The 144,179-nt window shown below is 36.8% G+C and overlaps 4 protein-coding genes across 6 annotated transcripts; 3 read left to right on the top strand and 1 right to left on the bottom strand.

Moving 5' to 3' along the window:
- The first annotated feature begins 6,079 nt into the window (after positions 1–6,079).
- Positions 6,080–46,483, top strand: LOC121418303 (kinesin-like protein KIF26B). 2 transcript variants are annotated; one of them, XM_041612089.1, is made up of 13 exons: positions 6,080–6,403; positions 7,185–7,404; positions 21,883–22,086; positions 25,071–25,164; positions 26,841–27,038; positions 27,573–27,737; positions 28,508–28,745; positions 30,912–31,074; positions 32,778–36,564; positions 37,126–37,319; positions 39,284–39,442; positions 39,988–40,102; positions 42,298–46,483. In XM_041612089.1, the coding sequence occupies exons 1-13, from the start codon at positions 6,345–6,347 to the stop codon at positions 42,471–42,473; spliced, it is 5,772 nt and encodes a 1,923-aa protein (XP_041468023.1). In that variant the 5' UTR covers positions 6,080–6,344; the 3' UTR covers positions 42,474–46,483. The 2 variants fall into 2 exon arrangements, with proteins under 2 accessions (XP_041468023.1, XP_041468024.1); XM_041612090.1 differs by lacking the exons at positions 39,284–39,442; positions 39,988–40,102 and having other exon boundaries at positions 6,084–6,403; positions 42,298–42,488.
- A 2,989-nt stretch (positions 46,484–49,472) lies between these two features.
- LOC121418301 (cilia- and flagella-associated protein 61-like) lies at positions 49,473–99,185 on the bottom strand. 2 transcript variants are annotated; one of them, XM_041612085.1, is made up of 27 exons: positions 99,104–99,185; positions 88,359–88,524; positions 87,468–87,618; positions 85,839–85,915; positions 84,465–84,659; positions 83,354–83,486; positions 82,635–82,782; positions 81,968–82,063; positions 81,132–81,338; positions 80,471–80,531; positions 79,769–79,829; positions 78,834–79,006; positions 76,745–76,853; positions 75,688–75,885; positions 73,001–73,276; positions 70,957–71,085; positions 67,156–67,283; positions 66,298–66,483; positions 59,092–59,173; positions 57,871–58,045; positions 56,732–57,082; positions 56,066–56,195; positions 55,399–55,639; positions 54,006–54,104; positions 52,856–53,050; positions 51,723–51,782; positions 49,473–49,859 (listed from the first exon to the last, which is right to left on the bottom strand). In XM_041612085.1, the coding sequence occupies exons 2-27, from the start codon at positions 88,502–88,504 to the stop codon at positions 49,719–49,721; spliced, it is 3,948 nt and encodes a 1,315-aa protein (XP_041468019.1). In that variant the 5' UTR covers positions 88,505–88,524; positions 99,104–99,185; the 3' UTR covers positions 49,473–49,718. The 2 variants fall into 2 exon arrangements, with proteins under 2 accessions (XP_041468019.1, XP_041468020.1); XM_041612086.1 differs by having other exon boundaries at positions 88,359–88,516.
- Positions 60,226–64,014, top strand: LOC121418302 (insulin-like growth factor-binding protein complex acid labile subunit). The gene has a single exon (XM_041612088.1). It carries the CDS (start codon positions 61,069–61,071, stop codon positions 63,889–63,891), a length of 2,823 nt encoding a protein of 940 aa, XP_041468022.1. The 5' UTR covers positions 60,226–61,068; the 3' UTR covers positions 63,892–64,014.
- Positions 99,186–99,406: 221 nt separating the features above from the next.
- Positions 99,407–120,078, top strand: LOC121418300 (crooked neck-like protein 1). The gene is made up of 14 exons (XM_041612084.1): positions 99,407–99,544; positions 102,310–102,399; positions 103,205–103,359; positions 104,934–105,017; positions 105,470–105,711; positions 107,202–107,377; positions 107,979–108,140; positions 110,044–110,244; positions 113,119–113,259; positions 114,131–114,277; positions 115,665–115,859; positions 116,320–116,475; positions 118,116–118,208; positions 119,816–120,078. The coding sequence occupies exons 1-14, from the start codon at positions 99,503–99,505 to the stop codon at positions 119,945–119,947; spliced, it is 2,016 nt and encodes a 671-aa protein (XP_041468018.1). The 5' UTR covers positions 99,407–99,502; the 3' UTR covers positions 119,948–120,078.
- Positions 120,079–144,179: the final 24,101 nt, after the last annotated feature.

Genomic DNA, 144,179 nt, shown 5'->3' with positions numbered 1-144,179 from the left:
GGTTAATCCAACATTTCATCAAGAGCCATTTCCTTGGACAAATCACAAATTAAAAGCACATTTATCGTCATTTTTGCACAGTGACTCATTCTCTGCATTTATGTAATTAATTCAATTACGGAAAAGAAAATTGATTTGTGGAGGAATTATGAGTCAAAATTAGTGCCGGTTTCTCTTTAATTCCTTTTCTATGTTTATTTCTTTCATTTGCTATTATCATGGGCCGAGGGGCAAAGAGCCAGACCACTAGGATTTTTATCATTAGCCTATCCCACTTGAGATGGGTTCGTAGCTACCAGATAGAGTGGTTGCCATGGATACGAGAGAATAATTGGGAGGCTTTTTTCGTCCCAAATGTGTTACCCAAGGGCTTTATCCTACACCTATTCCTGAGAGAAATGTGATTTCATTTGCCAAGCTTTCATGTCTATCTTTAATCGTATTGTGGTAGAAAATGTCAAATTAGGTGGTTTCAGACCGCCTCGAAGTTCGTCGGTTCCAGGTATTCTCTGATCGGGAAATTTACCCCGATCAGAAAATACCAGGTATTTTGGTAATGTGAAAGCAAACTATGCGTAATTTCCCCGAAAGAAAACACCTGCTAAATAGTAGGTACTTGGTGAAATTATGAGAACTTTCGCGGGGATTTTTCCAAGGTCGCAGGTATTTTGGCAATGTGAAAGCAAGTTACGGGAACTTTTAGCCCAGCGTGTCATTGGGCGTCGTTGGGCGCGGGAGCTGTGGGTGGCTGCTGGGCTAGTGACCATACTGCGCATGCTCGTAACTTCAGGAACTTATCCCGAAGGGTATGTTTCGGGGTGGTGAGAATGCAGGAATAATTAATGGGTATTTTTTAGCCTAAAAAAGCAGTTTGAAACCACCTAATGATATGCCTCTCGTCCCCCTCTCTCTCTTTCTCTTTCGCTCTTTCATTTTTTATTCTTTAATGTGAATGAGTAGCTTTTTTCTAACCGTGCCTTTTTCATATTTCGCTAGATTGGATTAGATATTTTTTCATCTTTCCTTTATTCTGGACATACATGTGTGTTACAATGAAGATTCCTGTGAATCTTTTTACTTTCTGTTCTGTCTCTGCTCGTTAACAAGCCGATTCCGTTTGTTTGAGCCAGACATGATTTTATGAATTATTATTTACCGAAAACTATGTCTTCTCTCGCAACTGTGTATGTTTCATGTTATGGATAAAGAGCACCTCCCACTTTTTATTGACATTGATCAGTTTAATATCGCTGAGCTTAGAAGACTGGAGACATGTTGATTGCATATAAATCAGAGAGCAAACTGCAAGCTTCCACATTCTCTTTGACTTTATTTTTTATATTCTCTGTTTGAGGGAAATATTATATTTTGATTTTATAGCATTTTCTATTATTGTCTCCCCCCCTTACTCTCTTTGTCTCTCTCCTTGCTTGCAATTGACTCTTCCTCTATATCTCTAGCTCTCCTACCTTGGTTCTTCCATGGACCTACGGTAGGTCCATGGTTCTTCTCAATCAGATTATCTGCTATCAATCAACAGTGACTTTTGATGGATCATACTTATTGAAACCATTTCAATTCAGCAATATTTAAGAAAGCAAGTCTAAATTATCGTGAAGACATTAAAAAAGCAATATAATTTCTATATTTCACTTAGTTTTGTTATAATGTGTCTTCCCACCAGTCATTGACCTTGCTATCATAACAGAATCCCCCCATCCACCATGTCCATTTGTATACCCCAAAGGCGGTAGCTGTGGTTTATCTTTTTATTGCCAATGTTATGAATCATTAATGCACGGCACACTCATCATCTATAGGCGGCTGCCAGTAACAGGCCACAGATATATACCAACAATAGATTAGAGATTTGCCGTCTCCGATATTGTACTCAATGGGTCGTATCAAGCGTCTGATTGATTTTGTCGCATTCTTCCCTCAATTATAAACCCTTTTCGCCTCAAATTGGAGTGGTTTCTTTCAAATCAAATGTAAAACTTTTCAGAAGAATATGTGTTCTTTTTGCTATTTGTTACCATCATTGTATGTGATGGAGGTATTTTTTAATGGATATTAGACACAAAAAATGATGTGAATTGATAGAAAAGTATTTTTCAGCAAGGTATGCTGTTCAAGTGATACAGAGGATTGTCTGCCGGCAGGCGGGATCAAGGAGCATTAAACAATCAATTGTTTTAGATTAAGGCATGTATGTAGAGAAGATATAAGTACCCATTGCAGTATTCAAGATTGAAGTGTTTTTTGATGTTTTTTGTGCTGTTGCAAGAATAGTAAGAAATAGTCCAATTCACCAATTTAGTCTGTCCATCTCTGGGCATTCTGTGATCTATAGATTCCGATCCCTTTCTTTACCTACCATTCTTTTACCAATTGTGCCCTGTAATTGCCCCTTGAATTAAGTGCTTCAGATTAAGGATAAATCAATAATCCAGAACCAATTCATGATTCTCATAAAAGCAATTACCTGGGATTAGGATTTCAAATTTCAGTTCTATAATTTTCTTAAAGCTGTTCCATGTGGACCTACCCCCAATTCTAATCAATCAATAGCTATTCATTGCATAATTATATAATATTGACTGGCCTTGAGGGGAACATCAAATATATTGCCAGCAAAAGAATCATATTGGCCCGAGTCTTTAGACGAGGGCAATATGGGTCTTTTAAGGGCAATATATTTGATGTTCCCCGAAAGAAGAGCCAGTCAATATTTTCATTATCATCCAAATCAGATATCTAGAGCAAAAATCGTGATAATGGTGATATTTCTTTTTAAAATAGTTATATTGTGTCTTGTTAATATAAGGATCTAGGCTCTGCACTTTACCATTATGACGTACTTGCAAGCGCTTGGATCCAGTGATGTCTTTCATTATGACGTATATTGTTGGCGCGCAGATCCTTATGAAGCGTATCTCTTTATACGCATCCTCAAATGCCCGGATGTGAGACCAGGGAAAATACAAAGGTATATTTTGCGTCGTCTCTGCATGCAAAGTAAATATGCGCATTGAGACAGAGGAAAATATAAATAATATACCTATCCCTTCCCGATATTCATGAATCTAGGGCAATACGGTTTTGTAAATGACCAGCTCAGATGTCTGATACGGGTGATAATACTTTATATTGTAATGTGTTTAAATTGTATTGTCAAGAGGAGAAATTAAATAAAGTGGATATTGTGATGAAGGGAGAATGAGAGTTATTCCTTTCCTCTTTTTTTAAAGCAGATGTATGTGTCTTCTTACCAATAGGAAAGATATAGGCCTATATGTACGTATATTTGGTTATATAAAGCACGGAGCAATTATGTCTGTCTGGTTAGAACACTTCGACTCTTATCATCAATTCAATCAAGTTCAAATCAAATTCAATTTAAATCATTTTTCTGGCATCTATTGATATAAATTGACCACCTCTGACCAAGGAGTTATCACTTTGATATCTTCCTACTCTGACAGAGCACTTTGTTATTGTTTGATCGAGATCTTAATTCTTTTTTTTGCAAGTCAGTTTCATGCAGGGGCCTGTTTCATAAAACTTGTTGAAAATAGTAAATTTGCAATAACTGTTAAAGGCTACTGAAATCCTTCAATCTGATTGGCTGAGAGAAAATTTGTTACAGAAATAGTGCATTAGTTTTATAACAAGTCTTTGTGAAACGTGACCCCGATCATACATGTAGGGAACCTCAGTTCATCATCCAAAATGTGATATGATCATAATTATGAAGAAATGGTTTATCATATAAGATTTGTAAAAAAAGGATTTTCCTTTGAAATTGAACAAGGTTCCACATCTTGGATAGAATGAAGAGTACATCAGCTTGCCACCCTCAATGACAAGTGATTGGTCACTAATTCGAAGGATAAAGGATTTTGTCCAACACCTTCCCGACCAAGGGTTTCTAACCTTACCAGGACATGACAAGAGTCCTCTTATTGATCTTTTTCTCTTTCGTCAGTTCTTTCTTCTTTGAGAACACCTTCCTAATGAAGGCACCTTACAGGCCACGTGAGCCCAGAGTTAGTGTCCTTTGTCAAACCTGCTTGCTGCTTGACTGAGGGCCATTGATTTGTCATGGTTCACAGCTAGATCAAAAGAAGTAGAAGATATCTTCATGCAAATGTGGGAAAGCAATCATATTATCCGTTCTCTTTCTCATCCGCTGGTTTCACAAATCCATCTTTTGGCTTAGATATCAAATATCCTCTACTTTTTTTTAATGATTTGTTAGAGAAAGGTTTGGGGAATTGATAAATTCTGTTGCAGAGAGGAAATAGTAGGCCTATTCGTGAGGGTAGTTGCCACCATGGAGTTTGTTGGTTATTCGAGCTTAGGGCCAATGGTCTCTGATTGTGACCCGGGGGGGGGGGGGCACTCGACCAAAAAAGTGGTGGGGGTGTGCCGCGGGCGAGACAAAAACAGGGGGCCTTGGAGCGGGCTTATTGTAAAAAGGGGGGTCCTTGGAACGGATCGCCAGCGTGAGAGCGCGTATGCATCCCTACGGAGCGGTCATGCGTGCATGATGCAGCTAGAGCGGCCTCCGCCGGGGAGCTCTGTGGCCGCTTTTCACCAAAATTGCAGCTCATTCAACTCGATCTGAGCGGCGTAACAAAAAATATGCGAAGCTTTGGAGCGGATTTCGCTCTTCTTTTTTCTTGATAAGAAGAAAATGCTATGCCTTGGAGCGGCATTCTTTGTTCTTTTCTCAACAATTCAAAAATGCTATTCCTTGGAACGGAAATTTGAGTGTAAAAATGGGGGTCCCCTCTGCGGCACGTACCCACTATGCATTATATACTGAGTGTCCCCCCCCCTGGTTGTGACCCTTACTGATGGTTATCATTCTCCATTATATCTGGCTTGCACTCCTGTGTCAAGCACCAAGATGGATAAAGTAATAATCAGACTGTTTCAAGCAATTCAATCAAGAAAAGCCATTACCTACGAACAATTTAAGCCTACTGTCAAAAAGCTTAGAAAGGGGCGGGGGTGAGCACCGAAGATGGGGGAAGGGGGATGAAGTAGAAAAAAAAATATCTGCTTGTTTCATTTGCGAGGCTTATTGGCTAGGCAGTACTCACAGTAACATGCAGCCATAATAAGAGACCAATTATTGTGCGGCTGTCTGTTTACTGCTCATTTATCAAAACAGAACATTTTCTTAGCCAAAAGCTCACATTCCGTAGATAGATGAGGAGGGTGAAATCTAATCTGTCCCTCTTTTCAACAACAAATCATATGAAATCTCTAAAATGACAGGTTTTTTGTTACAAAGAAACATTCGGAGTACCGGATTTTAGTTGACAGGTTTGTCCGATTTCAGTCTTCCTTTGTGAGAGTTGACATATAGAGAGGATGAGACTTGTGAAATGATGTTAGATGGACAGTGTGTGTGGTCAATAGGTGAAGAAGAGATGAGGCCATCACAGCCGTCACAACAAGGTATAGTTCCCTCAGGTTTCTGACTTTCTTCGTGAGCAATTACACAATAGCCAACACCAAACTGTGACATCATTATCCTGGGAATTATCGGTTATACGTCAAGTGTGACACCAGTTTAGAAACTTATTAGCAAGGTGAAAAGAGGGCCTATCCAATCATAGTCAAAGAAATTCTCTTAATCCCCTGTATATCCTTAAAACTCTCACAAAAGTTCTTTGGAGGGGGCTTTGAGGGGATAGAGAAGGGGTCAGTGCTTGTAGGATTTAACAGTTACAAAGTCACTACAGCTTACAGCTTGTAGTGGCTTCTTCTATTCAACCTCTTGAAAGAAGTTTCTCCCTGTAGCTTTTGATGCGGTTAACCTCGTCAATTACTCACAATATTGTTCTTGGGTGGTTGAGGTTTTTACATTATTCAGCAAAGGGCTGGGCAGAAAGCAGGGGCATGCATGGCTACCATTCAGTTCCAGAAGGGCCCTCTCTGCCCTTTGATTTCCCAATTGGGGAACAGTAGCCCGTCATGTTGTATGGAGGCTGGCGTTCGGCTTGAATGAGCATGGGTTATGAAGACCCACAAAAAGAGACGTAGTCCCTCTTTTTTTCCCATTCTATTGTCTGAACTCTCTCATTGTGCTGGTGTTTTATTTTCATTAAGCGAAGCAGAGTGTTGGTTTATTCAGTTCAGTCCTGATTGCGAGACGAAACGGAACAAGTTTGGGAGTCCTCCTCAGACTCGGTGATATTGGCTTGAAACTTGTTTTCACTCCCTGGAAAGTTTCAGAATATGAAAAGTTGGACTAATTATTGAAAGGATTTAATCAACTTTGGAGGATTCATGTAGTGAGAGTGTTGATGGTGGTAACCTTTTAGGTGATGATGGTTCGATTCATCCAGGAGTCTTTGCCATCACTTGGATCTTCAATCAACGCCATGTAGGTTTGATCTCACAAAATACTTTTTTTGACTACTACCATGCCAGATAGGATTATCAATGCCTATATCATTGTTTATGTTTGTATCTTATTTTTTTCTTTAGATATTTCATTATTGTATAACTAAACTTGACCTATAGTCAATATAAAAAGTTTTTTTAACTCTAAATTTGAATATTACATTCATTAGAAATGCTATTATTTCATGTTGATTGACACTACTGAGAATGTTGACTGTTTGACAGAATCTTTCTTTGGCATGAATTTAAACATGAATTGCTGCAATTGTGTCGTGTCATTTTCAAAGAGACGGTGTTATGACTTCTCAGTATGTGGAAATGTGATTTCCCATGAAACAATATTGCATTCAGTTTTACTGTTGTAGCGTTGATTATTCTTGAATAGCGATTATTTGAGTCTGGTATGTGTGTGGTATGGATTAGTGTTCCAGAACACCTATTTGTTAAATAAAGTGTTGTCTGAAGTGATTTCGTTCTGTTAAATAGTTGTGTCTAACCTTGCATGTGTGTGTGGAGGTATGACAGCCTTTTCAGTTCCGGAATTTCATTTGTTTGATAGCAATTAAGAATTTGTTCTGGGATTGATGGTTCGTGAATCATATCTAGAAGACTAGAGAAAAGGGGTTAAAATCATATGAACACATTTCATGAAATGTCTTAAGCAAATATTAGATAGATTTCAATCATTTATCCCACCGCTGCCACCAAATGTTGGAAGGGATAATCAGCATTAATTTCTTATTTTGATTCTCCTCATTCAGGGCTGCACAGAAGCTGAACCTGAGCTCCAAGAAGAAAAGGAAAGGGAGTCTGCCCACCATGAACACCCCTGAGCCCCCCATGATGATGATGATGCAGCCCCCAGAGCAACCCATATTTCCCACCAACTTCAGCAGCATTATCCTCAGGAACCCGCCTCCTGCGCCACCCTCCTTGCTTCGGAATGTGAACAGGGTCAAAGAGAACCCAGGCATAGGCAAGGTGAGAGAAGCACTGGGGTACAGATCTTTTACCAGGGGAGCATTTCAGGAAGCAATTCAGTCACTTACTGTTGTTTTAAGCTACTGAAATCCTTGCATCTGATTGGCTTAAAACATATTTGTCAGTGAAAGAACATGCTTCATGAAACAACCTCCTGTTTTGACCTAGGGGTGTCGTAGAGGTGCCTTGAGAGGTCAGCCCGGTCTATTGTATTTGGTGGATGTCCTACAAACCCGAAACACTGTTCATCTCTATTCATTTGACAGGTTTCATTGTTTGAGGACATTCAAAACAAATTTATTGGGAAACAGTTTATTGATTTATTAGGGGGGGGGTCTGTTCTGTTATGATATCTCTTAAACCAAGACTCCAAGAAAAGGGAAAATATTTTTCAGAGATGAATACAATAATTCAGTGCAGAAGAAATGGAAAAAAGGCTGAGATGAGTGAAATTGATTTCAATCAAACACTGCAGACATTTTTGACATGCATGCCTCGAGCTGACATCTTCAATATTGAAGCTCAACTTTTAGTCAATCCTTGAATGTTGGGAGGAAAAAGTTACATAAATACTGCTAAATTTTCCTTCAGTATGGAAATGTGTGCACTTGAGGCTGATTCATATCTCCTAGATCGATACATGTGATATACCTTTAGGAGGACTTTTGTGTGTTTTACTAGAGGTAATAGAAATGAAGATGACCTGAATTGCACAGACGTTCCATTGAGATGGCTACCCTGAAACAACAAACAGACCCAAGTATTGGATTGATGAGACTTGGATAGGGAGTCTGCCTGTCAACCAAGCACCCATGAATGTGACGAGTTGACTGATGAAAATTACTCGTCCTTGAAGCCTCGATTCGGAGGGGTCAATCCATCTTCTGTCACAAAAACCACCTTCAAGTCCAAACGTAATCTTTCCCAAACCAATCACGGCATCACCCGAGTCCTCTTTAATTTTCGTTAATCAAGAGATGGCGATTAGGAACTGTCAGAGGTGTCATTGGCAGAGCCCTCGACCCGCTGAATCATCCTCAGTGACGCAAGAAAAATACCAGGGAGGGTGATGATTCGGAGAAGTTTCCTCCAAATGAAAATGGATGGGGAGAAAACATTGTTTTTGAGTGGATTATATGAATTTGTTACTCATGGGTTTGGTGTTGATAGATGTGGCAGACAATGGAGGAGAGGGGAATGAGAGATTCCGTTGCGGTGAGAAACCGAATCCCCCGTTCTGGTGCAAGTATTGGTGCAGGCTGGTAGTGAGTAAACACTTGTAGCCACACTCCATTGTGGCAATCATGGATCATTCTCCTTAATCCTATCTCTTCTCAACTTCAAATTAATTATGTGATTCATCTGATTATCTTAGACCAGTTTGGTTTTTTCCAGTCAAGTGTATAATTGATTATACTTTTCTTGTGTAATTAGACATCAATTTAAAGAGTGATTCCTATATAAATTGATAGGTTATTGTTGGAACCCTTTGTAAGATGATGAATTCATGGTTTATGAGAAATATTGAGTTCCCTTCCTTCATGGTCCACTGTTTAACAGGCTTGTTATTGGTCTCTCCGGAATTATGCGCAATTTGATGGCAGGATGGAATATTGAATTATGTGGTCGGTCTATGACCATACACACTCGACCCATGGAATTGAGACATGGGTTTGTACCTGCCGGCTAAGCGGCCCAGTGGGGTCACACCATTCCTCAAGGGGATGCTTGTACATACACCTAACTAATCTGTCAATCATCAAGGGGAATAATTGATCTTGTAAATACAGTTAAGTACCAACCGCACTCTCTCTTAATCAATTCAAACAATTAAGCGTGTACTTTTCTTCCGACATGGCTGGAACACGAGGCTCTCATTGCCTTCCGGCTGTTTAGCCTGCTCGGGGGCGGCTCTCGCGTAGCACCCCGGGCTCAAGTCAGTCGGCACGGACTGCGTCTCCCTTGTATTTATGGGGTAAGTCTTCAATTGGCCATGGGTTAAAGGAGGAGGGGGGCAAGGCGGGTGTATTCCAATCTCTCTGGATCAATATTAGGGTATTGTCCAGCCATCATTCTTTCAGACAAGCCACCCACTAATCAGGCATGCTGTAAGCTAATGATGAAAATGATCATGATTAAGGAAAGAGGTTGACTGTCCTTTGCAAGTGATTCATACCTAGAAGACATCCTCTTCACAGGCCATCCAGATGCCAACGCTGGACATGACTCGTGAAACCAGAAGAGCTCTTTAAACAAGGGGAAAACAAAAAAGAGAGCCGCACTAGAAACGATAGGGTTTTTGGTCCATCTCATTGCAACGCCTTTGACGTCTAAAACATGTACACCCATGCGGAAAAGACATTCATTAGTCATGTCAAATCGACCAAGAGGCTTATTAGCACTCGCGATCATGTCCAACAGAGCTGTCTCTTCTTCCACCCATTCAAACCAAAACACTACGTGAAGTACTCGAGAAAAGAAAATAGAAAAGTGTAAAGTAAATTATATGATTAAGCCAATATAGGGTCAGACGTTGTTTCCTATGACTGCCAGCCCCTTTGTGCAACAACCAATGTAACAATCGCTTCATGCTGTGAGTTGCATAGACAGTGTGTCTCCAAACCTACTCTGACGACTCTCTTTGATCAAACGTGAGAACAAGAAACCTGATCAAAAGTGATTCCTTTAAGAAAAAAAAATCTGATTCAATTATGAAAGGTATGATAGCGGGCACCCGTCTGACATCACCTGCGTGTGCCCTGGGATAAAGCAAGACTGTTATCGACAGGGATATGGAAGATCAAACATAGTAAAGAAATGCCCTTAGTCTTCGCATCCTGTCGGTACCATTGGGTTAAATGCTGTCCCAAGGGTGTGGGAGCTTAAATAGAAATTAGAACATAACTTTTATAGAAATATTTTCCAAATTATCTCGAAAAAAAAATTTCAATTAAAGAAAGGGGGGAGAATTTTAAGCATGTAACCAGTTACCTCTAGGGCCATGCAGATCAACTATCACTGAAATTGATTTTTCTGCAGAGAATGTAATTCAGTTTCGTTCATAATAAACAATATAAAAATAGCAACTTTCAGTGAGTATGAATGATCTACAGAATCAAATTATCATTTTGATAAACACTTATATAGGCTATAGCCTCATACATTAGGATGGTTAATCCTGAATTTACAACATTTATTCCATTATGGATAGGGATCACAGATTTAGTGTAAATTTGATAACTACACACTAATCATGTCAGCTGCAGTTAAGTGTGAGTATCCGAAAGAATTAGATAAGCGATAAAGAAATTATATCCTTTCATCCCATAACAGAGACTCCACGAACACCACCATTGATTTGAACAGTTGACAGGTGCTATGCGTGCTGAGCAGGCAGGGTTATGGTACCCCCCCCCCCCGTAGGTGGTTTCAGACCGCCTCGAAGTTTGTCAGTTCCAGGTATTCTCTGATCGGGAAATTTACCCCGATCAGAAAATACCAGGTAGTTTGGTAATGTGAAAGCAAACTACGCGTAATTTCCCCGAAAGAAAATACCCGCTAAATAGTAGGTACTTGGCAAAATTATGAGAACTTTCGCGGGGATTTTTCCAAAGTCGCAGTTATTTTGGCAATGTGAAAGCAATTTACAGGAACTTGTAGCCCAGCGTGTCGTTGGGCACGGCGCCGTGGGTGGTTGCTGGGCTAGTGATTTTGAATCTCGTGCCTTGCCTGCTTATCAGACCATACTGCGCATGCTTGTAACTTCAGGAACTTATCCCGAAGGGTATGTTTCGGGGCAGTGTGAATGCAGGAATAATAAATGGGTATTTTTTAGCCTAAAAAAGTTCTCATAATTTAACAGGGATTCTTATAATCGAGGCGGTCTGAAACCACCTATTCACACCAGCTCTCATCCACCTTACAGACTGGAGTCTGGAGAATATAAACATTGTGGTTAACTGAATCAGCTGGGCTGCTTTCTCATAAGAATAGTTCAATATTGGCCATTTGTTATTCTCGAAAGAAACACTTCAAAATTGATTGAATTTATAATAATGAATTCAAAATTGATTGAATTTATAATAATAATGAATTCAAAATTGATTGAATTTATAAGAACAATAACAGGGCAGCTTAATAGTAATTGAATTAATTTAATGTACAATGTCATTACCATTCTTGTAAATGGCATTTAGGCCTATATCTTGTGGTTCTTGTGTATGTAAGAACAATTAATGTAATCTTATTTTGCTGGAAAATTTGACTCTCAAATCATGATTATAAAAGATATATTTATTTGACCTTATCTCTCTCTCTCATTTCTCTCTTATCTTTTTCTCATTGAATTTGGATGCAACCCTTTTTGACAGTGTTTCCTGAAGTACTTTTGATTCCATGAAGCATGATACTTTGAGGAAGACATTCTCTCAATAGTACTTCAATACTTAGCCAGCCGTGAATGCCATCGGCCTCTTACTGCGAAGCCTGGAATATTTTTTTTCATCTCATACCACTTTTAGCGTTAGTCAGTTTTGTGGGTATTGTTATTTCTTTAATTTCTATAGTTTTTTCCACTCTTAAGTGTGTCCTAGATTTGCTACATCTCTGCCCACATAAGCCAGCCTTTATTCCTTTTACTGTTGACGACGACGTAAGAGATGGCTGCAAGTGATACATAACATTCTGCATGACTTGGTTTTCTCCTGGTTACATTGCACCCGAGATTTCTAGCTACGCTTCAGATAGATTCCAGAAAACAGTGAGAGCATTTCCTGAAGGAGATTTGTCAGTGATTTTCAATACCAACTGCTATAAGCCATTGAAAATCCTAGCATCTGATTGGCTGAGAACAAACTTGTCATTGGAAACTACTGACAAAACTTTCATGAAAACGTTCCCCTTTCCCCATATCTATATTGTTTGTGTAAGAAACTTTGAATACATTCCCAACTCTTGGGTTTCTATCTTCTGCAGGAGAGATCGAATGGCAGTGACCTTATGATTCAAATCATCCGGAAAGGGTTTTCTTTTATCCAACCTGAAACATAAGAGTGCTTTAGCATGTACTATAATCGAAAGCACAAGCGAGCTTCCCTATCTTTCTCTCTCTACACACGATGAAATCACAGATGGTTTTCGCTGACTACAGAATGGTGTGGTAATTCACACCGTGATACAAGCACCTCTGAAAATTCAATATTGATCACTTGGCGCTACCAGAATTATCCACTCCTGTTCTTGATTCGCTTTGTAGTAATAGAGATCTATGCTTTGAGAAACCTTGGAGTAACTGATTATCAGGAGATTTACTGCTGTGGTCCAATTGGCCTACGTGTTAATTCATACATCTATATCTTCATAGATATATAATATATATTAGTGTGTGATATATTTATTTATTTATTCATTCATGTAGGGCCTATGTATTTATTTTATGTTAATATCAAGTCATAAAGAATAAAGAGATAAAGAATGAATTGTTCAGTTGGTTATTCTAACAGCATGTGACAAGATTATCATGATGTCAACACATATTCCTTTATGTTACCTATAAGGTGCCTATCTTGGGGGCTGTACTTTCCAATTTATGAACTTTGATAGCATTGATAGAAGCCACCCTCTCAAGTTGCAAAGATTGCTTTCCAGATTTAAAATCCTATATTAAAAAATGGGATTGCCTTGAATAGAATCCAGAAGAATGAAGCAGAAAAAGTCCCGAAATGGTCAGAATTCATCAATTGGTTCATGTCCTTAGTCATCTGCAGTTCATGAAATCAATTTTAAGCTGTTCTTTCTGTCATTATTTGCTCAAATCATCAATGGCAATTCAATTTTGTTAGGTAGGAGAGCATGAAGCAAGCTGCCTTCCAGTATTGCGTTGCCTTGGGCCATCCCCGCTGACAATGGCCGGGAGAAGAAAGGGACGGATCCATTTTCAAAGTGTATTTTGGGATTCATTCTTAGATCCCCTATCCCATCGCCATCCCTAGATTCACCTTCTTTCTCCTTACTTCACCTTCATCCATTTTTCTTATCTTTGCCAGTCTTCCTCTTCCTTCTTGATTTGCTCTTGAAGCCCACCTTACTGTTCTCTCACCTGTCTTAATGGTTTTAGTCTTGAAAGTGCAGACTTCTTTTAATACATAAGTGGAGCAAACTCACACCAAGAATTAGCACGAATCTCCACACAATCATTTATGACATGAAAATCTATATCGAGAGCCGTCGAGTCCTTTGCCTTTTGAAATTTCTATTCATTAAATCAAGTTTCATTATTTTTATTTACTTTCGAGTTCATACAGGGTTTTGTTGAAGAGACTATTGAACTTGTTCACAAATGGTTCTCTTCTTACCTGAGCAAGCAAGCGTATCACCTTCTCGTCTTTCGCCCAACTCTCGTATCGTCTTTCAAATCCCTGGTCACGACACGAGGAGATGAAATATGATTTCTTCACTCTGTCCCCTAAACTAGGCCATTTACAATCAATGATGAAATCGCCCTGGAATCTTCTTCTCTTAAATGTCTTCTTGTCCCGTCAGGTCCAGAAAGGGAACTGCTGGGCAATTGTGAGTCACCACCCTCGGCCCCGGCCCAGTCAGATGGTTTTCGAGGTCGTGCTATTATGCCATAGGACCTACTGAAAATTGGGCCGTAGTTCTGGGTCATGACAAACCTAACACATCAGGACTCCATTGTTGAGGGTGTAAGAGAAAAGGAAACATTTCCCACCTTAGTTGTTGAAAAGTGAACAACTAGATTTTGTGATAAAATCTGCTCACCAAGAATGAGAGAACTTGATTTTATTTCTCCTTTCAGTACCCATCACCTTCATTGTGGCGTTTAACCCACTTGGGTACTGGTTTGACACAATCCTTAGAAGGCTCTGTATTGAGAAACAAATAATGGAAATTTCATATGGCTCTAGGGGTGTTTCCTTTACTCGTAACATTTATTTCTGTAAAAACATAATCAATTGTCCTGCTAATCTGTAGCCTTTCACATACAGATTTATTGATTGAACGCCCTACATTTCACAATACAAATTAGGTCATAAAATTCTTATGTCATATGCAAGAAAGCCAAAGGCTAGTGATTTGCAATCGCACTCATGGATATGATTTATGATAACAAAATTGTAGATAAATACCCAAATTATGTCCGCGTTTGTGAAAAGAAAGATTATGTACCGGTATAGTCTATGCAAACTGCACGTAACACGTTTTGTAAATTTTAATGATTGTAGTTCATCCATCATGCCTAATAATTTGTCTACATGAACACAGCATGCCTTATTATATATATCTGTGGATTGAATTCACCTGTGAATCTTCTATTTTGATGAGGAGTGCATTTGCATCAAGGTCGGCAGCAATTTCCTTTGGTGTAGAAGTTGACACCTTACCACAATGGTGTGTTCAACAAGGGAGATTTTGAATGAATACATTTCCTCTGAACCACTTGGTTGCTTCTGTTTGATTGGTCGGATGAAGAAGGCAAATACACAAATGGAGCCTTATCTAAAAGCAAACCAGGCTGACAGAACTTAATGTAGTCATTTGGAAAATGTAATTAATTGTGAATAAGAAGGTAAACTCTTGGAAGGATATCTGTTGACATTTAAGCATTCCAGATTATGCTTTAACCATAATTCAATTGCTTTTATTTAAAGCAATCGTTCAAAATTGAGGGATTATATATTCCTTTCCATTTAATATGAATATATTTCATTTATATCAAGAGGGAAAAAAGATTGTTTAATAATGTTAATTCTTCTGTTCTATTTTTGGAGAATGATGTATGATATGGTATGGCGCAAGAGACATCCTCTAGCATATAATTCGTATATACGACTACAGCCAATGCTACTGAAATGGTAGATCCAGAGCAGCAAGTAAAATTGCTTGGCGGATCGTGTCAAATGCGCTCCCTGGACCTGAAGATCAGAGGCTCGGTGCGTCCAATTTGAGGAATTAGTGCTGCTGAAATCGCTTAACATCTGCTAGAAGTGATATACGCTCAAATACCAGGCTACTCTGATGGGCCTATTGTGCGTTTCAAACCCAGCATGAGGAATTCGATTTAGGAATATAATGTTTTTAATTGCCATGTCGGGCCATCTTTGTATTTATAATTCATTTTGAAGGAAATGGGGGGGGGCTTGGTGACAGGAGGGCTAGCCATTAAGCAAATACCAAAACCACTTGTTTGACACAAATTGAATTAGATGATTAGCTAAAGACATTTCACCATGCCATCTTTCCTGGGAATTCCTAATGCACATATACAAATTATGAGTCAGTCAAAGCCAGATAGGAATATTTTAGGGTAATTTTTTCTGGTGTATGAGCACCCCGTGCTCATAGTCAAAACAATACAATTCACTCTCTGAGAACCACTTTTTTTTCTTCTAAATTTCCTCCTCAATCAACAAATGGTGGTATTCCTCACAATTATCACTGCTTCATTTGAGCTCTCTCCCATTAACACTAATTGGTGAACTTGAGCTTGAAACAGGCAAGTCTTTTGTCTTTAATTGGCACGATTAGAGGAGTATGGTAAAGCCACTGATATATCAACTATCGGTGATTAAATCTGAATGATAAGGACTAAGGGCATTTGCTTTCATTTCTATTCCTTCAGAGTTAACACTTTTTTTTTGCATCTTACCAGATTAATTAGCCATTCCTTTTGGTAGATGTCCGATTTTGAATACATTGAATATAATCAGTAGATTATTCCTGTTGGTATATAATATCTAATATTGAATATATTCATTGAAAAAAAGATATAGAAAGATGTGTATATCCAATCATTCTCGGAAGAATAACACAGTCCCATCAAGCCATGGAAGAAAACCTTGAATTAAGGAGGAACCGGGGCTGGCAAAGGGAAGGAAGGGGGTTGTGTTCGATCTCACCCGTCTGGGAGGCAAAATCAAAGATGCGTGAAGAATTTGGTGGTAGGTTCGTTGTACTTTCACCCCCATGACGAGGATTTTCGTGCGATTCTCCCCGGTCTACAGGGGCCTGAAACAGCAGAAGGAGGGGTGTGATTCAGAATATAGTCTCAGGGAATTATGTGGTGATCATTTGAGCATGCATTATCGTAAAGTGCTAGGGGCAATTAAAAGGTCCACCCCATGTTCCCTCATATACATGTACCCCGAAAGCTTATTGTCTTCCAGTCAGAGTTTACCTTCATGGCATAATCTGTGCAATCTCTATTTATCCTTGCTCTAGTTGTTTCAGATCGTTGGAATATGTAGGCATATATTCAGTGTCTTTCTAAGTTTACTTCAAGAACACGTCATGGAAACTCCTTTGTGTTTTGCTTTTTCAGCCCTCCAACATTGTCAGATAGATAGTGTTATGATTTAGTCCTTTGTTAAGAGAAGTTAAACTTCCAAGGTAGCACAAAGCCCGTTTTCATAAAACTTTTGATGACAGAATTATTATAGCTAATATAAGCTACTGAAATAATAGTTTTTGGGTTGTTTGATAGCAAATTTGTCTTAGAAATATTTATTTTGTTCTTGTTATATTTGATGAAACATGCCCTGGTGATCAGATGAAGATATGAATATAGTCATTTTTAAATAAACCTCACTATTTTATTGTTTATCTTGTCTTGGTTTCTCTGTTTGACTACAGTGTGGATATTTTGTAACTTCTTGAATTCTTTTGTCAATTTTTTGAAAAAAGTATCTTCCTCTTTTTTTTGAAGGGGAGGGGGTGTTAGTTTGTTAACAAAGCATTGGTTCTAATGTGTCATACTTACGGAGCTCATTGATAAGGCTGAAAGTGGCTGACATAATTGTCTCTTTGTTTCATCTTTTATATGACATCATAGCTAGGATTGATAATTAACAAGTTTGTTTGATTGAGCCTTTCTAATTCCTCTTGACACTATGACCTGTCCTGACAGGCGGGGTAAAGTGCCCCAGTGGATTGAAACCACTTGTAATCATAGGGTGCTCCAGTGCGTGAGCTGCTGCTGCCATAAAGCGGCTTGATGGTCATGTAAGAGGGCTAGTTTATTGATACCTCAAGGGTAGATTTTGGATTTGTGTCTCTCCTGAGGTCATGTATATCCACCATCACTGGGGAAACGAGAGGAGAAAGAGAGAGAAAGCTAAGAGGAGGAAGGGAAAGGTTACGAGAAATAGAGAATCATAAACATTTATGCTCATGGGCAATCCCGTCCAACTCGATTAACAAGTGGAAATTGCATTAACACTTTGAAAACCGAGTTACTCCGAGTGAATTACATTGATCCGTCTAGCTTGTTTCTCATACCAGCGAGGGTTACCCCCAACGATTGAGTGATATGACTCATATTGTACCGAGCGCTGCCCCCACTGTCTCTCATTTTCTCTCTTTATCTTTGGAATCCGGTTCTTGGTGTGCATTATGGCACGCGCTCCTCCAGCCCCGCACGCGGCTCGCGGCAGCATCGCGGCGAAACGATTGCCGTGATTCACGCCTAGCCGACGTTGATGACACAAGGTAGCTTGCTTTGAAACGATTGATGCGGCATGGGTTGTGCCGTTAGCCCATCTCTGAACTGGTGGCAACTGCCCTCGACGTGTCTAATCCTATCATCTTCATCATCCTGTCTTCCTCTTCTCCTATGAACTTGGGGGAAACACATGTCTTATTTATCTGCATAAACATTGCATCATAATGCGCCTTCAGCATTTAGAGAAGGCGGGCAGGTACTCTAGCCTGAATACTAATGTTATCATTTTGCCTTCCCTTTTTTTCCATCCAGAGTTATCCTGAGGCTAGCTGCAGTTTGCGGGTGTGTAATAAAAACACATTTTGATGCAATTCGTTTTTGAACATTGAATATCTGCAAGATCCAACCTCACTGAATCTCCTCTCTCTCCAACATACATTGAAGTTAAAATTTCATCAAAGAAACTTCAAAATCTGTCAGCAACTTAAAATACTGATAAACAGCAAAACAACTCCCAGGATTGCAAAGTACTGAGGGAAAAAATCTGATTCAGTCAAGCATGCTTTTTTTATTGCTGAAACTGGAAAATGCCAGTAATTTTTTAGGGCCACCAAACATTGTCCGCAGACATCTGAAAAGAAATTTAGCACATATGGCGACACATTACGGGAAATTCAATGGGGTAAAAACCATAAGCCCATTTTCCCCCAATGAAAGGAGATGTGATACTATGAAGAACATTGCTAACGTCTATATCATAAAGCTGACCACACATTGAAATGGTGGTATGTAAATGACCCGCATAAATATGCATTTTCTTGCTACTGCGGTGGATAAACACATTTTACTCTTTCCATTTTCTTTCACTCTATATCTAGTCATCATTGGCCATAAAATCTTTACAGTTTAGCAAATTACACACCATTATCTCATGTGTTTTTCAGTTTAATGTGAAGAAGAAATTCACTGGATGCATGTAGGTCACTACATTACTTATATATTCCACTTATTCTGGACTTTGTGGGATGATTGCATTACCCTTTATAGTCAAAGATTTTCTTGTGATATCAGCTAAGAGCCGGCCAGAGTTCTAAGAGAATACTTTCTCCCATTAGTTCGCATACAGATTCTATCATTTTCAGGGGGAAACATCCTTTATCCTCTCTGGATTACTTACCCCTGTGTTACCCTTATTTTATGTTTCTTTAATTTTATGAGTCCTAATTATACCAATTTTAAGTGAACAGCTGTGGAAAAATATGACACTAATTGGTCCTTTGCATTGAAATGAATTAGAGCTAGATACCAGTCTAATTCGGTACTTTTCATTTGTGATCTGATTTTGTAAAGATGCTCTCGGCTAGACTGAAAATACGCAATTTCAACAAAGAGGGTATCTCAAGGAACTCCCAATTACAGCCTACAATACTTGTATTGCATGAATAGTGTAAACCGTATTCAAGACATACTTTAAAGAAGCCTTAATGGCATTGATGACCCAGCCCAAACACAATCAGACCAGATTTGAACAATAAATTGAATTGTTGAAATGATTTCATCCTGTTCTATTCAGAGGGAAAGTTGTGAGAGGCCAAAACTGATAAATTGACAATATACTTTCTCCCAAGCTCTTGATCCCATAATCAGGTACTTCAAAAAGAGCGACAAATAACGAAATCTGCCAACATGTTCTTGAAACCTGTCTTGTACTATACTTTATAGGGGTGACAAGTGAATGCATAGTATGTCTTTAGCGTGGTTGGGGAGGTCATGGAATGGTGTTAATGGTTTTCGATGCCTCTTTCAAACTTTGTACGTTTTTTTGTGAAGGAGGGAAATTTGACAAGCTTAATATGAATGATTGGAGTGGTAGTTATGTTGTTAACGAGGGATTACAATTTTGTGTCTTTTATCAATTTTCTGACTTTTGAGGGAGGATCAGAAGGAGAAAGAGGGGTTAGCTTTGTTGAGAATAGCATAGCACACATCACGGGGATAATATTGGTTGAGGAATAGCCTTCAATATGCAGCCTGGGCTTATTCGCAGGTGTTAGGCTGGGCAATCGTAGTTTTCACGATCTTGTGATATTTTTTCTCGAAATCAACCATGTGTCATGAATAACAATAAACCAGCAATTTGTTGGCCATGCCATATGTGTGATGCATTGATCATATGGTGGATAGAGTTCAAATTTGGACCAACACGCAACTTATTTCACGCAAGATGAACTCCCGGTGCCGGCATCTGTGCTTTGATCTTGTCAAACCCTTAATGATTAATGAGGTACCTTCTTCTATAGTCCTGGGTCACGGCTTGCACCACCAAGTCCCCACAATGGGATATACTCTGTGATCCTACCATGGAAGAGGGGCTCGAAATGGGATGGAGATATTTCAATAAAGTTTGGAGAGAATGGAGAGGATGCGCCCGATGGACCTCGAACAAAGCCCGATAGAAATTGAAGAAAAATGTGAAATAAATGGCCCTTTGTGGAAACAATTGCATGCCGAATTGTTTGGCATGAATATAATTCTATACCTTCTCTGATCTAGGCCAGAGTTTGTTTTGTCATGTTTTGCTCTCTCAGTCCCCCCCCCCCTTGATGAATGGCGTTAGAAATTGAAACCGAGTTCATTTTTTGTTGCATTACCAGTATTTAGCTAACCATATAGGGTAAACTTGCCGAGCACTTCGAGAGGTTGGTTCAAAGACCTCAGAAATCTGTCCCCATTCACCAGCATACAACTTCCACACAATAGAAGTGATGATAACACCAACGGACTGAGCAATACAATCTCTTGTCGCCGTCGTCTGTCAGGGGATGGGTTCATGAAAAGCTAAAGCCCCACGTCCATTGCCGTACCATCATGCACAATTGGGAGGCACCGCCAGGCTGGCGACAGGCTAGCCGATGCTATCAAATCCCCAGCTAAAATGAAACATGGACAAGAAAAGAGAGCGCACAATTGATCAATTCTGCCCAAGAATTTCAGCAGTGGAGATGTAATTGAGCTGCAGAATGTACTCACTTTACTCGTTTCGTGATCAATTGATGATAGAGAAAAGACTGATAGTCTATGTCATTTCTATCCTTACAACCATTGTGGATAGGCGCTTGTAACAGATCAAGCTTGATAAAGCATTTTAAAAGGAAAACATTGCCTGAGATGTTATCACAAAGCATGATGGATTCCCCAAGGGTTGTTCAAAGAATCTTGCCTAAAATCAATCAACTGCAATCATTTGCCAGATATACTAACTACGGTTAATTCTAGTTTAATTTCTGTTCATGACAGCTTGGCTGTGACATAGAAAAAATGTAATGCATTTAACAATGAGAGCTATCTATTACCAGGGGAAAAAAAAGAATAGACAGTGCAAAGAAGAGCCTACCCATGAACAGATCATATCGCTTATGACAACATTTACTTGAGCATTGTGAGAGTTACAAAAGAAACTGTAATCTCACTCACAAATCATATTTTGGCACTACAACTGACTATTCTAAACTTAATACAAAGAGCATAGAGGAGAGATTGAAATCATAAGGAATGTGTGTCAGACTGTCTGGACTTGGTTAAAAGCCGAAATATGAAAATTAATCAAGAATGATGAGTTGAAATAAAACAACGCATTAGGTCATCAATACCTCAAAGAAGTGAAAAAAATAATATTTGATGATGAATGAGACTTTCATATTGTGTATTTTAAAAGCAAAATTCCCCTTTTATCTCTTTTATCTGTACCTATTGGGTAAATCTCTACAAGGAGTAATGGGATAGATTTGCTTTCGAATAGAAATAGTTTTTTACTCAATCATTGATGAGACTTTAATATTTATGCAGTATTCTTAATCTTTGATGAGATTTAAATATTCATGTGCACCTATAAGGGTAAAGGTGAAATAATTGCACAAGTTAGATACAATGTTCCTTAACATTTGATTCAAATTTCATGTTTGTAGAGCTTAGGAGTTAAAGGTTCCCCTTTTATCTTCTCCTTCTTGTGCATCTTTTAGGTAAAGGTGATGCTCCGAGTGATACCATCCAGTACCCCCAGTGATACGGCTACTTTCGTCACAGTGGACACCAAGAAGAAGCAAGTCACACTCTTTGATCCGTCCTTCCTGACCGGGCATGTATCTACAGCGGGTCGAAGGGCCGGTGTGGCTGCCCCCAAGATGTTTGCCTTTGATGCCGTCTTTCCCCAGGATGCATCACAGGTATGTCATCCCTTGGAATGGGTAGCGTAATGGGCCCACGAACATGGCGGATGGGGCAAAATTTATATATACATGTAGCTGTGAGCGAAGCAAGAAAGTGACAATTTGAACTTTTTAGATTGAAAATCTAATACAGTGATAGATTTTGTCATGATATACAGAAAATGATATCATTTTGCACCCTTTATCCTTTTGTTTTCTTTCCTTTTCTCTCTTTTCCTTGGGATGGGGGGGGGGTGTGAAACTTCTTGGAGATCCAGTGTCCTCTAGTGCCCCCTCCCCATCCCATTTATACACCAGTGATTAGCATCTTAGTGATTATAGCTAAGAACTTGGTATGATCCAATTATTTTCCAAAAAGGAAATCACAAACCTTACAGCAGTGCTACTAGGAAAATTTCACCTTTTTTAGATCATGATGCATCTTGATAAAATTTGGAGTGATAGACAAACATTGTTTGGTGAAAAATTAGAAAATTATTATTTTTTTTTAATCTGAAATCAGATTAATAAAAAAAATCTCTGAATATAATAAATCATTTGATTTTAAATTTGTGTTTTTTGCAGCTATTTTGTGTGTATGCTAGGCTAGTGTGTGTGTTTGTATGTCTTGTTAAGTTGATGGGTTTTTTTTTCTCCCTCCAAGTTGATTTGCTTAACAGTTACCTGTTTCATAAAACTTGTTAAAATAACAAATTGACTGATTGGCTAATTGTCAAATTGTTATAGTATTAGTGCATTGACAAGTCTTCATGAAATGGAATACAGAATACAATTTTGATTTAACACATCAAAAGCTCAATATAATTCAATCATATTTAATTCCACAATTATCATGCGGATGAGCTCTTTGTTTAGTTAACCACAATGTCAAACATGGGTTTTCTGGCTAGCGAACATTCCTCTTTTAATTGTGTGTATAAATAAACAAAGCAAACTGTGAATAATTGTTGAGAATTTTGAATAGAAAGTGGGAAGTTATTTTAATTACATGACCTTTTGATATGTATGCTTTTTCTTCCGTTTGACCTCCTATTAAACCTTTGGTAAATGTATGGAAATTGAAAAATGTTTTCAAGGCTACAAAGCTGCTTCTAGTGACGTAAATACAGAAACCAAAGGAATTTAATGCATCCTTGCTATTTTTAACCATTTCGTAATTACAGCAGGTTAATATGAGTGTCTATATCTGCATGAAATTAGAGTTAAGGAGGATTTTCAAAAAAAGTATTGCATAATAAGCTTGATTTTAAAGTTAATAATTCAAAGTCCTTCATATCAAATTTAATTTAATTCATTTTAAGACATTTCACAGGGATGAATATAAAAGCAAGTTTTACTTTTATATTTGATAAGCATTTTAAAATGTCTTGTTTGTTTTATTGTGATGTAATCAAGGAGTATTTCTACATTTTAAAATAGCGAGTACCACTAGTTTCCTTCACATCTGCATTCAAAAATTATGAAGAGGTTAATAAAAATAGGAGAGTTGGTACTTAATTGGCAAAAATATTGATGTATGAGGGTGTACCCTGAAAATAATAATAATGCATTTATAGCGTTGGGTTTTAGCATAATGGGTAATGAAAAACAGCCAAGCAATACGCTAAGCAATCATGCATCTCACTGTTTAACCACTAACAAATTCACATCTATTGTTTTGGGAGTTCCTGGAATATTTCTGAAAGGGCCAGAAATAGAGAATTGGTGATGCAGCCATTATTAATTTGCTTTTGAAAAGAAAGGGCCTCTTTTTTTTCTCTTATGTCTGTTTTGGGGCTTTTTAAGGGGGGTTTCCCACAAAGCGATAGACTGCTGCAAGATTTTGAAGAAAATTATGCTGGTAAATGGACATTGTTGAATGATAATAATAATAATAAAAATAATCACTTCAAGGCCGATATGAAACAGTGGATGAAGGCAGGTTTTCTGACATTGAAAAGTTTGGAACTCTCAAAGTGTCTGGTTTTCTTCTGACTAAATGATCATAATGTAATATACACTAGTATCTTTTTAGCCAGTCTCCCTAATGCCCCAGTCATATCAGCAACACGGACTCCACACCGACCGATGATATCTCATTGAAAATAGCGTATTAATTTTGGTCGGTCTTGAGTTGGTTCTGTTGTTATGACTTGGGGTCACTGAATAATATAGACAGGAAGACAGGTGTCCTGATCATTTGCTTGACTCTGTCTGGAATGTCTTTTCATAACCCAAGCGTTCCTTGAAGGACTCGTCATGGTGGTTAAGAAATCCTCATATGTAGAACAATCATAAATTGGTCGTTAGCAATCCCTATTGTTTTCCACTCGAGTAGCGAACAAAAGCTTGATGAGGAAGGGCAGTGGCATGTAAAAAAGGAGAATGTATAACATTGATTTAGTGACTGCTAAGGAATTTGCCAACTAATCGTTGTTGAGACAATGGAATAGCGCGTCTGAGATCATGCATTGCCAACAGTCTTTATGTAGGGAAATTGTATCGAGTTGGGGAAATAACCCAGAAAATCTAGAAATTTATGAAATAATAGTACAGCTATAAACATCAATGCATGTTTTAATTGAAACAAAAGTTTTTCTCCATATGTTTTTACAGCATTTTTCATTCTTTGTATGATTTTAAAATGAAATTTAAAAAAGGAAAATTGACAAATACACTTGTAGAGCCAAAGTTAGTTTCATTGAATGAACTGATAAGAAAAAAATCAGCCCTAGAATTATCAAGTTCTTTTAAGAATGGCAATCAACTCTGAAAATCTCTAAAATTGTTATTGCAGAATGGATGAAGTGATTTGTAATACATTCACCGGATTCGAGGTGTTTTCCAAATTTCATTTTTCAATGTGAGGATTATGAGGTATATTCCTTGGCATTTATCCACTCCTTTGACTCATTCTATGGCATACTTTGATGCAATCATTCTCTCTTGTATTCTTATTGGATTGTTTTTTTTTTCCTCCTCTTTTTGCATTGTCTTCCTAGGCTGAGGTGTGTGCAGGCAGTGTGGCCGATACCGTTCAGGCTGTAGTCAATGGAGCGGATGGTTGTCTATTTTGCTATGGTCATGCCCATTTGGGTGAGTATATAACCCCCCTTCAAGACCCCCAGGTATCTCCCCCGTCAGCCTTTTATCCCCTTAAAATAGCTCTTTTGTCATCCAACCTACGCCTGTATACCCGCCGGCATCCTTTGGGACGCCATGCACGACCGCCAGCTCCATAGCTGATCGGTCACCTAGAGCCATACTCTTAATCCTCAATCGATCTCCAAAAATTCCAGCTCGGGAATTACTCCAACCTGTGCCCAGCCCAAGCAACAAGTTTCTTTTTTCCCCCCTCGAAACACGACATAAATCAATTTAGCCAGAATTTATTTTATTCATGCAAATGAATCATCAAAATTGAGTAATATCAAAATATCCACCGGCATATTAATCCTTCCCGATAGTAGGGAAATTCCTGTGCACTGTATACTAGGTGGTTTCAGATATTGTCAATTTATATCAGAACTTCTTCTAACTAGGCAAGTTCTCTGTCCTTTTCACTGATTGATATATTACACTTTACAAAGCAAAAACAAGCATTTATATTTCACCTTAAATACTTCATTGTCGTATAGAAATGTACATATCCAGTAAAAAAAACACAGGAATTTGAAATTTCATTAACTTCAATATAGTGTTCGAATAGCGTTCTGGGGTAAGTGGAATTTATTTGGCCTTGTATAAAACAGGATATGTTGACAAGGGAGTATTGACCATGTATGTCCTTATTTTGACCGCCAGACATGACGTACCAATTACATATTGATTTTCTTTCTCTGTTGTAGGGATATCTTATTTGCTTAACCACATTCGTAGCCCAGCCAAGCGCGACCCCGCCCACAAAAGCCCAAATTGCGGCAGTGACACAAACCATGTCATCCCCTTGTCTCATGGAAGGTTGCATTTCTTGCTCCAAATGTCACGCTGAATCGGGCCTAATCTCTGACAATGATCAGACCTCAACATTTAATGCCTAATTAATGTATTCTTGGCTTTGTGTGCCAACCCCGCTTGAAGAGAAAGGAGATTGATTCAGTTGGTATATCTTGTCAACATGATGTGTGAAGGGAATACCAGAGAATTTGTTCACCAGACGAATATCAGACCGTGACCGATCGATGATCTGGCACATTGCGAAATCTGTCAAATAGACAGTTAATTCTCGGTGTGTTCTTTCACTGTTGATTTGAATAAAAGAATAATTGTGTTTGTCATGTATATCAATAGAACTTATAACAGATATTGTCTGGTGGAATAATATTTATTTTGAGTATGTGAAAAGTTTAGCTTGGATTTAGAAGCATAATATACAATCAATAAACTTCCATTTCTCTCCCGGAAGTTCAATATACAATTGATGCGATGACAGTTGAAAATGTTCCTGCCTTCTTGTAGAGGAACTACTATAAAATTAATATCTCTTCCTTGATTTTATTACCCTTTTACATATTTTGAACAAGTTTAAAAACAGCAAGTCGTCTATCTCTAATCATCACCGTATCGTCATCATCACTATCATCATCATCATCACTATCATCATCATCACTATCAATATCATCATCATCACTATCATCTTCATCATCATATGCCTTCCTACCACCATCACGACGATCAGCACAATTCTAATCCCAATTTTTCAGTCTATGTTACACTTGGACCATTTCCTTTGACACCACTTTGGTTTTATCTCTTTATTTTTCTCCAATCAGGCAAGACATATACCATGATTGGTTCGGATGAATCTGTCCAAGGAATAGGTGTCATTCCTTGTGCCATAGCGTGGCTCTTCAAACTAATCAACGAAAAGAAAGAAAAGACAAGCACAAGGTTCTCAGTTCGTGTCTCCGCTGTGGAGGTGTATGGGAAGCAAGAGAATCTCAGAGATCTTCTTATTGAACAAGCAAATGGTTAGTTAGCATCATCGTCGTCGTTGTCATTCTTATCTCTATTAAGCAAATGAAGAATGGTTAAGATTGTTGTTAGTAGGTATTTTATATGTTACCCTACTATATGAAAACATGAATACCTGTTAAGTAAGCAACCAGAGGATTGGCTGCTTAAGGTCCTCTCCGAGGGAATATTTATGCTCGTGGATGTTGAGTTATCATTATCAATAACATTGTTGTCATTTTCATAAGGCAAATGAAGAATTATTCAGATTTTAGATAAACTGAATACAGGAAATAAGATATCACCATATTATACAGCTTTGGAAATGATTATTAGATCATACTGTTTGAGAGATGAGTAGAATATTGGTCTAATAATAATTTCCCAAACTGAATTTGTGATTCCCTTTCAGATTCACCCACATATCACAAGCCTCATGGCGAATGCAGAATGCACGCTGATTTTTGTGATTTATTATTGAGAAATCTAATTAATATCCATAAATAATCACATCACTCATTCGTTATCATCCTTGTTTGTTTTGTTGTTAGGGAGTAATAATGGGTGCGGCACATCACCGGCTCTCTATCTCCAGGAGGATCCCATCTGTGGGGTGCAGCTCCTGAATCAGAACGAGCTCAGGGCACCCACTGCAGAGAAGGCAGCGTTCTACCTCGATGCTGCCATCGCTACTAGACTTACTAAAGGAAAGAATGGTGAGTTCTCAAAGACTATCTATTCTTGCTTCTTTACTTCAGAGCTTTTTTTTGTTGTCAGATGATATGAAAACTTTCCAAACTGATTTCATAGCAAATTTGTATTGTTGACGGTTCATAAATTGGAGAGAGATGGTCAAGCAAACAAGATTGCTTTGGTCTTTGCATTCTGGAACCTGGTGAGTGTTTCATAAAGTTGTTCATGACTTACGAGCTGGGGGCCGTTTCATTAAGCTGTCCGTAAGTTAAGAGCGACTTTATGAATGACTGGTGATCCTGTCTTGTGGTAAATGACAGTTCACCATTGTGTTCATTAGTGATTATTTAGCGCATAAGAAAAGATTACCAGTCGTTCTTCAATCGCTCTCAACTTACGAACAGCTTCATGAAACACCCACCAGGTCTACAAACGACTAGTGATTCTTCTTTAGGAGCTTAATCAATACCAATTATGTTTCGGTGCATACATCTACCACAACATAGGAACATCCGTTGTTCATTAATTCACTTATAACTTTACTAACAGCTTTTATAAGAAAAACGCACCTAGCGATCTTTGTACAAAGTCTGCTAAGACTAAGTGATGCTTGCACAAAACCTATGAGAATCACAGAAATTGTTGGGAAATCTTTGTAGACAATCCACTCTTGTTATGAATTACCCTATTGAAAATGAGACATTTCATATTTATTGCTTGAAATGAATTAGAATGGACCATATCGAAAAAACTTGCTTAAATGTTATTAATGATGAAATCCTTCTTTTTTCAGAGGAGGCACATGACGGAAGATACTCTCATATGCTCTTCACGCTTCACGTCTACCAGTATCGCATTGACAAGTCCGGCAAGGGTGGAGTGATTGGTGGGCGGAGTCGTCTTCATCTTATAGACCTTGGGAGCGGCGATCGGGGAGGGGGTAGAGCGGCTAACGGTGCTGCACTGTCATTCTCGGCCCTCGGTAACGTCATATTAGCAGTCTTGAACGGGCAGAAGCATATACCCAATAGGTAAGCATGTCCCAAGAATTATACTAAATCTTGATATGGGATATATGTCATTTCAGATTCTACATGCAATCAAGCCTGTTCTTTATACACGGGACTATTAGTACATAGCCCAACGGTCAAGGGAAACGAAAATGGTCCTTCTATGAAGTTCATTTCTAAAGCAGGTTTGACTGGAGTGTATTGAGTGTGCTTACTTATGCATTTCTTTGACTTTTCTTTGCTATTTCTCTCTTTTTTCTTTCAATAAATTTCCCAAACGTTCTCTATCATTATATAGGTCAAGACCTATTTGTATAAATTAAAATCCAAATCTCCACAGACCATGCCCAATTGGATTTCACATGGTTCCGTGGGGTAGTAGGAGGAAGAGTTTTATTAGCAATTAAGAAATACTTGAATGTAATAAATGTTAATCCTCGCCTCCAGGCACGTGCTTTAAACCAATTGGCTTTTTATGAAGAATATAAGATCTCTGGCCTACTTTTATGATATCAAAGCTGTCTATTTTCTGTCTCGACGTGACCCACATCAATGTAATTTGGGAAAATCCACTGAATCACATGATACACATAGTTGATAAAAAGGACCCGCTGTTGAAATTACATTAGGTTTGAAATCGTGTGGTTTATTTGTAGAGAATGTAACATGCAGAATCTAAGATTTTAAGAATTCATGAAATTAATGCATTCCGTAAAATTGTACTTTCAATATCCCACTTTATATTTTTTGCTGCTAAGGAACATTTATTGAGTGTCTTTAAAAAAAAAAGAACCCGCTGTTGAAATTATGTTAAACTTGACATTGTGTCTTTTCTTCTTAGTATTGAATTTGATTGGAAAGATTCTAAGATTTAAACAGATTCATGAAAATAAAAATGGATTGCATACTGTAAAACTGTACTTCAAATATCTCACTTCATATTTGGTGCTGCTACGGATTTGTTGAGTGTCTATATGCATAATGATTGCCCATTTGCTGAATGTAAATTTGAGAGCACTATTTATCACATAACCACATCGATTTTTCTTTGATGTTTGCCGCCCCTTATTTTTTAATCACATGTGATGATCTCATTATTTCTAAGAACCTTTACTTACAATGAATAAAATATGCGGTTATTTCAGTCTATGTGACTTAAATTTGAAGTCATTTGAAATGTGTGAAGTGTAATGACATATCAATGACCTGTTATTGAATAGAATTCATAATTGGGTGCGATGGGTTCCCCCGACGTGCTTGTTGTAATCTGCTATGTCAATTATATGAAAGAATGTTGTGCGAGAGTCATTAATTTTTTGCTGTTGAGTACTTGGGGTTAGCAACCTCCTGTAAAATGTTTAGTTCAAGAATAAAATGGATTTTGTTTGATTGTTCTTGACATAATACACTTTTTTTGGTTATAGAGCTAAGGTTTTAAAAAAGGAGCAGAATCGTCAATGAATTACTTTTCCACCTTGACATTTCTATGTTTAGAACATACTTGATACATAATTGTGTGAGTCTAGGAATACCTATATTAAAAGCATTTGTTCGTCTTTGGTCTAATGTTTTATTAATAAAGCAAGACCATGTTTCACAAAATTCTGTTCATTTTTACCATGAACGGTACTACATGTACAATGATTGCATAACTCACATGCCATTCAAAATCAGTTTTCTTGGAAATGTTGCAAAGATCATTTATATTATATACATCCATACAATTAAAAAATGATGATGACCTGTAAAAAATGAATCATTGATTTTGAAATATGCTTGTAAGAAACCAATCAGAGTAAGGAAAAGAAAAAAAGGTTGTAGTTTTATATATACTCGTCCTGAAGGATCATCTCCAAGTGAAACTGAAAATACTTTTTAAAAGGTATACATAGTCATGGGGAGCATTTCATGATATAAAATATCAGTAATTTTCACTGAGCATTGTTATAAGCTACTGAAATCCTTTCATTTGATTGGCTAAGAGCAACTTAGATAGTGAATGTCGCTGATAAAACTCTTCATGAAATGCTCCCCCATGTCATAAGAACTTCTTCTTGTTTCATTTATGATTGCGAGTGTGATAAAGAAGAGTACTGATTTCGAACACAATGCCTTTAAAATTCACTTAAAGTCTGAGAGAGTGGTCTTTAACCGTCAAGTTGTTTGTATTTGATTTGTTCTGTTCAGGGATAGCATGCTAACAAGGCTGTTACGAGAGGCCATGGGAAGTCTGTCGTGCAGGACGGTGATGATTGCACACGCTTCCGCCGCCATTAACAACTATGCAGAGACGCTAGGTACCATTCAAAATGCATCCAGGATCCACCGTATGAGGAAGAAGAAATCAAAGGTGAGCTGTGGAAATGAATTGAAAAAAATAAATTAGAATAGACCTTTTTAATGTTCTCGATGTGTACATGTTGTTTCCTACGTAATGTATCGCACTTAGACGTGTTTCAAAGCTTTTGTGTCTCCTGAGATGCTAGACAGGTGACACAACATTTTCTCCTGCAACAATTGCTTTGGGCTTAATTTTGTCTAACGTGTAGGTTAGGTTTAGGGTTGCATTAGGGTTTTATGTTAAGGCCTGGTCACACCGCCCGAGCGTTGTTGGAGCGGTCATGGAGCGGAGATAAAAAATCATCACCGCTTGCTACCATTCACCATTTTCGATTTCGATTGTTTTTTTTTTTTTTTTGGTTGATTTTTTCCCCAATTCTGTGAGCGAAATTCGACCCCCTCTCCCTACCGCTCCACGACCGCTCCAACAATGCTCAGGTGGTGTGACCAGGCCTTTAGGTTTATGGTTAGGTTCGGCTAAGGTTTAGTGTTAAATCTATGGCTGAAGTCATTTTATAGATTAGTGTGTGGAATTTACAGCAGAGCAAATGTGGCAAGAGCAAATGCCATGGAACCTATTGACATGTATGTGGTCATCTTCGTGACCATTTAGAAGCTTGCGATCATCGTCTTGATTAATTCATTTCATTTGCAAGTACAAACACAGCTTACGAAACTAAGAGATAAGTGCATTTGAATTACTAATCACCTACTCTATTTTGTCTGCAAAGTCATGTGATGTCTGTGTAGCTGTTAAAAAAAAAATCACTGCGAAAATCTGCATTACCTGAAATATTTTCAGTTTCTTTCCGTCCTACCAAATCCTCTCTGTCGATGCATTTAGTAAAGTGTGTGACACTGTGTTTAAATGGGTGTTAGGATGACTGAGAATGAGCCCTTGGGGCATCGGGATTAGTAACCGTCTCCCCTGACACCTTGTCTATTCATTAGCATGCGTGTAAGGCTACAAGACAAAGCATGCTTGTTTTGCCAATGATGGATATGACCAGACACTATTGCATCCACCCCTACACTCTGCGACCAAAGCCTCGTGGCCTTGGGGGGTTTTATCCAACGCATCTGGTGGAGTCATCACCCGTGTGCCTGAGTACCCTTCATAAACAACATGTGGGGGCTTCATTTCATGGCCATATTTATGAATCTTTATTATTTATCTTCGGTAGGATAACTATGATTCCATTATGATGAGAGGCTTTTGATTGATTGTTGCCCTCAAGGTTTCTTAAACTTCCTCTTTTTTTTATTTCCTCGTCCATATTTTTCACCAATCTCTTCCATTTTCTGTATGTTGGAGCTTATCTGACTTGTCAAACCTATGAATCATATGGTATACGCAGGTCAATGACTTCCTGACGGTTCATTCTGATTCATCATTTATTATCTGTACCAAACAAAAAACAATCATTTACATATCATAGTTATCATACTGGAATCAGTGTTTTAAATGTACAATTTTTTTAAGCATTATGCAATTATAAAATCTTGATATGTAATTATACAGTTTTGGAGATTAGACATTGTTGTGATTACCTTAAATGTTTCTTCTTTACAGCCATAGATATCTTTGTTTTCATAGTTTACACTGTTACATGTTAGGACCGATTTTACAGTGATGTTAGAGTGAGCTTCTTGTTTGTAAAACCTATTTTCTCTCTTGTTCCTAAAGCCTGTTTTCCCCTTTTACTTTTGCAGTACTCTGGAACTAGTTCAAGTGGTGGTGAGAGCTCCTGCGATGAGGGTAGGATAAGAAGACGTCGGTACGCACCTCCAGCGAACAACGGAGTCTGTGTAACAGATGCTGTCAACCAGAGTGACCCGGAGTACATCTCCAGCAGTGAACAATCCTGCGATACTGTCATCTATGTAGGACCGGATGGATGTCCTTTAAGTGATAGAGAATTAACAGACAATGAAGGACCACCAACATCACTTCCAATCCTCAAGGGATTGAGTTCAAGTGAGGATGATAGTAAATGTGGATCATCGAGCGATAAAGACATTGATGAGTTCCGATGGGCCAATGCCGATTCTACAAATGAGATGTCAGGAAGAGACACAGATACTGGCGGCAGTGATGCCGAATCAAGGACTACTAAATCTCTATTTGACAAAGGTGCTAGATCTTCCAAATTGCCATCAAAGAGCTTGATCCCAAAGCTGTCCTCGTCTCCCAAGAGAACATGTTCAGATGAATCCAAAAGAGCGCCTCCGGTTCCACCCAAGAGATCGGATAGCACAAAGGAATCAAGTTCGTTAAACAGGAAGAAATCAGCCAAAGATGGCTTCTCAAGTGGGAAAACTAAGGTGAATGGACACTCTTCAGAAAAGAAACTGAAACATGACCCGAAGGTCAATGGAATCTCTGGGCCTGACAGGCCGCAGAATTTCCCAAGCAATCTAAAACCTCCCGCTGCCATACACAAACCCAAACCTCTTCCAAAACCAAAGCCAATCACAGTACCAAGACCAAAAGCTTTCATCTCATGCTCTGACACAGAGGCTGAAAACTACATGTCTCAAGAAAGGCGGAATGTTGGAAGGTCGTTTCTGTTAGTGGAAGATGATGATGATGATATGGCAGAGGAGCTGAATTGCAGGCCAACTGGAAAGTCTGCCTCGGATGGGGAGTTGAAGGACAATAGCACAAGTGAAGATGAGCCTGATGAGGAAGCACTAGCAGCATTAGCTGGTATGCCCCTGGTACCAAATGGGCGTGGCAATTTATCTCCTGTCTTGGAAATAGACGATGCAGCTTCGGAGAAAGGTGAGGAAGGTCGGATCAAAGCAAATGGAGATATGGAGGATGATGGTGATGAACTGACAGCAGCTTTGAGAAATGCAGATGCTGATTTTACCACCCAGGCTGCCAATCTTGCAGAGAACCCAGTTGTTGAGACACCTTCAGCAGTAGATGTTTTGCCCCCTGCGCTGTCTCCAAGAGTAGAGAGGCTCCTGTCACCTACTGCTCTTAAGAAGGCTGGTATTGATGCAGAATGTTTGATGAGGACCATTCATTCTTTAGAGGGTCTGTCTGAACTTTTGGACAAACCAATCTCAGAGATTTCAGAAGATGACATATCATCATTAGCATGCTCTGAGCAGGACACCTTGAGCTATGTATCAAGGGACACAGAAGATGTTACTTCAGTTACTGACATGTCAATTGATGACCTTCCTATGGGGTCAGAAGCAATGTGCTGCATAAAGGAACTTGGAAGAAGGTCTCTGGATTCTTACTCTGAGAACTTTTCTATTAGTTTCAACGGAGCTAGTGTGGATGCATGCCTTAATGAACCTCTCCTGTTGTTAGGCCATGACGACAGACACAAACTAGGACTTGGTAACTATGTCTACTCAGATGATGAGTCAGAGATCGCTGATGGGTCAAATCGTCCACGGCGGTCAGAGCGTCAATCAGAAAAGGACACATTTGAATCTATGTCGATGGCTTCACGAGATATTGAGGCCATTAAGCAACTCTATGTCATATCGAATATGAGCAATGAAAATTTATCAATTGATGATGATATGTCAGAAGTTCAAGTGCCCAATCTGTCATTTGGTGAATCCTTCTTGCAGGATGAGCCGTCTGTAGTCACTTACATGACGATCAATAATGATGAACAGGTAGTAATGAGGGAAAAGCATTTGACTCTTGATGATCTTGATCATCCATTGAGGAGACTCAGCTGCATTAGTGATGCCACAGATGCCACCTTCAGTACAGCCTCCCGTCCAGCCAGCTTTGCAGATCAGGATGATATTACCCTTATTGGTGACTGCAATGATGAGGACTCTAAAAATGAACCTACCTCACCCAATACCATCAATCTCATTAACAGCTTACAGAATCTCCACATGGATGGCATGAAGCACAGTAATGGTTTCATCAGACCACAGTGGTATCAGAATAGTCATAATGGAAACACGGCACAAGAGACAGGAAGAACGGGATACACTCCTTCATCTTCCGAGACCTCGCCTGTGTGGCTTAGAATGAACATTCCAGTCTCTTCATCGGCAGAGCAGAAAGGCAAACAAGGTCAGTCCTGTAGTGGAGTACCAAAGAGTGGCTGCTCAAACAGAGTGGTCTCCCATCTAGACACCAATGCCATTCTTCCAAATGGAATACGACAAGCCCTTCCAACTCGTTTGCTGACTGAAGTCTTGAGTAATTCAAGCCCAGCGTCTTTCTATAATAGTCCTCAGCATCAGGCCACTGTTCATTCAGTCCAAGCCCGGAGTGTCTCACTCTCCCAGCAACCTTCTCCTCATGTTCTAAGTGCTGCAATCCAAAGTGCTAAACATCAGATGGCTGTGAAACAAGACATGCCAAAGATCCACTGTTTAGCTGATCTGGAGAAGTTGTATGGCATTGATATCCGCAAGCCTGACGGTGCGGCTACGGAAGATGTGAAAAGCGAGCCTATCCCTTTGGATCACCATGTATTTGATGGAGGCAAAGGATGTGATATTTCTAGCATGGAGCGTCCTCCTGCAATTGGTGCCTGCTCTGCACCTCCCTTTGAGGTAGAAATGAATCCATGTTTCTCACAAGAGTATGATGATGCACTGCTGTCTGGTGAGGTTAAGGAGACAATTGCCATGGTGCATCAGCCTCCAAAAGTAACTGTAAGCGAGGCTAGGACTAAGAAACTTGCAACAAGGAAAGAGAGTTTACAATCAGAGGCCAGCAGTGTATCAAAGAGTAGTGATTTAACTGTTCAGAGCTGTCCAGTGAGTAGATTACCACAACCAAGTCATCATGGGACACCATCCAAAGGCTCCGCAGTTTCCAAAACGTCTTCCCGCACTGGCAAGCCTCCAACCAAATCCAGGGAAGAGAACCATTCAGGAAACAAGAGTGCACCTACGTCTTCCAAAAAGACTGCACAAACAAGTAGGATACCCCAGAAACCTCAGGCAAACACTCGCAGTCAAACCCCCAAATCAAGTGCCCTCCCTGTCCGGAAATCCCTTAGCAAGTCAGCACCATCACTTTCCAGGACAAACCAAACCTCAGCAAAGATTCCTGTCACGACCGTCACATCGGTCGATGGCACTTCTGATCCACCCCCTAACATGCGCAATGCGAACAACAACATAGCCCAACTTCAACCTGGTAGTCGACTAACAAACTCCTCTGACAGCAGCAACGATAGCGGTATAGCTTCCAGTGAGAACGTCACCAACTCCAAACCTGCTATTCTCTCACCATACTCCACTGTCACAAAGCCAAGGACGACCAAGAGTTCCAGCAGCGGACACGGTAGCGACAACAGCAGCACCTTCAGTGACAGTGTCCCTGCTACCAAAGGCATCCGGAGGGTGCACGGCGCCAGTGGAACCAGTAGTGGTTATGAGAGTATGCTGAGGGATAGTGAGAATACAGCTAGCTGTTCTTCTGCTCATGACTCGCTGAGTGAAGGATCCTGTGGAAGGGTGAAAGGCAGCAAACTACCAAGAAAGAAGTTTGGAGGTAAGATACATTTCCTATTTAGTTTCTCCAAAACAATGATTTCACAATTGCAAAAAGGCCAGTCTCCATGCTTCTGTCTGATTATCAAGCCCAGATAACTTCCCACTTCAGGCTTGTTTGGGCTTCATACAGCACATATGAGGCTTCAGCATGTTCTGGCTTCCTTTCAGGCCCAGTGAGTACAATTGACTGGCATCCATGCACTTGGACATTTCTTTGATATTCAAATTCATACTTCCTTTCCGATTTGAACAAAATAAACATTGAAATAAAAGGAAATAAAAGACATCAAACGTGATTATAGCAGAGCAATAGACAAACGATTGTAATTTAAACTAGACAGCATAAAAATTGGAATATGGTGAGCAAGATTGAAGCCAACGATGAGACTTGTAGATCATGCACAGTTACAGTTGAAAACAGTATGTAAAGATTTATTTTTCTTTAAAGTTGTTATAAAAATGCTTGGGTTATACAACATCTGTGAGATTTTATTGATACACACAAGTAGTTCATAATCTCTTCAAAATCTCTGAATATCATCCATTTTAAAATTTGCAGGTGCGAGGAGAAGTCGTAGCGTTCCCCGATCCTCGGCTTCTGATTGTGGCCCATCTACAGGCAGCAGCAAGTCAAGTCGCTGGAAAGACCTTCCCCCTCGACCCATCTTACCCAACGAAGAAGGTGTGGAACTCAAGGTCTATGAGGTTGATGACCCTCATCGTATCCAGCAACAAAGACCAGAGACGATCAAGGTAAGAGGAGTCCTCTAGGGTGAATGAACTTTTCAGTGATGTCATCAGCGCAAATAAGTTTTTGGTGATGGGAGTGTTTGTCTTGACTTCCTTCAACATTATACTGTATTCAGTAGTGTAGATAGATGTGGTTCATTTTCTATGGATATTGAATACATTACTCTTCCAAGTTAACAAAATTTGTTGTTGTATAATATATGCACACTTCTGGAGTTGGGTTACTGATCTTTCCAGCACTTTATCTCTTCTTAGTCACGTTACAAAAGTATGTGGGAAATGGTTACTAATGAATTCTATTCATTGACTATCCCGTTCAGAAATTGGTCATTACTTCTAGAATACAGATTCCTTGTAGTTCACCCAGATTGACACCAAATAGCGATGCTTCTACTCACTTAATTCTACCTTCTATACTCTGGAGTGACTCTCTATCAATTACTCGTCCCCATCCCACCCACCGTTAGGAAATTTGGCATGTGTGATAGAAAACTACTATGGTTGTATCAACCGATTTGTAGAGTCTTTCTCCTTGGGCATTTCCATGAAATATGTACGTCCAACCCCCCATACTTGGGACCTTCATGAAAATTTTTGTCTTTGATTTCTTGTTCTTTTGACAGCCTGTAATGTTCTCAAAGGACCATGACTTAGTCGGTATATCAAGAAAATATTTGCGATCAATTGCAAATATTCTGTTGCAATTTTACAACTGATAGACCAATGTAAGCTGTAGCAAATCAGATTGAACTTCTTGTTTCAAGGAGCAGATTAGCAATCAATCACTAATTTGCAATTAACTACAAGACATATGATTGATTTAGGGACCAAAAATAGACTTGCAATCGATAGCAAGTTTCTTGCAACACCCCATTAGTCAGTTTATGAAGTGAAGTAACACTTCAGAAAACCAGGGGTCGGACGTACGAAAAGGTTGATGATTTTATGGAATTGCCCCCTTCTGTAATGACTTTCTCCTTCCGTCTGGTGTGGTTGTGTGAATCCATCTATCTTTATTTCTTCATCTCTCTCTCTCTCTCTTCCTTTAGATTGATGTTCCCACTTCCCTAGTGGGTAGTCAACCTGTCAAGGCCTTAGAGTGGAACTCTTTCCCAAGGTCATTCAAACAACCCCCCTCTGAATATGGGTGGAATATACCTAAATCTTTGAACACTATTGCAAGCATTAGCCAAATCTGAAGCTCAATCCCTAGCCAAGTCGGTGGATGTACGTCAAATAAAAACAGAGCGTATTCCAAATTGGTAGATATAGGTCGACTCTTAACGATGCTTATTCCAAATTCTCACGGTCAGTTAACCAGAGCATGTAGGCATAAAAGGCACTGACAGTACATTGTAAAGTCAACCATACTTGATACATTCAATGATGTTGTCTCCTGGCCTACCAATATTTCTGAAGAGGAAAGGGTCGTGACTGCTTGAGAAAGTGGTATCAATCGCCATAAATTTGAACTGCATAGTGATTCAATGGTGTCTGATGCTTGCAAAGTGTTTCAACAACCAATTGAAATGCTGTTGACCCAAGTGTTTGCAGCCCCTTTATATATACACCAGGCATGGGTGATCAGTATACACTCTATTATTGGTGTTGTCTGTTGCGAAACCCGGAATGAAAGTGACGTGGGTGTGTACAATTAAGTGCCATACTCCATCTGTCCTTGTGATAGCTAGGATGTTGTGAACGCATCACATGGAATGGAAAATATACTCCCATTATCCCTCCAGTGTAGGGGGGCAATGTGTAATTGTCCAATGCTTTGGATAAGTTCATTGTAATGTGGGTGTGTAAATTTGTTGAAAAGTAATATTCTGAAAGTGTTATAACAGCTGAACATGCAGCCTTCTAAACTGCACTTCATTTCATTTTGTTTCTTCTTTTTCTAACCACGCGTCCTTGGATCAATCAACCCGATCATCTTTCATCTACTAACACTAAACCATCATCAGGATACCGGTGTTATTAACACTAAATCACCTAGTAAATCAGCCAGTAAATCACCTAGTAGATCACCTAAAAAAGCCTGTGACACTAACACCTTGGCTAGCACTGGGTCTAATGGTGCTCCACCCAAACCAGAGAGATATGAGAGAGCAGGCAGGCCAGAGGTATAAACAGCGTTTGAGTAATACCTTCCCCGCCCATGTTAAAGATGACTATAATCAAATCAATTCTCTCAATTTTTTTATTATGTATTCTCTCTTTCTCTCTCCAGCCCCTTTCTGTCTCTTCTCTTGTGCCTCTTGTGACTTTTGAACATTATGAATAATACCACTGGTATATCCTGGGTGAAAGATTTTCCTGTTTTATGAAGTAGAATTATGGAATGCACATGCTGAGAAAATGACTCGTACTTGTTAAATCTAAGTATTAAATACAGGTGATACGTTTTGTTAGGTCTTGTTTTATTTTTACAAAGTAATGTCGACATTTATTTTAGATTTTTGTAATGAGAGGAAGCATGATGACCAAAACAAAGAAAGAAAATTTTATTTGAACTAGACGGGTGAAGAATTGATCACCATCATGAAATAGTTTTCTGTTTACTCATCATCCCATCGGTTGTCCCCATTCATCCAAAGTTAGACATAAATTGTAAGGCGTTATATCTCTTTTCTCTAAATCGCTTCATGGCATTCCTTGCATGGGTCAGACTTGTGAGGAAGCAAGCGGCTCCTCATCCCTGAGCCGTCACCACGAGTTGCGGGCTCAACTGGCCCTGGCCGAGGCCCAGCTCCAGGAGGGCCAGAGCCAGTGCCCCTTTGAGCGTAAGCACCAACCGATCAGTGTTGCCTATTGTGAGATGGTCTGCACTAGCTAGCTAGTATTACCTTCTATGTCCACACACAACACACCACCATTCCATGGTATATATAATATATATATATAAAATATATTTATACACTGTCGACGTGTGCTGTGATCTATTTCATAGTCTCACAGAAAGCCTCATTGGCGGCGGAAGCCAACAAATTTAGTGGGGGTCCACCTTAAATTTGGGGATGGACACGGGTAAAAAAATTACAAGAAAAAAGAAAGGTTGTCAACCAAAATTTTAGGGGGTCCACTTGAATTTAGGGGGTGGGGATGCAGGATAAAAAAAGGGTTATCAACAAAAAATTTAGGGTGGGGGGTTGTCCCCCCATCCATCCCCCCCCACTTCCGCCGCCTATGGAATGCCTTCCCAAATGTTGTTGGTCTGTGGTAGAATTTGAGTTTATTGTACTAGATAGAGAGCCTCCTTTTTATTATTATTTCAAATCATTCGAAAAGACCAGATCTATTTCCCCCGTTGAATCGGTGCAGTTATATTTACCTGTACTGGAAACCTCCCGTTTTGTTCATTTCATTTCTTTCTAACCCATGTAATTCTTAATCATGTCCAGGATATCAACCAGTCTGGCCCTGTATCACGAAACCTAGCAATTGATCATAAGGATGATTTTTTTTACGACTGATTATTCACAACCGTCAATGCAATCAATGGTAGAAATCAACCTTATGATCAATTGCTAGGCTTTATGTAATGGGGTCCTGTACATACACTTCTCGCCATCCTCCTCTGTATTCATCCATAGTCTTTGGTCTGTTAATCTGGCTTAGTTCTGCTGCCTTATTTTTATAATTGGATTAGATTACCATGACTGATTGCTAAGTATTTCAAGTACTCAAAGTGTTTGTGTCGGTATTTTCTTTATTTTTCCATTCCTCTTTTTAGTCAATCTACAGATTGATTGCTTATTTTAGAGAATTTATATTTTTATTTGTACATTCCAAGAACGCCTTTTTAAGTTTGTTTATCGTTCATTTTCCATTTAGAACACTTTTAGAACCTTTTCTCTTATTTCTTTTTTAACTCATTGAGGGTGTTCATACTTCCGTTTGCATTTATCTGTTTTTTTAACTCTTCCTGTTTATCCTTCACTCTTCTCTGTTTATTGTTATATCTCCTCTCATTTTAACCTTAACTCTCTACTCCCTTTCTTTATAATGTCTAACACCTTTAATCACAATTTTCCCTCCGATGTTGAGCATGAAGTTGTTTGTCACTGTGTGATATACGGCATATCTTTTTATTGAGTAATTTTGATGATTTTGATGTGCCTATCATTTACAAACACCACAAGTTCACCCAGTAAAGACGGTCATTCATTTAAGTTTTGTTTTTGTTTCTGATCCTGTACAGTTCATTGGTTACTTATTTAAAAGTCAAGTCATACCCCCTCCCCCCATATAGAAATATAGGCCTATGGTATACAATTTAACACAGAAAATGATAATAAAGTGAGCGTATGTACTCACCAATTCCCATATTAGCATATTGATCAGGATTTGCATTTTCACTGCCATATTTTTCTAATACTACATCCGATTTTGATGAATGTTCAGTCCTAGCTTGCCTGATTATTATTTGTTTTGTATTCATTCATTTCAACCTGTTGTTAGGGTTGACTTGCCCTGTTTGGGTCATTGCACTTCTGTGTCCTGTATATTGCACACATTATATATCTCACTTTTTCTCTTTAACTTCTTTTTGGTATTGCATGAGGTTTATGTTGCGATCCTATAATCAATCCTACTTTTATCTTTGTGAATATGGATCTGAATTTTGTACTAGACTGAATTACCTGTTCATACCATTTATTTAACTATTTCTGGATCATGAGGAAAGTATTAGAGCCCTACCTCATCCCCTCTCTTTCCCCTCACCTAAATTAATATTTCCAATGAAGAAATGAGTAAAGTCTTTAAAAAATAATTTTAAAAATACCTCATTATGTTTGGTCATAATTTCTGCAAGTTATTGGTAAAGTTCTCTCCCCACTTTCAAAATCCCCTCCTGAAAAACAGAAGTTATGTGTGTGTGGATGAAATGGTTATTTCTCCTAATAGCAGTTTTATGTCGACCATCTCAAACTGTTGATGTAACATGAGATATCTCTGTATTTTTTTATCTCCGCAGTCCACGTTCTGGAAGAAGTGGAGTCCCAGTTCGGGGAGCTCACCCCTTCGCCCATGGAGGAAGAGACAGCCCGCCTGGAAGAGCGATTGATCAACTGTCGAGCTCATCTGGCCATGATCAAGTGCCTCAACCTCCTCTGTTGCTCACCGAAGAGACACAAGCCCAGTCCAACTTAGACAGCGCAGAGGCTCATAAAGAAGAGCCGTCAGATGGCCATAGCGAACAATGTTCCGGTTCAGCGCAGGAGTTATGTTCACTGAAGAAACAGGAACCTAGTCCAACTTAGGCAACAAGGGGGCTGTTAAAATGGGGATGTCACATTGCCAGAATGAACAATGTTCCAGTTCTGCCCAGGAGTGAGTGATGCTCACCAAAAGAGACACAAACCCAGTCCAAATTAGATAGCTCAGAGGCTCTTAAAGAAGGGATGTCAGATTGCCAGAATGAACATCGTTCCAGCTCAACGTAGGAGTGAAGCAACGACTGACTTTCTTAGACATACTTCATTACTGCTAACTGGAGAGACACAAACCCAGTCCAACTTGGACAGCACAGAGTCTCTTAAAGAAGGGATGTCTGATTGCCGGAACGAACAATTTTCCAGTTCTGTCCTGGAGTGCTGCTCACCGAAGGGACACAAACCCAGTCCAACTTAGATAGCACAGAGGCTCTTCAAGAAGGGTTGCCAGATTTGGGTGTCAGATTGCCATAACGAACAACATTCCAGTTTTCTGCGCAGGAGTGATGCCATGACTGTCCTTCAAAGACTGTCCTTCCAAAGACACAATCACGATTGGATGATGCAAACCAAATGCTTCGATATTTCATTTCTGAAGCTACCAAATTTGATAAAAATTTGCTGCTGTGACATGGAGCTCATATTTGCTGAAAGCTTTTATTAAGATGAATTTTCATATTAATCTTTTGTCTTTGGTTTGCTACCAGAAGTCAAGAGAACTTGGACCAACCCTGATTAGTTGAAGAAAGGTTAAAAGAAAGAAAGAAAATAGATGAATTTGGTTAATGAGTATTCCAGTTCTTGTGTGAGGGAGGAAAATGTTATGTTCGTTTGATGCCTCTTTTCTTAGAACTCATTTATAAGCTAAGCCAGATAAAAGAATTAAAATGAATCCAGAGAAGTGTAGGGTACCTTAATGACTGTGGCTTCTACTGCTTTCTCGCTTGGGGTATTTCACGGCCACTTAGCAGGTATCCCATTGTTTCGTCAATGTGGGAAATGAAGGATTGCAAGGGAAAAGATGATGAGTTGGATTCTCACCAGAAGCTGCAGCGTGACATGGCCAAGACTCGTGCTAACTCTCCACATGCTGCTATTGCCAGTTTGCACCAAATGATACATATGAATCACATTGAGCTGCAATTCATCCGGCATGCTAAGCGTTAAGGTATTAAATCCACGAATGGAACATGGATAGAGAGCATTGAAGAAAATCCCAAAGAGCCTTTAACTTTCGTTATGTATCTAATACTTTATATTCTGACTTAGAACGTCTGGGTATTAGAAAACTTGAGAATGATAAGTATTTGCTTGGAACCCCCCCCCCCTTGGTTTGGGACTTTCAAAGAATGGCATATAGATAAAAGGTTGTCTATCTCCAAGGTATTTGTCTTACCAGCCTCGCCATCTGTTTTATCGAGTCTCCAAAAACTAAGTTATAGAATATCACACTACAAGAGGGTTTTCGAAAAATTAGTATTAGTTTGCTGGAAAAGGCATAATCCTTTGGATTTTCAAAGAATGGCAAAAGGAATAAAGGATGTTTATCTCCAATATATTTGTGTTATTTCTCACATTAAGTGCAAGTGTCGTATTAAATCAAACTAAGTATGCCACTGTCACAAAAGGTTATTTTTGTTGACAACTTCATTTCATTTCAATAATGGAAATATGGTGCTGTCTTTTTATACAATCTTTGCAAGTTTTCTAGCATTGTTGGTATAAACTAATTACAAGTGGGTTGTTTTGTTTTGTTTTTCAAATGAATGGCAATTCTACATCATGTTGCATATATAGCTAGATTGTACTTTTCTCATTATAGACAAATAAAACAAATCATAGGCCTGTTTATGGAATATATTGTATTGAATAGTTATTAATAGCCTATCATTCAGCCCTTCGTCTCTCCCCACATGTGTTGTAGCACCCATAGGCATCTCTGCTTTTATGGTAAGCCATATGAAACAAAGCTTGTCAAAATTGATTTTTTCCCCTTCCCCTGTTTTTGTACAGTCCAGAAATGCCATTGGTTCTTTTCATACAAATTATATTTGTATTTATGAAATGTACATAGTTATACATATTTCATCTATTTATCATTTCCATGACAATATCACCATAACATAAGTCATTTTCAAGGAATGTATTGATATTATTTCCTGTTGATTTCTTTACCATTAAATTTTCTGTCTATGAATGTGTTCTTAATCATTTATGGCACGTTATATCAAATTTGTAAGCAATGGGATGTAATAGTATTCTAGTGTTTCACCATTTTTTTTTCCAAGACTGTCCCATGAATTTTAGTTTGAGAATTATTAGAGACCAGTATTGCATGCACATGACTTGCCTTCTATATCTCTTGCAAGTGCAGTGAGAGAATTTATTTTGTAGATAGAAATATTGTCTTGTATATAAATCAGATGAAAAAAAAGATATTCAGGCAACTTGGACTAGATTTTTCTATTCTCTTTTGGCACATTCTATGCATTTATACACAAGGATATAATTTCTATCGTTGAATCAGCAAATACAAGATGAAATGATCTTTATTATATATACAATTTAATGTCTTTGGAATCCCAAATGCGGGGATTGGTGAAAAAGCTAATTTAATGAAATCTGATATGTGTAAAGAACATTATTTCAGAACAAATTGACTGATTATTTGGTTTTATGTGTAGTGAACATCAATTATGAGATAATTGCTGATACTTTCGAGATGATTAGGTTTGGAGAGGTATATAGAAATATAGAATATACATTTAGAAATGTCTCACAGATGTATTTAAAAAATTCTGTACAGCAAGTCTTTCATGCTTTCACATCTAACGTATGATAATTAAGGAGATGATGAAAAAAAAGGTCAAAATTTTTTTCATCTTGTCATGTAAAGGATTTTTGTACACACCAAATTTTGAGTTCCCTGTTTAATCAGTCTGTAATTGATAAAATGAAAAAAATATATATGATGTCGAACAGTTTACTAGGTTTAAGTACTATTCCACTGAAAGACAGAAGTTTGTGTGTGTATGTTTGTGTGTGTGGTTTGTGTGTCGTTAAGGTATAGAGTGACATGTTATGCTGCTCGTTACGGTACCTACATCTCACGAGGCTGGCTGAAAGTTTGATTTGAATTACAGTAGTTCAAAAGAAAAAAAGACAAAAAACAGCCACAGTGTCTTGGATAGACAGCCACTTGCTGCATGATTTGTGTACCAGGGGGCTGTTTCACAAAACAAAGTGTGACTTGGAGTCGCGCTTAAATTCCCAGATGCGTGTGGTTTAAAAAGGCATTACCGCAATAAATAATAATATAGGATTTGTATAGCGCACGTATCCACCTTGCTAGGTGCTCAAGGCGCTCCTGTATGGTCAAATCATGTTCAGAGGTCACGCACTACTGCGTATTTATCAATAATTATGTGCGTTACATATCGTTATGTCATCATTTTTAAGTACGATTCTAAGTCACACTTTACTCTTTGTGAAACCCCCCCTGTTTTTTAAAAATTTGTTTACATATTGAATGTATGTACGTATGAATGTCAGTCTACCCCTTTATTTATTACCAGTGAAAAAGAAAATGCAAGATATTTTAGCACATTAGAATGTAAATACCAATCTTGTAGAAATAAGAAATAAGAGAAATCCTAAATCTTGTATAGTTATAAAATCATGAAGACAGAAGAGAATTTTATGTGCAGTAATCGTCTATGGCAAGGCAGAATTTAATTCATGTTTTACTATGACAAAAGTTCACAAAGAGGCAAGAGGAGAATGATGATTATACGAGGTAGGCATTTTAATATGTTTTGATTAGATTATATTTGCAATATGATTTATTAGAATGTGTATCACGTTCGTTTTTGCAAATGCAAAAAGGCGGAAAGATGGAACTTTTGTGTGTACAAACTTGTGTGGCAGTGGTCGGTTATTAAATTCCACCTTGAATAACAGAAAAAATGTATCAGATCTTGTCTTGATTGTGTTTCTAAGGTTGAAAATTTGATTATGAGGGAATTGAAGATGATTGTGGTGATAGCAATTGTAATGGTGGCGGGTTGGGCAAATGGAAGTGATCGCGATGAATGTAAAGGCCGACGCATACCTTACGACTGTTCGCGATCCGATTTTGGAACAAATCGCATTTTGCTCATTTTCTAAAAATGTGAATGGAACATATCAATTAATTTGAGGTTCAAATCAATTGAAGAATACTAATATAACCATTTTGAAAGATCGCAAGCTTTTATTTTGGAGAAAAGGCCAAATTAGTTTCAAATCGTAGCCAATCGTACGACTGCTATGACGTCATTTCAACTAGACATTGAATTCGCTTTTATTCTAAGGATGACAGCATAGTCACAAATTTGAACACAGGTATTCGTACAATGACTAAGAACATTGCACAGTAAGATATTCCAAGTCTCAATATTAGCTTCAAATTCTAATACATTTATTCTGAAATCGGGTCGCAGACCGATCATAAGGTGTGCGGTCACCTTAACGATGATTGACCTACTGCTGCAAGTGTTACCAATAGTGGCAGAGATGGGGACGATTTGCTTTCGTGTATTTCCCCGTTAGGATATACAAAAATGGTAAATTTTCAGCCCATTTCATGTTTGATAATGCATTACATATTAACGAAACAAAAATATACAGCTTTCCTATTTTAATCTGGCTCCTGGGCCCCATTTCATAAAAAGTTGCAACTTGCTGGAATGCCAGCAATGTAATTGTCCATAAAAGTGTTTATTTGTAATAATGAGAATGTCCAATGTGAGGATTTTAATCAGTAAATTTTGACAACAGTGAAAATTCTGCTTTCTGATTGGCTCTTCCAATGAAAGGTGATATTCCAGCAGGAGTTGCTAATCATAGCAACTTTTTATGAATATGAAATGGGGCCATGGTCAAATTAATTCTGATGTAATAATGGTAAATTTTCCCAATAAAACACATTAATTGTTCATGCCACAACCTTTTTGGGGCACTTGCAGTAATCTAGTAATGAAATGGAATAGTGACGTCCTTTTTTCGGGGGGGGGAGAGGGGGTGTCACCAAAACTAAATATAGGCTTTTAAAAAGGATTTATGGTTCTCATTATCTGGGAAGCATTTTACGAAATAAGTTGTGTTTTCCATTGCATACTGTTATAAGCCTCAAAAATAATTGAATCTGATTGGCTGAAATTTTTTAGAAAATAAAATCACTATTTGATTCCTGAAACACTCCCTTGTTGGTAAAAACATATTTTAAGTTCTAACATTAACCCTTGATATAATGTTGAAATGCATATAAAAAAAACAAACACATGGATATTCAGGAATTCTTTCATACTTGCTTTATTCATACCAATACATTTATACATATTTATATACTTTATATAGTACATTTTACTATGAACAAGCGCCACATAGCAAGGATGGAATGAAATTTAGTCACACTCGGTGTATTAATTAATACAATATCCAAACAAAGTATAATATATCATTTCATATTCTTCAATACAAATATCTTGAATTTATCAAGTATAAAGCATAAATATATACATCTTATCAATATACAACGGAAATTATACAACATATACAGTATTTGCTCTAACCAAAATAGTGCATCCTACTTGTACATTGACATACAACATACATTTTCACTTTCCTGTGTAAAACCCATATTCCACATCTTTCAGCGATACAGGTGTGCTTCGTAGAACACCAAACCAAAACATTAACCCCAGAAGAGCTTCTTAATTCAAGTTTTAACATCTATAGTTTGCACTCATATTGTTACATAACACTGCTAGCATTGTTTATATATTCATGTTTTACAGTTACGTCAAGTTCTGTTTTGAAATGATTTAAAATCAGGGTTATGAAGAAATAATCTGAATACAAGACCAAAGAAAAAGTGATATGGTAAAAGCACTCCTTTCACTTGAAAATGCTATATTTAATCCATGATTACATTATCCCTAATGATTCTGTAATAAATTTTACAGCATCCCAAAATCTAATAATGTATGGTAATAACTAGAATTTTCTCTTTTTTGTTTGTTTGACCCCACTACTCCATGTACGCTACAAATTACAAATATATATTTTTGTAGCCCAATGTATAATTAGATTTTTTTTAATATCCCACTGCCAACCTTACAAAGCTAAATTAAGGAAGGGGGGGGGGGGGGTGGCAGCAAAAAAAAATTGAATGAGATAGTTAAGTTACTGCTTTGATGTATCAAAAGGAGCTACAATCTTGGAGGCAACTGATTTCACCATTCCAAGATACCAAGAAAATGTAATGCACTTCAAGAGTCACAAAACCTATTCAAAGAAAAGCAGTATTAATTTCAATCCTCCGTTAATGCAATTCTTTAGAATGAAACATGGAAATAAGATCCTGTTTCATGACTACAAAAATGAATCTTTTCTGAAAGGGGGGGGGAATGAATACTTATATTGACATCAGTCCAATTTGCATAAGTAGAAGTAGATACAAAAAAATTATCCTTTCATAGGTTTTTTTTTCATTTCACTGATGAATACTAACACAACCACTGAAAAAAATCTTCCAAAACTTCCAGTCGATCTAAAGTTTCACAATGTGAAATTTATCAACTCTTTGTAAGTTCAAACTTCACTGGAGCATGAGGACACAGCTTAATCTAAAACTCTCAAGATTTATGCATGAAAGACAATCAGAAAGTATGTATGTTTCTTTCCCTGAAACTCTCTCTCTAACCAGACCTATTGGTATTAGAAAGATAAGTGTAAATAATGCTTGAATATAATCAGCTGGACCAGAAAACAGTATTAAATAATGAATCAAGACGAATTCTAAATCTTTTGATACGTAGGTTCATTGTGGTATGAGTTCGAGAAAATTGGTCTTGCATTTCCAAGTCATTACAGATTTGAGTTTTTTCTGTTAAAGAACAGAACATTTCTGGATCATGAGCATTTTTTTACAATTTTGCATGGCAAACATTTGCTACATATTACAGATTTCAGGACAATGCAGGGTACGCAGACGAGCAAAACTTGATTTTCACCAAAATATCAGATTGATGGCTGGCTCAACTTCTTGTCACAAATCGACTGGATGTACATGTACAATGAATTCAGTTAGCATTCCATGTTCGATTCACCGTTTCCCTTCTCTTCATATGTATTTTGTGTCTTAGACCATGCCTGGTTTTGCGTACATAGGAAGGTGGTAGTAGTTATAGCTCAAGAAGCTTAGCAGTCTCGTCTCCACAGACCTCTTGTTACCTTGTCTTTCAAACTCCTCGGCCAGATATTTGCGGTCATGGCTTTCCAACTGTACAGGAAAAGAAATTCAAAAAAATTAAATCATTGCAAATATACTGTCACAAGCAATTCTATTCTTTGTGTCCCTCAAGCACAACCAAGAATCAATATATTTTACATAGAAAAGTGTTAACAGAGAAACTATGATAAATGGTGCAATTTTGAGTGTTTTGTATAATTAATTAAAAGGGGGAAAGAGAGAGAGGGAGAGAAACATGTTGAATTACTCTATGTTAGACTTGTGATGGCAGTATTGCAAGTTGTAATCCAAAAGGCTTATTTGTTTAGTTACTTGAATTAGGAAGGGTTATAATGTATGCAGTTCTTTCAGGTCCTTTTGATGTAGGTCCCAGATTCAAGTAACAGGTGGAATTCCAAGACCAGCCCGAGGTCTATTGGTTGTATAGTGCACCCAATAGACAGTTAGGATTTACCTCATGGGCAATTTGGTCAAATGACCATTCATTTCTTTCATTATGATAGGAAGTTTTTCAAGATTATGTAGGCATGCCTTACATAGCAGGATGTAGAAATTGCATAGACCAGGTGACACTCTAAGGAGGTGTTTGTTGCATTTCTACTTTGAATGCATTAGCATGCTACCATAACAAAGTACTTGGCCAACTGTGAAATACCAATTGCTAGTAGACGCATTGTTGCTTTTTGTGGATCTAATGAAACACACAATTCAAAGGAATATCAAGACATCAAAGTTGGTGCTGATCTCATCAATTATTTTACCACCAGGTCACTTTAGTACAAATGACCATCTTTTGATCGCGCGCAGAAAGGAACTCCGACTGGCTTATTGCTATGCACAGAGAGTGGACTCACTTTCATTTTGTTACTCTTTGTGTGAGGTTGTGTTCTGAGGAGCCATGACCCTCATTTCTTGTTAACTTTGGAGGAGATTCCCTACCCCACAATGGTGGTGAGTTCACTGGATATTCTTATAAGTTTTTTTTTTTTACAGTTTGAAAATCAGATTTCTCAATCTGGAAGGCTATTGTGATAAGGATTTTTAATCCAGATTTTGTCTTGATAATTTTGAACAAAAAATGCATGTTTTGTCAATAAGCTAGGCATGACATCATGCTGTTAGTTTTTCACATTTATTTACAGTGACGGAATGATTGTTGTATTTCAATAGTGAATTTGTATTGACTTTATACAATCGATATTGATCTTGATATTCATGTGTTGACTTGTAAGGATCAAAACAAATTTTCTGATAATTTGATACCGTTAAGATATTTTGACCATGCTTGATAAAGGGTACCCGGTATGATGTGGAGGTCAGCGTAGCTTGTCCAGCATTGTGTTCACCTAATTGGTGACTGGCTGGAACACTACCCAGGAAGTGGAGAATGTGCAGTGTAAAAAGTGATGATTGATTTCTTTGATTAAAGAGCTCCTTCCAGAGATGAAATCGATCTGAATCTATGCAAATGCTACTTGAATGAGCTACTACGTTGACACAACTGCATTTTTTATAAAAGATGAAAATTAATTATTGGCTATTTTGTTTCGGCCAAGAAATGAAAAAGAGATGAAATGCATGCTTCCTATTGAAAAAAAAAACTTTCATTTTGAGCAATATTTTCACTATATTGTTTCCTATAAAGGGGCATTGAACCTCTGAAAGTATGTAAGAGGCATATGTATAATGTGAGTGGATGAAGTCAAGGCCGATACTTCCGAGTCAGGAAGCCGCTGGAGGAAACCCTCCTCCCCATAGACTTTGCATTTGTGACACTGCCTGAGGCCCACGGCTAGGAAAATGTGGCCTCAAGGCTTGATTATTTGTACTTTGGACATGAATGGCCTGATTATTTGTACTTACAATATGGATGTGATAAAATAAGTAACTCACCAACAGATCTTGTGAGATAAGCTCTCTGACCTTTTCTTCCAAGGAATTCACGTCAACGGCCTGAGAAAAAAAAAATAAATAAAAACAATTTTACTTTGGAATCTGGCATATTCAGAGATTCAATGTCAAGACTTGGTAGAATTAGTTGGGTATCGAACTTTGAGATATATACATAGGAAAATACTAGGTCATTTGGGCGAGAAAAAGCGGATTACTATGGCTCATCATAAAGAATGGCGCAAATAAACTTTCGACATAAAGTGATGCAGTATAGCAAAGCATGGTTGGGGTGGCATTAAAGACAATGTTGTACTGTACATGCAACTAAACTTAAACCCAAATCAAAGATGTTGTGCATCTGATGCCACAGGAAATTGTATAAATTTGAATTAGCATAGTGCTGAATGGTTTTAGGTCCTAACAGAAAACCAGTGCCTAGGGTAAAGGTGCAGTTTGTGTGAAGCCCCTCGAGTATTTTGTTTCTGGAATACAAACGGAAGGGGTTTCAAAGCACGTGCAACATGCTCTTAAGAGATCTTCAGCAGTCGCGGGTCCAAGCTTTCTGAACGAATGGGGCACAAAGAGCAAAGATGGTAATAGAGGCAGCACAGATGACCGTCTCCTTAGATTACAGTATATTCAATGGATGCTCAATGGATGGTTCTCAAAATGCAGTGGGTGCATGTCCCTTGCCCCTGCCAGATCCGCCACTGTTCTGATTTATCCTTTCCTTTCGGGAGGCAGCGTAGCTCAGTCGGTTAGAGTGCCTGTTCCGGATAAGATCGCAGATCTCAACGTGCAAGGATTTGAGTCCCGCAGCATGCCGGAAGACATCTAACAAAAAAATCTGATGCTAGCGTTGTGTGTTAGCGTGCCTCACCGCTGTGTTCAGTGCGGGTGTGAATGCAGTTGGAAAACACTCCGTCCATCGGAAAGGACGCAAATGTTGGTCCTGTGTATAGGATAGTCACAACCTATGCACATTAAAACCAATACACTATTCGTCAAAGAGTAGGGCGTTGATCCGGTGTATTGCACCTGCCGGTCCCCGTTACTACAATACTGCAAGAATCTTCAGGATTGAAGGAGGCAGTCAGTGTAGCTTGAAACCCTTTCGATTGTGATATACTCACCGGTCTCTGGACAAGAAGCTCTCGGACCTCCTGTCTGAAGTCTGTGAATCTATCGTGGAAGATGGCTAGACTCCACGTCTCTCTGAAGTAAGAGTAGAGGTCTTTGACGAGTCCTTCATCAAACCTCGATACCAGGTTGTTCAAGAATCTCTCGTGGATGTTGTACAGGCATAACAGGTTGGACACATCGATTGGCTGGAATTTGAAGGAATGAGACAAATGAAATAAACTCAATAACGATAGTAATATTCTGCTGTTATATATCATTACCTCAGTCATCAAAGCTCAAATATCTATGGACACATTGACAACTTTTTCTTAGGTGTTTGTATTTTCTTGACTATGAATGATCCAGACTACTGGTCCTTTGGTATGAGAGTAGAAAAAAATTACCATAAAATTGTTAATGATCTACAGGTGACTTTAGGACTGGATATACTTTTCTGCGGCAAATAACTTGCACCAGCTTTTCAGAGGTGTTTCTCAGCTCCTAAGAAAGGATCACCAGAAGTTCATAAACTGAAAAGTTGCTTTGTAACTTACTAACGGCATTATGAAACCCACCAAGTTTATTGGTTGACCTGCACACCCCCAACTAGTCACATCGGGAGGAGAGTCCAGCGGGTCATAGTGATTCAGTTTGCTTTTCACCTCCCAGGCACAGGCATGCCAAACTAATAGACCAGTTCGTAGTTACTTCATGGACAATTTTGGTCAAATCACCGTTCATTTCTTAATTCATTATGATAGGCAGATTTCAAAGCAAGATTTTACGTAAGCTTGCCTTACATAGCAGGATGAAATTGAATAGACCAGGTGACTAGAATAGCACACCAATGAACACTTTATGAAGGCATTATTGCATTCCTACTTTGCATGCATATCATAGCATGCTGCACAATGTACTTGGCAAACTGTGAAATACCAGTCGTTCGTGGACGCATCGCTTTTTGTGGATGTAAATGAAAACCACAATTCATAAGAATGAATAATCAAGGCATCTAAGTTGGTGCTTATCTCATTAGATTTTAAACCACCATGTCACTTTAGTACAAATTACCTTCCTCTGATCATGCGTAGAATCTTTTGATAATGCGCAGAAAGGAACTACGAACTGGCTTATAACAATAATAAGACATTTGTAATTTACCTGATGGGAGAGACATGTGACCGTCTGGATGTTAGAGTACTGGTTAAGATGAAGCCGGAAGTAGTTCTGCTGAGAATCCACCGTTATGATCTCACGACCCTAGGATCATACAAACAAGGAATCATATAGACTTTGAGACAAAGGTAGAATGTCAACCACATGAAACACACACCATTCAAAGCAAATCAGTATCAATGATATTTTTGACGACAGTCAACTTTACAGGATCTTAGATCGATAGGTCATATTTTAAGGATAATCATTGTTGTACAACGCCTACTTAGCTTGTTGTACGCGATCAAATGGGAGGCTGAATGTTACACATTCGTACCGTTGCACACAAGACGTACCATCCTAAATGTACCGTCCAAAATGTACCATTGCACGGCTTTAGGAGGTGACGTCACAATGCGATTTCATTGAATAAGGTGACAATGCGCGTACAGCCCGCTGGCTAAATGCGCAATGCTGTCCAAGATCATGCGCGCTTGTGGGCCCGGCTTGTGGGATTTTGCTTTTCGCTTTCGATATTTTTGCTCCCTTTTCATAGATTACTGCAGGGAAAAACTCTTGTTTTTTCATATTTTCGCTAGAAATTACCGAGGCGTTGTACAACACAAATAGCGAATATTCTTATTCGTGCGATGGTGCGAGATTTCGCATTCGGTGAAAGAAAGAAACGCTCTATTCAACTCGGCTAACGCCTCGTTGAATAGAGCAACTTTCTTTCACCTCATGCGAAATCTCGTACCATCGCACTCATGCCTATTCGCTATTTACAGACGTATAATAATCAACTGTATTGTAAGCATGAAGAGTGGGTGCAACGTTGAATGATTCTCACATACATCATAGTCTAAATGTTATTTGAAGACTTGATTGATGAGCAGTTCCATATACATGACTTGTATAATCATCCCTTTTGTGCATCCGACGCAAACGTTTCTCTATTCTTACTTCAGTTCAAGAACTGCTTGAGCGATGATGAAATGAGAGCATTACAACCTTTCATATTCTGAAGGGCCCAACTATAGGGGATTGGATAAAACACTTTATGAAAATACCTTGAAACTCCACCTATCACTGATCAGTGATTCCCAAGTATGAGACCGAAGTTTGAAGTCTATCGACCCCTTTCAGAGTATGAGAAAATTATATGGAACAGTTCTTGGGGATGATAAAACTACAATCACCCACTACAACGGAAAAAAACAAATATTTACCCCCCCCCCTTTAAACAGAGTTGCTATGTCTAATCGCAACAATCATATGCCAATGATATTACTACATAATTTAATTTACTAGTAAATACATAACTCCACTGCGTATGTCGTTAGCCTTGCTGTAGCTGAGCGAGGATATAGGCGCTACAGCATTCAAGGATGATACTTACATAGTCCGCCTGTGCCATCTGGACCTCTAAAGGCATGTCAAGTCCGGGTTTGCCGTAATGGAGGTAATGAAGCTCCCCCGGCAGGACCCCGCCCTGTACCTTGGCACCCTGGTAGAGGGGTATCAGACAATGAGGTTCTTGGGGTGGGGCGAGGTCATTCTCAATTGTAGGGTCAAACAGACGGAGCATGGTAGAGGCCAGGGATCGGCCAACCTCCTTGGAGTTGAAGTTGGCATGGGTCCTGAGGGAAGAAATTTGGGAGAAGGAATATCAGACGAGAGAAGACGATGACAATACAACATTCTTGATTACAATGACAAATCTACCAATATGATTTCAATACCAATGGATACAGTAACACCGATAGCCTTACATTTACTGGGATGGTGTTTTCATTTTGTTGGTCATTTTGAACACCCTTCTTCATGGAAGTACTCTTGTCACCAGATGGCTTTTAAAAGTCAAAAAAAACCCACAAATTTTAAGAGCAACGACCCTTAAGGAATTCCATCTCGTAAAAAAAAGAGGAAAATATCTAAACGTTAAACACAACATATCTACTCACACTCTTGCTACTTAAGTGAAAATATCTTCGATACCGACAAATGCTTTAAATCATTTTACAGAGGTAAAATATCAAGATGATCTTTGATAAAGTATTACTGACCATTGCTCTGCTTGGTACTTCCTCTGGAACTTGGTGAGGGGTCCCGCAGCCCTGATGGACAGGTCATTGGTATGGAAGAGGGCATCGATGACCAACCGACCATCATAAACCAGGCAGCTGTCATTGATTGCTATTGGATGTCGAATAGATGATATGGATTGTACATTTTCATATAGGCCTACATATCATAAACTATAAGAACTACATAACGGGCCCATTGCATAAAACTTTTACCTGAGAAAACTCTGGTAAAAACTGAAAACTAAGGTTAGTCTGATTTCTGCCATTGGCTTTATCACAGGGCAAAAACTCTGGTAAAAACAACCTGAGTTTTCTCAGGTAAAAAGTTTTATGCAACAGGCCCAAGGTGTGTTTAAGCAACCTCACAAACTTGAATCACCAACCTGAATCATGATTCAACGCACAAAGGTAAATCACCGTAACTGCAGAATCAGGATTTCATCGACCTTCTCTCCAACATCCTTTCTCCCTCCCTCACCTCAAACCTAGCCAATGCGCATCGTAGTTCGTAGCGCATATCTCATTATGTTTCTATGCACTGTATTAAGCGAAATCACAGTAATCACATTTCGGCTACAACGCTTCTAATAATTCATTCATATATTAAAAATTGTCAAATAAATAAGACAAAATCACAAGGCAAACCTTTGAAAGCTTCATAGTCGACCGCCTTGCGGCTGTAGCAGAAGAACACCGAACACTCCAGTTTAAGAGGCTTGGTCTCGGAGGTGAACGACGCACAGTACACCTCGCCGTCCGCCGACACACCCTTCCCATCATTCCACTGGGCCAGGAAGTAGCCTTGATAGAGCTCGACTCCGGCCTGCGTCATGGTGCTGTGCACTGCTTCTTGGACGGTGGGGTTGTTGAAGCAGGTCACGGTGAAGCGTTGAGGGGGTTGCACCATCGCGATGCGGTGACCGGGTATACCCAGGGATAGGAGGGTGTTGATGGCAGCATAGGCATCCAAGCTACTACCGTATATGATGGCCTTGCCTAGATGATTCATAAAGAAAAGGGTTACTTGTAATACCATGTCAAGATATATCAAATAATCTTACTTATGAAATACATTATCTGCACATGACTTAACAGCTGTCCAGAGTCAAGATCACTTTAGAGCTAAAACATTACTGATTGATTAAACAGAAATAATTATCTTCCAGATTTATCATTTGACAAGAAATTGTTATTGATCAGACTGTAATATATCACTGGGTTTGTATACAATTATAATTTTGGCATCCAAAAGGTTTAGACTATTTTTTAAAAATCATAGCAGTGATGGAGTGCTTTAACTTTGGATTTCAAAATCTGTTTATTTTAGCACAGTTCAGATAAAGCTGGGTTTTTTTTATAGAAACATTGGAACAGTGAGAACCTTTTATTATCTGAAAACAGTCTTTCAATCCTGCTGATCCTGCTCATTCTAGGCAAAAGATGGTTGCCACTAATGTAAAATCAAGGTTTTCTGAGCTGTCTGAGCTGAAATGTCACATAGAAACTGGGTTGTGTGGTCCAGTGGTTAGAGCATTGGACCCATAATCGTAAGGTTGCGAGTTCGAATCCCTGCTCCACCATTGTCTCCACTTTTATAAAAAAGACCCGAGAGTAATATCTGTCGTCTGTAAGGTCAGCCACTGTGCCTGATTAACTTAGGCATAAAATGATTCCTATGTAATTGGTTGTACCAGCTTGGTGTTATACCAGCAGAAAGCTGTTGTGCCGACTTCCTACAGGAGCTTCCATAAGAGAAACAGAAACAGAAAAGAAAATATGTTTACCCTCAGCGTTTATGAACCTCTTGTTGAGCCACTTGATGGCAGTCCCGGCATTGCTTTCATCGTTCACGGTGAAGACGTTCTTGGGTTTGGGGCCAACGTATCTTCGATCAGGGTTGTTAGGTACCTCCTTATTCGTGACTAGTTTGCCGACATCAGCTCCGGTAGGACAGCTCAACTATAGGAAGGCGAATAGCCAGATGAAAGTAATAAGCGTTAACTGCGAATGAAACGCTGAACAACCTTCAGGGTGAATCAAAAGAATTGACTGGAGAGAAAATTCTTTCCAAATATAGAATTGAATCAAAGAAGTAATCTTTTCTTACAAGCAGAACACTGAACATTTCATCAAACCTAGATTGCAGAAAATAACATACATGTATGGTGACATATTTTTTTTTTATTTTTGCCCCGCTCACAGAAAAAAAGAAAAATTGATAAGCATAAATGATATTCTAGGTCATACATTCAGCCATTTTTTTTTTAAATCTCACTCATCAATTGAAAGTAATGTCCTCCCCCCCTTAAAAAAAGAAATATGAATAGGTAAAGAAGCAGTCCTGTAATATTGCAATGAGCTGCAGTGATCCCCTGACATTCTTAGAACTACTGTACCTCATTACATCAAACTCCCGTTTGGAGAAAGACCGCAGTTCAGATTGCAAACTGCGGTTTTTACCCCAATTTTCATTTGAAACTCTCAAAAACATTTCCAAGCCCCGATAAACCCTTCTTGGCCAGGTAATCCCCTTTGTCTCAATTTCACCTCCACAGGCCAGTAAATGAGCGTAGAGCCAAGGACAAAATGATAAACAACAGCTGTGCTATTACGTAAGACTTCTCTGCCTGTAGTAGGACCTCCGGAATGAAATTATTATATTTGATATTTAATCACGTTTTCAAAGGCATATTGTATTCAGAAATCCAATGTTAGTCCATTTTCAATTTCGAACGAAGTAAATCAACCTCGAAATAAGGAAAATAAAATGGCGGCATGCTTTGCGCTCGGGCTGTTGTGCTATCTTCGGGCCGAGGTCAAGAAACAGGTGTTTCGATACTTAAACTTGGGGCAGTGGGTTTGTCGTACTTGGAGAAGTGAATTGAGGAAAATTGGGGTATAGTGTTCTCAAATGGAGGTTTTCGTCATGCTTATTGAGCCTATAGGATTCAGGAAGGATTTTACAAAACGGAGGGATGGGGAAAGAATGTGAGGGATATTTTTACCTGGTATTGTTGACCTGTTGTGATGATTAGATGATCATAAGGTACCTTGGATCCATTGGCTATCTTCACATACTTGCTTAATCTGAGTAGGTATAGAAAAGAGATTTTTACACTATGCAGTGCGTCCCACAAAAAGCGAAACCGAGATTTATTGATGATTTATCATAACTTAATCACATAAACAATAAATGACCTACCATTGTAAAGCTCAGAATCTCTTCTTTCATCTGAAATTACTCAGATTATTTCTCATTCAAGCATGAGTGAGGAAAAAAATGAAAAGGGGATACCAAAGAGTCTTTTGGCGGGCTGTATCTGGGTTTCATAAAAGAAAACCACATTTTTAAAAAGCTCTTTAATTTGATACCTCAATTACAGAAAATGGTCAAGAAATAACAGTTCTGGTTATTTGAAATAAGGCTTGAATTTCAATAATTTCATAAAATGAAGAGGTTTTACAGGCTAGCGTTCAAACTCACTCTACACTCGATTTTGAGGTATCAAATAAAATATCAAATAAATATTGAACTTTTAGGCATGTGATTTTCATTATGAAATTCAGATACTCCTGCCAAATGAGTTTTTGGTATCCTGTCTTCGAATTGTTTTGCTCACTCATGCATGAATGAGGAATAATCTAACTAAGTCACCAGATGAAAGAGGAGATTCTAAGCTTCCCATTGGTAAGTCACTTGTCTATTGTATTTGTGATTAAGTTATGATAAATCATCGCTTAATCTCGGTTTCGTATTTTCTGGGTAGCACTGTATTTTATATGGCTTGAATTATTAGAAAGTCATGGCTTAGGTTCCCCTGTGATTAAAATTGATGCAGATATAAAGAAATGAGAGGAAGTTGAACAAAACTTTCAAAAAAAAAAGGATGAATATGACCTCATATCATTTGAAATTTTGGCCCCTACATGACCTTTGACCCCATTATTCTTTTAAGCTTACATGTGGTATTACCCAAGAATCATATGAACCAAGTATGAACACAATTGATGCAGAAATAAAGAAATGAGAGCAAGTTAAAAAAAAAAACCAAGTCCCTAATGAGTGGCTATAATCAATTAATTTTTGATCAAAATATCTGGAACTTGGGAATTAAATGTTTATCAATTAGTTAAATTTTATCAAAATCAAGATAAAATAGAATGCATCTATCAGAAAAGAACTCTCAAGCTGTGTATAGAATTTAGTGTCATATATTAATAATTGACGACACTTGTATGCTATAAAAGATAATTCAGATTTAGTCATGACAAAAATAAATTTAATTCACCATAAACTCTCACTCTAATGGCATATGTGTAGTTTTAATGCCAATTAAAAGACAATTAATTCTTCTTCGATCAAATCATTAGTACTTCTGTGCAAAGTCATATGATCATAAATGTAGTAAATATGTTCATAAGTGGATAGTTTCAGTTCTATTCCTATCATATATCATAGGCGTGGAAGAGAGTTTATAAAAAAAAAACTGGTTGAGATTCCAAGACATGATTTGATGCAGTTTTCTTGATGACTGTTCTGACAGTGAATCTCTGCTCAAGACCATATCAACTGGGCATCCTGCAATCCAAACCAGAACTGAATTTTATTCATGAAATTGTTTTACACTGTCTTCTCTGGTCGCTACACAAGCCTGTTCGTTTCAGGGCACAAGATCTGCTTTTGGTGTTAAGAGTCTCCAGATCTTCGGCAGTGCACTTCTCTGGGAGGAGGGGCAGAACAAAGGTGATGTGTCAACCAATCCTCTCTGCAGTTGCAGGTAGTTTCTCCATCCCGACTGTAGCCCAATTCCTGCAAGAGGACTTTGCATTGCCCTGTTCCGGTCCATAGGCAATATTACATTTTACATCTTAAAATGGTGCTTTGCCGCTGCCACTTCTGACTCTACGACAAATGATTGATTTGACTGAGTGCGTTATTACTTTTCAACAATCAAATGCAGCGTTAGACACCACAGAGCAGAATGGCACCATTTCATATGGCAACCTTCAGTGCAGCATCATGCAGCACGTGTATCTTTTTATTTATCTTCACATCAGCAAGCGCTTTTCTGGAACTTGAACTAACAGAGAGCTTGGTTGGATCTACAGACCTGTCCACTGGCAGCTGTAAACTGCAAAACAAGACCAAAGGAATCAAAGCAACATGTTCCCATTTAGGATTGACATCAATACCACCTCAGCTACCATCGAACACAATCACATTGGATGTCTCATATAACCAGATCAGAGCTCTACAAAATGACTCCTTTGAAGGTCTCCTGGAGCTGAGCTCACTCAGTCTGAAAGAAAACCATATTTCTGATCTAGAAGTTGGAACATTTTTGCCTCTAAAGAAGCTGCGCTCACTGGACATGACCGGCAACTTGCTCACTCATCTGCAACCCAATTTATTCAACTCTAATCAAATGTTGTCAAACCTGATGCTTTTCAGCAATAATTTTTCATCTGTCCCTACCACTTCACTCTCTAGACTACCTCTACTCAGAAACATCTTTCTTGGAAATAATTCCATCCGTGTGGCGGATTTTACAGCGTTCTCCCATTCCAGAACAATATCTCAGATCAATTTTGCAAATAATCAGATTTCCACAATCGAAGCTTCAGACTTTAAACCACTGCAAAACCACTCACTGCAATCAATTTCCTTAGAAGACAATGACTTGCATAGCTTACCAGCAAGAGTTTTCTCACATCTCAACAACATAAATCTACTTGTTCTGGACAGAAATGCATTACATGATTTTAACTCCAGTTCTTTTCTTGGCAGTATGAACATTGATTCAATGTCAGTGCGTGGCTGCAGAATATATAACATTGTTAAACTTGATAACTCTAGTCACGACAATGCCAGTTTCCCAGTCATACGGTCAATTGACATGAGTGGAAACATCATCCACTATATTCCCCCGTATGCCTTCCGGGGCTTTAATCAAACTCGCACACTAAATATCCAGAGGAACAAAATAACAACAATGTATGAAGATTCCTTCTGTGGTCTTGATTCTTTGATAAACTTGGATCTATCGGACAACCGCATCTATTCCATAATACCTGGCATGTTTTCTTGTAATACTAAACTACAAGAATTGATCATTTCACGTAATGAAATCGCCCGGTTAAATATTGACTCGTTTCGAGGTCTCTATGCCCTTCACACACTCAACCTATCCCATAATATTCTGAAACACATAGATGATCGTCAACAGTGGGATAATCCAGCGCTTCGAAATCTAAACCTTTCAAATAATCGATTCCTCACCCTCCATCCACGTTTCTTTAGCGGTAACTTACCCAACATAAGCGTTGTGGACGTATCATTCAATAAAATAAGCGATTATTCACCAGATACTTTCAACAATATTCCATCCGTCAAAGAGCTCTACCTCATCGCGGAGCAAAATCAATATCTACCCCGAGTCTTCAGTCAAATGAAAAACCTGATAACGCTGGATATATCACATACAAGAACAGAGTGGACATCATTGGACCAATTCACCGAGACTTCATCTCTGCAAGATTTAAGAATGTGCTATAATAATCTACACCATTATGACCTTTTTGAGGAAAACATGACCCAGTCATCTCTCTTTGAGGGGCTGGTCTCTCTGAAAAAGCTAAACCTGAGAGGAAATGACCTGAATGGCTTGGATCCTGGAGTATTCACTCCTCTTATTAAGCTCTATACATTGGATCTGTCTCTATGTCATATTGCTCATCTCACACCTGGAGTATTTCAAGGTTTGACATCCTTAAAAAATCTGTATCTCAGTGAGAATGTTATCATAACCACCTCTGCTGGGATATTCAAAGGATTGGACTATCTGACAACCCTCTTCTTTCGGAACAGCAGACTACAAATCATTGACAAAGACCTCTTTGCAAGAACTCCACATCTGAAACACCTTTATCTTTCTGGCAATCATATAAGTAAGGTACAAAAGGAAACTTTCTTCCCAACAAATCACACGTTAAGAATTGATATGTCAAATAATTGGTTCTCTTGCAATTGCAAATTAAGCTGGTTTATCAATTTTCTCAGAGATAATGACGTTGTCCTTATAAGACCTGATCAAACTAAATGTTACAACACATCCTTCAAAGCGATGATTGGTAAGCCCATCACATCTTTCACACCGGCTGATTTCTGCCGCGTTGATGCCTTACTCATAAGCGGATTGTCTTTGCTGGCTTTAACATTGATCGTATCTCTGGTAACAGCATACAACAAACGATGGTGGCTCAATCACAAATTCTTCCTGCTTAAGCTAGCCATCTTCGGCTACGAGGAAATGGAGGAAGACTTCATTGCAAACCGACATGAATTTCACCTCAACCTCATGTACTCGGAAGCTGAAGACGAGTGGGTCCTACAGGTTATGAAGCCTGCACTGGAGGAGAGGTTGCCACATCTGCAGCGCGTCATTTATGGGGACGGCGACTTACCCTTGGGAATGTTTTACATCGAAGCCATCAACGATGTCATTGATAACAGCTTCAAGACTATCTTGCTCGTAAGCAACCAGTCTATAGCTGATCCCTGGTTTATGACCAAGCTTCGTTTAGCATTTGAGCATGTCAATGACACGCAGATAGACAAGGTCATCCTTATCTTCATTGAGGACATCGAGGATGAGAACCTGCCATACCTTGTCAGGTTGTTCTTGAGTAGGAACAAACCGTACATGCAGTGGACGGATGATGAAGACGGGCAGGAGCTGTTCTGGGCTCAGTTTGATAAGAGCATGAGAGCCAATAAGGCCATCAACAATAACATCCCTCTCTAAATACACAAGGGCAGGACATGTATCTGACAATGTCTGAACCTGTACAAGGAGCCGTGGTGTAGTGGTTCTGAATCTCGCCCTGCAAACAGAGGGTCATGTGTTCGAATCCCACTGCCGTCTGGCGTCCTTTGGCAAGACATTAATCCACACTTTGCTACTCTCGACCCAGGTGCTAAATGGGTACCCGGAAGGATGTGAAAGTGATTGTAGCTTGACCATTAAAGTGTGCGCCTTACCAGCGACTGACTGGAATACTCCCAAGGGAGTGGAGGTTGTGCACACATTGTGTGCGGGAATGACTGATTGAATCCGATGACCGGGGTAATAATATATCTGTAAAGTGCTTAAACACGCCGTTTTGATGTGTATTAAGTGCTGTATAAAAGCAGAATATTATTATTATTATTATTAAAATTGGTATTCTCACAGCAATGTTTTAATGTTTTTATAGAGTGCCAGTAGCATTCTCCTTTACCAAGTACATCCCACACACAATTAATAAGTTATTATTTAAACAAAATTAGGTTTGTTCTGACAATGGATAACATGGACAAACAATTAATTCAATGAGTTACTTGGCACATTATCTATGTCAGGACTATTGCAGAAACTGAAACCAAGCAGTCAAAAGAAGTGATTACTGACTGCTTTTTATTAAAGTCTTGGTGAAACAGAATCCCAATATAGCAATTGATACTTCAAACATATCTCACACTCCACCCCACCCATGACTGCATTTCTGCAAGAATTAAAAAAAAATTTGTAAAAAGTTTTACTTAAATCATATCTCTCTCTTAGAGGTCCAGTCCTTCATCAGAATTTCTAACGAGTACTAAAAACAAATATCTATTGAGTTTGAAAGATGGAAATAAAGAAGCCAGAAAGGCTAAGTCTATAAGCCTTCCTCACTAAATTACCCTAGATTTCAGGAGCAATTGTAATTTGACAAGCATACTTAATCCTATTCAAATGTCAGCCTTATCTAACTTTCTTCATTTGTGAAAAGTTGAAACTCGTTAATTGGATTCATGTGTAATGCTGAAACTCGTTAATTGGATTCATGTGTAATGCTGAAAATACATTATGTTTATGGTTATACTGCTATTGATTTTGTTAACTCTTGCATTCAGTAGGTTTTGAATACTTTATTCACACTGATATACATTTGCTGTATTTGTGGCATAATTGTACAATGGGCCATAATCATGTTACTTCAGCTGTAATATCCTTTTTCATTTATGTTCATAGTCATTCTTGTTACTGTTTATTTTTCTGGTATCACATTTCTATCGTAAAAATAAGTGTTTGTTCTTAATTCCTACTTTATAACATTCCATTTGGGAGAAAATTCTTTATTGCAACAAATATTTTGCATAATACAATTTTTATACAGAAAGATCTAAAAATCCATACTCATGATTTTAGAAACCTAGCATGTTTATCAAGAATGTAACTTCCTTAATTCAATTGTACCTCAAACACGAGATCTTACAGAAACTTTTAATAACTAAACTTAGTGACTGGATATAATGAGATGCAATCACTCAACTGACCCCATCATCCAATTCTCTTATTAACGATATAGAAAGTGAAACATAAGATGTATGATAAATTTGATATCTTCAAGTTGGCCTTATTACCTACAATTGTCATTCATTATTAACCCTAATTGTTCAACGCCTAAGACGGGGGGTTAGACAAAAATTAGCACGCACATTATCCACGGCATAATCTACAAAACTATAAGATTAAATTCAGCGAATAATCTCTTTGCTAAACAATTATGCTAATTTATGCGTAAAATCAAGTTTGCTCTAGTTATAAACTACATAATGCCCCTAAAATGCCAATTTTAGGTTTATAGGAATCTGATCAAATATACATTATCAAATTTCATCATAAAATTTATTTATTTCTGCATTTTATTGTTTTCTAACTTTCTTATGCATTTCTCTGTTTTCTGAATTTTTTGATTTTTTCACTGAACAAGATGAAATTAATTGATTTTAATAAAGAAAAGGAAAAATAATGAAACATTTATGAATTTTGGCTAAAAAACTATTTGCATTGGATCTGTACACAAATTCACGTTTTTCAGCAATTTTGGTCTGCATGCACTTAAGAAATGTTGCGTAATTTCAAAACCGCGTACCAGGGGGTTGTGCGAGAATTGAAAGTAAAAAGTTACAGAGTGACGCGTTAAATTTTTTTTTGCACAGCCGATTTATCAAGAAAAATGTCAAGGGGGGGCTGAATCAGCCCCCCCCCCAATTTATAGCCTCCCATAATTTTAGCTCTGAGTTAGACCATGGTCTAAGTTAAACCAGAGTTCAGAGTACAGGCCTATGGTCATTTTTTTTTATTTATTGTTGTTGGGAAAGGGGGGCATTAGTGAGAAATACCGACCTATTGATACCAGTCATCTTGGACGAGACCACATTGACCCATGACCTGAGAGAGATCTGAGAGAGCTCATCATGTGTGTAGCAGTGACTGGTAGAAAGGAACCGGGATCTGTTCTCATCGTACGACATGTGACTGGGTAGACCGTTGGGGGAGACGAGACACAGATTGTTGAACCTCAAGTGCGGGCTGTGAGAGAAAAGACAAAATGGCGACATTAAGCACATATATTATATAGAACATTTACAGAATAATTCACAGATGATAAATTACAAGAGGATTTATAATCATTTATCTAAATATAATATTCATCATAAATACAAGAACATTTAAGAATATACAAATTAATGCCAAAAACATTAGAACCAGAGGCCTGTATTCTGAAAACCCAAAAGCCAAAAGCCCCCCCAAAAAACTAAATCTGTTTACATTGTATATTTTTCTATATTTACTATTGCTTGCATAATAAAGAAAAATACTTCAGTTATCATTCCCAGGAGTTATGAATGATTTGAGTGTCATATGATTTATTGAATTGATTTTGCCCAAACTGGCTCTTCATACGTAGTTAAACCAGGGATTGATTTCAACCCGAGTTCAGAATACGGGCAGAGAGCTTATTCATTTTCTATCACTGCTGTGTATCTATACTTACGCTTTCACAATAATTCAATTTAAAGAGAAAAGGATAATTTAATACCGTATTTAGATTTTCTTTGTTTAGTTCACATGTATGCAAATCTCAAAAATAGATTAATTTCCCTCCATTAATAAAACAGAAAGGGTACAACATTGTTTTCCACCTTTCTTTCATTATCAATAGACATGCAGAGGTCAGAGATACACAATAAATATATTTACCAGAATGCGAGTGTTTCAAGGAAAGCGATGCCTGTATCTGATGCTCCAACCACAACGATGCGAGCATTGATCGTGACCTTTGGTTCTAAGGTTAACTTCCTGTTGATGTGACTCAAGGCATACATCTCCTATGATTAAAAAAATATAAATAATCAATGGAGAGTAGATGTTTGAATTATGATATCATCAAAAGTTTTGTTTTGAAAATTACATGGATACTAGTACATAATAGATCATATTTTTAACAATTTGTTTACCCAAAATAGTGCAATTCATTCATACAGTACTAGGGCTAAGGGGATATACATTTACCTTTATTGAAATTGAAGTTCTCAAGAACCACTATTATATTCATGGGTACTAAATGCTGGAACAACATCCCACTTGAGCTACAATTATGTCCTACTTTGTCATCATTTAAAAAGAAAATACAAATACTATATACTGCAAAATGATAATAGATTTTTGTAGAAACATGCTACAGTGTGTCAATCTCTCCTTCTGTCTACTATCCAGTCTTATTTTCATTTCCTTTTCAGTCTTTTTTCCTTCTCTCTCTTTCTCTTTCTATCTTGGCTTTGACATCTCTTCATTAAAATAGTTTAATTTGTTTTCTCAATTGTATGGGAATACCCTAGATATGCCCCCGTGGCTTTCGGTGTTTCCACCATATTTCAATTTGTTATGTATATTTTATATGTATGCAAAATAGCCTTCTCTCACTTTCTTTCCATTTTTATATGTGTTTTTTCTGTATGTGATATTTACGTATATATTCTTGTTTGTGATTTGATGATGATGTTTCTTTTTAATTGAATATGGCAATAAATGAAATTAAATGAAAAGAAATGAAGTGAAATATTTTTAACATGTTCACCAACATTTGGTCATAGAGATCACATTCAACTCCAGGGGCGGTATTCTGAACATTGTCTTTTCTCCATATTTTATCTTATCTAAGATATATGTCAAAATCGGTATTCTGGTGGATGTCATAACTTTTGTCACAAAAATTGTCATAAATTTTGTCTCTTCTCTTTAGCGCGCAGCAAAAATACGCTGCTTTAAATGCGCGTAATCCTTTTATACAAGCAAAAGTTATGACAGGGGGTAGCAGTCATAAATTTTGTCATATCCAAGCCTTGAAATAAGCACCTGTGAGCCGGGGGCAATTTTTTTTTAAAATTGCCCCCGGCTCACGGGCTTTTTACAGGAACCGGGGGCAATTTTCTGGAACCAGGGGCAATTTAAAAAAATATATATATAACGGTGAAGCACACTGCAAATTTGTTTATAGTAAGCGCAGCTCCTGCAATTTTTTAATTAGTAAATGAATAGCATATGCTAAGTATTAGGCTTATTCAAACATTTAAGAAATCAGATTTAAATGTTTAAGTGTTTTGACACCCTCACTCCACATCCCCTTTACAACCACACACACATGGGCTTATTTATTTTTCGTCTTTAATGAACCATGATCAATGAACCCCCCCCAAAAAAAAAAAAAAATCTAAATCTAAATAAATGAATAAAATAAAAATAAAAAAAAGAGAGATGGAGAAAGAGAGAATTCAGATCAAATAATAAATTTAGAAAAAAAAATAATTTTTAAGGTTTTTTTTATGGTTTGAATCATGGGAGTGGGTGTTTGTGTGTGATTGTGGCTGTGAGGTGCACTTGGATTGCATATAAATTATGTTAAAGAAATTAAGAAACGAAATCAATAAATAACTCAGTCTATTCAAATTCCAGCACATAGCCACAGGCTATGTACATGTATTGTAGGTTCACGTACCTTAAGTTTTTCACAAGTTATTTGAAAAAATGCAGATCTCCACAGAAAATGCCTTTCATTCTGGGAGAGTCTGAATTCGGTGAAAATGTATTCATTAATAACTTAAATATTCATCACAATGAAGAAATCATAAAGTTTTTTGACAGTTTTCAAAAATTAACATGAAATCTAAACTCTATCTCAAACGGAAAATCACCATCACTTAGGCCATTACTGATAGAATTCTCACCCAGAGCTCTGGCAGACATGAGCTCAAAACTGGCTTGCTAACACCACACTCAAGTGCACGCGGCGTCCTCCTATTTTTTTTTTAGATGGAGCCTTGTTAGATTATTTATTGTCTGATATTTACCCCTCTCCAGGAAAGAAATTAAAAAGCTACAATTCACATCGTATGTGCTGTGAACAGGGATTTATCTCCTGTGCAATTCGAATTACTATATCACAGAATTGTGATATCCCGACTGGAAATGTGTGCATTAGAAATTGCACATGGTGAAGTATGGAAAAACCGCTACCGGAAGAACGCGCGCACATGTATCACAGGAAAAAAAAGACAGACGTAGCTCACTTTTTATGGTACAGAAAAAAAGACACACTTGGCAATTTTAAACTGTGTTTATCGTAAATTGAAAGTTATTTGATTTTGGCTTTACAGATGATATGGCTTCACTGCTCACTCACGGCGGGCGCAATTACCTGGAAAATATTTGCGCCCGGTCGTCAAAATTTTGATGATTTTGGGGCTTCATGGGCGCAATTGATGGCGTTATGAGCGCGAATTTGCGCTCAGCGCCCACTTATTTCAAGGCTTGGTCATATCTTTTAGTACCAAATATCCTGATACCCTGCCGACTGAATGTCAAGCAAATAATTATATTATTTAGATTAGATTGTGGTATCAGTTTCACTCATCTTCCATGACAATTTTCAAAATTATTTTTTCATGCTACAATTAGTTAGGCCCTACATATTTATTCCTCCTTTTTTTCTCTGTTTTCTTTACTTTTCTACTTCTCCTCTAAAATTCTTCACAGCTCCCTGTCTCTCTTTGTAATTAAGCGCATCAATATACGCGTAGTTGCGCGATGCCAGCAACTGTTTTGGGGATACGCCCTACCTGCCACGGGGCTTTCCTATTGGCTAGAAGGGCTCCAACTGGGAACTAACGAAGAATTTCATTGGTCAGCTTCCGAAAAGATGGGTGGGAACTTTGAGAGAGATGACAGGGTAAAGACAATGTTCAGAATACCGATTTGTGACAATCATAGCGGTGTCACATCTCGGAGAGAAATGACAAAATTTATGACAAAAGTTATGACAAAGTTACAGAATACCACCCCAGAATCTTTTCATCGAGCACACTAAAGAAAAAGAGGTTAAATATCATGATAGCTATATATTATTCAAGTCTTCAAGTAAACGCTTGTCACAAGTCCTTCCCAAAATACCCTTCCTCTATCACGACCCCCCCCCCCCCAAAAAAAACGTCTCATCCTAGCACTCTGTGAAACTCAAATATTGTGACAGACAAGCTACAGATTAATGAACATCAGGTAAGGGCATTGCAATATTCATCATCAAATGATTGTTAAACGCTTTAATTGATTGTAGAAACAAGAAAATAACGTTAGAGGCCATGTCACATCGTTCAATGCAAGTCTTGCAGGTGAGTTCAGGCAATCACCAGCAACTCATCCGCAGCAATCACCAGCAGCTCACCACCCACAACAAAGGTTTGAACATGTTCAAAACTCTTCTACGTGCAAATCAGACTTGCGTGCGTGGGCTTTCACGGACAACAGCGTTGAGTGAGATGCATGCGAGATACTGTCAATGCGGGGCGACCTGCGGGTGACCAGAGGGTTGCAGAAATGGTTACATGCAAGGCTTGCACGGAGCAATGTGACAGGGCATCAATGAAGAATGCAGTCACCTTAATCCTATATTACCATTCAATTCAAATATTTTCTGCAAATTTTGAAGAAACTTGAATTCTGACTGACCTGTTCTTTGATAACTCTTTTAGAAGGAGCGTTCTGACCTAGCTCCTTAAGTGGGTACATGATCTGCCTTCTAGCTCGGACTGGTACCATGAAGTTGAGGCATGTGACCAGAGAGTGCTTCATGTTGTCCTGATGGGAAAGGATAACCATTCAAATATCAAATGTGCTTTAGAAAACCAATAATTCCAGCCATGGCATAATTTCCTTCAGCAAGAAATTTATCCACATTGTGCTGCACTCGACCTAGGTGAGGTGAATGGGTACCCGGCAGGATTGATTCCTTGAATGCATGAGCGCTGAAAGGCAGCTCGAGCTAAAGCCGGCGTAATAATAATAATAATAACAACGCGCCTCGGAATAAAATATTTCTAGATAATCCTCTATCAGTTCTGATAAAATAGCAAAAATAAAATAAAAATGTACAGTGGGGGTGTCGTGGTCTAGTGGTTACAACTCTTGTCTTTCAATGAGAGGGATGCAGGTTTGAATCTGTTTTCCCTTCAACAAGTAATTTATCCACATTGTGCTGCACTCAACCAAGGTGAGGTGAATGGGTACCCGGCGAGGATCAATTCTTTGAATGCACCAAGCGCCTTTAGCTACTGAAGCTACAGCCGGGGTAATATATAGTGCGTCATTGAATAGGCAACTAAAAAATCGGAGCCTCATAGATGCTATATATTATCATTATTATTTAGTAGGACAATTTACTTTCCACCATTGCCTAAAAGAAGTAATCAGAAACCATACACTTTCCCCAAAATTCATACTTTTGGTAAAAAGAGTAAGGAAAATGATACGAAACGATAGAGGAAGATAAAAAGCCATAATCTCATTGCAATTATACTCAGGTGTTATGTACTGCATTGACATCGTGCATTGAGAAGTACTCATATTTACATGGCACTGAAGTATCATTTATTTGTTACTTTTATCGGATAGTTCTTTCTTTTAAAATATGACAATGCTAAATTTGACTAACCATGATCATATTTGACAGTCCTCCTTGTCAATACAAAATGTATGCATGAACAGTTTGGAATATTTGGTGGATTTGCATAATAAAACAAATTGGTCCATATTCTGAGTCCAGTTTAACGAAGGCTACGGTCTAAGTCTAGGCAAAGATTTTGGGACACTGCAAGAGTCAAACATTTGTTTACTGCATGCTTCTTGTGAGTTTACAAAGGCTTTACCCATGTTTTAATGCTAAATACAACTTCCGGTATAGCATTTATCATTTCAAGTTGGTGTGTAATGCTTTAAGTGACAAATGTGGTGATTTAAAGGAAACCGAAACTCAAGAAGAGAAGCAAATTTATAAAATGAGAAAAACAATTTAAAACAAGTTTCATCGAAATCAGTTATGAAATAAGCAAGTTATGGACGTTTAAAAAGTCTTGTTGTACTTTCTATGGGGATCTTCAAATTGGCAAACATGCTACAAAATGGCTGATTTGTGGACAGCTTTCCATTTGTTTTGTACACAATTTTTCAGATTTTCCCCTTTATTTTACATATTTCACATTACCTCCTCCTGACCTTGACATATGTGGTGTGAATTATGACATATGTGGTGTGAATTATATATTTGTATGACATATGTTGCGATCATATCAGGAGGCAAGATGCAATTTCAAAGATAATGAGGAAAATCTGAAAATTTGTGAACAAAATAAATGGAGAGGTTTCCACAAAATCAGCCATTTTGAAGCACGTTTGCCAATTTGAGGATCCCATAGAAAGTACAACAAGAGTTTTCAATTTTCCATAACTCGCTTATTCTATAACTGACTTTGTTCACACAAGTTTTAGATTGCTCCTCTCATTTTATTCTTTCTGATAAGTTTTTCCCTTTTTATTTTGGTTTCCTTTAAAAAACTGATCATCCAAGTTATGGAGATTTGCATCACATTTGGCTATCCAAAGTTAATCCTTAAATTTAAAGCATGGTTTAATTTAGACCTGATTTCAGAATACTAGCCATACAGGTTAAGAATCTGATAAAACAGTAATCATTTAAACAAGCCTTATAAATACATACTGAAAAGGCAGGAAAGACGGGATAGTAGAGACACGTATGGTGACTCTGTCGTAGGATCTCTTTCATGAAATGCTTGGAGCGATGCTGAAAGATGGGGTTCATGGCGAAGTGATGGAGGTGACCGTGCTCATCTCGTCGATGGTGGTTGAAGTAGATGAAGTCCTCTATGTTGTAATGGGAGCGGATGAACTCGATGTCTTCTTCCGCTCGTGTCAAGGCCACACCCACCACCTGGTTGTGGCAGGTGGCAACGAAGGCCTTGATCGGGGTGCCATCCTGGATAAAAATGAACAAGATGGGGCAAGATGCATTATCTGCCGCATGCATTTACAGATCAATCATATCTTGTATTATATTCAACATGCCAATAATCTTCCTTCAGGATGAACTCGATGTCTTCTTCCGCTTGTGTCAAGGCCACACCCACCAACTGGTTGTGGCAGGTGGCCACGAAGGCCTTGATTGGGGTTCCATCCTAGAAGTAAAGAAGAAGAGAATTGTCTTTATATCACTACTTTTTTTTATTTCAAAGCCCTTAATAAACCAGGGTCCCGTCTTACAAAGAGTTACGATTAATCCAATCAATCGTAACTCTATGGAAATCCATTAGTGTCATTATTCTTTCTACAGGAAAAGTGCAAAATGTCTTTTGTAAACAAAGGAGAATACACCAAATTGTCAAGAAAGCAATGAATTACAGAGATGCCAACTTTTGGAAATCAGAATTAGGGAGGATTTGCAACCGACACCAAATTAGATCTATGTGCGCGTAGCGCACATCTCAATTTCACCCCCACAGGCCAGTATATGAGCGTTGAGCAAAGGGCGAAAAGATAAACAACAGCTGCGCTATTACGTAAGACTTCTCTGCCTGTAGTAGGACCTTCAAAATGAAATTATTGTATTCCATATTTAATCATGTTTTCAAAGGCATATTGTATTCAGTAACCCATTGTTAGTCCATTTTCAATTTCGAACGAAGAAAATCGACCTCGGAATAAGGAAAGTAAGCGAATAAAAATGACGGCATGCTTACAGGGACCGCACTCAGCGCTGCGCATGCATCCATCGTGTGTGGCCCCCTGCTGTGACTGTATATGCCGGGCTGTTGTTTTATCTTCGGACCAACGTCAAGAAACAGGTGTTTTGATACTTAAATTGCTTTCTTGAGGCAGTTACGGCTGGAGAAGAGAATTGATGAGAAGGGGAACTGGGGTATCTCAAATGGAAGTTTTTCGTCATGTTTTCAATGCATAAAATACCAACTTTGAACTAATGATCCAATCTAAATATCTTGATTACTTTATACTTACCTTTCACTATTTCTTCTTTAAGCGCATAGGGACATACTATGCTATGTGTGATGCACTATACAAGAATTGAGCATTATTATTATTATTATTATTATTCATCCAAAGACCCATAGTTGCTTGCCATTCCAAGGACCCATACAAAAAACAGGTGATGCACATTTCCTGTTACCTCATGTAAAGAATGGAATAACATCCCCTCTTTCCTTAACTCATCAAACTCTACATATCAATTCAAGACATTTCTATGAACATACTTCTTTTTCAGATAAGTCATTTCCTTTTAATCTCCTTTGTATATGTATTTGTATTGTAATTATATGTTGATGTTGTTTGTAGACCCTGCGATATACTTGACTATGGAGAGTGTACAAAATGCTGATACTAAGGCTAGGTGTATTTTTTGCTCATGCATAACAAAATATTTCAAGTCTCTTATTTTCACCTCTGCTGTGAAACATGTAGGGAGTAATAACAGAATGGCAGATAGAATAATATTCTTATACACATCTTCTTAGCCATGTCCTTTTTGTGATAGATGTTGAATTACTATGAAAACTGGGAACTGATTTTAATATGAACATCAACTTTTTTATAATTTGATCTTGATAAATTGCTTCTGAATGAGATATATTGATTTCAATCAACTACAACTCGTCAAACTCCTGTTTTATTTTTCATATTTTAATTCCGAGTACGATATACAGATCCTAATCACATGATGCTGATATCAATAAACATGATCTGACATCATGGGAGCTTTTCATAAAGCAAATATTGTTATAAGCTACTGAAATCCTTGCATCTCATTGAGCAAACCAGTAATTGAAAGTCACTTCGTGAAACGCCTCCAGATTTTTACTGTCTTCAACTCTGAAAATCATTTTTTTTTTAAACGTAACAAAGGAGGTGGAGGGGATTCCGAATAGAAGATATTGCGCATAAGAACAGAATGCCTTGAAATTTCTTAAGGGTATTAAAGATAAATGAAAGTAGTTGCAGTAAACACTGATTTCACAAGAAAGTGTGTTAAACCAAGCTTAATTGTCACTATATCAAGGATCTAGATCTGGCACACAGTTACATAAACTGAACTTTGTGAAATCTTGAAATCTATGCTGAAAATGTTCACACTGAAGATCACCAACACAGATAAGTGGGCGTGGGACAGTGTATTATTATTGCTTTGAATGTCGGCCCGACGCTCGACCCAAATCCCGCGTTTATTTGCAAATTTCTCAGCAATTACACAATTTCGTCCAGAATACTTTAGCACATTTGGTGGTCATTTCATTGGATTCTGTACGAACTCATTTTGAAATGGTTACCACAACTGGCATTTATTTTTAATCAACAAGTTCTTCATCAGATATTTACTTCATCTCTCCTGGCTTTGTTGAAGCGATCAAGATCAGCGAGCAGGATCTCCTGATTGTAGATTCCATCCACCAGGGTGGTGACGCCCGGTACGTCAGAGGTACAAGCCGGGCGCACTGCAAAGGACTGGAGCAGCCCCGCCCGATGGAAGAGGTACAGCTCCTGGGGTAGGACACTGGGGCATTTGGGGGTTACACGCTGTGTGAAAACAAAACAACACATCAAGCTTCTTAACTCTTTGCATGCTGAATTAGTTTTTGGGGGATAATAATGACAATTGTTTCCATGTTCGTTTCTTTAATTCAAGATATCCATATTGCACCATTGATGCTTATTATTACGATTATTTAGATGTTATCCAAGAACTATTGCCTACATTAGCTTATCTAATTTGAAGGTAGGGGAGGAAACTAATTATTAATATTGTTGAATTTAATTGTACAAATGTGCAAGATTGCAACATCAGTGGGCAAAGGGTTAACAATGATCTGGAAAGGAAGATCTTCAGGTTATAGTTATTTAGTTAATCATTTTCCTTTTTCAGCATGTATGTGACTCCCCTATCCCATTGCTTGTAGTCGTTATTTTGAACAATTGCTGATTATGCCAAACAAAAGAACAATAATATCCTCAATTTAATGCTCACAACAAAAGATACAAATCAAATATTGACAGAACCATTGCCCGATTTCTTGACATACCATCAGACAATTATAAAGAAATGTCTTCCTAAAGGTGGGGAGTGTTGAGTGATAATAATAATAATAATAATGTGACTTATAAAGCACCAAATCCACTCTGTAGAGTGCTCAAGGCGCATAAAGAGCTAAGAGTTAAATAAAAAAGTTTTTAGAAGATTTTTGACAGTTTCCACAGAGGTCCATTTTGGGGGGATGAAATTTAGACAAGTTTATTGATCAATTTTAGCGATCTGAAGTCAGATGGTCTACATGTTGGCTCAAAAGGTATTGAATAAAACAGGCAACTATGATTTGGTCAACCAAAAGAAAAAAGAAATTGGTGGAATGGGGATGGGTATCATAGTCTTAACACTCACCGCAAAGTTTTGAAGTAGGGGGAATTCTGGGACCAAGTGAGGCAGGGTGAGAACACAGAAGTCTTTATCCGGAAACAGGGAGAATGCCATGGGAAGAAAGTCTTGGGACCTGATGAAAATTTTGAAAGAAAAGATTATTTCATTCAAGTTTCATTTAGTTAAAGGGGAATGAAACCTTTGGAATAAGTAGGCTTTTGTCGAAACAGAAAAATCAAGGAAACAGATCAACGAAGTTTGAGAAAAATCGGACAAACAGTGAGAAAGTTATGAGCATTGAATATTGCAGTCACTAATGCTATGAAGATCCTCCCATTGGCAATGTGACAAGGATGTGTGATGTCACATGTGAACAACTTTCCCTTTGATGGACTATAAAATACCCCAAAATGTCTCTTTTTGCTTTTCCTTATGGTGACACAAACTCTTTATCCATGATGTATTCTGTAAAAATCTGTATTACATGCCCTCCTATAGAAAGAACACACTGATCTACTGATAAATGTGATAAAAGAGGCAATTTAAGTGAAACATGTACTAGAGAAATGGGGGGAGTTGTTCACAGGTGACATCACAGATCTTTGTCGCATTGCCAATTTGAGGATCTCCATAGCATTAGTGATCGCAATATTAAAATGCTCATAAACTTCTCATTATTTGTCCAATCTCTCTCAAACTTTCGTTGATCTGTTTCTTTGATTTTTCTGTTTTTACACAAGCTATTTTGCTCTAAAAGGTTTCATTCTCCTTAAAAGTTGAAAAAAATAAACTAAAGACTCGACATATTCCTAGTACAAATGTAATTATTTAGGTTCTTTGCTATTAACACAGATATTTGTATTACCTGCAACATCACATGCATGTGCACTACTGATATACTACACCCATCTAGCACCACAATTATTTGTATCATAGAAACCTAATTGTCTATTCAACAACAGAAACTAAATGTAGTAGTTTTACAGGTATAACTTCTTTATCATTGATTTGTATAGTTCATATCATTTTATTTCAATTTCTACATTTTTCAATGCATTTGAATTTTTTATATTACTCTCTTTGAGAGTAATATTGTTTGTTAAATTTGTTAAATTTAAAATTTGTTAAGACAGTAAGAAATCTTGGTGTCCTATTTGATGATCACTTTACTATGCAAATTTATATAAAATCTAAATGTCGATCTGCGTCATATGCATTGCATAAGATTGGGAAAATTCGACCTTATGTTGATAGAGATACCTCTGAAAGGATAGTGCATGCTTTTGTCATGTGCCACTTAGACTATTGCAATAGTCTATTGTATGGAGTACCAGACACTCAACTCCAGAAACTTCAGGTCATTCAAAACTTGGCTGCTAGGATTGTTACCAGAAGAAAAAGATATGAATCTGTATCATCTGTGTTAAGATCCTTGCATTGGTTGCCTGTCAGGTCACGTATTAAGTTCAAGATCTTACTACTCTCTTTTCAGTGTTTTCGACAAATGGCTCCATCTTATCTGTCAGAGTTACTTGTAAAATATGAACCTGTTCGAAATCTTAGATCACTTCATAAGGATTTATATAATGTACCGATTGTTAAGACAAAGTTTTATGGTGAACGGGGGTTTGCGCATGCTGAGCTGGAACTATGGAATAGCATCCCACAAAATTTAAGGCAACTTGACACAATTGGGCAATTTAAAACTGCATTGAAAACATATTTATTTAACTGAAAAGAATATTAAAGCATTACCAGCAGCTTACCCTTCATCTTTCTTTTTCTTCTAAAGCGCATTGAGACCTTTGTAAGGTGTAATGCGCTATACAAAAGCTGTTCTATTATTATTATTATTTGACAATCAAGACTTGAAAATTACAACTTTTTCATTCAGTAAATCATTAATGCAAACTATTTTAGGATTATTTCCCATACTTTGAGAGATACATCTTGTATGTTTTAGACAATTCCGATGAAGTCCTACAGACAAAACCTCAAGGACTAAACCGGTTTCTTGCATCGGTCTTTTTTTATTTACTGTATCACACTATATTTATTCTCTACAAACTGAAAGCATCGAGTGCAAGTCATCTCCATATGCATGTTTAATCACCTCATTTCATATCGTTCATCAATACAAAAGAGCTGAATCGAGAAAGCATTGGCTGGTCCACAGTAGGTCGGCTCAAAGCGAGGCTCAGGAAGTGAGGGTTCAGGGGTCACGCTCAGCTCGGACGGAACCGCTTCTTCGGCTATGTCATGATTAGATACTATGGATCCTGACCTCTGGGTTAAGAGAAAGCGACGACAGTAGTCGGTTAAAGAGATCAATTCAGATAATAGATCAATTCTGTGCTGACTTAGAGCAATAACTGACACAGTAGCACAGCCCACACACACACTACTCATCCATTTCCAGAATGCTTCTTTTTTTTTACAATTCTCGGAAAATTGATGAAACTGAAGTCTAATCATTTTCATAGCAGCGGCACACAGTCCAATGGTGTCTTTGCCTTGGGTCTGCATGCTGCATGGGTTCACTTACGTGAAAAGAGTCCATGACCAGAAAATTGTACTGAATTTCGACAATTCAAACCACATAATCTGTGAATTTAGCTTGTTTTTCGTAATCCATTAGCAAGTGGCTTTTTTCTGTATTTCCAGGTCATTTATATGGTCTAGTACCAAAATGTGATGGAAATGATTGCTCTTGTAGGATAAAGTACACGACTCTCCTTAAATAAAAGAGTGGAAAAATATAGTACCTATAGTTAATCCAGTTATTACAAAATTGCTGGAATTATAAAGAAAACATGCTTGTGCTCCCATGGCTTAAAAGACTGGAACGGACAAAAGCAAGACTACAAAACTCCAGTCGCTAGAAGTTCAAATATTTCAGCATTAAATAAGAACCTATCACTTTGTTACTATTTCAGGAGTGGAAGAACAAAAGCAAGCCTACAAAACTCCAGTTTGATAGAAATTCAAATATTTCAGCATTCAAACAAAATCTATCACTTTGTTACTATTTCCAGAGCAAGTACCTACCTTGGAAACTCCTGATTTGACAGATTCCCTATCATCTTTGTCACTCATCACTGATGCAGAGCTGTTTAAAAAAATCAATTCACGAGTTTATCATTTCTTACTTGACTACAAACAAAACAAAGAAATCTGGCAAAATATTCCCCACAGTAGACATTCATTCACTCATTTTTTTTTTCTGGCCAAAAATGTTTAGCTGTAATAGCTTTCAAAACTGGGAATGCTATTGCTCTTATTTTTTGTTGTTAATTTATCTACTCCTTGTATGATACCTTTGTATGTTCTTGTATTTTGTAACAATGTGTTTTCCAGCCACCGGCTGCAAATCATTTATTGCCAATAAACAATTACTAATCTATTCTTTTCTATACCAGTATACTCGCCTTCATTTTTTCCCCTCCGTGATCTATTTCTCTTGAACCACTGATTGTTAATGTACTCATGTAATGTACGGTACTTTTTAGTTTATGGTGCTTCTAAATATTCATTAATATTTAGCGGTACATTTGAAATCGAGCAACAAAAAAATAGGGCTAAAATGAAACATGGGGGCAATAATTGCTGCTAGAAGTTCGTTTCAGTACAAATAGTTCAATGACTACATGTAAAAAAAATATTGACAAGAACAGTATGCTACCTATCTATGAATCCTATCTATTAGAAATGTATCCGGACTCATACATATATTTCAAATCTGAAACTTACCTTTTCATATGGGAATCACTCAGTTTTCTCTCAATATGTAGCTCTGATTCTGTGATACTCCCTGTGAAAACCAAAACACCCCCATAAATATTTCTTACTATCATCCTCTATAAAAAATATTTCATTAATATTTCACAGTAGATTGTCTGAATGAATGATCAATACATTAAGTTGGTGATATTGTAATACGAGAGTATCGATCTTTAATCGAACCGACAGCCCAAGACTATTTACACATTCAAAGGCATATATAAATCTACAGGATTCAAATCATGAATATATACTTATATATATACTTTATTATCCTCTATAAAAACTATTTTATTAATATTTCCCAGTAGATTATCTAAAATATGAGTGATCGATACATTAAGTTGGTGATATTGTAGTACGAGTGCATCAATCTTTAATCGAACCGACAGCCCAAGACTATTTACACATTCAAAGGCATATATAAATCTACAGGATTCAAATCATGAATATATACATAAATATATAATCTTCATATTGAATTTATGGTATGTATTTCAAAAATGTTTTTATTTTCCCTCATTAGCATATGCACTATCATGATCAATTAAAGCTAAATAAAAGAATGACCAATTTTCATGCTCTGTAACATCAACAAACAGAAGTGAGATGATGATGAAGAAAAACTTACCAGTAGCTGTTGGAGGTTTGTTGAGGGGCGTGGCAGCTGGCTTAGGGGTACCCTTCGCTGGTAGAGGGGTACTCTTTGCTGTCACGGGTGTGGCTGTCTTGGCTGGTATGGGAGTAGCTTTTGCCTGCTGGGGGGTCTGAGTAGGGGGTTGGGTTGAGGGAGTGGGCTTGGAACCACTAGAAGGCCTATCTGCTGTTCCTGTATCACCTGTGTTAATGATTCAATATTTTTTATAATTATTTATATGCAGGGTTTTAGAGGTGCAGATATTTTATGACATCTTGCGAGGTTGTTTCAGAGAGACAAAATATTAAAACTCAATTTTAACATGCATGCCTATGAAAACCATCCAATATTGAAAATATTGGACGAAAAAATATTTTGCCTCACCCACAAGATTATCATAGGTTGATAAATGATTGTGCGTATGAAGCTATAGTTACGTCACAATGAAATTGCATTGCGCATTTGTTGCCAGATGTGGTAAAGGAGCGTCAATTTATTGAATTCAAATGTGCTTGCACTATACGCTAGCGCATCTTTACTTTATTACAGAGATGTCTTTTATTAAATGACAATACTCCGGCGCCATGCTCATGATTTACAGGATTGCCATAAATGTGGTTACTAAAAACAATTTTTTTTGCTTGCTTATTTATGTTTAGCTTTTACAAATAAAAGCAATCTGACGAAGAAAATCAAGGTAATGAAACTCATGTTACTCATACAAAAAAGTATATATTACAGGTGAAACTAAAAAGTGCCCATTAAGACTTTTTTTCGGGGGAGGGGCCCCAAACTAAGGGCAAATTTGTCAAAATCAAATTTATAATTACCTTTTTTGATTGACGAAACTGAGCTTGTTCTCGAAAATGGTTTTTCACTCCCTGCTTGGCTGCCAGAAACCATTTCATCGTCAACAGCTGTCTCTTCTGAAGAAAGGAGAAAAGAGCAAGAATTAAATTTTTTAGCAAAACAAGAAGATATCCCTGCCAGTTTTTTTTTCAAAAGAAATGTCCTATCATTTTATGAATTTGTATTCATCTGATCTACAATGAAATAAAAAACTTACATCGGACAGGCCAAGTCTCATGCATTAAGACTCTTGCTCATCTCCTCAAATCTCTTCCTCACGCATGCATCAGAGCCTATTCCCATATACATTTACACACATTGCTTGTGATCCCATGCCAGGTCAGGGAAAATCTCATGCACATTTTCAATATTTTCAATATAAGCCAACTTTCATCATCATTCATTTATTAATATATCTTCCCATCTATTCCTTTATATATCTACTCATCTTGTCGTCTTGTCATCTATCTATCTATCTGTCTGTCTATCTGTCCATCCTATCTATCTTATCTATCCTATCTTATCTATCCTTTCTATCTATCTGTCTGTCTGTCTATCTATCTTATCTATCCATCCATCTTATCTCATAAGATTTTATCTTATCTTATCTTATTGTATCTAATCTATCCATCTATCATTGGTACCTACCTGGTGGGGGAGGTGTTGGAGCCTTGAGGATATCGTCTGGATGTGGTTTCTTCAGACCATGGAATGGACCCAACTCAAAACACGTATTAAGAAGATCAACATCAACATCCGTTGACAGGCTCATGAATCCAACAGCAGTACCTTCATTCTAAACAAATCAAGAATCAAATATAACTGGAATTGAACGAGTATATTATTTGAAAACGTGTGCTAAAAATGGTCAATGTCAATATCATAAACATAGGCAAGTTTTATATGCTATAATTTCTGAAATAAAAAAAGAAAAATGATAATAATAGGCATTTGTATAGTATCATCTATCTAGTTATAATCATATATATTTATAAACTTTTTTTGTCACCCTGCTCGAGCTGCCGTAGCAGAGCATTCAAGGAATTTAATCCTGTCTGGTACTCATTCATCTCACCTGGGTTGAGTGCTGCACAATGGCAGTAAATTTCTTGCTGGAGGAAAGTATGCAATGGCTAGGATTTGAACCCACAACCCTCTAATTGAAAGACAAGATTCAAAACCACTAGACCATGAACGCCATGATGCCCTAACTATGAAACAATACAATCATTTAACCTAGCCTATAGGAAATGAAAGTTTCTCTTACAAAGCAATTATCTTCAAGTCAAAGGGAATGTATACCAGTAAGTAAAAGAGCCATTCAAATATTTTTTGGGGGGGAATATGAAAATGGGATAAATGTATACCTCTACAATAATTGCTTGGTTATTCTCATCTTGAGATTCTATTAATTCAGCCAAGAAATAGCTTCCATAGGTCGTATTCAGCATATCACTCTGACGGTTGAAGATTGGCGTCAAGTCATCATGGTCTTCAACTCTGAAATAATATGAAAAAGAGATAGACAGCTTTGTCACAATGCTAGTTCTTACAAACTGGCCATCAAGCTATGCAAAGTATGTAGAAACATGACATAAAAGGGATTAAAATTACAATGATGCTAAAATAAAGAGATTGATGTAATTACTGACAGAGATGCAACATGTAATTTGTTGACATAGAATGAAATATTATAACATACAATTCAACATTCAGATGCTCAAATGAGACTGATCATAATCTACTCATCTTTAATAGAACAATCAAAATGAACTTCTGAAGTCTCAATCAGTCTCAACATGGCTATAAGGTGAAGTGCACCCTGGCTCCTTTTTCCCACCACATTCACTTCAGTTTCTTTACTTTAAAAATCTTAAAGAGGTATTAAAAACAGGGGCAATATCACAACTGAACTGACTAAAGTTTTTGATTAAAATATGGGTGGAAGCTTACTACCAATGTAGCAGAGTTTCAAATTGAGGTCATATAGAATGCTATTTCTTCAATGTAAAACTTAACAGATTCTCATTCTTCACTTCTCCTCTCATCTTTTGAGAATGCATTAGTTGGGTAAATGAAATATACTTTTTCATGAAAAGTGGTACATGTATATTTCTTTTAAATCCAAGTTGAAAAACTTTCTTTTCAACCATCGGACATCTTAATTTAATTTATCCCATCATATTTCCTAATTATTATATGTTTATTTTATCAGTATAAGTCTTGAATTTTTTATTTTACTGTCCATAGGGACTGCCTCGACAGAACATTTGCTTTGTTCTTTTGCAGTTTCCCATTTCATGTTCATTTTTATACATGTACTGTAATTATCCTTATACAATCTTAGCCCTTTTAAAAAATCTTTCTTGCATCTTGCTATGTGTCTTTGTTTCCTTGTTTCTTTTATGTTTTTTTGATGTTTTTTGTATGTTCAATGTATTTTAATGGACGTGAATAAACAAATGAATGAAAAATTACCTTGCTTTTCTTACAAAGAGCTCTGGACAGTGATCATGTCGATGGCAAACATAGACGGTGTATCCCTCCAGGGGTTTGTTCTCATCCTTGAGGACCATAGGACTGAAGTTATCTCCCAAAGCAGACTCTGGAGCTACACCAGAAGGCAACACTACATACAGGAAGTGGATGTCCGGCACTGCATTGAATACAGTCCTGGAGCAATACACAGGCATGTATAGTCAACAAAGTAATGAAACTTAAAGGACAAATCCATTCCAACAAAAAGTTGATTTGAATAAAAAGAGAAAAATCCAACAAGAGTAACACTGAAAATTTCATCAAAATCGAATGTAAAATAGGAGAGTTCTGACATTTTAAAGTTTCGCTTAATTTCACATAACATATGCACATCCTGTATTTAATGGCTTTGCTGGAAAAATGAAAGTTCATGAATAATAGGGTTTCATCATACATCTATTCTCTATAATAATGATGATGATAATGATAATAATAATAATAATTAATAACAATAATAATAGGCATTTGAATTGTGCCAGCTATCTACAAATAACATGTTCCGAGGTGCATTATGTATCATTATTATTATTACCCCAGCTTTGCATTCACCTCACATGGGTTGAGTGCAGCAAAATGAGGGAAGATTTCTTGCTGAAGAGAAAACACGCCTTGGGATTTGAACCCACGTCCCTCTGATTGAAAGACGAGATTCGTAACCACTAGACAACAACGCCCCCACACCTTCCATTCTTTCACTACAGCTCCTTCATTTACATGCATTCTTCATTAAATGATAGGAGGAAGTATCATACCCCTTTCATAAACCCAATTACTATGAATTAGGCGGCTAATAGCAGCATAATTTGGTCATAAAATTGGAGGAGGACAAGAGTTATCCGCATTACTCTGATGCTGCTATTATCCGCATAATAGCGGCATCGGGATAAGATTTTGAGTTTATGAACGCATTTCCAAATAATGCGGATAATTGCCATGGTGCGGTCACAAGGTCACCCTTTTCCAACACAACCGCATCGGAGGGGGCGTGTCCAGTTGTCATGGCGATTATCCGCCTTTTTCAGGACGGGCGCTCGTAAAAATAATGCGGCTTATTTTCGGAGTTTATGAACGCAATTTTTATTGAATTATCCGCATTACTCTTAGGCGGCTAATTGGAGGATAGGTTTATGAAAAGGGTATTAGGTAATGTATCAGAAAAAAATTCAAGTGAAAAGAATACTGATATAAATCAAAACTCTTTTAAGGTGAAACAGATGTCCACATAATTTGGAAAATGCTAGCTTAAACAAGTTAACATATCCTCAATAACAAGTATACAAGAGAGGCTAAAATGCTTTGAATTGATGAACTTACCTAATGATCTCTTTAGCACTCCCATGGGCAAATGCAGGTTTGGCCACAAAGTAGTGTAGAAACAGTGTGTTCAAGGGCTGTGAACAAAATAACATGCACATTTCCCTAATGAAGTATCATCATGTCTTGCAAATAACTGGACATATTTCACATTCAACTTGAAAAAAAAAGGATTATTGGCAAATGACTTGAAACATAATGCTTCTGTTACCCACTGGCACAGTGGCACTTGGACATTTCAAGAATATGATCATCCGATCATCAATTTAAAGCACATACACATTCCCAAATTTATATACAAATATGTAAGAACTACGAATAATTGTTAAATGTAGGAGCTTTGAGGGTGATGGCAAGGAACCGAGATCTGGGATTCCTAAGCGGATATTCATTCTTTCATTAGTTACGAAAAAATACTTTGACAAGCGCCACGATGTTTGGTATCGTATTACACAGGAATTTATCTTATTGCTCAATAATACCTATCCGTACTTAATACTTTTCGGGAGAACTATTTTCTCCTAACCAATTTGATCTTCGTTCTATCATCTCATCTCTTAAATTTCTTATTGTTACGTAACAAGAAATGTTATTGCGCAATATTTACTATTACGTAACAATTAGATACATGTAATTACAAACAAGCGTTACTAAATTTGTTTCTGTGAAGGGCGCGCATCCTCAGCCAGTCATCATAGCAACATCTGTCTGAGGATCCGCTCTCTGATTAATACCACACATTGTATATACTCCTGAAGAAGGAGGGCCGTCGAAAATTTGAGTAAAGAATAAAAACTTTATTGGCAATGAAAGCATTATCTTCAGCATATTTTGTTTTATATATATATATATATATATATATATATATATATATATATATATATATGTATATATATATATATATATATATATGATGCATACATCCTACGTAAGGGGGAAGTCTATGAATGGGTTTATTCCATTATAATACACATTTAGACGTTAAGTCAAAGGTAGAGGGCGTTAAGGCGCATTTCGAACATTGAAAGACAAAAAAAAAAATTGCTTTAAATGCAGATGTAGATATATATATATTAATAAACGGTTTCATTTCTTTGATTGAGAAAGAATGGATATCCATCATTCACATCATCATCAAAATATGTACATGTATATAACTATAAGCTTACACAAACCAAACAGTGAAGCAATTTCTTTGTGAGATAAATTTGCTTGAAGTTGGCACTAGAATGAGATTAAACAGATGCTTAATGAACCATTTCACACACCAGGAAATTTTTATGTTATTTTGGCGCTACTTTTTTTTTTTTTTTTTCTAATTCTGCAACCTTAGATAAGCTTTAATATTGCAATGAATGGAGACTTCCAAGGCTCCTTTCGGAGTTTCCAGGTGGGTGTTTCATAAAGCTGTTCGTAAGTTATGAGCGACTTTAAGAATGACTGGTGATCCTTTCTTGAAGTAAATGGGATTGAATTGGCGATGATTTAGCACGTAAGATGGGTTCACCAGTCGCTCTTAACGTACAAACGGCTATATGAAACGGCCCCCGGGCCTCTTTTGAGCTTTTCGGTAAAAAAAAACGCCTCAAACCCCAGTGTTTTAACGTACACCACGTGTGAAGAACTTACTGTGCATGCTTCTGTATCGTAGTATGTGTTGAGCCATTGTTGCCATTCGCCTTGATCTACAGAATCCACATTAGGATAGTCAAAGAATGCAGCATGGGCAAGGATATCTTCTCGTTCATTGTTGAGGGTCACTGCCAAGACTGCTTTTTCACTGTATGTGAAGCAAAAATGTAATGTGAAATGAAAATGTAAGAGTAAATGAAAAAGTATAATTCCTGTCTGAAAGCTTTAAAATATAATGAGATATGTGCATGCAAGTTGCGTTTATGAATTCAAATGTATATAAAATTGTATTTTGTTCAATTTTCTCTCAAATTATTCCCAATCTTTTCAAGGCCGTGATATTTACACCATATTTTCTCATTTCTTTTATTTTGATGGACTTCATGTACCGGTACATGCACAAGAAAACACATTAAAAGCTTGGTCTGTTGAAGACTATTCTGGAGCAATAAACCAGTGAGCGCAATGATGATATTTTACTGTATATAATAGGTAGTAAACAGAAAATTGTCTTTCTGTAGAAATTCTTTATCGACATTGACATTCTCAGCCTTCTCCCATCAAGGCTATCAGTTTCAATATTGATATTAATTCCCAAGAAAAGCAGTGACTGATGATATTTCTTAGTTATTGTGTGTGCCTGTGTGGCTTCTAGTAAAACCCAATGCATTGTAATAAAGCTTTATTCCTTGTAGCACTTTAAGTGTCAGCACCTTGGAAGAAAGTAAACATACATGTAAACCCACCGATCGAAACTGAATGAACAAAATAAAAAATTAACTGAAATTATTTGACAAGAATAAACAATACGTGATATGCACTATACAAAAACATAAATCATTATTGCTATTATTTTTAATATTACATTCATAAATATGAAATGCTTACATGATATTCACAACATCCACCAATCCAAACTGTGGCTGAGTTGATTTGGTAACCAGCTTCAGGATATTTGGAGCATCAAGTGATTCTGTTCGTCTAGCATTGATCACTTCGGTCGGTCCATCTGCTGACTGGACAACAGTAGCCATTTTTACTTTTTCCTGCAAGACTAAAGAGATTTAGATTGATTACCAGTTTTTGGTTTAAAATCATTTTTTTTGCATATAAATTATTATTATTATTTGGAAAATTCTGGATCCGCCCATCGTGAATTGATGGATGCCAATAATTTGCTATTGTTAGGGTGGGCACCAGATTTGTGCTGCAGACACGTGTCAAAAAAGTCAATAGGTGAATTTGCCTCAAATTTTCATCCTATATTTTGAGTGAACAATGTAGATATATGTAGCAACATCTTCACATTTCCTGACAGCCAAGTTGATTATCTATCGATGCGACATGTTTCCATGGCTCCTCACAGAGGCTCAAACAGTCTAGGTCAGCATAAAGACTTAAAAATGCATATTTTCAGCCACTAGCCCACACAGAAGGATGAGAGGTCAGTTGTCCGGACAATTTTGAAGCCTTCTTTTTTGTCTTTGGATGACACTGAAAATATGAATTCAATAGTTGTAAACATCTTCTATTTTGTTTTTTATAATATTTCCTAACATTTTGTACTAAAAATTGATGAAACTTTGCTTGTAAATTTTTCCAAATTACTTTCTAAATTTGATCGTCCGGACACACAAATGGGTAAATAGCCTGTGGGGATGGGCCAAAATGCTGTAGTCTATCTATGCTTTACTTCCAGACATTTTATTGAGCATTTAAGCCTAAACTTCCACTCTTTACAGGGACCTGGGAAGCGGGGGTGCTGGGGGTGCTGAAGCACCCCCAGAAATTTTCCTGGGGGTGCTGCGTGTATTATTTTCCATAGGCAGCACCCCCACGAAATCAGGTTCCCCCTGTATGTTTTTTAATATGTCATAATGTACATAATTATCACATCCAAAAATGCAAATCATTTACATAGTCTTTCACATATTCCAATAACAATCGCTCCTATCATGCCAAAAACGCGACTCAATCAAGCTCCGGCACCCCGATACAGACGTGGTCGCGTGCGATACGTAGGCCTATAACCATAGTTTACACACTACTCGATAGCAGGGAGAGACACATGGGTGTGGCTGGACTTGAAACTTCCCGGTTTTATGTCGAATTAACGTGTTTGAGCGCCCGAACCATTGGCGGCAGAAGCAAAAAAATTTTGGGGGTGTCTACCTGAAATTTTGGGATGGACACATGTAAAAAATTGGACAAGTGCCCCAAAAAATTTAGGGGGGACCGTCCCCCCACCTAAAATTTAGGGGGGACACGTCCCCCCCGCTCGCCGCCTATGGCCCGAACGCCCGTGTTTTGTATAAACAATACAAGTCAGACATAGAAATCAAATTTCATAGTCTTTTTCAACCTGCTCCCATGGTCCTGAGAAGCGGGGGTGCAGGGGGCATGGGGGGTGTGCTGGGGGTGAAGCACCCCCAAATTTGGGGGTGCTGTATGTCATTTTCCATAGGCAGCACCTCCTGGAAAGCTAGTGGTAGGTATGATAAATGACGGAAATATAATGAAAATGGACAAATACATGTATGAATACATGTATTATTTCGATTGTGAAGTGATGTATTTTTCTCCATAATGAAAGACCAAAAATAGAAGGGTACATTTGATATTGTGTCCCCCTGTCCCCTCTGGGATTTCCGCCCATGTGGGTTGAAGATGTCACATTCCCACTATCCTGTTTCTTGTGTCATTACATGGAATCAACACTGTTTCATTTTTTTTCAAACCAGTGTGAATGATATGTCTCCCTTATAATGAAATAAGTTGCAGCAAAGAATATCTAATTGACTAGATCAGTTGTCAAATCAACTGCTTTTGGTTCTCGAAGGGAAAATATTGAATAAACCTAATTCTATATAATGAAATACAGAAGAACAAGTGGGGATATGACATCATCAGTTTGCTCATTGGATATTAATGAAGACATGCTTAAAACTGTTTCACCTGAATAATGCTAATCTTTAAAATGCAATAACTTTGATTTCCTTGTCAGATTTTGATCAAATCTTTATTCTTATCAATTCATCAATTGTGTATAGTTATATACTACCTATTCTGTTCATGCAGTGGCGTAACAACGGGGGGGGGGGGGTGTCGGCTGACCAAAAAAAATGGGGAAAAGGAGAAAAAGAGGGAGAAAGGAAGAGGAACGTAGTGGGAAAGAAGAAATTATCATTCATTATAATGGTATATTACATTATAATCATGTTATGTTATATTACATAGGAAACATTTTAATCATAACTTTATGAAACATAATTTGCTCAGGGCCTATGTTGTCATTGTTCCTGGTGCTCGCATTGTCTGTTTAGACAGATATACATAAACCTGTTGTACGAAAAACTCCTGTTTCAAGTGCAATATACACCAAATATATTATTGTTTTATGTAGTGACATATGCTTCTTTTTTAATGACTACTTAAAATGATTACCCCATGTTAAGGTCTTGACATTAAACATTTCCTGTCTGTGATTACGTTCGTATCAGTGTATTGTTGAGATAAGTCTGCTCTCCGTGAATTCCTAAATCAGTCCTTAAAATGTCCCTTTTTGATCTGAATATCAAAAATTTTGAGCTCGCGCTTCGCGCTCGCATCATTTGGTTAGGGAAATTTATTTATGATTACAATGACTACAAGTGCTTCCTTAAAATGTCTCCATTAGGTAAGTATACCTGTCAATTGAGCGCGCTTCGCGCGCTTACTAAGTGACTCAAAATTTTTGCTGGTGCCCCCCCCCAATGCCGTGACCCAAGGTACGCCACTGTGTTCATGATTAGAAAAGTGCTTAAGATGTCCTGTTTTTAGGTTTGAAATCCCACTTTATTTCAGCTCGCACTTCGCGCTCGCATCAATACCTATCCTCTTCATGATTAGAAAAGTGCTTAGAATGTCTCGTTTTTGGTCTGAAATCTCAATTTTGTTTCCGCTCGCATCAATTGTATAGATATTTACCTATCCTCTACATGATTAGAAAAGTGCTTAGAAATTATTTTTTTGTTCTGAAATCTCAATTTTTATCCTCTTCATGATTAGAAAAGTGCTTAGAATTTTTTTTTTGTTCTGAAATCTCAATTTTGTTTCCTCTCGCGCTTCACGCTCTCATCAATTGTATAGTTATATTCCTATCCTCCTAATGATTAGGAAAGTGCTTAGAATGTCTCTTTTTTGGTAAGATATCTCAATTTTGTTTCCGCTCGCGCTTCGCATCAATTGTATAGTTGTATACCTATCCTGTTCATCATTAGAAACGTGCTTAAGATGTCCTTTTATACGTCTGAAATCTCATTTTTATTTCTGCTCGCGCTTCGCGCTCGCATCAGTTGTATAGTCATATACCTATCCTCTTCATAATTAGAAAAGTGCTTAGAATGTCTCGGGGTTTTTGTCTGAAATCTCAATTTTGTTTCCGCTTGTGCTTCGCGCTCAAATGAAATGTATAGTTATATACCTATCCTGATCATGATTACAAAATGTGCTTAAAATGTCCAGTATTTATGTCGGAATGTCAAAAAATTTTCAGCTCGCGCTTCGCGCTCGCATTATTTGATTGTTGATATATGTATCGTCTTAATCGGTAACTGCAAACAGTCCTTATAACACGTCTCTTTCGATCAGGCCAGAGCGTATATGAAAAATATCTGCTCGCGCTGATCACGTTCACAGTTATTATTTGTTACATACGCATCTTGTTCAGGACCACAAAAATTGCTCAAGATTTTCAATTTTCAGGACAAAATACATAAATCCCCCCCAAAAAAAAGCTCGCGCTTCGCGCTCGAGTTCTCTAATTGTATATCTATGTTCTTTTATTATTAGAAAGCTAAGAAGTCACTGTGTTTGTCATATACGCAGTTGAGTATATGCACATAGTAACTGCGCTATATAAATGGTCATATTATTATATTATTATTATTCAATCTATCTATCTATCTATAGATATATATATATATATATACATATATATATGTATGTGTGTGTATGTGTGGGTGTGGGTGTGTGTAATTATGGAAAACTCAATTGTGCCCCCCACCGTTGAAGAGAGCTTTCAGCACCCCCACTGAAAAAATCGTTCCCAGGTCCGACTCTTTAGGAAATTTTATGGTAAGTTTTGAGCAATGTCTGACAAAATTCTAATAAAGAATATATTAAGATAATGCTTTATAGTAGTAGAAATGCCATTTCGTTTTTTCATTGTCCTACCTAGACCAAAAAAGCTTCGGTCTCTATTATGTTGGTTGTTCAGCTGAACTCAGATCCATTGGCTTCACTCACCAAATACAGAGACCAAAGTTCTAGCACAATCTGTACCGGGGACTCAATAGCCATATGTTTATGTACAAAGTTCGGATAAAATTGCGAAGTGAACTTGCGCGACAGCCGAGGTAAGTCACTGTTTTTGTTCCTTTTAACTTAATTTTTCCGTGTTTTGGCAATTAATGCCAAGAGGGAATATTAATTTGCATTTTGGTCGCATTAATTTTCAAAAGTTTGATACATTAAAGACAAAAATTGAAGAGCCCCGACGCCCGGGGGCACTCGCCGCGGGCGAGACAAAAAACGGGGGCCTTGGAGCAGGCTTTTTGTAATAAGGAGGGTCCTCGGAACGGGCTTCGGAACGACAAATGTTTGTGAAAACGGGGGTGCTTGGAACGGATCGCCAGCGTGTGAGTGCATATGCATCCCTAAGGAACGGTCACGCGTGCATGACACAGCTAGCGCGGCCTCCGCAGCTCATTGTAGCAGATCGATGCGATCGGAGCAGCGTAATGAAAAATATGCGAAGCCTTGGAGCGGATTTCTCTCTTCTTTTTTTCTCGATAAGAAGAAAATGCTATGCCATGAAGCGGCTTTCTTTGTTCTTTTTCTCAACAAGACAAAAATGCTATGCCTTGGAACGGAAATTTGAGTGTATAAATGGGGGTCCCCTCCGCGGCACATACCCAATATACATTATTTATATACTGCGTGCCCCCCCCCCCCCGGGCCCCGACAGGGGGATTTTGCATTGTAAGTCCCCTTAACTCTTTAAGCGCCATTGGCAGCTATTTGTGCCCATAGGCCACTTATGCCGGTGGCAGCTATTTGTGACAAAGTAACTTTTTTTGTTTAACCAATTTTACAGCCAGAAAATCAACACCATATTCTGTGTTTTTTATGTTGTTATACTGGCAAGAAATTCACAATTCATTTTATCATATAAAAAATAGTGGTTTACATAGACATTTTTTGAGTAAAATTGTATTTTTGCATCATTATTTTGAAGAGTTGATTTTGGATATTGCCGCGATCTGAATCAAGATTTCCCCTATAGAAACATGTGATATAACGGTTGTGTGTAGCAATACACGTACTTCTATGGCAGAGCAAAGGCGAGTGTGCGAAGTCATTCAGCTCAGAATTGACCAATGACAGAGCGGTACTATGTTCCTCACCCAGCACTACTCGCCCATTCGCTATTGTTACATGAATATTCATGAGGTATCGATCGGGTCTTTTGCAGGCCGGTATGGTAGTATTCTTGTGTCAAGGCTTTTTTGTGCCTGCAAATGTGCACGGTTTGGGGGAGATTTTTATTTTGTATTTTTTTTTGGGGGGGAGGTTTTATACTTTGTTTTTTGCATTCTCACAAAATTGTTCTCGTTATGAATATATGAGTAAAGAAGGCTGTCATCCAACTCTTGTCGCACTGCAATCATCACACTCATTGTTTATTTATTAATTTATTATTGTTATTATTATTATCATTATTAGTATGACTATTATCATTATCATAATTATATTATTGTTATTTTAATTATTATTATCATTTTCGATATTTTTCTCCTTCACCTTATTCTTATTATAATTTTATAATTAAAGGGATGGTCCGGGCTGAAAGTTTTATAGTTTTATAAATAGGGCAGGATTCACTGAGCAAATTACCGAAAAATTCATAAAAACTGGATAACAAATAACAAAGTTATTGAATTTTAAAAGTCAATGCGGCAAGGGCGAAATAAAATGTATGATGTGTGTGATCTTTTATTTACAAAACTCTGTGAATTTCATGCATTTTCCGCAATGCGTTTTTTTTTCATTCTTCCTCATTTGTTTTATTAGCGAGAAATAATTAATATTAATCAATGTATCATTTCTTCCGATGATCCGCTTTCTTTTGATTTTCCCTTTTTGCCAGCAAAAGGATGATGGGTAAATACCCCTACACGCTGAGCTCATATGTCAAATCTGATATCATATACTACTAAATGAAAAAAAAATAATATATCAAGCAAATTTGATAATTGAAAATGTTAAATGTACTAACATATCGAGTATGTTTATTGTGCATGAGTCCTACCGCATGAATAAAATATTGACAATGCACGTTATAAAGAAGTTTATTGGTGTCATTTATATATAATGTGAACAGCAAATGATGTCCATTTCATTTTTTTCAGGAAAGGGGAAGTCAAATTAATCCTTACCAGATTAATATTTTCAATGACGGGGTAATTATCGATATCACAAATAAGAGGTGTAGTAAATATAATTTCTGATATTGTCGAAAGCAATATCTTACTTTTCCGATAGATGATCCATTACAAACATATTACTTGAATAAACAAAGGTTTAACAAATTATAAAGATCTAAATTTCTACAAATTGTTAGTAATTGCTACCTTCACACCCCATCGCTTCGTTATTTCTTTTTCCGCTTTTATCTTTCAATTTTCTGTATGTTTGATTTGTCAAGAATTACATGTATATAGCTTTTTTATACATGTCTTCAATCTTAAATTTCATCTTTATCCTTTATTTCTAAATATGCAAAGTAGGCTACAGCTATAAGTTGATTTATTTATTTTAAACTATTTGTTTTCTTTATGCTTTTGATAAGTGGAAGTAACGCTGCCAGTGTTTGTGCTGGTGGTCGTGGTGGTGGAGGTGTGCTGTTTCCCCCTTGATTTCTTGTTATCATTCTCGACATTATCCATGGCATAGTTTTTTTTGCATACTTACCATCATCCCTATCGTCATCATCATCAGTTAGATTACAGGAAATTTGACGCATATTGTTGATGCAACATGTCTTAAAGTCGAAACAAATATTTTAATAAAAATTATGTATTTTAATGGCAATAAGTCAATGGAAGGTGTTGGGGAAAGAGACAGAGGAATTTTAATCTTGATCTCAACGGAGAGAAAAGCTATTGTTCGTATCGGAACCTTTGAAAGTATTCAATTGTCAAATCAAAAGACGCGCGCGTGGCCCGATTTCTATAAACATCCTGTGCTAAATTGCTTTCCTCGATAATAGGTCAGGAGGGAGCGCGGATTAGACATTCCTCATGAAAGGGAGTCAGGGCATCTATTGTTTATGACTTGGTGGAATGAACAATAAAATGTAGTCGCTATCAGACAGGTTGCTACTTTGGTCGAACATTATTCTTTTTAATGCCGAACAGATATAATGAATATTTCACCCCCATCATGAAATGTCCACAGAGTGAATTTTACCTGTTATATCTATCGTTCTTTCACTGTTCAGCTACGATTTTATATCAAATAGTGATCCCATTGGGTTTCCTGGCATGTCGACGAAGACCGTTGCCTTTTTTCAAACCGCTTGCTATGTATGCTCGCTCGCTGAATGAAATGAAGCCTATAGTTTGATAATAATCAATTATTCAAAGGCAAAATATGCAATGAGGCCCTTTTCTTGTCTCAGATTGTCATTATATTTTCATATTTATATTGCATTATATTTTCCACAAGAAAAAGAATATCCAGCATCTATTGTCCATTTCTTGGCATGTACGAGATGCATAGTTGGCTTAGATTAATATCCTTTCATAGATGAGGCTACAAAGATCAGATATGATCATATTTGAAAATATTTTTTCCAGAAATCTTTATATCCTCTCTATACAACTCATCTTTATTTCATAACAAAATATACAATTTACCCAGGTCCTTTGCCGGAAATAGTGGGGCAAAGTCCGCTTCACTGGCAATATGCAGGAATTTGGAGTGTATATATACATACATATATATATTATATATATATATATATGTATATATATATAAATAAACATATAGGTACATTGATATAAAACAAACACATAATGAGCTACGTGCAGTACATAAGAAATCGTAGTATGGGGAGATGTGTAACTATAAAAGGAATGAATTATGTGGACAGATGTCACGGGAAGAGAAAGTAAAATAAAAGTGAAAAAAAAACCCGAGATGAAAAAGAAAGGAGAGAGAGTCCAGAGATTACGAGAGATGGATGGATAGATAGATAGAGAGAGATGTGAGATCAATTACGTAATAATGATAATGTATGAATATTATGCTAGAATTATGTTTTGTAATAAATACATTTAATTTTGTATTCAACCTGGGTCATCACAAAAAAGGGCTAAAATCAACATAAACATTTCCATCTGACCTCACATTTTTTTTTAGGCGGGGGTTCAGACCAGAAATACAGAACAAATAGGTTTATTTTCATGTTGAAAATTTGTATTGATTTTTAGTTTGTAACTGATCTGCATTTCCTCTTCTTGATTCACGAAAAAAATATCTAGTTCTGTGTACTTTGCCAAGAACGCTCACATTATTTTGTGGGATTTTACACCCCAAACCTGTTATACCCCTTTCATAAACCTAATTATGCGGCTAATTATATAGCAGCATAATTTGGTCGTAAAATCGGAAGAGGACCAGAGTTATCCACATTATTTTTATGCTGCAATTATCGGCATAATAGCAGCATCGGGACCAGATTTTGACTTTATGAACGCATTTCGAAACTAAGGCGGGTAATTGCCATGGAGCGATCACAAGGTCACCCTTTTCAAACGCAACCGCATCCGGGGGGGGTGCGGTTTCCATGACGATTATCCTCCTTTTTCAGGACGGGCGCTCGTAAAAATAATGCGGATTATTTTCGGAGTTTATGAACGCAATTTTTATTGAATTATCCGCATAGGTTTATGAAAGGGGTATTAGTGTATTGAATCTGTCCGATCCCTCTTTATATTTAAATACATCATCTTTAGTTTTCTATATTTTGTCTCCTTGTGACTGGCAATAACTTTGTTACAGTACGAAAGCCCGTATGTACGACGAATAGACCCTGACAAAATATGACCAAACTTTACACTGATTCATGATAGCTCTATGATCGAACAATAGTTGACTGGGTCGCAAATGTTTGTTGGCGACACTGGAGAGAAATCGCCTACATTATCCAAAACAGTATATAGTTGAGTACATCGCACACCACAAATCGTATCCAGGTTACGATTTTTCAAAAGCATGTTTTGCATTACGACAATATTGACAAGAATTGAAATGACATAAAAAATTACTCTGCACTAATAATTTTGTTGCGGAATACCGCGCATTCTAAAAAAATTACCGGGTCTTGTTTTGAAGACTACACGAATGTAAGGATACGGTCGGCTGCACTGTGAAGATACATGGCTCTAATATATTGTTGTGTGTGTTTGCGTGGGGATCGCAGCTGTGCTGTGATTGGTCACTTGATCGACAACAATGCCCTTTTTTGGAAAAGGACGGTTTCAATTGTGTGTGTATAAACCCTCTCGTATTTCAGAGGAAATAACTTGAATAGCAAAATAGTATTTCATTCAAAAGATCATTATTTTTCATATTTGTGTTTGTTCAGTTACATCAACAGATACGTCATTTGAAAGGTTAAACATTGAACTTTCATTTTATATTCTTAATTTCTTGGTATCTCTAAAATTCCTTGGGTTATTTACTCTTTGAAATGTTCATGAAATCATAATTTTCTAGGTTTTACTTATTGAAAAAAACGATGTAAAATATTTCATCTTTTCTCAATTTTTCCAAACGCAAATTTGAAAGGTCATAACATGATCATAAAGTCCGTGAACCATGCATCATTTCATGTGCAGAAGTTTTCATTATACAACCTACGGGTAAAGAGTTATTACCGTTTTAAAATCAGTCTTTGCTTACGTTTCGGTCAATTTAGGATTCCTCGAATATCCCTGGCACTAGAGGGGTATTGGACCTGGCAGAGTAAGAGTTAAGGTGGCTGCATATAGCGAGCCGTCTGTGTATGAGGAGAAATTAAAAAAATAAAAAATAAATTTAAAAAACTCCTCGAAACAGACGGCTGCCAGCCGTTTCTGAGTGTTTGATATGATTGAATTCATGAAAAAAAAGTGCTCGGTAATACGATCCACCATAATTGTTGGGGGATTTTAACTAAGAAGAGAAGGCCAACTTTTTTATTTTATTCTCAACATTTTAACAGGTCTAGACCTAAACTAATTATCTTATCTGGTTTCAGTGATCTTGACTTAGTTGAGCTGCGGCCTTCTAACGAGTAACGTTAAAGTTGGATGTCGCTCGACACGGGCCTGACGGGCACTCAGAATCAGTCTCTGGGGTCGGGGCTCTCCGACTCTGTCGCTCTTCTCTCGTGAGCAGTCGACGCGACGTAATTCAAACATTCCACTCTTATCACTATCACACGGTTTTTATTCACATTTAATATTCTAAATCACGCATACACAAACAGAAATCAACGCATAATGCCATAATATTGAATTCATTATATGAAATAACATACGCACCCTTAAATTTGTACAAAATTGTGTTAGATCCGTGAGTTCTAAAAAAAAATTAAAGGGTTAGCGGCGGTAGCTCTATGGCAACAAAACTTTCAATCATGTGACTAAAAAAGTACAATTAAATATTTAAAAAATGATAAAATATTGTATAAAAAATAAATTTAATCTTTTTAAATATTTTTATGGCAACAATTTAGTGATTATCAATGCATGTAAGAGTTATAAACACTTTAATACCTTTTTAGTTTCTTATTTACTCGAACAAGCCATATTTCAAAGCGCCATCTCCGTCAAACTGCTGTTAGTGGTACGGTTCGCCAATTTATTGACTCCGAGGAAAAAAACTTGCAACTATTCGAAGATTTTTCAAGGTCTTGACGCTCATACTATTACTATCAAAACATGGCTTCTTCTAGCAAAAGTAAAGTTCCCAAAGTTGCGAAGGTAAGTTTCCTTTTATATAGCTTCATTCAATAATAACTAAATAATTGAAATGATTTCAATTTCTCCAAAAAAGTATAACACGCTATTATTAAATGTGAACAAAAATCAGGTGTTATTCCGGTCAGGGTAACACATTACTGCGGCAGCCTTTCATGCCCCGGGGACCCCGACACGTCTTCAGACAGTGTCGGGGTCCTGAAGGCTACCCTTCATCATCTCCGGAGCACAAAACTTCGCGATGTTTTGCATTAAAAAAGCGGTGATAATAATGAATTAAAAATCTAACGATTAATGTCAATCTGATTCCCCTGTCAATCTTACCAAACAAACTGTTCCTAAATCAGCTTACATTTGTACATTTGAAAGAAGAATAATGTAGGCCTATACGATTCTAAGAAATCCTTCAAAAGAGCGTCAATTTTCGGACTTTTGTTCCAATCGCGAGATCGCCATGTTTGAAGAATGTGAAAATAGTTTCTGCGCATGCGCATATGAATATTTATAAGATGACGTCTCTGCCTTTACAACACAGTTTAATGAATTATGCATGTAACTAAAAGTCAAAACTTTCTGCAAGTCGCCTCGATTCAATTAAATCGTGATTTAGGCATATAATTCAATACCATTTTTTCATATTAATTTGAAGAAAAAAAATCTGTATTAATAAAAAAGTAATTTATTTCATATATATTTCTATTTTGTTACATTCTGTGTTTGTTATAATATTTTTCTTATTTTGTCATTTGTTATATTTCTTTTCATTCTTTTTATGCTTTGTTTATGGGAAGGGGGGGGGTAAAGCATGACTGTTCTCTTGGTGTGTGTGTGTTTTATATACTGAACAAAATAACATTTACGAATAGCATGATTGTGTTTTATAATTAAGAGATTTCTAGATCATGTAGAAACTTTTAGTCTGTATTATGATTATTCCCTTTGTAATTATGAGATATTAAAGAAATATTTACAGATTCTAATTTTACATTTAGAATAACCAATTTACGATTTTCTTAAATATGAATCCTGATTTTATTGATGTTATTCATCGTTTTTGCTTGTTATATAGCAATTAGGAAGGAATGAATATGATTTTAAACGAAAGGACATACTTAAAAACAACTTTGCCTCCTTTTAAAATAAACATCAAGATATTGTAAAGAATAAATAATTATGATTACAAAAAATTCTGCTGCTTTGATACCATTAAGCCGAGATGGGAAGACGGGGAAAGGTAAACAAAGGAGAAAACAATATTTTCATGATTTCCTCGCAAACTTGCGCAGAAGCAAATATTTAGAAAGAGAGAAAAATTAGAAAGAAAATCCCGAAAAGCTATCTTTTTCGCCACTGCTTTCCCCTTCACTCTCACCGTTTCTCATGTCCTTTTTTTTTTGGGGGGGGCGTTAGGATGGGGAAGGCCACGCCACCGCCTCCTTGCGACGAACTTGTTATAGAAAAATGGAAAAGGTTCATGACAAAGGCCTGACTTTTATTGGGATGTTATGACAAAACCTATCACAAAATTTGATTTCTGCATCAATACTTCAGTGGTACTGCAGTAGAAGTATAGATAAGCTGATTTAGTGTCATCATTATTATTCATTAATTCTTATAAGCAAAAAAATTAAGATAAAGAACGGGACGTATTTAGAAAAAAGCGCCTCTTGGATGCCAGGAAAATAATCAGATAAGCAAGATTCACGGCGAATTTATGCATCCTATATGTAATGAGCAATTCAATTCTTTGTAATTACAGGCCTATCCCGCAGAGATTTATATACTCATTGATTGAGGCTTAAAGAATGTCAACGAGATGAAAGATTACATAGTAATCTAGAAACAAACATGAATTTTAATCATATTTCATGATTCCATACTCTATCTTATAATCTCCCTTCAAACAAATTACAAATTGATATTGATATAAGCATCAATTGTATATGAAAATGTTTGTTGGATGATAATGAGATTTGCATATATTTTCATTTCATTTATTTATTTTAAATTCTCATCAAAACATACAACATACAATTCAAACTGACAGAATGATTCATGCATGCACAGTATACAAAATAAATAAAATGGAAAACATAACAAGAGAGAAAGAACAAAATTAAAATATGTGGGAGCCAGCATTGGACTCCGTGATAATGTCTTTAAAATCATTTCACATCACGGAGTCCTCTAGATTCTAGGCTAAGTCAGCGCAGACCTTTCAGTTGCTGGGTTCCAGAAAATGGGCATCAATATCTTAAAGAGATGATTTGCTGATCACTCAATAATTTTGATCAACGAATATATTCACAAGCGTACCTAAGAGAGGTGGGGTAGACTGCCCCCCCCCCCTGACAAGTCATAAATCATGCAATGGACGTACCCCTGCCCCCATGACGAATCACAAATGATCCCGACGAGCCACAAGTGCCCCCTCTTTTGAACTTGTAGACCTTTTTTTTCTTATTTGCTTGTCAATTTTTTTCTGTTACGAAATCATTTATTTGTGGTTGAAGACAATTTCTTTTCTTTTTTTTTTGCTTGTCAAATTTTTGGGCAGACGAATTTGCCCCCCCCCCCCCCCCGGAAAATTCTGGGTACGCCCCTGAAAATATTCCTTTAATATATGAGTATTAATTTATTTCTTCGCTTGGCCTAGTTAGGGTAAAAGTCCCTTTAAAAAGTCGAAATTTGCCCTTCAGTTTTATTAATCAAAGTTACATTAATGTAAAACTACTTACTGTATTTTTCTTTTATTCATTCTCCAACAGGTCAAAAACAAAATGCCAGCAGAGGTGCAGATTACTGCGGAACAGATCCTCAGGGAGGCCAAGGAAAGAGAACTGGAGTTGGTTCCTCCTGTAAGTATATCAAAGACTATGATATATATTTTCATTCATTTTCTTGCTTTATCCTACCTTTTCTTACACCTCCCTAGATCTTTTCTACTCGTATGAATCATTTATTTACAAAAATTCTTAATGATCTCTCTAGAGACTTATAATGCATTTTCATGTATTATTATGTGTTACTGTGTATATATCATCATTTTCTCAGAAAATGTAGTCCCAGTACATGTCCTCATCCCATGAAATAACCTTTTTTTTTGAGAATCAACCCATTGACAGTAGATGGCCAATTCCTTAATTTGATAACATTAATGACCCAACAGACTCTAGAATTCTTGATGACTACCACATTGTTAAAGAAATATTCAGAATGTAATCCATATAGTTCTCTTTCATGACTTTTGATATCATATATATATGATATTGACATATCAGAATCAGAAAAAAAATATGACAGTTTCCGTTGATATCAGATCAATTCAGAATTTATTGTGACAATCCATATTCATACAAACTGACGTTCTGGGGGAAGAATATTTGAAGAAGTGTTGTGTTAGTGATTTTCAGCTACAGCCAGATGTTTTAAGCTACTGAAATTCTTTCATTTGAATGGCTGAGAGCAAAATTAGCCAATGTTTCATGAGGAGTTTGCCATTGGTTTTCACCAATAGTTAGATGTTATAAGCTATTGGCAATCCTTGCATCTAATTGGCCGAGAGCAATTTAGCCAGTGAAAAATCACTGACAAAACTCTTCATGAAACACTCCCTTGAATAATAAAAGGGAATTATATGAATAATCTATCTATCCCTTCCAGCCTCCAAAGCAAAAGATCACAGACCCAGATGAACTGCAAGAATACAGACTGAGAAAGAGGAAAGAATTTGAGGATAACATCCGCAAAAACCGTTCCATGGTCGGAAACTGGATCAAATATGCCAAGTGGGAAGAGAGTCAGAATGAAATTGCTCGGTAAGGATTATAAGCAAAGAGAATGTCTGTATGTAGACTGCTTTTACCGCACTTATGGCTTTTCCCATTTTTTTTAGTCTCTATCTTTGAATATTTCTTGTTGGTATACAAAATGATTTCTTTACCATCTCCAAATTGCCATCTTATCTACAATTTAATATATGACTGTTTATTTGAAATTTTTGTATCAATAAAGGGTCCAGAAATGTTTAATACATCTTCCACTAAAAAATGTTAGCATGATAAAAACTCGATATATGGATGATTTGATAAACAGTATTTCCTATGTTACAAGGAAAAATACTTTTTGTCTCGCCTGCGTAGTGGAGCGAGACATAGTTATCACTATTTCCGGCAGCGTCGTCGTCAACAATTGTGTTGTACACCCAATAACTTTCTATAGCTTCAAGGTGGGATCACCTAATTCATACCAGAGGTCCATCTCCTGAAGGCACAAGTCAAGTTTGAATTTGAATAAGGTCAAAGGTCAATGAACTTTCCATGACTGGCACTGTGCTATGTTGTACACATAATAACTTTCTATAGCTTTGAGGTGGGATCACCAAATTCATACCAGAGGTCCATCTCCTGAAGGCACAGGTCAAGTTCAAATATGAGTTGAATTTGAATAAGGTCAAAGGTCAATGAACTTTCCATGACTGGCACTGTGCTGTGTTGTACACACAATAACTTTCTATAGCTTCGAGTTGAGATTGCCAAATTCATAACAGAGGTCCATCTCTTGAAGGTGCAGGTCAGGTTCGAATGTGAGTTGAATTTGATTAAGGTCAAAGGTCAATGAACTTTCACACTACTTTGTTCCTCTAATGACATGAACTTTATAATTTTATACTTTTTAACACTAACATTTTACTTCAGAACTCAGTACTCTCTATACCTGAACCAGATTTTGTATTTTACTTGTTTATTCTTTAAAAACTGTTGTTATTTATTTAATGAGCTATAGTTCTTGGCACCATTTATAATCAGTATTCACACCACAATTCACCCCTAAACTGCTGACAGCCTCAGAAGTCATATAGCATAGTTTTGACATGCAGTCTCTTCATGACTGCAATATGGAGGCGAGACAACGCTTGGCGTTTGCCTTGTTTATATGTACTTATTATTCAAGCGATGTATATATTTTTACTGTATATATATATATTGTTTTTATGTATACTAAGGAAAAAGAAAATGAAAAACCTTAATAGATTTAGAAAACAAAAACAAATCTCAACTTGATATTGATGGCAAAATAAATACTGGAGAAATAGGAATAGAGATTGATCTGACTTAACTCTTGATATTTGAATAAATCCTTTATATTACATGGGTGTGAGAGCTCATTTTTTTAAACTTTTTTTTTGTTTGTGATTATCCCATTATTTTCCTATTCTTTTTGCATATTTTCCTTTGTGAAAAAGCTTTTCATTTTATTCAGTTCTTTGTATTTGTGTTCACAGCACTGATATTAAGATCCCTTCAAAATCAAATGTTATGTTATATTATGATCACATAGAATTTATTATATAAAGTTTCCACTTGTTTGTTTATACATTTTTTTTCCACAGAGCAAGATCAATTTGGGAAAGAGCTTTGGATGTGGAGCACAGAAATGTCACAATCTGGTTGAAATATGCAGAGATGGAAATGAAGTAAGTCTACACATGTAGGTGCCGTTCTAGTGATTATATCTGTGTAGTAAAATTTTCCCCATAATCTAATGAATGATTAATTATGCTGATTTATGCATAAATTAACAGTATACTCTACTTAACTTTTTACCGCCCCACTACTATTATTACTGCTATTTTTTTGTTACAGACTTGTAAGAATTCTGATCAGATGTACTTTGGGCAAAAAATTGTTTTATTTTAAATTTCTTTTTTTTTTTATATAATACTTTTTTGACTCTTTTTCAGTGGAAATTGTCGTTGAATAACTAAAAGTAGAAATAATCATACGTTTTATGAAGTTTAGCTAAAAACTCAATTTTTATCGGAGATGAAATCTTGGTTTTAACCAATTTTGGGTTATCAGGCTCTTATGCAGCATATTTCATCCTTTCTGTGTTAATAATAGTTTTGGGTGTTCTTAATTCTTGTAGACACAAACAGATCAACCATTCTCGTAACATCTGGGATCGAGCCATCACGATCCTACCTCGCGTCAATCAGTTCTGGTATAAGTACACCTACATGGAGGAGCTTGTGGGTAATGTGGGCGGAGCTAGACAGGTGTTTGAACGATGGATGCAGTGGGAACCCGAAGAACAAGCCTGGTTCTCGTACATCAAGATGGAGCTGAGATACAAGGAGACGGAACGTGCGAGAGCGATTTATGAAAGATATATCCTTTACATATTGTCATTTATTTCAGTCAACATTTTCCCTTGAAATGTTTCCGACTCTTGCACGTCAATGACATTCCCTCCTTCTACTTCTTTCTGTCTTTGTGCAGTCTGGAATATATTGCAGTTGTTGTTCATTTACCTGTTGGTGAATTGCTTTTCTGTACCAAGAGCTTTGATATTCTCCCAGGATACCATATTAAAGGTCAAATCCACCTCAGAAAAATGTTGATTTGAATCAGTAGAGAAAAATCAGACAAGCACAATGCTGAAAATTTCATCAAAATCAGATGTAAAATAAGAAAGTTATGACATTTCAAAGTTTCGCTTATTGTTAACAAAATAGTTATATGAATGAGCCAGTTATATTACATGTACATCCAAATGAGAGAGTCGATGATGTCACTCACTCACTTTTATTTTGTTTTTTATTGTTTGAATTATACAATATTTCAATTTGTACGAATTTGATGATTAGGACCTTCTTGCCTGAAGCACAAAATGTTAAAATAATGGAATTCCACGTGCTCAGGGAGGAATGAAACTTCATTTCACATGACAATGACGAGAAAATCAAAATATTTCATATGATAAAATACAAAGGAAATAGTGAGTGTGTGATGTCATCAGTTCCCTCATTTGCATACCGACCGAGATGTGCATATAACTGTTTTGTGAAATGAAGCGAATCTTTAAAATGTCATAACTTTCTTATTTTACATCCGATTTTGATGAAATTTTCAGTGTTATGCTTGTTGAATTTTTCTCTTTTTATTCAAATCAAGTTTTTGTTGGGGTGGACTTGTCCTTTAAGGTATTGCTGTGTGATTCAATACTGTTTTTTTTTTTTAGTTTTCATTTAGAAATGAACATATGATTAATATTTTGAATCAACTTTAATAATTGCAAAAAGTTTAAAGGGTGGGATTAAAAATATTGAAGGTAGTGTGTTGCAATTTGGTAATATGAGATACTTGAGGTGGCAAATTATTCAATGTGATGTCTATACAGAAAAGTAAGTACCCTTAGGCCTTTCCATTTTGTTTAGAGGGGTGTACCGGTAGTCATTCTTTCTGCTTCTTTATTTGTACTTTGCCCTTGAACCTTGAAGAATAATCCCTTTCAGCAACTTCAAAGATATACCGGGATGAAAACATTCTGTGTATCAGTGGGAAGTGCCATGGTGAAGTAATTTGAGATTAAATTTATATACACTAAAAGTGAGTGCCCTTGGCATATATTATGATTTTTTTTTTGTCAGGGCCTTCATTCACACATTACGTTATGAATTTATAGCATGCAAGGCCATGCAGCTCAAATGTAAATTTATATATGTTATTAATTCTTCTGTATTTAATAGGGCCAACACATCAATATCTTTTTATTCATCCTCAAATGAACAACATTTGCATTTAAATGTGCAAGGCAACATTCTGCACACTTAATGTTTTCCAATATATATATTTTGCATTCCTTGACTGAGAACCACTTGTCTATGTCCATCCCGAGGTGAAGAACTGGATCAAATTTGCTGGATTTGAAGAATCCCACAACTACATCAGCCTGGCTAGGGGTGTCTATGAGAGGGCTGTAGCGTTCTATGAAGATCACATGGACGAGAAACTCTACATAGCATTTGCAAAGTTTGAAGAGAGACAGAAAGAAGTAAGTCAACTTTGGTCACATGGTTCATTTAGCAATTGAACGCTTGCAAAAATCTTTATCAGTTCTTGGCTCTATGACAAACAAAATAAAGATTAAGTTAAAAAGTATAAATTATATATTTTCAGTGGCATAAGATACATGTATTATGATAATTCCTATAGGATTCTCTACTGATTCAGTTTTAAATTTGCTATTTCAAGCAAAACTTGATATGATATATTTTGTTTTTAAAGTTTATGGAATTTGACATATTTTGTTACGTTTGTTGAATTTTGTCATTTTTTTTTATCTTGTCTTATCTTCTATTCTGTTCTATCTTCTATTCTATTATATTCTATCTTCTGTGTTTTTGAATTGTGTGGTGATGTGTGGGTGTGTGTTTATTTTTTCTATAACTTTTTTATTTATTTTTTTACCAGTTATGATATTTGTGTATTTGTAGGGCCCCGGCTATAAGCAGTTTTGCTTCTTAGGGGTCCTGACTTTTAAGTAATTTGTAACCTGTTAAATTTTGTATTAGTTTGTTTGTATCATGTTATTTTGTAAATATTTTGATGTCTTTTTAATGGTCAATAAAATTGATTTGAATTGAAAAACACAGCATGAAAGAGCGAAGGTGATCTACAAGTATGCACTGGACAACATGGATAAGGAGCATGCCCAAGAACTCTTTAAGAACTACACCATCCATGAGAAGAGATACGGAGACAGGGCTGGTATAGAGGACGTCATTATCAGCAAGAGAAGGTTTCAATATGAAGAAGTAAGTTACTTTTTGTCTCACCTGCATAGCAGAGTTAGACTGTAGGCTCCGCTTTTCCGACAGCGGCGGCGTGAACACCAAATCTTAACCGAAGGTTAAGTTTTTGAAATTACAGCATAACTTAGAAAGTATATGGACCTAGTTCATGAAACTTGGCCATAAGGTTAATCAAGTATTACTGAACATCCTGCCTGAGTTTTATGTCACATGACCAAGGTCAAAGGTCATTTAGGGTCAATGAACTTAGACCATGTTGGGGGAATCAACATCAAAATCTTAACCTAAGGTTAAGTTTTTTAAATGTCATCATAACTTAGAAAATATATGGACCTAGTTCATGAAACTTGGACATGAAATTGATTGAGTATCATTGAACATTCTGCATGAGTTTCACATCACATGACCAAGGTCAAAGGTCATTTAGGGTCAGTGAACTTTGGCCGAATTGAGGGTATCTGTTGAATTACCATCATAACTTTGAATGTTTATGGATCTGATTCATGAAACTTTGACATAATAGTAATCAAGTATCACTGAATATCCTGTGCAAGTTTCAGGTCACATGATTAAGGTCAAAGGTCATTTAGGGTCAATGAACTTTGGCCAAATTGGGGTATTTGTTGAATTACCATCATAACTTTGAAAGTATATTGGTCCAGTTCATGAAACTTTGACATAAGAGTAATCAAGTATCACTGAACGTCCTGTGCGCATTTCAGGTCACATGACCAAGGTCAAAGGTCATGTAAGGTCAATAAACTTTGGCCACATTTGGGGTATTTGTTGAATTACCATCATATCTCTGTAAGTGTATTGGCCTAGTTGATAAAATGTGGGCATAAGAGTAACCAAGTATCACTGAACATCTTGTGCAAGTTAAAGTAGTTTTCAGTCAGCACTGCTGCTATATTGAATCACGTGATGCAGGTGAGACCGCCAGAGGCATTCCACTTGTTGTTACAAGCTACTAAAATCCTTGCATCTGATTGGCTCAGAGCACAAACTGTCAGTGAAAATCAATGACTATTTGTTCCATAAACTGCTTCCCTCGGGTTGACACTCTTCAGGAAAAACGTTCTTTTTTTGGCAACTCGGTTTTAAGGTACACACATTCAACCCCTATTTGTGGAGCCTTCAAGAATCGATTTGTCCGTTTTCTAGTTTATGTGAACTCTCAAATTATCATGCCATTTAATAATGAGTAATGATAATATGTAAGATTTATATAGCACCTTTTCCATTTTGATTTAATGCTTAAGGTGCCTCGAAAACAGCAAAAACAAAAGTGAAGATAGTACAAGAAAAGGTACATTACAATAGAGAAAAAAATGTGTGTCTTCAAATCTAATACCTGCAGGTGAACAAATGCAATTTTAGGTCAATGATGGGAGAGTACAACTTAGTGTAATTTAGTATAGTTTTTGAATGACAAGCAATTGTTTCTACACAGCTGGAACGTGACTAGAAGGGAAAAACTTTGATGATATCACGACAGACATTTGCTTAGTATTTACAAGTATTTACCAGTTAATGTGTGTTTGCTATATATAAAAATAGCTCATATTTTTCAAGTTACCCGTATTCATGTTCAATAATGAAATAGAAGTTAAAAGACACATGGATATATGGTTATTAAGCACTTCTTTAAAGAAGAAGTTATAAAAAGTATTGATAAAGATAATTTAGGATTATTTTGATATTTTTGCAAATGAATTTTATTCGTCTTCCAACCAACTAACACATGTCCTTCTTCAATCTAGTAAGCAAATGTGAATACTCTTGCTTGAGTTCCTCTGAGTTCTTTATTTTTTTGTTTTGTATAATGCAACAGCCAACACTAGGACTATGCTGTATGCTCCCCCTCCTGGGTCTTGACTGTTTGTTTGTTTGTTTTGTTTTGTAGGAGGTGAAAACCAACCCTCACAACTACGATGCATGGTTTGACTACTTGCGTCTGATGGAGACTGACGGTGACATTGAGACAGTGAGAGATCTGTATGAGAGAGCTATCGCTAACATTCCACCTGCTCAGGAGAAGAGATTATGGAGGAGATATATCTATCTCTGGATCAACTACGCCCTCTACGAAGAATTAGAAGTCAGGGTAAGTTATTTGCTTGTGATATTAACTGGCTGTATACATGTACTTCAGAAACCTTAAAGGGGACTGAAATCTTTGAAACAAATAGGCTTGTGTTGAAACAGGAAAATCAAAGAATAAGAGCAAAGAAAGATTTTAGAAAAATCAGACTAATAATGAGAAAGTTATGAGCATTTGATTATTACGATCACTAATGCTATGGAGATCGTGCCATTGGGCAATGCGATAAGGATGTGTGATGTCACATATGAACATCTTTCCATTTGATGGACTATAAAATACCCCCAAAATGTCACTTTTTGCTTTTTCTTATGGTGATACAAACTCTTTTATCTGTGATGTACTTTTAGCTCATCTGGCCCGAAGGGCAAGATGAGCTTATGCCGTGGCGTCCGTCGTCTGTCGTCCGTCCACAATTTCAAAATGCTACTACTTCGCCATTTGAAGTCTGATTTCAATTCTGTTTGCTTTATATGATAGCACTAGGTGGGGCAATCAAAACTTCTACACAGAATTTTGAAAAAATTCATTAAATATGCTAATTTATGCACATTTTTCAAAATTCACAAAAAATGCTACTTCTTTATTTGTTGACCGATTTTGAATTTTTTGCTTCCATCTGGTAGAGCTTCATGAGGTTCACCAATCTTCTACACGGAATTTGGAAATTTTGACCAGAACAATTATGCTAATTTATGCGAAATTAATTTATGCATATTTTTAAAAATTCACATAAAATGCTTTTTCTTCTTTATTTGTTGACCGATTTTGATTTTTTTTCTTCCATCTGGTAGAGCTTCATGAGGTTCACCAATCTTGTACACAGAATTTTGAAATTTTGACTAGAACAATTTTTATGCTAATTTATTCGAAATTAATTTATTCATATTTTTAAAATTTCACATAAAATGCTTTTTCTTCAATTGTTGACCGATTTTTTTTTTTTTTCTTCCATCTTGTAGAACTTTATGAGGTTCACCAAACTTCTACACAGATTTTGAAATTTTCAGTAGAAAATTACTAATGCTGATTTATGCAAAATTTATTCAGAAATCACAGAAAATCCCTCTTTTTTATTTGTTGACAGATTTTGATATTTTTCTTCCATCCGGTAGAACTTCGTAAGGCCGACCAAACTTCTACACAGAATTTTGAAAATTTTCAGTCGAAAATTATTTATGCGAAATGTATTCATAAATCACAGAAAATTCCTCTTCTTTATTTGTTGACAGATTTTGATTTTTTTTCTTCCATCTGGTAGAGCTGCATGAGGTTCACCAAACTTGTACACAAAATTTTGAAATTTTGTCTGGAAAATTATTTATTCTAATTTATGAAAAATTTATTCATAAATCACAAAAAATGTTTTTTCTTCTTCATTTATTGATCATTTTCAGTTTTGTTTGCTTTATGAGGTGGTGATACAAAATTTAAACATAGAATTGTGAAACTCATTGAATCTGATATTTATTCATATATTTTAAAAACTCACAAAAATTGCTTACTTATTTGTTGATTGATTTTGGTTATTTTTGTTCCATCTGAGAGCTACATTAGGGTCACCAAGGTTCTACACAGGGTTAAGAAACTTTGACTAGATAATAATTAATACTTAATTCATATGAAATTTATTCATAGATCACAAAAAATGTTCCTATGTCATTTCTTCATCAATTTCAATTCTATATCCTCAAATTATGTCACCAATATAATTCACTAAAGTGTCAACTGGGCTGAAATTAAAATTGTGTTAAATTGTGTTTCGAGATGCCGGATGAGCTCCACATCATTGATGTACTAGTTTTAAAATCTGTATTACATGCCCTCCTATAGAAAAAACGACATGATCTGCTGATAGATGTGATAAAAGAGGCAGTTTAAATAAAATATATACAAAAGTAGTTGGGAGAGTTGTTCACAAGTGACATCACACATCTTTGTCACATTGCCAATGTGAGGATATCCATAGCATTAGTGATCGCAATAATCAAATGCTCATAAATATCTCATTATTTGTCCGATTTTTATCAAACTTTTGTTGATCTGTTTCTTTGATTTTTCTGTTTTCACACAAGCTATCTTGTTCCAAAGATTTCATTCTCCTTTTATGACCAGTAACTTGTCATTTTTTTCTCGCCTGCATAGCAGAGTGAGACTATAGGCACTGCTTTTCCGGCGGAAGTGTCAACATTGAATTCTTAACCAAGGTCGAGTTTTAAAATGCCATGAGAACTTGGAAAATATATGGACTTAGTGAAACTTTAACATTAGTATTACTGAACATCCTGCCTGATTTACAGGTCACATGACCAAGGTCAAAGGTCATTTAGGGTAGTTTGTCTGCATGTCCATAAGAAACCTGATCACCATAACTTTTGACTTGTTTACAGAATTAAATGTGTCAATAAAGAGCATTAACAATGATAATACCCCTGCCACGAAATAGATGAACATGTCCCAATGAAGACAGCACGGGATGGGTGAGACAATGCTTTGGTTTGAGCCTGTCCCCACCCCCTTTTGATTCAGTGTTGGAAAGTTTTATATTATTCCAATTCATGATTATGAATGAAAGTGAACATAGAACATGTATTGATAGCATTGCATTCAGGGTCAAATAAATATTATTTGAAATATATCAAGCAACAGTCTTAGCTAGACTATCTTGTCTACGTTTGTTGGTGGACACATTTGACCAGGGGCCTGTTGCAGAAAGAGCTGCGTTTAAACGCAAGTCAAAAAATCAAACGCAAGTCCCAAATGCGCGCTGTTGATTGGTTGAAAATCAAGTTGCGCATGATTTTTAGAGTTGCGATCGATTGCAACTCTTTCTGCAACGGGCCCCAGCTCCATTTCTTCACTATCTTGTCTTTGAAGGATTTGGAAAAGACGCGTGAAGTTTACAAGGCGTGCCTGGACCTGATCCCTCATAAGAAGTTTACATTCGCCAAGATGTGGGTGCTGATGGCTCAGTATGAAGTCAGACAGAAAGAACTTCAGAAAGCAAGGAGAGTCATGGTAAGGATTATTAAGCATTGTTCTCTAGTGACATGTACAGGTATATCTCAGGAAACATTTTTTTATTCAATTCACTTTAATTACATCCATTAAAAAGGGTGATAATACATACATTATTTAAACAATAAAAAAGAATAATCAATTTAATGATAAAAAGAAAGGGTAAACGAAAGCCAACATGCATTGGATGTAGGGGATTGGCAGAGGCCAAAGACCTATCGAGGCCAATTCCCCTTAGTTCTGCGCATTGGTAAAAAACACGAGAAAACAAAATAACTAAACAGTTATATTTACAGCAAAAACATTAATATAAACTGGGTTTGTTTCACACTTTGGCAACCAAACTGAATGTTCTTTAGAAAAGATGCATACATTTTTTAGAGTAGTCATGGAGGTCAATGTAAGTCAGCATCAGTTATGATAGGAAATGAATCAGAGGTGTATTTTGGGGGAGTATGCTTTAAAGTCTATGTGAATATGAAACACTCATTAAAATCAATTATCATTCCGGAAAATAATCACACCATATCTTAAAGACCTTGAAATATAAAATTCAAAATATGGTTAAAAAAATATATTTTGAAGATAATCTGCTGACATTGCTAAAATTATTTGCCTATATTGTCTATTTCATTGAAAAGTCACAATACCATCATATTACCATGGTCATTTATGTAAGTGAAGAAAAAATTGAGAAAAATAAGTGTCAAATGTACTTTTACAAAAACTAATTATCTTATGTAATTGCAATATCAATATTGTATTGAAACAAGATTACGAGTTGTAGAAGTTTATTACTTCTTAGTTTTCACATCAAGTAATGTTTTCAAATCCTAATGAACCACATCATTTTGTTGATTGATTCGTTCAGGGTACAGCAATTGGAAAGTGCCCAAAAGACAAGTTGTTCAAGTCATACATTGAGATGGAGCTTCAGCTTAGAGAGTTTGATCGGTGTAGGGTTCTATATGAGAAGTTCTTGGAATTCAACCCTGCCAACTGCACTACATGGATGAAGGTAAGGACGTGTTTGATTCCTTCCTTCAACTTCAGGGGCCGTGGAAGCGGGGGGGGGGGGGGGTGAAGCCCCCCCCTCTTTTTTCTAAAACCGTGTACAAAAACGTAAAAATGACCATAGGATTGTGATTTTTTTGCATGGTCAGCCCCCCCCCCCCCACTTTGAAAACCGTTCCGCGGCCCCTGTACTGGGATGCATGTTGGAAACTTTGTTTCTTGGAAGAAATGGAAAAAAATACTTAATTGTAAAGATGAATTCACAGGTACGATTTTTTACATGTATTCATGCATAATTTTGTTGTAAGTGGATGAGAATGATTAAATAATGAGAAACATATACAATTTCAAAGAATTTCTCACATTAATTTTATAAGTGTGAATCATATTCTGTTCTTTAGGATGGTGGTCACAAAGGCACAGCTTTATTAAATGCCCCATTCCACTGATAGATGGATGGATGGATGGATAGATGGTTTATTGGCTATGGCCAAATTTACAAGGTGATAATGACCAAAAAAATTGTTCAAACAATTACACAAATGATTACAAAATAAACAATATGGATAAAGTATGGTATTGAAATTACTTGTGTTGTGAAATTTTGGAATGGAATATTAACTGAGAATAAATTGTGTCTGGGAAATGTCCAGTGGGTATGCCATTGTAGTATTCAACTAAATAAAACCGAGAATATTCAAGAGTTTGACAGAAATATGAAAGACAAAAGATATGAAATATATATGATTCATGCATGTGCATAGATATCACTTTGAGAAAACTCCAGAAAATTTGACTATGATGATCATACTCTGACTTATCTGATATTCTTTTAATTGTAGATTGTGCTCCATAAATCTGCTAAATCTTTTTACATGTGGGTTTTATTATTTTAAGGTGTCTTCATGAAAATTTTGCTGTTTGTATAACAAAAAATACCACTACACAATGTGTAACTGTATTTAGTTATTTTTTATTCATTTATTAGAAGTTTGTAAATTTTGTCTTTGAATATAAGGAACAAAGCAAAGTTCACTCTATTAACATAAATTTCATCTTGCAATATTAATACACCTTTTAACCTTAGAGTCCATCAAACTGGTGTGTTGGCTTAGTTGGTAGAGCATCCGTCTCACAACCGGGAGGTCGGGGGTTCAAACCCCGGCCACGTCAGACCAAAAGACGTTAAAAGATGGGAGTTGCTGCTACCCTGTTTTGGCGTTCTACGATTAAAGGGATAGAGCCTTGTCGATCTGGCGCTGCACAGTGGCTGCCGGGCCCACGATCAATTGGGCAAAGCAAATTTTCGGAGTATTTCATTTCATGTCTATTCCGAACAATAAATTATGGATTTTTGGTATTTCATTTTGATATCACCTTTTTAATTTCAGTATGCAGAGTTGGAGACTATTCTTGGAGATATCGAGAGGTCAAGAGCCATCTATGAACTTGCCATTTGTCAACCTAGACTTGACATGCCAGAGGTTTTGTGGAAGTCTTTCATTGACTTCGAAGTGGAGCAAGAAGAGTGGGATAACGCAAGGAGTCTGTACAGAAGACTACTAGAAAGGACACAACATGTCAAGGTAACTTAAACACACACACATACATGTCAATTTAATTGAAAGAGAAGCATCCACAATTATTCAGGTACTTGGTGTTTTAGTTTGGTACAAGGCCCTAGGGAGGGGTGGAAATTTTCTAGATAACCTGTCTTTGTTATGGTTAACCAAAGTATGTTCTTATGTATTTTAGCAGCTTCACTGCATCCAAGTTCTCACAATGGCTTTTCTGATTCTTTGTTACTATTGCTTATGTAAAAATATGAGGATTAAGAGGGATAGGGGAGTGAAATTTAGAGGAATTTCCGACTCAAGGTCCCGGCCAATTACTATACCTGCAGGATCTTTCTGCTGATCTTCGAAGCAAGTGGGGAAGAAGAACAAGAAGAAGATTAAGGTTCTTACAGATGGTAGAAATCCTATTTATGTAGGGCAAGTTGATTTAAAATCAGTAATTGGTATACATGTTTTTGATACATCGCAGGTCTGGATAAGCTTTGCTAAGTGTGAGCTGTCTGTCGGATCGGGTGATTGTGTGTTGAGATCAAGGCAGATCTATGAGGAAGCAAACAAGGCATTGAAACATGTAGAGGAGAAAGAGGAGAGGCTGATGTTACTGGAGGCTTGGCAGGAATTTGAGGTAAGACGGGTTTTTGAAATCAGGGCCCCGTCTTACAAAGAGTTGCGATTGATCCGATCAATGGCAACTATGGAAAGCTAGCAAAGTCAACATATAAAATGCATGTTTGCTCAATTTTTTTTCTAGATATGAATGTATATCCATTAATTCATTGATTTCTTGACAAGTTGGTGTGTTCTCCTTTGTTTACAAAAGACATTTTGCAAATTTCCTGAGAAAAAATTATGACACTGATGGATTTCCACAGAGATACAATTGATTGGATCAATCGTGACTCTTTGTAAGACGGGGCCCTGGGTATATGGCATGATGGCGTTGACTGGCAATCTTGCTTCTGTGACATTCTCGGGTGTTTTTTAATAAGATTGCAGATCACTGCCTTTTCAACCTGTTGAATTTGAGCAATATCCATGTAAGTAATTATCCTTAGTAAGTAATGTCCTATTTTTAGGCATGATTATTTTGACAAATGGTGAATATTAAATGAACTTGGACCATGTTTGGTGATAATGGAATGGTTGTAATATTTGCTGTTACAGTTAAACAAACTTGCATAAGTAGAATATTTTTCTAGGCGGAGGCAATTTTTATAACACCAGGGTCCCGTAACACAAAGATAGCGACTAATCATGCGCTTGTTTTTTTACGATTGATTGTACATTGCAGTAACTGCAATCAATTCTAGAAAAATGCTCTACGATCATTGCTAATCTTTGTCTTACGGGATCGAGAGTGTAATTCAGACCTGCCAACCAGTACATTTTAGGCGTATTTATTACGTTTTTGCAACCAAAATACGGCAGTACGTTTTTTCTTTAAAAAATATGGTTTTTGCAAAAAAAAAATTTATTGATAAAAATCATCTCTAAATGTGTCTATTTCATAAAACCTACACAAATATGGTTATTAGATCAATGAAATTTCAGGTAACTTGATTTTTTTTCAATCATTTCGTTAAAACCAGGGTGGAGATATACATATTTTTCAATGTTTTTTTTTCATCTGCAAGAGCAGTGCGCATGTTAGCTTGCATGCAGCTTGAGCGCCACGATGAGCGAGTACGCCAAGCATTTTATTATACACTTTTTGGGGGAAAATACAGTATTACAAAATACAATTTTTCATTTCCAGAGGTTGGCAGGTCTGGTAATGTACCTTTTCTAGGTCAAATTTGTCTTTGCTTGAACGGATGTTGTCCAAAAGGATTTGACTTTGAGTTAATTGTATGTATCTCTTTAGCAAGCCTTTGTGTTTCCCTCTCTTTCACCCAAACTAAATGAATTTATCAATATCTAATTCTTGAGAAGAGAAAATGTTCTTTGATTTTCAAATGGGTATTTATTTTAAAATACCCTGTTTAGTGTACTCGATAGCATTTTACCAACGCTTTTTTACAGCATAAGGGTGCCACTTTGAATAGTTATGGAACTGACTGCGCTGAGCCATTGTGTATTTTCCCCTTGCATTGTGGCTCAATTTCAACTTCCTAATTTTCAGTTTCATAAACATTTTTCCAGCATTCATGTTGTGAAATGTCAGTCTGACCCAAAATAATGTATATTTCATGCTATCCTCCACCAGGCCCCTCCAAGGCTTGAACTTCGATTATATTTTTTTATCAATACCATTTTTTTTTCTAGAATGAATTTGGAGATGATGAGAGTGTAGCCAAGGTTCAAGAACAGATGCCAAACAAGGTCAAGAAGAGGAGAAAGATCCAGACAGAAGATGGGGTAAGTAGAATTCTATTCATTGTAGTCGTGCCTTTGTAAGTCCATGTCAAAATTTCTTGAGAGACTGACTACACCTACAGGAAAATATATCTAGGTGGAAGCACATTGGGCATCACCTATCGATTTTTTAGACCTTTAAGGAATTCTTCACTGTATCAGTGAACTGTCTAAGGCTCATTTGCTATTGATTACAGGTAGTAAAAACTATTTGTGTCATTTGATTGATTCAGAAAAAAAATTCCCCATGAAATTCTGGCGTTATCAATAATATATGGTGTGGGCTTAAAGGGTTAGCAGCCGATTTAAAAAATTCTCAAACCAATATGAAACATGTGTACAAGTGCATGTATTAGAACTAATAAACCCTGAAAACAACCATTATTGAGAATGAAAAGCTAAAACTACAAGGCAAACCCTGATTTTGTAAATAGGCGTCTTATAGACGCCTAAATAGTACACATAAGTGTATGGGATGAAATTAAGATGGTGTTTCCGGTCACTTTATATTTCAATTTTTGAAGCACTAAATAATTATTTTCTAACGCAATTTTTTCTGGGCTTCATTTTTGTAACATATCACAGATACAGGTGACAAGTGTGACCTAGCTCAGATTTTTTTGAAGTCAAACCAATGTTAACCAATCACTTTAATTGGGTTTTGTTTCAAAGGGGGTTCCATCCTCAATAAGAAGTTGTTTTTAGAGGGAAAAAAATTGGACAAGTTGATAGGTGAGGGTTTGAACAATATCGGACAAATGATGAGAGAGTTATTAATTTTTTAAAGTTGTAAAAAATGGTAATCCCTGTATCAATGGAGACTTCAAATTGGCTGCATTTGTGATGTCATAGTGATGTCATAGTGATGTAAGGCAAAGACTACTCTTCAATATATACAAATAATTGCTAAAACCTCATTAAAAATGAAAAAATTACCCTGTACTTCAAATTGTATTTTTCTTTCATGAGAACATAAAGTAATATGCTACCTAGGTTATATTTTGATTACTTCACCAGGTGAACACATGCTTCGGAGGATACCACAAGTCCCTGATGATGAATTACTTACCCAGTTGCCAATTTGAAATTTTCATAGTCTAAGGATCTCAATTTTACAGCAATCATAAATTTCTTATTGCTTGTCTGATTACTTTCACCATTTTATTTACTTTTTTTTCTCCTGTCCCATATTACATTTTATTACCAAGGTCAGATTTCAATTTAACTCCCAATGTGTCAAAGTGAAACTGAGCTCAATGGAGTTCAGAATGAATGTTTAAACATATTTCCTCCTAGGATTCAACATTAGTAAATAATAATAATAATGATATTAATTCATTTTAAAAAGGAAATAAATCAATAAATGAAATATGAACATCCAATATTATGCACACCCTATATATTACACATTTGTACAATTTGATCAAACATTAACAATTTTCAAAATTTTCATTCCACTTTACATCATATTTAGCTGAAATTTCCATGGTTTTGCATAATTTCACCCTATTCTGTAAACTTAGCCCATACTTTGGCTGGACTTTTACTTTTTAGAAAATGATTGACGTTGACTTATCAACCGATTTATTATGTATTCTCTTCTCTTACAGTCGGATGCAGGATGGGAGGAGTACTACGACTACATCTTCCCCTCAGACGAAACAAACCAATCCAACCTCAAGCTGCTCGCTATGGCTAAGATGTGGAAACAGAAGATGGCTGAAACCAATGACAACTCATGAGAAACCCATGTTGATAACCAATGACCCTCAAGGTCAATCAGAAAGTCGCTCTCTCAAGGTTGCTTACAAGGTCATTCAGAAAGTCGCTTAGATACCTATGCAGGAGTACCTGTGCAACATGAAAATACAGGTGAAAACCCATCCTGGTGACCGTTGGCTCTCAAGGTCGCTCAGAAGGTCACTCGCAAGGTCGCTTACAAGGTCATATCCATTCCATTGCAGTTCTTGTACAACATGACAGACCAGTTGAAAAACCATCCTGGTGATGATTGTCACTCACAAGATCACATTCGCACCATTGCACAGTTCCTGTGAAACGCGGCAGTATAGGGGAAAGTGCCTGAGTCAAACCTCTTGGAACCACAAAAATCTGCTTGACTTGGTCAAGTTCTGACTTAGAAGATGTAGAAACACGCTTTGCATATTCTGGTCTGAAATGATGCTTTGAGTTTGGCAGTTGCTAGACTGTGGAAGGTTGAGCTATGCAGACTGCAGAGGGAACTGGACATGATGGAAATGCATTCATGCGGGATATTTGTGAAGCCTATCTACAGGGGAGATGAAGAGACGTGCATTCGGTTGGAACCACTCTGCCTTAATCATATTTGGACTAGAGAACCTTTGTATAGAGTGTAGGGACAGCTCAGCAACAAAGTGTTTGGAGGGAACTCACCCCATGTAGGCTTATGACTTGTAGTCGAGCCAAATGAAATTCTACAGTGCTTATAAAAAAAAACGGGACAGATGTGAAAAGTCTATAAAGTTTTTGTGTCAAATTTTGATGTCTATATTTCGGTTTAATAGGTGCTCTGAAGTCTTTCAAATGCCATTAGATAAATTTAGTTTCGTTCATGCTTGAGCAAACATGGAATGTTTTTTTTGTGTGGGGTTAAAATGGAGGCTTGCGCCAAAATTGCATAAAATGATTAATACAATGATCATAATTCTTGCTAATGAGCAGACTTCCTCTTAACCTTTTCACTATCTTTGCCATAATTTTTGTCTTACCTGCGAAGCAGAGTGTGACCGCTTTTCCGACGGCGGCGGTGGGGTCAACACCAAAATGACAGCATAACTTAGAAATTATATGGACCTAGTTCATGAAACTTGAAAATAAGTTTATCAAGTATTACTAAACATCCTGTGCGAGTTTCAGGTCTCATGATCAAGGTCAAAAAGGTCATTTAAGGTCAATGAACTTTGGCCAAGTTGTGGGTATTAGTTGAATTACTATCATAACTTTGAAATTTTATTGTTCTAGTTCATAAAACTTGGACATAAGAGTAATCAATTATCACTGCACATACTGTGCCCATTTCAGGTCACATGACCAAGGTCAAAAGTCAATGAAATTTGGCCATAATGGGGGTATCTGTTGAATTACCATCATAACTTTGAAAGTTTATGGATCAGATTCATGAAACTTGGACATAAGTATCTTTGAACATTTCGTTCGAGTTTCAGGTAACATGACCTAAGTCAAAGGTCATTTAAGGTCATTGAACTTTGGCCATTTTACATGTAATTATTAGATTGCTGTTATAACTTTCAAAGTTTATGGATATAATGTTTAAAATGTGGATATATGGGTAATCAATTTTCACGGACAAGTTTTAGGTCACATGATCAAGGTCAAATGTCAGTGAATGTAATATTGTATCATTATATGAATGGTGTTTCTTGTGAATAATTATTTTATAGTAGTTTTCAAAGTCAGCACTGCTGCTATACTGAATCGTGTGATACAGGTGAGACAGCCAGAGGCATTCCACTAGTTAGACAATATTTTTGCCCCAAAGTGTTCAATTTTGTGAATTTTCCAACACTCATGAACCAATTTTTAGGTACTTTATGATGACATTTGTGTATCTAAAAGGAGCAGGTCCAAGCTATTATCTCTGAACAGTGATTTTCAGTTTAAATTTTAAAAAAGTTCTTTTCTCTTTCTTGAAACCTTGTATTCTGTTTCAAACTTGATCGAGAATGAAATTCTGTTCTTGAGAGAAAACGTACACTTAAAAAGTATGAATTCCATTTTGCAATGGGTTTTCTCCCTTAAGTATTGAACCAAAACATTTTTTTCGTTTTAATTTACCGGTAAACAGAAAATCACTGTCCCTAATTATTTGATGACTTTCCAAATTATCTGAATTATATGTTGTTTCATTAATGGATGCATACTATTTAGGGCATAATTGTAGGAGAAAATGATATGTTCACAAGGTTACGAATGATTTTAAAGTATCATGAGGTTTATAATTAATATGACTTGTAGGTTTTTGTGGAGTTAACTCGGTTTACATGAAGTTAGTAATTGTGTTTATTTTGTGTTTACTATTCTGCAAAAGTGGACCCAAAGGTTTTCCAGAGTTTTCCTCGAATGAATTTTATCTCTGGTTTTTTACCCTGGATCTACTTGTCGTAGATTAATTGTTTAAAGGGGAAGGTAAGTCCCGGACCATTGGGGAAATTGAATCGTAAGCAATTTGCAAAAGGCTTGTTTTACTTTATGTGCACAGTAATAATACTGTTCTGGATTAATGAAAACAAAAATTGGAAAGCGCGAATTCAACCCATCCCAGTGTCGTCATTTATTTTGAGTTGCCGAAGTTCTCTTCAATCCTTCGTCCTAGACTCTTAAATGGTCTCTTGATTGTTAATCCAAACAAACTTCATGTACTAGTTTTACAGTTACATGTTCAAAGTGAAAATTTACTTTGCATCTGGATGGCTCTGTGCCAATTATGTAATACCCCGAGTTAAGGGCTTTCTCAGATTCTAATTTGTAATTGCTTTTTCATGTGACCAGCCACCCCCAAACCAACAGTAAGTTGCCAAGGAAGCTTCTCTGTAAATAGCCAAAATAGTAAATTTGATCCTCAAAATGAAAAAAGAAATAGCTTCTTCATACTGTCAAAATTTTAAATTAGAAAAGTTAAATTTAAAAAATAGATACAGTAGTTTCTTTGAAATTAGTTTTTGCAGGCTGCTTGAAAGTTCCACAGTGGGTTCACCATGGTTAATGACTTGCGTTCCCCTTTAACACAAAGACCCCCCCCCCCATCAGAATTTGTGCACAATGCAGCACAATAGATTTATATACACTTATTTTCCATGAATATCATTAATATGTTCTGTCCAGTTTCATAAATTGTTATGATACAAAAAGAGTTTAGGATAATTTTTTTCTATTTCATATTCTAAATTCTAAGAGATTAAGGCTCTTTCAAATGCAGGAATACAACGTTTGTTCCTAGCTCATTCAGTCTATTTTTTATTTCACAAAATATTTTTTGTATCATTTGCATAGATAATGAAATTTGTTATTTCAAAGGATTCAATGATGTCATTAACGCATATTAAAACAACAACAAACACTCAGGTAAACTTCATCGCAGGAGAAACTCATGTTGGGAAAGAATATCTTTTGGACAAAATAGATTAAAAGATATTAAAAGAAGTAAACTAAATTGGTCCAAAGATGTGCGAGATGAAAAAGGTGACTAAAAGGTCAAAAGTCACAGAGGTCATTCGTACTAAAAAATATCTTGCTTTTCATGAGAAAATAGATAGCCTTTTGAAGATTCAACTTCAGACTTCCCTCTTGCGTATGGGTGTGACAAAGATCATGAATCCATCTATTTTATATCAAATTTTCATTAGTCCCAGTAATATATAGTGCTAGACTGCTAGTGATGTGTTTTTCGTTTTCTTTCATTACATCCAGAGTATATAGTCAATGTGTTAGATTTTTTAAAAGTTTATGAATCTAGCAAAATTATTCCTCGAACTGTTTCACGAATAGACTGAAAGTCCTGCCTAATTGTTAATGTGCATATGATATTTTATGTGCAGTCTCATTGATTCATACGCAGTAGAGTGCATCTTCTGAGGGTGATCCAATCAATATGGTGATCTGTTACTTTCCACATGCAAGTGGAAATTAAGAGCAATTTGTTGGTCACACTCAAATCTTAGTGAAACAATCCTTTGATTTGTCTCTTATGTCACATATAATGCCAGATAGCTTGGACCTGCCCAATAATGTTTGCTTGTCTGTTCTATGTACTTCCTTTATATTCATGACTGTATACTTATTTTTTTATAAAATTATGTAAGACCAGCAGCCTGGAAGATTTGTTCAAGTTGCAGGACCATAGCAGTTGACCTCGATCGATGGTGGTCGGCCCTAAACCTTACAAGCATGGCTTCCTGTCTGGTTTGAGCTGGGATCTTCCTGCCAGAATCACACAATTAGTGACGTCACTACCGAGAGATCTGTTTTTCAGTATGCAGAGAAGGGCACTGGACACTGTTGTGCATGGTATACAACTTACCACAATGTAAGTGCTTTGATAATGATTTCCATGATATTTTGTGTAGCCTAGAGTATGCAAGACAATGCAATCGTTTTTCCAGTAATTATGTACTGATGGCAATAACATGAAAATATTGGGCGGCAATTTTCCCCATATCAGGATTTTCTCTCTCTTTTCTTTTTATGACTGTAATCCCTTCTCTCTTGACCTTTAATGTTATTTCTTCCCATTCCTGTATCCTTTTGTTGGGTATGTGTCAATCCATTGATTATAGTCTTTCTTTATATACCTCCAAGTACTATTTGTTCTAGCTGTTGCTATAACTTTATCTTTGTTTCACGTTGTTGCAACATATTTGCCATGACTGATTTAATAGTGTGCTAAGAAGATACACAATTTTATACATATATACAGACTTTGATCTTAATTTTGATTGCGGAACAATAATGAGCAAAGTGCATTGACTTGCAATGTATTTATTCTCTTTTTCTGTATGTGTCATTTTTGGGGTCAGACAAATTTGAATTAATATTTCAAAGTTTATCGCGGTCACTTTGCCATGTACAAGTGCCGAGTGTGTATCCATCATAAAATCACAGAATGAGAAGAGATAATGTGGACTGCACGAATGTTTAGATATGTGATGATCAAGGTAGGTTCTCAATATAGGTTTGTCTGCCCAAATCTTCAACTTCGGACATGAATTTTTCACCCATTTTTATGAGGGTTGTGCAATTCAATGGTTTTCCACAATGTGTAAGAAAAAAATGCTCCTTCAATCAAAGCAATATATGTAAGTCTGGAATCTTGTTTCAGAAGTGCAATGTCAAATTTTGATTTCTAGAGGCTTGCCAGTGTGGTGTTTCAACTTGACCCATATTGATATTTGAAATATTGATGGAGTGGTTTAGCTAATATGGCTTTGGAGCTCGGTGGTATTTATGTATATCCTTCAAAAACTGGTTTGCACTCCAACAGGATGCAGGTAGTCAATAATTTGTTCTGCACAAAGATAAGAGAGAGGAACTAGTGACGTCTGTATGAAGAGAGCACTGCTAATTTTGTTTCATTTTGTTTCAGTTGCATGTTACATCTTATATTTGGTGTTTAGAATTTGGTAATGTTGCGATTATCTTTAAGTACAGTCTGACCACAAGCAATGGTGTTCCTTTCAGCTTTCGCATGAAATCCAGAGCTGTTCATCCAAAATACACACTTCTTGGACTCACAAATGCTGATATCTTGTGAGAGTGTTGGCCTCTTTGTGGTGGCATTAGAGGAATTCTCAGTGGATCTAGATCCAGTTGGTTATTAGTGTCTTTTCCAGCCATTTGATATCTTCCTTAGTTTTTTCCAGATTTATTTGGCATTGATAAAATGAAAGCCAATGTGAAGTCTTGGTATTATAGAGTCAGTCAATAAAGACCATTTTTTGCTCCTCACGCATGCCGATATTATCACCAAAAGAGAAGCTGCCTACATCTGAAAAATTTTCTGGCTTAGTCTGTATCTCTACTATTAAACCACCATGCATCCAGGAGGAAACGCTCTTTGTTTGAATGGATTTCCTGTGTAGAGGAAACTTCATCACATTCAGGTGTTCAGAAATGAAGGGAAGTTGTTGTGTTTAACCCTATATAGCCCGGGCTATTTTAAATTGCATAGCCGTGGAAGGGGGGGGGGCGTTTTAACCCCCCCCCCTCCCCTCTGTTTTTCATCTTTAAAAAAAAAGAAGAGGAAAATCATCACCATTTCAGTCATAGATACATGAAATCAATAACTTGTAATAATAATAATAGTGTATATTTGTAGAGTGCGCACACCGTCAGTAGACGCTCAGGGGGCTAGCCGAGCAACAGTTCTCTTTTACAATGTAAAAATTAGATAGTAATCAGTAAAAGTAAAAATGATACTTTATGAATTTGGCTACATAAAGAATTTGCATTTGATTTGTAAAAGGAAAGGAATTCATGTTTTTCAGCAATATTGGGTCTGACATGCTCTCGCAAAACGTTGCCTAAATTCGTAACCACATACAATCGCATTGTGAATTTTGTCTTAAAGTTGCATGAGAAATGTTGGCTGATCTTTACAGATTTATTGCGAAAAATGTTAAGGGTGGTGAAAAAGCCCCTCCCCACCTCCGGGCTAGATAGGGTTAAGGTATTCATGTTCCTGCTTACCACTGCCAGTTTTGTTTAGAGAAGGACCTTCATTCAATGATTCAATTTGCTTATCCTTTGATCTTGTGCCATCTACACATCTTTTATGGGAAATTTCGAGTCTTTCACTTTCTTTGCAATCATCATACGATGCATAATTTGCAGACCATCATAGAATTATTTCCTTCTTGTTGCTTATAATTCATCTGATCATGTCAGAGAAGTTTCTCAGCCAGGACCTGAAGCTTGACATGAAGTGATGCTAGGCTGTTCATACATCCATCTTCCTGTCTGTGGGTAGGGCAGTGATGCTAGGCTGTTCATACATCCATCTTCCTGTCTGTGGGTAGGGCAGTGATTGGTAGATTTTCCAACACTGTCCCTGTGGCTAAAGACATGGTTTCCTATATCCAGTGTGGAACAAGTTTGGGAATTTTTGTTGGGTGCTGTCTGTCAGATTTGACATTTCATGTTTTGGTAGACTGTTCCAACTCTCCGTGACCCTTTGGCTAAAGAAGTGGTTTTGTCCATCCAGTCTGGAAAAAGTTTGGGCAATTTTGCTAGGTGCTGTCTGTGAGAGTTGTCATTTGTTCTTGATGACCATTTGGTTGTAGAATTTTTTTGTTTGTTCAGTGCCGTCTCTGAAATTTGACATTTTGCTTCATTACTAGGGTTCATGCATTGTATTGTAATGATTGATGGGGGATTATAAATCATTGTGGAATATGAAGTGTACTCCCTCAGGACAAGCCTATATTGAGTTCCCAACCTTATTAGATCTATCTATCATTGTCGGTGCCTCGCCTGATCACTCAGAGTTCATGGTGGCATGATGGATACAGTACATTTGGTTTTTGTATGATGGTGTATTCTAAATGAGCTCAACAGGGAAAAGATATTCATTTTTCCCCCTATTGGTTTCTATTATGATCAAATTGCAGCGTTCTTTGAAATTTGTAGAAACACGATTGCATCATGTACAGAAAAGGGTATATTTATTTTCAAAATAGTAATTTATTCCATTTGCTCTTGAAAACAAAAGCCCCCCCCCCCAAAAAAAAAAAGGAACAGTATTTTGTTTAATTGTTGAAAGGATGTGAAATGATGAAAAATACAGGGAGCATTTCATGACACAAGTTTTGCTCAGATTGAAGGATTTGTTGGTGAAAATCACTGATAAAAATCCTAATGAAAAGCCCCCCCCCCCCTGGATGGATAGTACAGGGAGGTATACAAAGAGTACAATCGCACAAAGGGCAAATGAAGACTTCCCAGGAGATTAACAGACTGATTCTTATGGTAAGGAAGAAGGGAGGGTAGGGGGTAGGGAAGAGAAAGTGGAAAAATTGAAAAAGATAGGATTTTAGATAAATGCAGAATGTGGGTATAGTCCCCCCCCCAAAAAAAAAAAATTGTTGCCCAACCCCCCCCCCCCCTCCCCTAGAAACATAATCACAAGAAAATTCAATGCATTGTCTTCCATACTCTTTGCTACACAAAATATTACGGGGAGTTTTCACTCCACGACACACAACAAATTCAAGAACAAAGTAAATGTACTGAAAAATGTCCGTCAAATGACAGAACATCCAAGAGGTCTTTGTCGAAAAGTGGGGATTCAAAATGGCAGTTTCTTCCTTTACCGAGGACAAACTGATCCGGTTCGCAAAAATTTGACAAAGACCTCCCAGCTGTTCTTTGTCATTTGATAGGCATTTTTCAATACATTTACTTTGTTCTTGACTTTGTTGTGCGTTTTGAAGCGAAAGCTCCTACCAATCATTAACAAAGCCCTTTCATTGTGACAAGTTGTATACCATGCTCAACAGTATCCAGTGCCCTTCTCTGTACACTGAAAAATAGGTCTCTCAGTAGTGACATCACTAATTGTGTGATTTTGACAAGGAGACCCAGCTCGAACTAGGCTATTGGCCATTTTGTGAGGATGAGGGTTTGCCCCATTGAATCAAGAGGTCATTAGCTGCTGTGGTATCCTGTATACTTGAATGAATCTTCTGGGCTGCTGGTCATTTTTTTTTGTTCACTTTTTCTTTGAAAAAATAAAAAATCTTTGAAATTAAAACTTATTTTAGGCTTATTTGTGTATTTATGTGTATCTATATACTGTGACAAATTCCCCCCCCCCCCATATCAATTTGACCTTCCCGCCCTGCACCCCCACCAAAAATTTCAACCTGCCCCTTTTTCTTCCGTTGTGACACCCTGCCAAGGGCCCTGTTGCATAAAATTAATATATATCGATAGTCATTTTGCCACCCGTTTCCATGTCAGCTACCATTGGATGGTATGACCTTATATGATACACATCATGGAGGGCATTAGAAAGAATTATACAATGTTACTTTGAAAAGTTCTACATGTAGCATGCCCAAGGCAGAGCCGAGGGTGCTTGGAATGTTTCTAAAGTAACAAGTGTTTACAATTATTCTAATGCCCAAGCAACATGATGTGCATTATTTGTTTTATAAGATAGTGATATGGATTCCTTTTTGATAAACCATCTCTTCACCGCGAGAGGTCAAAAGAACCATTTTTTTTCCTTATCGCAAAGAGAAATAGTAATACGTGATATGCGCTACTAGTATACATATGGAATATGAATATGATCATTAGTAGCACCAGTCATTAGCACTTTTTTGTTAGCTAAAATATATAAATGATCATGTGATCTTAGCCAATCATTCAATTAGAATCCATATCACTATTTTATATTCATTATGCAACAGGGCCCAGGTCCTGAATTCTAATTTTAACCCAATCATATGATTAGGATCCATATCACTATTTTATATTTTTTATGCAAAAGGGCCCAGGGCCAGTATTCTGAAAATCATGTTATTTTTACAATCCTGTTATTAACTTGGGTAGAATGTTATTTATAACATTTCTGTACTTTTCCTTAAAATAAAATATTAAACTGGACTTATTTTCATTGTACATCCCTTTTTTCATATCGAATATAGGCAATATGTAAAAGTATATAAAGCAGCCATAAATACCATTTTAAAATTTGTAATGGCATTCAATATAGAAAGGTAATGCAAAGATAACACAATTTTCAGAATACCGGCCAGATTTTCAGTTGTATAATGTGCAGAAGGTAGACCAAAATTAGAGGGCTTATGCTTGATTGTATTCTTCCAGTTTTTTTAAAGAAAATATCTAAGGCCTGCATTTTCCAGGTGCAATTTCCATCTTTTCCAAGATTTGAGAAGAATGGCCAAGGTGAAATTTTAAGTTATGAATTAACCGAGTGATATGTTACTGAATATTTGTAATAAGGAGTAGGCGAGTTCCTGTTTGTTTTCAATGACCCCCACAATTCAAATTACCTTCTGCACTGTATAAACCAAATATTCTAGTTAGTGGCAATTTTGCAGGTTTGCAATTTTGCAAGATTTTTTTGTAAAATTAGTGAAATGCAAAACCACAACAATTTCAACTTATAAGTTTCGAGAATCTTGTCAGTTCGACATTTAAAAATATCTTCAATTTTTCATATTTTGGAAGAGCTTCACAAAATAAAAATAATTATATTGAATACATTTTGATTTTGAAACTATATTCTAAATTTGCTTGAATAGTATTTTAAGATGGGCTGTATTTTTATTTTAGTCATAATTTTTGAATAACATCAATGCATTAAAAAATGCAATACATAACAATTATAGGGAATTTACAAAACAGAAATGAATATCATTACAAATTGGCAATGTTGAAGGGTATATTTTTAGTTATACAAATATGCATTTACCAAAGTTTGTAACATCTATCATAAGATGTTTTCCCCAAGTTTTGAATATGGTTAATTCATGTGCAGATGCATTTCACTAAGTTTACTTTATTTTCCAAAATCTGTAAGAAAATGAGGTAGTATAAGGCAGAATGTACATAAAGGGACTTTTAAAATTAGTAATTCGACCGTTGCGAGCATTACTATCATGTGCAAATTTTACTGTAACCAAACGGTCGCAAGACCAAGTATAAAAGTCCCTTCAGAGGTAGATCATCATCTTCTTTGCTCATGAGCAAAGAAGATCTGTAGGAGGGGGGGGGGTGAGAAAGGGGAGGAGAGGCAATGGAAGAAAGAGACAGAGGGGAAGAGAGGGATGGACAGAAAGAAAGAGAGGGAGAAATGGCAGAGAGGAAACTGTTTCGTACTAGAATAAATACAAGTAGCCAAAAGGAGCTTGACCATTGGCGGCGATTTCATGGAATTTTTGGTCCATGGGGGGTGGGTGGACGAGACAACCCTCTCCAATAAACTGCTGTACAAAATTTTATAAATCAAAGGGGGGAGCATGTTCCCTTCCGCTGAATCGCCGCCAATGGCTGTTCCACAATCATTTATTAATAAATCATCAAGGCAAAATAAAGTCTTTTCAAATTTGGTCATATTTCATTTACACAGCAACTAATAGTTGGGCTTTACCAGGTGCACTTGTAAAATAGCCCTTCGTATTTTATTCTTGGGGGAGATGGAAGCAATCAAAAGCATACAACGAAACATTGTTCTTGTCAAATTCTATACCTATAAATCTTATTTTTGAAGACTTGAAGTATGTACTGACCGCACAGAATGTTGTTAGGATAACAATGCATTCACAGAGGCCCTGTCACAACAGGTAATGTGGCAGCGATGCCTAATGTTACAACAATACATTATTTACACATTGAAATAAATGTTTTGACTTCACAATACGAAAGATGTGACTGGGCTTACTGTTAACGTTCTGTTAGACTAACAACGTTTCTGTGCGGTCGGTACAAAATGGAGTAATTCGTCAAGAGAAGATATCAGAAATATATGGTTACCTAGTCCCACCCCATCCCCCCAACAAAAAAAAGAGAGATAGAACTATCCATAAAATTAAATCACTTCAAAACGGTCTATTGAAATATTTGCCTTATCACCGGCAGTCTTTTTTTTTTTTAAATCTGTAATCTAAATTTGCATCTGAGTGGGGTATGGTCTACAGATTTTCTACACTTCTGCATCTAACCTGTGCACCAAGAGCGAATGAAGATAACCGACCTAAAAAGTAAATATACCAGGGCACTGAATAAGCATTAATCAAAGAGAGGAAGTCATCATTATCAGACAACATATAAAAAATTACAATTTTGGTTCATTTGACATTCGTACATGAATTAATGGATGGATGGATTGACAAATGAACGAATGAATGAAAAAATGAGTGATTGGGTGGATGAATTGATGGATGGATGGATGAATAAATGAATACATGTGGTCATACACAAATGAATGAATGAAGTGAGTGAATGAACGAATGAAAGGCTACGTGAGTGAAGGAAGGAAGGAAGGAAGGAAGGAATAGATGAATGAATGCATTTGGTCATACATAAATCAATGAATGGCTAAGTGAGAGAGAGAAAGAATAAATGAATGAATGAATGAATGAATGGATAGATGAATGAATGGATGGACAGATAGATGAATGAAAAATTTTTTGAATGGATGGATGGTTGAATGAATGAATGGATGGATGGATGGATGAATGGGTGGATGCTCGTCCGTGGACTTTCAAAATTGACCCTATAGTAAACATTCTTCATTTCAGATCCCTTCTCAATGGGACTCATACCCTACACAAGTATTTTTCATTTTTTCCCTAGCCTTTATAATACAATTTTCACGTATTCAGAGTTGGAGATAATGATACCCTTTTTACTTTACCCTCCTACATCGCTCGGCCAGGAAAAGAAAATAACTTTTCACGCTTTTCTGGAAGAGCATGATGTTCCACCTTAAATGGCACCCCCCCCCCCTCCATTCCCCGCTCCCTCCCAGGGTTCCTCAGGCAAGCGTAAGATCAACTTGATCTTGATCACCTCCTCACTATGATGGACTACATAGGGAGAACTTTCCACCATGGTATTTTCAGGATACTCGTCGACAGAAGTGTACCATCCACGTCCTACTCCTTCTCACAGTAAAATTGGGTCCTTTCTTGCATGGAGGAAGTCAGTCGACTTGCATGGCCATTCGACTGTGACGTCATCAGACCTCATCTCACCATCAGATAGCTGCGAGCAGATGCCTTTCAAGTTCCAAGCAACTTTCTCCTTTACAACTAATTCCTGCTCCATGAATTTCTTCGCTGATCAGGCCGCGTGGATGGTGATGTGCAGTACGTCTTCTTCCAATTGTGGCTCAGGGTGTACTGGCAACAGACGGCAATCGATCTTAAATATTGAAAGTAGTAATTGGACCACTCCGGATAAATTCTTTGCTGATGGAAAAACAAAATAGGACAGAAAAGAAAGAACTGTAAAGAACTACAACTATGGCTTTGCATTTACATGACAACTTTCATCAGCCAATCACAATCATGCTTTCGGTGGTAGTTAACAAAGTTGTCATAGTTTAAACACAAAAAAGACTACTTTTTTTCTATAGTGTCTCGTTACTCTCGTGTCAATCTGAAAAATCCCTGCAACCAAATCAAGTTGATTCCTGTTGACACACATGATTGCTGTTCAAGACAACTCGAATATATAAATTTGGAATTTGCATAAAATGACCAAAATAAACAAGCACAATGAAATTTTTATCAAAATCTAATGTAAAACAACAAGAAAGATACATTTAGAAAATCGTTCATTTTTCATGAAATAAACTAGAGATACATTTATAAAATACATTGTCACAGGGCATAACAATGGATAACTCTGAATTTGATAGAGTATATCAATCTACCTTGGGCAACACATCGGAGTGGATCATGAAGAACTGGAAGAAGTTAAAAGCGGGACAATGGCTGGATGGAACGCTTTGGGGGAATTTCAATTAGATTATTAAAGGGATGGTCCGGGCTGAAAATATTGATATCTAAAAAATAGAGTAAAATCCACAAAGCACAATGCTGAAAATTTCATCAAAATCGGATAACAAATAACGAAGTTACTGAATTTTAAAGTTTATCAATATTTTGTGAAAACAGTCGTATGCACATCGTCATAAATATTTATTAGATGGGCTGATGATATCACATCCCCACTTTCCTTTTTCTTGTGTTATTACATGAAATCATAATTCTTTTTTCATACATGTGTAAATGATGTGTCTCCATTATGATGAAATATAAGTTGTGGCAATAAATAACTACTGCACTAAATCAGTTGTCTATCCAATTGTTTTAGTTCTTGGCAGAAAATTTTTGAGTAAACCTAATTTCATATAATAAAATACAAAAAACAAATGGGGATAATTATGACATCATCAGCCCACCTAATGAATATTCATGAAGACATGCCTAGAACTGTTTCACCGGAATAATGCAAATCTTTAAAATTCAATAACTTCGTTATTTGGTATCCGATTTTGATGAAATTTTCAGCAATATGCTTTGTGAATTTTACTCTATATATTTAGATATACATATTTTCAGCCCGGACCATCCCTTTAAAGAGCAATATGCCAATTTACCTTAAAAGAAAAGTTTTTGACCATTTTTTTTCTACCAGCAATGACCTATGGTTCCGAAACCTGGACCGTTTGTCCGACAAGTTGTCAGATCTGACATCTTTCCTTGATTTTGATTGGCTGAGAGGCAGTGTTACTATGGTAACTGTCGGATAGAATAGGACTTGTCGGATAAAACGTCTGACAATTTCTTTCATGAAACGCTCCCTAGGTCTGAAACGAAGAAAATGGAACAGACACTAAAAAACACTGGAGCACTGCAGTATGGAACGTACAATGCTATGGATATCAAAACGTGACGGGAAAACCATACAATGGATTAGGAGCCAGACTAGAGTAATATACATAATCAAAGCAATTAAATCAATGAAATGGAGATGGGCTGACCACCTTGCAAGATCATGACAATAGATAGACCAAACACAGCACAGAAATGAAACTATGCGGGCTATAATATATGGAAGCTTAAAAGTGCCACCGACATGTTGAGATAATTATCTCGGGAAGTCGACATCTTGATAGCAAAAGATAAGATGACGAGATCCCAGATCTCATCATGTCGACATCTTTTAGAAGAGATGATGAGATGACAAGATCCCGAATCTCATCATGTCAACATCTTTTAGAAGAGATGATGAGATGACAAGATCCCGGATCTCATCATGTCAACATCTTTAAGAAGAGATGATGAGATGACAAGATCCCGGATCTCATCATGTTGACATCTTGTAGAAGAGATGATGAGATGACAAGATCCCGGAACTCATCATGTCAACATCTTTTAGAAGAGATGATGAGATGACGAGATCTCGGATCTCATCATGTTGACATCTTGTAGAAGAGATGATTAGATGACATGATCATGGATCGAAGATCTTGTCATCTGACCATCTCTTCTAAAAGATGACGACATGACGAGATCCGGGATCTTGTCATCTCATCATCTCTTCTAAAAGATGTCAACATTATGAGATCCGGGATCTTGTCATCTCATCATCTCTTCTAAAAGATGTTGACATGATGAGATCTGGGATCTTGTCATCTCATCATCTCTTTATAAAATATGTTGACATGATGAGATCCGGGATCTTGTCATCTCATCATCTCTTCTAAAAGATGTTGACATGATGAGATCCGGGATCTTGTCATCTCATCATCTCTTCTAAAAGATGTCTACATGATGAGATCCAGGATCTCGTCATCTTATATTTTGCTATCAAGATGTCGACTTCCCAAGATAATTATCTCAACATCTCGGTGGCACTTTTAAGCTTCCATAATAATAGGATCACAAGATCGGGGAAGACAAAAACTGCAATAGAGTGACGAGTTCACAAAATTCATTGGCATAAATTGGATTGCATCAGCACAAGACAAGCAAGCACCTTTGGCACCAACTTGCGGAAGCCTTCACCTTGCAGTTAGCTGAGTATGCATGGCTGATACAATGATGGCATTAAACAATCGTTATTTTTTATAAAATCAACTTTTGCACAGAGATGGTGTCACACGAACACTATGTTATATTTCATTAAATGTTTTATATAATAATCTATTTTTTTTGCAAATTTGACAAAAAGGAAGCTCTTCATTTAATCACAATTACAGTAATGGTAAATCCACATGTCTGTGGAGTAATCAACTCATTTCATATGCTTTATAATGAGGAATGAGTCTAAATATCTTTTATTTCTTATAAAATTGAAAGTAGAATAAAAAAAATGTATAGCGAGTGTATGACGTCATATTTTTCGCCATTGTTCTACGAGAAGGATATGCATAACTATTTTGTGAAAATTCGAAAATTAAAAAATAGCGTAACTTTCTTATTTTACATCCGATTTTAATCAAATTTTCAGCGTCAATATGATTGTTGCATTTTTTCCTGCTTATTCAAACCAATTTTCTTGAGGTGGACTGCACTTCTAAAGGCGGGGCTAAGTAACTTTGATAACTTTATTTTAAAAATCTACGAAACATCCTATGCACAAGGCACCACCCCCCCCCCCCCCTAACAAAGAAAGGGAGAAGGGAAGTGGAGAGAGGGTGGCGGGGGAAGAGAAAGGAGAGAGGGAGTGAGAGGGGGGGATTAGGGAAAAAATTTAGAAAGGATGAAAGAGAGGGAAAGAAAACGAATGTAAAGAATAGAAGATAATGAAAAAGTAGGAAAAGGGAGAGTGGAATTAAATGCCCTATTTTAATATGCCCTTATTTTAGTATACTTTTTGGATAAATGCCCCTTTTCTTCTCTAGTTTGTTCTGTTAATGTTCTGATGGCGCTCCTTTTCTTTGAGAACAAATGAAGGGGAAAAATTGTAAGAATAATCATACGTGCCTTGGAGACCCAGACCAGACCACAAAGTATAATTGACATATTCATATAGGCGGATCCCTGGGGCGAGGGCCCGGCCCCTCCCCCATTGGCGGATCAAAAACAGGGTAAGGGAAAAGAGAGGAGAAAATAGAAGAAAAGAGAGGAGAAAATAGAAGAGGAAAAAAGAGGAGGAAGACGAGTGAATGAAATAAGGAGAGGGGACGACCAAGGGAATGTTTCCGGCAAGTCCCATTTTATCCGACAGTTACCATAGTAACAGTGCTTCTCAGCCAATCAGATTCAAGGAAAGATGTCAGATCTGACAACTTAATTGTCGGACGAAAATGTTGATGAAACGCTCCCCTGGAAAATAATTATTAAAAAAATCTTCATATCATTGCATTAAATTTGCGCTCGCATTGCAAGTTCGATGAGATACATATCTTGCTAAGTGAATAGGCTGATATATATGGAGCTTAAAATGTCAAGTTTTGAAGTCAATATACAAAACATATTTTAGCTCGGACATCGAGCTTTCATTATTTTGTTTGATTTACACAATTACAAACAGTGATCTGTAAAATGTTCGTTTAGTCATTTTCTGCTCGCGATTTGCGCTCGCATTGTTAGAAAAATAAATATAAACACATGCCTCCTATTCCTAATGACAAAAGTGTTTTAACTGAAATGTCTAGTTTTCAGGCATTAATATCACAAAATCTCGCGCTTTCATTGGTTGATTACATTAATAAATAAGATAACAATATTTTCATAGATCTAATAATTATGAAATTGTCCCTTTTCGGAAAGGAATGTCGACAAGCATTATCTCGCGCTTACAGGAAGAGAAATAGGAAGAAAGTCATCATTTTTCATATGATGAGAAAATGTTCTAAGAATGTCCTCGTCCTAGGTCAAAATCATTTATTAAGTGCAATCAATATCCACTTCACAATTTTCCTATACAGTGCTTGAATTAGTTTTTAAATGGACCCTTTTTACGATCAGAATATCAAATATTCCAGCTCACGCTTCGCGCTTGCATTATTGAATTTCATGATAATATATATATATAGAATGGCCAGATTCTAGGTTTAATTCTGAAATACTAGCAGGAGTGTTTGAGATTAGCAGCCTGTTCTTTATTCAAATCAGCATGGAAAGCGGTGAAAATGCATAAAGCTAACATTTCTGTGTTAATCTAGCTTATATATTAATAAGCTTTCGACTGGTATTTGTCATGGTCTAGACTGGGTTAAGGAAGAAAAGGTGCCCTCTCTCCATGTGCCCCCTCTTTGTACTTTGGTCCGCCCCCTCTGCATTTCGTTTTTATTTATTAAGTTACGTATTTGCAGGAAGTTGTAAAATTGTCCAAACTGCTTTTGAGGTATATTCCGGGGGGGGGGGGCACTTACATTGACGAGTGGATACCATGCGCGACCAAAAAAACACGTAAAAAGGATGTCCTTTTCACGATAGGGCACGTTACGTACGTAACGTGATAAGGGTGTCAAAAACACAAAAATAACGAAAAAAGGGTATCTATTTCGCTAGGAAAATTACGTGTTTAGGGTCGAATTTGCGAGGATGATAAAACAAAATTAAAATGTTTTATAAAGGATGTCCTTTTTGCCCCAACACTACGTGTTTAGAGTCCTATTTGGGCGAGGTGTAGAAGGTGGGGTCGTACTGAACCAAATAAGGTAAAGCCGACGACCGAAGGACCCGTAACAATAAAACATTCCTGTACTTGTTTAGGGGTTCGGAATATTTGCCAAGAGTATCGTTTTGTTTCCAATACTTGTTAAGGGTAGGGTTTCACATGCCAATACTTGTTAAGGGGTGCATTTTCAGAATATGGAAATTAAGTGTTTAGGGTGCTTTTCGAGACCCCATGGTCGCGCATGGTATCCACTCGTGAATGGAAGTGGCCCCCCCGGGGGTATATTCCTTTATTGGAACTGACGATTACAAGGAGCGCTAGAATATTCGTATTCAGTATGTGCTCCACGTCTGCATGTTTGTTCGATGAGATATTGTATCCATGTCTACAATCATTTTTTTTCAAGTCAATATATATATCAGAGTATTTCAACTCGCGCTTCGTTTAAATTGAAATATTTAAAATGAGATGTGGGCCGTTTTCAGATCTTGATATGAACAGAATAATCAGCTCGAACTTCGCGCTCGCATTATTTGTTTAGTGATATAAACTTGTACATATCTCAGGGGTCGCGGAGCGCCGGGGGGGGCTGACCAATCACAATCATATGGTAATTTTTACGTTTGCATGGTTTTGGAAAAAAGTGGGGGGGGGGGGCTTTAGCCCCGCTTCCACGGCCCATGTATCTTCTTAACAAATCCAAATGATCACCAGTACGACAATACACCAGACGGTGGACTGTATACTGTTTCCAGAAGAAGAAATGGCACGTGAAATGCCCGTTTTCAGGTCGGTATACAGAAGAATCTGCTCGCGCTTCAAACTTTTTAATGTTTTTTTTTTACTCAAGATAACTTTATAAAACTTTTAAACAAGTACTTTAATAGTGTAACGGTCGTAAACAACGTCCTTGAAATATTCAATAACATTTTTACTGCAATATACAACACAAACCCCCCTAAAAAAATCAAGATTTTTAAACAGACAAGTACTAAAGTTTATTCATTTATGACCTAGTTTTCTCTACATTCTTTGGGTTATTTTCTATGCATTCACCAAACATACCAAAGCGCTGACAAAAAATTGAGCATATTTTTGTGAGGCCCCTATCTATGGAATTTGTATTTTGATTAGCAAATAAAAAACAAATTTTACAGGATTTAATTTAGTTTTTAACCAAGGCATATAATGATGAATAACTGTAGTAGAAATTAAACTGACTGCATGTGCCCCAAGTCAAGCATTTAGATCAAAAGAAATGAACCCAAATATCACCAATCTTATTTCACCACACAGTGGTTACTGAGCACAATGTTATGTCATAAACTTGTACAGTAAGAGTGAATCTCGGTGATTGTAAAACACCACTTGAGCAACTTCTAAAGACGTCCTTAAAGCAATGTTTTGACATTGAAATAAACATTTCACTTACCTGATTATCACCAAACCTATGTTTGAAATCGCTTTCTGAAGTTCCCATCCTTTTACCCTCGATCGTACTCAGTAATAATTATTATCAGAAAAAGAAAATCAGAAAGATGCCCAGTTTTGTTTGAGAATACATGCCCGCTGTTAAAATCCTTCTCTCGTTGTTGTTTTATTGTTGTATTCCCGTCTGTTAGTTGTCGTACTTGTCCTGTTGGCGAAATTCATTCACTCTCTTCTGCCTCACAGCTTTTCAAAATTTCCCGCCATGAATCGCTAGATTTCGCCTCAGTGCGTAACAATAGACCAATCATGATGGACAATCATTGTTTTGTGAGGGGGGTCTTCTTTTTATTTGGCAACCAGTCAACTCGACTATTTGATAATTGTGAGTGGATTCATAGAGGTACTGCATGTTTCTTTGGTTTGATGAAATGTTAAAGGGCAGTCCATCGTTAAAAAAGGTTGGTTTGTATAAAAAATTGGATATGAAAGTTAATAGTTTCACTTCATTTTAAATGAAAGTTAGGCTATCTGGCAAATCTTGTTCGGTATGCAAACGTAGGTAGCCATGACATCCCCCACCCAGTATTTCATTTGTTTTATTACGTAAGATATGAAATTTTTATTAAAAAAATTGTCACCCCATTTTTTCACCTCCGAAAAGTGAATGAACATTTCCCCAAAAAAATGCTTAAATAGGACAAGGCCACCTCAACAAAAAGTTGATTTGAATGAAAAGAGAAAAATCCAACAAGCATAACACTGAAAAATTCAATAAAATAGGATGTAAAATAAGAAAGTTATGACATTATAAATTTTCGCTTAATTTCACAACATCCTGGCTGATATACATAAATGAGGAGACTATGAAGTTATCCACTATTTCTTTTGTATTTTATTACATTAAATATTCTGATTTTGTACTCATTGTCAAGTGATAAAACGATTAATTCCTCCCCGAACTTGTGGAATTAGCATCGTTTAATACTCTATGGTTCAGTCAAGTCCTTTATTGTCAAATCTGTCAGATCTATGAAAAAATCAAATATTGTACATTTCAAACAATAAAAAAAACAAAAAAAATAGTGAGTGATGGACATTATCGACTGACACGCCTCGTTGTGCATATCACTGTTTTGTGAAAAATAAGCGAAACTGTCATAACTTTCTTATTTTACATTTGATTTTGATGAAATTTTTAGCAATATATGCCAGTTTGATTTTTCTCTATTTATTCAAGTCGGCATTTTCCTGGGCTGGACTTGACCTTTAAACAAAAATAATAATTTTATTTCCAAGATGGCAAAGTGATTCGTTCACTTAATGTGCGATATTCCCCCCCCCCCCGGTTCGGCTATGTTTGTCTCGTCACTATTAAAAAAATAACTACAGTTTCAACTAAAGCCATGACGAGTATCCTCAGAATGATAAGTTATGATTTGTTGTATTTTCTAAAAAGTGTCCTGAACGCCCTAATAATTGTTAAATATAGGAATAGCAATCCATCTCTATGTGAGAAAACGATAATACCGATACACCCTCTCCCCCCCCCGTATTTTTAGCTTAAATCATTAAACTAATCCCTTGCCGCTTTGGTAAAACGCGTTTAGAGCACTTTTAACAAATTAAAAAAGATCATAACTCTATTCTGAGGAGACTCGCAAGGAATTAGTTTATGATTTTAGTTGAAAATTTGTGATATTTACTTTAATACTGTTGACTTATCGATACTTTACAGTATACAATTACGTTTTACATGTTTCGTTTTACAGCTGCTATTCCTCCGCTATTTATAGCTCTACCATTTTCATCTCTACCATTTTAACCCCTGCCTTTTTAAAGGGGTGGTCCGGGCTGCAAGTATGTATAGCTTAATAAATAGAGTAGAATTCACTGAGCAAAATGCCGAAAATTTCATCAAAATCGGATAACAAAGTTATTGAATTTTAACGTTTAGCAATATTTTGTGAAAACAGTCGTCATGAATATTCATAAGTGGGCTGATGATGTCACATCTCCACTCGTTCTTTTGTATTTTATTATATGAAATTATGTTTATTCAAATTTTTTCCTCCGAGAACTAAACAAATTGGATTGACAATTGATTTTGTGCATTAGATTTTTATTGCTGCAACCTCCTTCATTATAAGGGAGACATATTATTCACACAAGTATGAAATAATGAAAAAATATGATTTCATGTAATAACATCTAAGAAAACGGAAAGTGGAGATGTGACATCATAAGCCCACCTAATGAAAATTCATGACGACTGTTTTCACAGAATATTGCTAAACTTTAAACTTCAATAACTTTATTATTTGTTATCCGATTTTGATTTAAATATTTTCAGCCCGGACCATCCCTCAAAGCTGTAATTTTTGCCTCTGCAGTTTTGGTTCATTTTAATTTGGTCTACAAACAGTGCACTTTGTTTTTGTTCTCAGATAGTCTTCTCAGATAGTCTTCGCAATGGATAACCCATTTAGTCTACTATCAATGTGATCTACTTGAAATTTGGTCTACACTGCACTACACTTGCTCTAATACCCACCGAGGCCGATGCCCAGACAGTCTAATTTCTACCATTATTCGTGATTTTTTCAATAGAAAATTGGGCTCCTGAACAGTTTATCTAACCATATAAACTAAGTGGTTTTATACCAAATGAATATTAGATGAAATGGGTATTGCCTTACTATTTGACAAAATGATAAAGGGGTCAAAATCGCAATTAGACTTAACCTTTTGTAGGCAAAGGGTCCAGAGATGGCGTACGGGCTAAACAAAAAAAAAGGAAATAAACAAGTGGAGCACCTCTGGCAGTCTCACCTGCATTACGCGATATATAGCAGCGGTGCTGAAATTGCAAACTACTATAAACTAATTATTAAAAAAACACCATTCATATAATGATACAATACGACGTTCATTGACCCTAAATGATATTTGACATTAATCATGTGACCTAAGACTTGTCAGTGATACTTGATTACCCCAATGTCCACATTTCATAAACTATATCCATAAACTTTGAAAGTTATGATGGTAATTTAATAAATACAACCAACTTGATCTAAGTTCATTGACCCTACATGAACTTTGAACTTGGTCATGTGACTTTAAACTCAGGCTGGATGTTCAGCAATGCATGAACTAGGTCCATATACTTTTGAAGTTATTAGGAAATTTCAAAAACTTAAACTTAGTTTAAGATTTTGATGTTGATTCACCCAACATGGTCTAAGTTCATTGACCCTAAATGACCTTTGACCTTGGTCATGTGACCTGAAACTCAAGCAGGCTGTTCAGTAATACTTGATTAACCTTATGGCCAAGTTTCATGACCTAGTCAAGGACTCTTTTGAGATCATAAACAGCATAAAATAAATCCATTAGGACCAGTAAAAGTAAATAAAATCATACATTTTATGGTTTTTGGTTGAAAACACAATTTGCATTGACTTTGGACACAAAATCGTGCTTTTGAGCAATTTTGGCTCTGATTTGCACTTACAAAATGTTGCATAATCTTGGAACTGCAAGACTTGAAAGTAAGTCAGTGAGCGGCAAGGTAAAAAATTTTGCATGGCAAAAATATTGTGCCAAATGTTGAGGGGAGCCTTCGAGCCCCCTCCTCGCCCCCTAGATAGGGTTAAAGATTTTAGTTCTCTCATTAAAACTTCCAACAGATAGATCAATACAGTAAATAAATTTGAGGATATTTACATCAGGAATTCCACAAATCCTTGTTTTTAATAACAGTACAAAAGAATCAGAAAAAATCATTATTGACAGTGTACATGTAATTGAAAATTACAAATATTAAAATAAATATGAATAAGATTGATAACTTCACAAATTAAATCAATTTTATATTGAAGAAAAAGTGAGCAAATGAATTAAGCTTATTCAATCACAAATTCATCACATATTTTATTAAGGTGAACATTTATCAGTAGTAAAATACAAAATTGCCATTCACTTGATAAGGTATGATGATGTTAAGATACATGTACTTTACTTTTGATTTGGATACAAAAACATTAGAAGTGAGGTCTGAAAAAAATTTAAAAAAATGACCTCTACAAAATATTGCAACAAATTCATTGGTAAACCCAACTTTTAGAGCATGTCACCTAGGACAAAATCATGACTTCATACAACGTGGCCAAATTATTAATGATTTTCAATGCAATACTAAAAAGTATTCAAGTTTGATGCAGCTACCTAGATAAATTCTTGCATTACCTTTATGAAGGGATTCATAGACAGTATTAAAATAAGTTAGTGCAATATCACAGAGGCATAGTCTTGGCAAGTCCCTCCGTTCATTTCTTGTTTCTTTTCATTGATAAAATTACTGCAACAAATTGTAGTTTTGTTTAATTTATATTCAACATTTGTTACGAAATGTCATTGATTTGTCTGTAATATCTATTATATTGAATATGTATCATTACTTTGATTGTATTTTGAAAAAAAAAATTGTTGAACGGAAATAAATCTAAATCTAAATCTAGGAAAGTTCTTCTATTGGGCACACTTCTATGTGCACAAATGGAAATTATTTTCTATAAAAGGTCAAGTCCACATCAGAAAAAAAAGTTGATTTCAATCAATAGAGAAATATCATATAAGCATAAAAACACTAAAAATTTCATCAAAATGAGATGTAAAATAAGAAAGTTTTCAAGTTTCGCTTATTTTTCATAAAACAATTAAATGCAAAACTCAGCAATGTGCAAATGAGAGAGTTGATGATGTCCCTCATTATTTCTTTTGTTTATTATTGTTTGAATTATGCAATATTTCCATTTTTACATATTTGACAAGGATCAGCTTGACTGAATCATAAAATGTTAACACAATTGTAAT

The sequence above is a fragment of the Lytechinus variegatus genome, chromosome 7 (assembly GCF_018143015.1).
Source record: "Lytechinus variegatus isolate NC3 chromosome 7, Lvar_3.0, whole genome shotgun sequence".
Classification (NCBI taxonomy): domain Eukaryota; kingdom Metazoa; phylum Echinodermata; class Echinoidea; order Temnopleuroida; family Toxopneustidae; genus Lytechinus; species Lytechinus variegatus.
This window is presented reverse-complemented; position numbering and strand designations above follow the sequence as displayed.

Coding starts and splice junctions, on each gene's coding strand:
- LOC121418302 (XM_041612088.1), top strand. CDS start 61,069: ATGGCACCATTTCATATGGCAACCTTCAGTGCAGCATCATGCAGCACG.
- LOC121418303 (XM_041612089.1), top strand. CDS start 6,345: ATGATGGTTCGATTCATCCAGGAGTCTTTGCCATCACTTGGATCTTCA. Junction 27,738..28,507: donor ACTTACTAAAGGAAAGAATG/GTGAGTTCTCAA, acceptor TTCTTTTTTCAG/AGGAGGCACATGACGGAAGA. Junction 37,320..39,283: donor AAAGACCAGAGACGATCAAG/GTAAGAGGAGTC, acceptor AACCATCATCAG/GATACCGGTGTTATTAACAC.
- LOC121418300 (XM_041612084.1), top strand. CDS start 99,503: ATGGCTTCTTCTAGCAAAAGTAAAGTTCCCAAAGTTGCGAAG. Junction 116,476..118,115: donor AGGCTTGGCAGGAATTTGAG/GTAAGACGGGTT, acceptor TTTTTTTTCTAG/AATGAATTTGGAGATGATGA. Junction 118,209..119,815: donor AGATCCAGACAGAAGATGGG/GTAAGTAGAATT, acceptor CTTCTCTTACAG/TCGGATGCAGGATGGGAGGA.
- LOC121418301 (XM_041612085.1), bottom strand. CDS start 88,504: ATGGCTACTGTTGTCCAGTCAGCAGATGGACCGACCGAAGTGATCAAT. Junction 66,484..67,155: donor CTTGAAACACTCGCATTCTG/GTAAATATATTT, acceptor TTTCTCTCACAG/CCCGCACTTGAGGTTCAACA. Junction 59,174..66,297: donor AAGATGACTGGTATCAATAG/GTCGGTATTTCT, acceptor ATACCTACTCAG/ATTAAGCAAGTATGTGAAGA.